General features: G+C 36.8%; 3 protein-coding genes and 1 long non-coding RNA gene across 4 annotated transcripts; all 4 read left to right on the forward strand.

Annotated features, from left to right (window-relative positions):
* Nucleotides 1–11,652: 11,652 nt before the first annotated feature.
* On the forward strand, nucleotides 11,653–18,480 carry LOC121406316 (ankyrin-3-like). Its single transcript, XM_041597329.1, has 2 exons — nucleotides 11,653–11,756; nucleotides 14,457–18,480. Exon 2 carries the CDS (start codon nucleotides 14,611–14,613, stop codon nucleotides 18,478–18,480), a length of 3,870 nt encoding a protein of 1,289 aa, XP_041453263.1. The 5' UTR covers nucleotides 11,653–11,756; nucleotides 14,457–14,610.
* Nucleotides 18,481–18,921: 441 nt separating this feature from the next.
* LOC121405948 lies at nucleotides 18,922–48,092 on the forward strand. Its single transcript, XM_041596939.1, has 21 exons — nucleotides 18,922–19,121; nucleotides 19,985–20,142; nucleotides 22,251–22,285; nucleotides 23,698–24,036; nucleotides 25,207–25,454; nucleotides 26,547–26,675; nucleotides 27,886–28,048; nucleotides 28,852–28,894; nucleotides 30,629–30,912; nucleotides 32,172–32,181; nucleotides 33,535–33,794; nucleotides 35,147–35,260; nucleotides 37,964–38,257; nucleotides 39,175–39,429; nucleotides 40,028–40,363; nucleotides 40,681–40,907; nucleotides 41,946–42,080; nucleotides 42,572–42,725; nucleotides 44,811–44,844; nucleotides 46,125–46,417; nucleotides 47,197–48,092. Exons 1-21 carry the CDS (start codon nucleotides 19,119–19,121, stop codon nucleotides 47,250–47,252), a joined length of 3,570 nt encoding a protein of 1,189 aa, XP_041452873.1. The 5' UTR covers nucleotides 18,922–19,118; the 3' UTR covers nucleotides 47,253–48,092.
* Nucleotides 48,093–54,617: 6,525 nt separating this feature from the next.
* Nucleotides 54,618–105,857, forward strand: LOC121405857 (two pore calcium channel protein 2-like). Its single transcript, XM_041596831.1, has 24 exons — nucleotides 54,618–54,934; nucleotides 58,928–59,054; nucleotides 71,889–72,072; nucleotides 74,551–74,774; nucleotides 76,859–76,940; nucleotides 78,696–78,764; nucleotides 79,857–79,959; nucleotides 80,965–81,030; nucleotides 81,504–81,568; nucleotides 82,610–82,710; nucleotides 83,495–83,576; nucleotides 85,084–85,173; nucleotides 85,885–86,004; nucleotides 87,069–87,167; nucleotides 88,939–89,025; nucleotides 89,799–89,845; nucleotides 91,711–91,804; nucleotides 94,064–94,135; nucleotides 95,770–95,852; nucleotides 101,452–101,518; nucleotides 103,037–103,119; nucleotides 104,025–104,106; nucleotides 104,691–104,794; nucleotides 105,464–105,857. Exons 1-24 carry the CDS (start codon nucleotides 54,751–54,753, stop codon nucleotides 105,543–105,545), a joined length of 2,397 nt encoding a protein of 798 aa, XP_041452765.1. The 5' UTR covers nucleotides 54,618–54,750; the 3' UTR covers nucleotides 105,546–105,857.
* A 7-nt stretch (nucleotides 105,858–105,864) lies between these two features.
* On the forward strand, nucleotides 105,865–119,778 carry LOC121405858. The gene is made up of 3 exons (XR_005968712.1): nucleotides 105,865–107,223; nucleotides 118,786–118,974; nucleotides 119,664–119,778. It is a non-coding gene; the product is annotated as an uncharacterized LOC121405858 (long non-coding RNA).
* The last annotated feature ends 24,401 nt before the right edge of the window (nucleotides 119,779–144,179 follow it).

The raw sequence follows: 144,179 nt of genomic DNA on the forward strand, positions 1-144,179 counted from the left end.
TCGGCTGGCCAAAAAAAACGGGGGAAAAAGAGAAAAAGATGGAGAAAGTGAGAGAAACGTAGTGGGAAGGAAAAATTATTGTTAATTATGTTATATTATATTAAAATTATGTTATATTACATAAAAATAAAAAAGATATCATAACTTTATAAAACATAATTTGCTCAGGGCCTATGTCTTCATTGTTCCTGATGCTCGCATTGTCTGTTTAACGAGATATATAATCCTGTTGTACTAAAACCTCCCGTTTTCAAGTCAATATACACCAAATATATTTCCTCACACTTCGAATTATTATTGTTTTATGCAGTGACATATCATTTTAAGGTCTTAATATCAAACATTTCACGTCCGCGCTTACGTTCGCATTAGTGGATTAGTGAGATATGTCCGCTCTTCATGAATTCCTAAAATCAGTCTCTAAAATATCCCTTTTTCTGATCTGAATATAAAAAATTTCAGCTTGCGCTCGCATCATTTGGTTAGTGAAATACGCATGGTCTACGTGAATTCCTACAAACAAGCCTTAGAATGTCCCTCTTCAGGTGTGAATTTCCTAATTTTTAACTCGCGCTTCGCGCTCGCAATATTTGATTAGTGAGAAGTGCATTTTAATCATGATTACAATGACTATAATACAGGTGCTTTATGTGTTTGGATGCATATAATTCTAAAAAATCAGCAAGCGCTTGGTACTCGCATTAGATTACTATGGTGAGATATGCATACTCTCAGATTCCTATAATATAGTCCTTAAAATGTCCGTTTGGGGTCAATATATACAAAAATTTCAGCTCGCGCATACATATTCGTTTAATAACACTGTCCTTAAAATGTCTCTATAGGTCAGTATACATAGCAACTGAGCGCGCTTACTAGGTGAATCAAAATTTTTGCCGGTGCCCCCCCCCCCATGCCGTGACTCACGGTACGCCACTGGGTGTAACACTGTGTAGCCTTCTTTGTTGATCTTTTTTTTGTCGATTGTCCCGTATTTCATTTTGTGAAATCTGGTCACCCTGAATCAAGTAGTAATATCTTCATCACCCTACCTCTTCATTCTATCTCTTTATCCCACCTTCACTTCATACTAGTAGGAAAACATATAACAACCTGCATCATGGTACATTCTTGCACCTTACACTCTACCTCTTCACTCTATCTCTTCATCCCACCTTCACTTCATAGGAACACACAACCTGCACCATGGTACGTTCTTGCACCTTACCCTCATTCATGAAACAACCATTTCAGTCATTCCAGTCCAGTCAACTCTTCAAACATTAATACTCAGCACACTGTCTACCTCCAATGTAATAAACAAGTGAGCAAATATCAAATACACTAACTCACACATCAACAAACATCGAAAAAGTCACATCCTAAACTCAGCATTTATCCAAAACAGAAATCAACGGTTAACTCTAATTACAGTGTCAAAATACACATTAAAAAAGGAAAAAAAATGAAAGTACATTGTATATAATCAAACACAATTCAGCCAGGTTGACGAAAAAACATACACAACATCGGGGTAAACAGTAGTTTAATGTAGTACAACCTGAAAAATGTACATGCAAAAAGTCAACACAGACAACATATAAGATCCAGACCTAATGAGCACAAATCATATGATGTGGGGTAGATGGGGGGTCCAAAGGGATGACTAGCAATGGGGCAGGGGAATGAAAGTCCAGGGCTTGACGTACGAGAGGGGAAAATTTTGGAGGGTGGTCATGGGCTGTGGTGAAGAGGCAAGGCTGGATCAGGTAGTCATCATCCGCTGCTGGGATATCGGAGGTGATACCAGACTGAAAGATATGGAATGCCGTATGGTGACTGGAACCTGTGGCTTGGGAAAGATTGGGACGTATGGGTGGGCTACTGTCTCTGTGAGAAAGGGGCAGAGGCACCTTACTAGAACATTCAGGGATGTCAGGAGGGATGGGTGTGGGACTACTCAGCAGAGGAATGGCAAATGGAGTAGGGGCCGGTAACATATGTATGCCGTCATCAGCGTGGGGCCCTGGAGGGTCAGGGAAACCGCAGGCTGTCAGTTGAGGATGGTCGGTAGGGCTGGCTGTCATCTGAAGGTCAGCGTCAAAGCAAGCATGGGCTCTCGAGGAAGGCGAACCGTGGTCATGGGCACCACGGGCTATTGTCTCTGAGGAACCGTGATCATGGGCACCACGGGCTATTGTCTCTTAGGAACCGTAACCATGGGCACCACAGGCTACTGTCTCTGAGGAACCGTAATCATAGGCACCACGGGCTACTGTCACTGAAGAGCTGTGATTGTGGGCACCATGGGCGACTGTCTCTGACGAACCGTGATCATTGGCAACATAGTGTGATGGAGGGTCGTGGCCATCGGCACAACAGGCTATCTTCATTGGAGTGGAATCAAAGGTGACATGATTCGACATCTCTGAACGATGGACTGTATTATCGGTTACTGTCACGGCTTCTGCAGAATCTGGTGGGTAGCGACGAGGGTGGTCGTCAGTCATCTCGATGGTATGAAGAATGGCCGGTGTAAGGTCACTTAGGCTATCAGTGTGTGAAAAGTCATGTGACTGTAAGCACTGTGTACAATCAGGATCATCGTAAGGGGGTTGTGAAGTTTCATGTATGTAAGGTGTAGTGTGTGAATGACCAGGTGGGTGTGGAGATGTCGGGATGTTAATAGAGTCCAACTCAACCACGAAATCATCACTGAGCGAAACGAACGAAAACCGGTTGTTGAGTGGATCCGAATCGGTTAAGTCTGACTGATCAGCTACCGGATCATGCGAGCATGGCGAAACGATCGAATCAGGCAAGCATGACTTATAATCGAACGAATCGGGCGAGCGCAGCGAAATGTGAGAATCGGACATGAGCAGCGAAACGATAGAATCGGGCTTGTGCAACGAGCAGACCGAAACGGGTGAGTGCAAATCATCGAGCTCAGGCAACTGCACTTCTTCGTTGGTCAAACCAGAACCTGACAGATGAGACTGAGCCTTCGAGACAGGCATACGAAACTTGTCGGATGTTTCAGGCACAATATCAGATGTAGGCCTATGCTCATCAACATCATGCACTAGGGGAGTATTGTGAACAACTTCACTATTCCTGTTCAAGGGCGCCGGAAGCGGGGGGGCAGGGGGGGCACTTGCCCCCCCAAAGAAAATTTTGGGGGGGCAAAACGAGATTTTGCCCCCCCCCCATGTGCCCCCCTAAAAGTAGAAAAATGATATTATTTAAGGACAAAAGTAAACGATAAAGGCACTTTTCTGCTTAAGAATTGTCATTTCTTTTGTCAAAAATGAAAAAATTTCGCCCCTGACGGGGCAATTACACATCTTAGTAAGCCTTGTGTCTTTTGACGAACATGTCCCTCTGTGAAACATACATTTGATAAGCCCCTTTTCCATCTAATTACAGTGTGATCACGTTTAACCTTTAATACCCCCATTCCACAGAGAACAAGACCGCTGGAATACTTTTGAAAGACCATGAATTTTGGTTGATCTTTCAGAGGTCTCTCAATGAACCTACAATGGTCTTTGAGGTCTTACACGAGTTTTGACCAATCTTTCAGTGATCTTCGTGGTCTTCATGGGCTCCAAAACTTTTTGAAACGGTTCAAAACAGTCTTACAACGGTCTTACAGGAATATTGTCTTTCAGTGGTCTTTCAGCAGTCTTTCAGCGGTCTTTCGATGAACTTTCAAAGGTCTTCATAGTCTTTCATTGATCTTTCGGCAGTCTCTCAATAATTCTGAAAGATCACTTATTGCTTAAAAGATCTCTGAAAGACCAATTAAAGATCTCGAGAGGACTAGTCTAAGACCAGTACGACAAGAAATATCCATCAGTCTTTCAGAGTTCTTTGAGGGGTCTTTCTGAGCCATTCCACAGAGATGAACAATTTCATTGATCTTCAAAACCGCTGTAAGACCTCACCAATTTTAAGTCTTTCAGTGGTCTTTCAATGGTCTCCGTTCTGTGGAATGGGGGCCTATTATAATGAATACATTTCAGACTAAAAAATTTGCATGCTGGCTGTGTCGGCTAACAAACGCGAGGTCGCCCAGAAACGCTCAGACCGGGGTGGTGTTTCATCAATATTTTCGTCCGACAAGTTGTAAGATCTGACAACTTTTCTGTATTCTGATTGGTTGAGAAGCATTGTTACCATAGTAACTGTCGGATAAAACAGGACTTGTCGGATAAAACGTCCTACAAGTCCTTTCATGAAACGCTCCCCGGACCAGATATCACCAACGCGCGTGAACGCTAGTTACTCGAGCAATATATGGAATCTGAAAATAGCTGTAAAACCGAAAAGTTTAAAGAGTTATAGAGGATTGAGTAATTGCTTATTGGATAAATGAGAAGATGCTATCTTGATCGAGTCGGCGAAAGGAGTGCAGAGCAGGAGTACTCATCTATCAACTAATCAAGCCTCTTCTTCAACCTTTTCTGGTTTACTGTCTTTATCAAGACTACGCCCGTTTGAACAAAAAATTACTCGACTATCAACTGTTTACTTCCTCCTATCAATTTTACTTCTTCCTCTATCCACTTTTTTTTCGAAAACTCCACATGGTGTACCGTCAACCACATCCGCTGTTGGAATGTAATTGTTTTCTTCTAAATAATGTTACATAATGTACATTATAAACTGCCGTAGTTTGTTAGTTCATGATTATTTACAAATGAATATTTCCTGGAATTTGATATTCATCATTTCCTAGTTATGGTCACATTTTCCCCAGAAAATATGTAAAGAAAAAAGAAGATTTTGAAGGGGCCATCCAAAAGTGCTTGCAGCCAAAGGAAACACATAAATCGAGTAATGTTTTAAATTTTCAGAAAAGTTTTAAATTGTTGGACAATAATTAAGCAGGTCATATTTCTTTTTCCTCCAGTTACAAAATATGAAACGTTTTGCCTATGCATGGATAATCAGGGACTCTCTCCAATGCTGAGGTCAGAAATTATTTAAATAGAATGGGGATTTAAGCGCTTATCGTCGTCTGCCACGTCAGAACAGTTTGACATTTTGAATTCAAAAAGACATTGATTAGAATGTATTTTGGTTCTGTTGTTACGCTTCTTCTGCTTAATACACTCCTTGAAACTTATAATAATTGTGCTCTCTCGCGTCGTCCGTGTATGCAAATGTACATAAATAAATATTTCTGAAAGGATATTGCATGAAAAATGTAATTTCTGGTATTTTGAGTCAATATAAGCGTATTACGTAATTTAATTGATCAGACACGAAAACCACATTCCGAATTATAAGATCGTTTTGCGCGTAGGTTCTCATAAACTCTGAATATAGTCTTTCGTAGTGAATTCTATGTTTAATTCTCAAGAAATTTATTTTTGAATTCTCTTTAATAGAAACGTAACTTTTAAACTCCATTTTTACACAAAGTCCTTACCGTGGGGGGGGGGGGTCCCACGCCCTCTCCCGCTCGATCGCTTCGGTATCTCACGCTGTCAAAAATATTGTGCCCCCTTCGGGATTTTGCCCCCCCAAAACTGAAAGTGTTCCGGCGCGCCTGTTCCTGTTCGGTCGGATTTGACTAACCCCACTTGACTCTACACAATTGGCGGAACATTCAGACTCCAAGGAGTGGACATCCTTAGACACAACACTCAGATTCGGTTGACTCTCATCTGAGTAGACACCAAGATCTTGCTCACTATTCCCTGGGACTATAACAATGGGGTCTGGCCTAGACACCACATGCATAGGATCAACATCGCCACCAATCTCATCATGAGTAAACTGATCTAGATCTACACGAGTATTCTTGCACACCAAAGATTTGTCACTCATGACACCACTTGGTTTACTATGATAGATGAAAACAGAATCATCACTGAATGTGATCAGATGCCTAGCTGGTCTAACCGATATGTCATTTGCCTCCATAAATGGGGCACCAGCAACAATTCCAGCATTTGTCATGGCATCATCCTCAACAACCAAACCATCAAATTGTAATTCTAGGCCATCACGAAAGAGTGGAAAATAAGTGAGGCCAATAATATAATTTCTGCTGACATGTTTAGATATTTCATTGTACTCATCTTCAATCACCATCTCATCAATCAATATCTCCAATCCCAATATCTCTGCCATTGATTCACTAATTAAATTCACCTCACATGCACTCCTAATCTCTATTTTCACTTCTTTCTGTTCATAATTCTCATCAAAACCACACAATGCATGGAAATAAGGGGATGTAACTGTGTTACAAGGATTGGAGCATCGCTCCATTCTACTATTAACCGCCACGCCCTCTCGCGAGGCGGTGCCCTTGGCCGCGGACACGCCCACATGTATCTTCGAGCAACTATTCATACTGCACATGAATTTAAGGTGAAGGGACTACACACTCAAAATGCAAAAGAACTCAAACCTATCACCGTTAGTCTAACGGAGCGCCTGGCCCCTTGTATAGAGTAAGAATTATCGGACTGTTGGTAGGATCACCTTAGGGCCTTAGGTTCAGACCACAAGCTGCCACCACGACAGTCTAAATAAAAATAAAGATAATTTACCAGACAGAGTCTATTCCCACTAGACTGGAACATACTCTCGACCTGTTCCTGACAAATAGACCAGCCTTCATCAACAATTGTCAGTCGATGCCTGGAATTGGTGACCATGACATCGTGTGTATCAACACCGACATCATACCACGCAGACGCAAACCTGCCAAACGCAAGATCTATCTGTGGGACAAGGCCAACATGGAGGATGTCCGTAAAGGAGGTGAAAGGATGGCTGAAGAATTCTTTAGCAAATACGACGCGTCCTCATCGGTAAATGAGATGTGGTCATCCATTAAAACAGAATTACAGGAAATACTTGACAAACATGTTCCATCAAAATTCACCACTCAAAGATACAATCAACCCTGGGTCAACAGGAAAGTTAAGAGGTTAAGTAGACAGAAACAAAGAGCCTACAACAAGGCCCGCTCATACTGTGGTCCGAGGAAGGCACGGATGTGGGAGAAATTCATCTCACTGAAGAGGAAAACGCAGAAAGCTTGTAAGGAGGCCTACGAGACATACATAAACAACATCATTTGTCCTGATCTTCGATCTAACCCCAAAAGATTCTGGAGCTACATCTCAAGCAAGCGCTGTGATAGTAATGGCATCTCCCCCCTTCGTGGACCAACTGGCGCAACTTTCACCAGCAGTAAGGACAAGGCAAACCTCCTCAACGACCAATTTTCATCAGTCTTCAACAACGTTGACGAGGACAGGGAGCCCATCCCCAACCTTGGTCCTAGTCCGTACCCCCGCCTATCGCACATTGACGTCACTTCAAATGGAATAATCAAACTCCTTAAGAAACTAAACCCACACAAAGCATCTGGACCCGACAACATTCCTCCCCGACTTCTGAAAGAACTCGCAGATATTCTTGGTCCCGTTCTTGCCACTCTTTACCAAGCATCAATTGACACTGGCATTCTACCAGAGGCATGGAAATCTGCTAATGTAACACCCATCTATAAGAAAGGGGACAAGAGTTTACCATCCAACTACCGCCCGATCTCTTTGACCATCATATGCTGTAAGATCCTAGAGCATATCATCCACAGCACCATAATGGGCCATCTTGATGTTCATAAGATTCTCACTGATGTGCAACATGGCTTCAGGAAGGCAAGATCTTGTGAGTCCCAGCTGATCCTAACCGTGGACGACCTTGCTCGCAACATCGACGCATGTGTCCAGACTGATGTGATTCTGCTTGACTTTGCCAAGGCTTTTGACAAGGTGCCCCATCCTCATCTTTTACGTAAGCTAGAGTACTACGGTCTCTCCGGCAGCCTCTTGACGTGGATCAGAAATTTCCTTCATGGCCGTACTCAGCGTGTAGTAATTGACGGGGAAAGTTCCGACATTGCACCAGTAACCTCAGGTGTACCCCAGGGCAGTGTACTTGGGCCGCTCCTTTTCCTGGTCTACATCAACGACCTTCCCAACTGTGTCTCCGATGGCACCAATGTCAAGCTCTTTGCCGACGATACCATGGTGTATAGGGCCATCAACAGCCATGATGATGCAGTTCAGCTGCAACAAGATCTAAATGCACTACAAGAATGGGAAAGGAAATGGCTAATGGAATTTCATCCCGGGAAATGCCAGGTTCTTCATGTCTCCAAACGGAAGAAAAAAGACCGACATAGCCATACATATACAGTCCATGGAACTGAACTAAAGCCTGTTGAATCTGCCAAGTACTTGGGCGTTGAGATTTCGAGTGATCTCTCCTTTGACAGACACATTGACAACATTACCAAAAAGGGAATGAAGACACTTGGCTTCTTAAGGAGAAACTTGCCCGGTAAGTCATGCTCCAAGGAAACCAAAGCTGCCTGTTACAACACACTTGTTCGGCCTATCGTGGAGTACGCAAGTTGTGTGTGGGATCCCCACACCAGCAAAGCCATTTCCAAGGCAGAATCTGTGCAACGGAGTGCAGCTCGCTATGTGATGAACAATTACTCAAGACGATGTAGCGTCACAACCATGATTGATGCGCTTCAGTGGAAGACCCTGCAACATCGTAGAGCAGTGTCAAAGCTTACTATGATGTACCGAATCACCAACCATCTGATTGACATCCCCGACGACCAGTTGGTACCGCTCAACACTCCAACCAGAGGCCACAGCAAGAGATTTCTAATCCCACGATCACGCACATCACTACTGAAGGATACGTTCTTCCCAAACACCATCCGTTTGTGGAACGGTCTACCTGAAAATGTGGTCATCTCACCATCGATCGACATCTTCAAGACACGAGTCAGAGATGTCGTCTTAAACTAACTCAAAATATGAGAACAATTTGTATATAGTGTATATGCGTTCGTTTTTGGACTTATTTTCATCGAGCTTTGCTACGATCAACACGTTTAATTAGCCGATAGACAACCAACTGTTGTGCGACGATACTCCGTGGAGGTTTATGCACACTACTGGAAGAAGAAGAAGAAGAAGAGTGGGAGTGTGTGGTTTATTAACAACACGGCCAAGAGGCCGGATAATCGGATATCCGCGCGCTGTACAATGTAGCGACAATGCATTCATAATCAACACATTGGAGTTTGGTCCTCAGAAATTTGACAAGCAAAAAAAAAACTATCACTAAAAAAATATATACGTCATTTCACTAACATTTCTCCATTTTTAAACAGCTACCACAACTCCCCGCCAGGGGTAATTGCTGCCTACGGAGAATAATTCACGCAGCTTTCCAGGGCAATGTGGCAAAGTTAATGTTGCTATGACCTTCGGGTATAGGTTGTCATTACATCATCAACAAAACTTGCATCCAATCACAGCAAATGGGAAAATCACGTGGTGGGCGGACGGAGCTCGCCTCGGCTCCCTTACCAACCCCTTCTCCTGTTGGGGATCCAGCATGCAGTTATTTTTTTTTAATTAATAGGTGATCAGCATATAGGCCTACATCAGTTCGTACGGTTGTTGATCCATTACCCCTTCATTCATGTATCGTTTAGGGTTCTAATTCGCGCAATTACGTTTATAAACTCATCCATCCATTTCATAATCATAATCACGATCGTGATCTGCCCAATTATTGTTTCCCCAGTCCATTCATTTTCATCAGTTAATTTTCAATCAATTATGAATTAATGTCAAAAACCATTCAATCAATCTTTGAACATTCACTCGCTCAAAATTATTTTCTTAAAGGACAAGTCCACCCCAACAAAAACTTGATTTGAATAAAAAGAGAAAAATTCAACAAGCATAACACTGAAAATTTCATCAAAATCGGATGTAAAATAAGAAAGTTATATATGGCATTTTAAAGTTTCGCTTATTTTCAACAAAATAGTTATATGAACGAGCCAGTTACATCCAAATGAGAGAGTTGATGACATCACTCACTCACTATTTCTTTTGTATTTTATTATATGAAATATGAAATATTTTTATTTTCTCGTCATTGTCATGTGAAATAAATTTTAATTCCTCCCTGAACACGTGGAATTCCATGATTTTAACATTTTGTGCTTCAGGCAATGAGGTCTTAATCGTCAAATTCGTAAAAACTGAAATATTGTATAATTCAAACAATAAAAAACAAAAGAAATAGTGAGTGAGTGACATCATCGACTCTCTCTTTTGGATGTAACTGGCTCGTTCATATAACTATTTTGTTGAACATAAGCGAAACTTTGAAATGTCATAACTTTCTTATTTTACATCCGATTTTGATGAAATTTTCAGCATTGTGCTTGTCTGATTTTTCTCTATTGATTCACATCAACATATTTCTGAGGTGGACTTGACCTTTAGGGCCTTTAAGTCATATCCATGACCCTAATTCATAATAAAGTGAAAAAATAAAAATAAAATAAAGCTCTGCAGCTACAGACTTCAGTCCAGTGGTGTATTTAGGATTTTTTAAGGGGGGGGAGGGGTTGGGGGCGAATTCGTCCGCCCAAAAATTTAACAACAAAAGAAACAAAAAAAGGTCTTTATACAAGTAAAACAAGTAAATGACATTTTGCACCAAAAAAAAAGATTGACAAGGAAAAAAAAGGTCTTCAAGCAAAGGTAGGAAGTCACTTGTGGCTCGTCAGGGATCAGTTTTGACTCGATCGTCAGGGGGGGGGGGGGGCAGGGTTACGTCCCTTGTATTTGTTGTGACTCGTCACCCTTAGGCGGGTACGCTAATACTTCAGTCTTTAGGACTCTACCCCTCCAACAGAATTTAGCTCTGACCGAGCAGCCGATTGGGTAATTGTAGATGGAGCCCCCCCCCCCGGCCATGCAGGCTGGATCCGTTCATGATCACACAGATCTATATATGCCTACAAAATCTCCTTTCTATTAGACATGTCTAGAAATGCAAAGAAAAACATAGCCCATATCAGAAAAAGAAAACCCACGAATATGGATCTTGTTTTACTTTCGCTGATTATAGCTTCAGAGACTACAGGCCTTTTCAGTTTTCACATGTGAATCTTAATGAAAGATGATTGCTATAATCGTAACTGTGATAAGCATTCATCAGGCACGGATCCAAGGGGGGGGGGGGGGCACAGGGGGCACGTGCCCCCTCTGAGAAGCAAAATTAAAATTTGTAATGCAAAAATGCCATTCAAAACGAGGTGTGCCCCCTCTTTTGAAATTGAATGCCTTTTTTTTGCTTGTCATTTTTTTTTCTGGTATGCAAATTCCTAAATTTGTGGTTGAAAAACTGTTTTTGTTTTGCTTGTCAATTTATTTCTGGTACGAAATATCCTTAATTTGTGGTTGAAAACCTGTTTTTTTTTTTTTTGGGGGGGGGGGTGGGGCTTGTCCAAATTTTCCTCCGAAAAATTTGTCCCCCCCTCGATCCCCTTTTGGAAAATCCTGGATCCGCCCCTGGCGTTCGTGGTTCTAATCGTGTTCTAGTTTGGTTTCACATATGCTTAATATTCGTCATTTGCCTTATTTTTCACTGGAATCATTCAAATTACGATTGTTTTACCATGTGAAAGGGGTGGAATGACAGTTAACTTTAAAAATACAACGTGACTTTTTAGCTTTTGAATCGAAAGTTTATGCGCCTGCGCGCATTTGGATTTCAAAGGGGGAATTCCCTGTAATGCAACGCGGAAATGACAGGAACATGAAGAAGGAAATTGCGGATGCGATGGATAATTTTAAATCTACTTTCTAATTCGACGTGGAAGATAAGCGGTAAGAGAAGTGTTAATTTTACACACTGATTATTGGCGACCTATCCCTGATCCTAAACCCGAGTCCTAAATTATGGCATAGGTATATAAGTACTAATGGTATGAACATGATGATAACATTATAACTCCTCGGCTTAGCTAGGCAGCCATACACCCATCGTGCCTTTCGCCGTCTTGTCGGCTACCGTGACCTCTCCATGACTCGTGGACTGTCGGCCTGCTCACAGCAGTGAGCGCCCATGCACCAGTGGGCCATTTCAGAGTTGCTATGGTAGCAACTCTTGCTGGAATGTCAACGGATCGGAATATGACTCTCCTTTTTTAACTCATCTGGCCCAAGGGCTGGGCCAGATCATGGGTGCATTACTTAATTGCCGTCGGCGTCGTGTACAGGATAATTGAAGGCTCGGCACATGCAATACTGCAACAAACTCCCACGAATTTCAGAAGAGGTTTTATTAATCAAGTCCTACGAAATTTCCGAACAATGTGTGTGGTCAGTTCCCCCTAATATGATGAATATCCCTCAAATACTAGCGTCATTTAAGCGTTGATATTTGTTCTCGTTGACAAAATACGGAGCTTGCTTCCTTTTCCCATTTATTTTTCGCCTAATTAGCTAAAGAAGGCTCGCGATTTATTCCACTACATAAAAGAAATTACTGGAACTACATGCCTATTTGGTGTATATCGACTTGAAAACGGGATGTTTTAGTACAACAGGAATTAAACAGACAATGCGAGCACCAGGAATGATGAACACAATCCCTAAACAAATAATTTTTTATATATGCCTAGTTATGAAAAATATTTATTTTGTAATAAAATATAATGTAATAATTTAACATAATAAAATAATACAATAATTTCTACATCCCCACCAGGTTTTTCATTCTCCCTCTTTTTCTCCTTTTCCCTGTTTTTTTTCCTTCCATCTGGTAGAGCTTCATGGGGTTCACCAAACTTCTACACAGAATTTTGAAATTTTGACAAGAAAAAATTTTATGCTAATTTATTCATATTTTTCAAAATTTACATAAAATGCCTCTTCTTAATTTGTGGACCAATTTTGATTTTTTTTTCTTCCATCTGGTAGAGCTTCATGAGGTTGACCAAATTTATATATAGAATTTTGAGTAGAAAGTTGCTAATTTATGCAAAATTTATTCATAAACCACAGAAAATGCTTTAATGTTCTTCATTTGTTGACCAATTTTGATTGTTTCCTTCCATCTGGTAGAGCTGTATGAGGTTCATCTAACTTTTACACAGAATTTGGAAATTTTGAGTAGAATTTTTTTTAAGCTAATGTATGCAAAATTAATTTTGCATATTTTTCAAAATGAGTTCACATAAAATGCTTGTTCTTTATGTGTTGACCGATTTTGATTTTTTTTTCTTCCATCTGATAGAGCTTCATGAGGTTCACCAAACTTATAGACAGAATTTTGAAATTTTTTTTAGAAAATTAATTATGCTAATTTATGTGAAATTTTTCATAAATCAAAGAAAATGCCTCTTCTTTATTTGTTGACTGATTTTGATTTTTTCTCATTCATCTGGTAGAGCTACATGAGGGTCACCAAACTTCCACACAGGATTTTAAATTTCGATAAGAAAATTTTGCTAATTTATGCAAATTTATTCATAAAACACCAAAAATGCTTTTTCCTCCTTCATTTATTGATCAATTTCAATTTTGTTTGCTGTATATGATAGCTCTAGGTGGGGATACAATGTAAACAATTTCAATGATAAATTTTAAATGAAATTCGAATTTTGCCACCAAAAATATTATAAAAATGCATTTTTCTTATATTTTTATATATAGCTCATATTATGTTCATTCAATTTTTTAGGGTATTTTTAAAAAATGTTCAAATTCACTAGAATGTTCATGATGAAAATACAGAAAAGGTATTCCCTGTATTTGTAATTTCAGGAAAAGACCCCCAAAATACTACTTTTTAGAGTATTTTTCAGAAAAATACCCAGAAAGTATCAGAAAAATATGATTTTTAAAAAAAATGTTGGCAAAAACGACTAAGGCTCTCTGATGCATGCAACCCATCACAACACTTTGTGCTTTCTGTCTGTCTGTCCGTTAACTTTTCCTTGTAAACGCAATAACTTCAGTTTAACTTAACCCAGGCTCATATAATTTGGTGCATATGTTACTAGCATGGATCCTAGGAAGCCTATTGATTTTGAGGTCAAAAGGTCAAAGGTCAAGATCACAGTGACATGTTTTCATCTTACCCCTTTGAAGTTCTTGTTAACGTGATAACTTTAGTTTAACTTCACCTAGACTCGTGTAATTTGTTGTAATGATACTAGCATAGACCCCAGGAATCCTATCGATTTTAAGGTCAGAAAGTCAAAGGTGAAGTTGCCACCTTCCAATTTTCTTACTTGACCTATAACTCAATTTTTATCATTACAGGCGGGCGTATTATGAGCTCACCTTAGCCTAGCGACACTCTTGTTACCTTTAATTACCATAATCATCAAGTACACTATAGCTTACTAGTCAAAGTTTGGTACAATAATAAAATTGCTCATTCTGCTTTGTCTTAAACCTCAATATATTTTAAACATGACCCAGAGCTGCAGCAGCAGTAGTAGTGATATTAATATAAGCATTAGTAGAAATGTATAGTTGTAATGTGAATTATATAGTAATTTCCATGATTTCTCCTAGGTCAAAGACTGGAGCTGTAGTCAACAGCAAATATGGCACAGGATACAGCAAGTTCAAAGAAGAAAATTCAAGTCATCTATGGTTGAGGAAGGAATTTGGACAGTACTACAAGAACCAAGAGCCATACCTCCAGTTTGATAAGAGGAAAGGAAACATGGGGGAGCATAAACCTGGTAGCAATCTTGATGATTTGCAGAGTACACTGAATGTTGCCGCACGAGGTGGCCGACTGGACCTTGTCCAAGAACTAATCGGTCAAGGAGCAGAAGTGAATAAATGCAACAAGGGATTAACCCCGTTGATTGGAGCTTCAACGAATGGCTTTCTCGATGTTGTTGAATATCTGATCAGTCAGGGTGCGGGAGTAGATAAAGGAAATGCAGACAGTTGGACCCCATTACATTGTGCCTCCCGCAATGGACATCTCACCGTCTGCAATTTTCTTATCAGCCAAGGAGCAGATCTGAATGTAGGTACCAGCGGTGGTCATACACCATTGCATCTAGCTGCTTGGAGTGGGCATTTTGATGTTACCAAAGAACTTATCAAACAAGGAGCAGAGGTGAATAAAGATGATAACGAAGGTGAGACTCCTTTGCATCTAGCGGCAAAGAATGAACAACTTGACATCATCCAAGAACTTGTTACAGGAGGAGCCGAAGTGAATAACCAAGGAAATGATGCAAGGACCCCGATTCATTTGTCTTCGTTCTACGGGAATCTTGAAGTTACCAAATATCTGATCAGTCAAGGAGCTGAAGTGAACAGGAGAAAGGGAGATAGACGGTCTCCACTGTATTGTGCAGCACAGAATGGTCATCTGGATGTGACCAAGTTCCTACTAGATCAAGGAGCTGAGGTAAATGATGGTTTGTATGATGGCACAACGCCATCACAGGCAGCTGTAAAGAGTGGCCATATTGATGTTGCCATAGAATTGATCGGTCATGGTGCAGTAGATGGTCTTGTCGATGTTTATAAATTGCTGTTGGGTCAAGGAGCTCTAGAGGATAATCATGGTCATACCCTGTTACAACTAGCTGCTCAGAGCGGTCATCTTGATATGACCAAGGAACTTATCCGTCAAGGAGCAGACGTGAATAAAGATAATGATACGGGATCAACCCCATTGCTTCTAGCTATAACAAATGGCTTTCTAGATATTGCTAAATATCTTATCTGTCATGGTGCTGAAGTTGATAAAGGAAATGCAGACGGTTGGACCCCATTACAAGTTGCCTCACGTGATGGACATCTTGATGTCATCAAGTTTCTCATCATGAAAGGAGCGGATCTGAATAGATGTTCAGATGGTGGTTATACATCATTACATATATCTGTGTGGAGTGGGCAGCTCGATGTTACCAAAGAACTTATCAAACAGAGAGCAGACGTGAATAAAGCTGATAATACTGGTGAGACTCCTTTGCACCTCGCTGCGCAGAATGAACAACTTGACATGGTTCAAGAGCTTGTCACAGGAGGAGCTGAGGTAAATAACCACAGAAATGATGGTCGGACACCGATTCATTTTTCTTCGCTCAGTGGGAATCTTGAAGTTACCAAATACCTGATCAGTCAAGGGGCAGATGTTAATGAAGCAGATAACGACGGTCAGACCCCATCGCATCTAGCCTCAGAAAACGGTCATCTTGAAATCATTCGACTTCTCATCAGAGAAGGTGCTGATTTGGATAAGAACAGAGATGATGGTGTCGCTCCCTTACATCTGGCTGTGATGGATAGTAACTTTGAAATTGTCCGTTTTCTAATAAATCATGGAGCCAATGTGAACAAGGTAATCAAGAGTGGGCGGACTCCTTTGCATGTTGCATCTGAAAATGGTCATCTAGAAATTACCCAGTTGTTAATCGGTGAAGGAGCTGATGTACATTACATCAACAAATCTAATGGAGAGACGGCATTGTTTTCAGCTGTTCGTAAAGGTCATCTGGATGTCACCAGATACCTGATCAAACAAGGAGCTAAATTGGATGTTACTGAAAATGATGTAAACTATACACCATTACATATAGCTGTCCGTGCAGGCCACTGTGATGTTGCCAAACTCTTGATCAGCGAAGGTGCTGATATAGATATTGCGGCAGGTTATGGTTTGACTGCATTACATTCGGCTGCTATGAACGGGAATTTTGATATGACCATGTTTCTGATCAGTCAAGGAGCTGATCTTGATAAGGCTTATTCCGGTGGATGGTTAGCCCTAGACCTTGCCGCAGCTGCGGGTCATGTGAGGGTTTCTAGAGCATTGCTTCATCGAAAAGCCGAGCTGACGGGGGAAAACTCTGAAGCAAACCTGAACCTTTGGACAGAATTACATTCTGTTGCAGAGAGGGGTGATTTGGATGCTATGGAAGGTCTTGTTAGTCAAGGAGCTAAGGTTGATTCGCCGGGTTCTTTTGGTTGGACTGCCTTGCACATTGCTGCTAGTAATGGGCACCTTGATATGTTGACATATCTGCTTGGTCAAGGAGCTGATATGAATTCTGGAAATGCCTTCGGGAGGTGTGCATTGCTGAATGCTACTTCTAATGGAGACCTGAATGTCATTGAGTATCTGATCAGTGAGGGAGCAGATGTGAATAAAGCAAATTGCTTTGGAATGAATGCTTTACATTTTGCATCTAATGCGGGCAATTTAGATATTGTCAAAACCTTGATTGGGCAAGGAGTAGGAGTAGACGAATGTGATGCATTTGGAGCCACTTCTCTCCATGTTGCTTTGTATGCTGGTCATATAGACACTGCAAAATACCTGCTTAGCCAAGGTGCTCAACCTAATAAGAGGAGTATGTGTGACTCAGTGGTTGTACAATTTGATGGGCAATATAGTCACTATGATGTTTGCCGATTTGGCAAGAGCCATGTAGGTCATAAGGGCAGTGGAATGCCCGAGGCCCTCACAGTCTTCAAAGGGGCTCCAGAAAAAGATCTGTGTGGAAGTAACTACCATGATCATCAAGAGGATGAGAGAACTGAAGGTGGGATGCATATAGAGCATTTAGAAATATGTTATAGTGACCTTGATATTTCATCACTCGTTCTAAATGAAGTAGGTGATCGGACATCACTTCAATATGCAGTAGAAGGGGGTCATCTTGAGGCTGTCCAGTTTCTGGTCTGTCATGCAGTTGATGTGAATGAATGCAACAAGTTAGGCTGGACTGCTCTCCATACTGCTGCACAAACTGGGCATCTTGACATTGCAGATTATCTCCTTGAACAAGGAGCTGAAGTAACCGCAACAGATGTTGATGGTATCTCTCCTTTACATGTTGCTGCATTCATTGGCCATCGTGACGTCACCGAAAAGTTTCTTCTGCAAGGAGCAGACGTCAATGCTCCCACCAAGGTGAAAGGTTCAAGAGCTCTGCATGTTGGGGTACAGAATGGCCACCTCGCAATCGTAAAAGACCTGCTCAGTCATGGAGCTGACATCGATGCAAGAGACAGTGGCGGTTGGACCGCATTGCACATTGCTGCCCAGAATGGTCACATGGATGTCCTGAAGTTTCTGCTTCAGCACCTTGCAGATGTCCACAAAGTGACCTCGAAGGGATCATCTGCATTGCATTTGTCCGCTGCCAATGGACACGATGAAGTCTCTAGGTATCTACTGGAGCATGGAGCTGAAGTAAATAAGATTAAACCTGATGGGCCGATTGCTTTACTTGCTTCAGAGTCTGACCAACTATCTGGGACAGGTCCAGATGCTGGGTGTGCTGATGAGCAGAAGAACTGGCCTCCCTTGAAAGGACATGCAGATACCGAGGGTATGACAGGACAGGGGAAGCAGGTAATTCATTTTCAACTTTCCAGCAACGTTCAAAGTAGACTGCAAACCATTTTCTCGCTACATGGTCAACTGCAATCAGCTGACTGGCTTCTGTCGACCAGTCTCAACACTGAAATAGTTATACTTGTAGTTCCTGTTGTTAATTTTCACATTCTGAGCCTAAACTGTGCAGTCTCAACACATCCAAATTTGAGTAATTGGTATTGAATCTTGCTTTTCATTTGAATTTCAAAGTAAAGTGCTCTGGCTGCATTTTTTTCTTAACATAATTTAGATTTAGGTTTCTTAACTCACTTGACAAAGAGGTTCGCAACAATCTGGCGTGGATGAAAATCACATGCAGACAATCATACATGTTATACTGCACAGTTCATCTATGAAACATTGCCTAAATTTGAAAAATGATATGAAGACTTCATTCTTAAGTCAATTCAATTTTAAGATAGGTTAGGTTTTGAACTGTCATGTCTATGTAAATGAAGTCTGGACACACAAAGTATTTCACTTGTCATTCTGTCCATCTTTCCAATTTTTTCATTGTTCCATTTCTAGATTCTGAAATAATTTTATGTTTATTTAGGTTTTTCATCATTATTTACCGGTAGTTCTAAAATGATTTATACTGTTTGGTTACTGTTACATAGGTTATTCAGCATCAAGCAGAGAAAGGCTGCACAGCTGTTCATTTAGCCACAAAGTATGGCTACACGACCATCGTCGAGACCTTGGTTGCCCACGGAGCAGATCTGAATTTCCAATCCATTGATGGACAGACTTGTCTGCATGAAGCCGTCAGACTTGCAGGTCAGAAGAACAGCAAAGTTGAAGAAACGGCAGCACTTAAAATGGTAAGCTGATCCTCTCCCCTCTTGCTCTCCCTCTCGATCCCTCCTCCCTTCCCCCTCCCCTCCCCCTCTTCCTGTTCCTCTCGATCCCTCCTCTCCCCCTGTCCCCCTCGATCCCTCCTCCCTTCCCCCTCCCCTCCCCCTTCGATCCCTCCTCCCCTCCCCCTGTCCCTCTCGATACCTCCTCCCTTCCCCCTCCGCTCTCCCTTTCCCTCTTGAACCTTCCTCCTTTCCCCCTCCCCTTACCCTCTCTGTCCCTCTCGATCCCTCCTCCCTTCCTCCTCTCCTCCCCTCTCCCTCTCGATCCCTCCTCCCTTTCCTCCACCCCATACATTTCCAGAACTCGAATTAGGAATTCAAAAGGACAAGGCCATTTCTCCTTCAAAGGGCACAATAAAGGAAGTGGAAAGTGGTGCTCACTTTAGGGGGCATCGAAGGTCATTAAAAAGGGCATTAATTATAAAATGTACTTTTTAAATGGTACACATATACTGGATTAGCAAAAAGCCTCAGACAAAAATGGCATCTTATCTTGGCCTTGAGTTTACAAGTATTCAGAAGGGCAACAATCACATTCCTTTAGCATATCAGAGACCAGGGGGGGAGGGGGCAGTCAAATGTATTGCTGTACACACGCGTGGCCAAATTATTTCCAAACACCCTCTAAACAAGTTTTCTCTTTGTGCAAAATAACCCCCTAAACAATTTTTTTGCGGGCTTTATTTACACATTTAGGCCTGTTCACAAGTCGTCGCCAGAATATGACCCTTTGGGAAAAAAACAATAAAATATTCTCTTAGTTTGGAGAATTCAATGGCAGCTGCATGCACGGGCATTCTAAAGAATTTTGCCAATTTATGTCACAGATCTCAGATGAGTTTTATCAAAGCGGACTGTCGCCCAAGCAAGCTCTTGTGTTCTATCTATTGGACCATGGGGCAGAGCCCAGTGTAAAAGATATCCAAGGAAATCTTCCGTTCCACTATGCCAAGGATGAAGTTGTTCGTCAAATGATATTCTCAAGGTAGGATGCAACGGTAATAATGATAAGATGAAAATGAAGATGATCACAGGAACAGTAAAGATAATGCTGCCTTGACTCCTCAGCTCGTCTGCTCTATGTAACCACTTTTCATACGGTTAACCATTCTTTCAAGGCTAATTGCTAATTTGTCTGCTGCCAACTTGTCCAATCACCACATGGTCTACCTTCATTTTAGTCTAATGCCATTCTGTCCATCAATATTTTGTCTACCAACCACTTGGTCCAATCATCACTTTGTCTAATCACCAGTTCGTCTATGACCTCTTCGTCTCATAACTATTTGGTCTAATATTCATTCTATTTTCATTCATTTTGCCCCATCAACACTCAGTCTTATTTGACCAAATGGTATATGAACTCAATGGCTATTAGACCAACTGGTTATTAGATGAACTGGTGAGTGGTTGAAATGGCAATTAGACCATGTGGATATTGGACGACCTGATGGTAGACCAAATGATAGCAGACAAGTTGGCAATTGGAAAAATTGGCATTGGACCAAACACTTCACCTTATTTCACAAAATACTACTTTTCTCTGCTCTCTCATCTATCTCTTTCTTGTCTTTCAATCACAAGTTAGTCTCTTCTATTTTCATTTCTCTTTAAATCCTCTTCGTTCTACCCTCAAAATGGTCTTTTTCAAGTGAACCACCCTCTTATGTTATCTGAATCACCGTAAGATCATCAAATAATGATAATGCTTACGATAATGAGAATGATATGGATGTAATGAATAAAAAACAAACTTAAAGGTAAATGCCAGTTTTGGTAACGATATCAAAATGAGTTCATACAGAATCCAATGAAATGACCACCAAAGTGTCTGTTTGTATAAATAAAGAATATGTGCCAAAGGATTCTGGAAGAAATTGTGTAATTGCTGAGAAATTAGCAAATTAGCACAGGATTCGGGTCAAGCGTCAGGCACGACATTCAAAGCAATAATAATACACTGTCCCACGTGCGCTTATCTGTGTTGGTGATCTTCAGTGTGAATATTTTTCAGCGTAGATTTCAAGATTTCACAAAGTTCAGTTTATGTGATTGTACCAGATCTAGATCCTCGATGATATACTGACAATTAAGCCTGGTTTTACAGACTTTCTCATGAAATCAGTGTTTACTGCAACTACTGGCATTTCTCTTTTAAAAAAAGTATTGCCTAAAAAAAGGAACAATTGTTAAAAATGTGACCCCCAAAATACACTTGGAGACTGGCAAGCATGATATAACTTAGGTGAAATAATATTGGGGTTGAATGTGCCCCTGCACCCATAGTTCCTACAAGTTTAAAAGAAAAACTCTATTATGGATATCACCTACTTTAAGTTTTTTAGCCTTGCAACATTAAAGATAAAGTGAGTTGTACAAATTTATAAGGCCCCCATTCCACAGGGGGGACCTTTGAAAGACCAAAAATTGGCAAGGTCTTACAGCAGTCCTAAAGATCACTGAAATTTGTCATCTCTGTGGAATGGCTCAGAAAGACCCCTCAAAGAACTATGAAAGATTTATGGAAAGAATAGTCCTATAGAGATCTTTCAATGGTCTTTCAGAGATCTTTTATGCAGCAAGTGATCTTTCATAATTCTTTCCATGGACTTTGCCTGGTCTTTCAATGATCTTTCAATGATCCTTCAATGATCTCTCATAAGTCTCACGGTGATCTCCGCAAAAATCTCGAGAGACTGTCGAAAGATCATGGAAATACTACCATGAACTTTGAAAGTTCATCGAAAGACCACTGCAAGACTGCTGAAAGACCATCAAGAGACCATTTTCCTGTAAGACCGCCGAAAGACTGCTTTGAACCCTTTCAAAAAGTTTTGGAGATCATGGAGACCACGAAGACCACTGAAAGATCCATCAGGAATCGTGAAAGAGCTCGGAGATCTTTGAAAGGTTTTTGAAAGACCCTTGAAAGATCAAGCAAGTTTCATGGTCTTACAGCAGTCTTTTATTCAGAGGTCTTGCTTTCTGTGGAATGGGGGTTTAAGTCTTTGGTATACCATACATGGTACAATTACTTACATGTATCATCCATTGTAGCTCTCAATGATATCTCTTTATATGTAACTCTTCCAGATCTCCAGAAATCGATGTCATCACAGCCTATCGAGGTAATACTCTTTGCTGAATATACAGTGCTTTCCACAAAATAGGAAACCTGTTTCCAGAGATAGATTTCTCAGTTATTAAAATGTTTTTACTATAAATTTGGTACCCATGGCAAGAGTGGGTATCAAATGTCATCTCTAATTGAAAACTAACAGCTTAGCAAATCGTTCACACATGGCAGATTTAAAATAATAAATATTGAGGCTTATCAGAAATGATTTGTGCAGAAACTCACTTGTGAACCTGAATCAACTCTCATTTCAGGTATGAGTTAGAGAATCTTAAAGAATACAAAAGAAATGCTAATGAGCCAATCATCGAATAAGCACGGTTGTCTTTTCACGAACCAATTATGTCCAATTTTTCGTCTTGCTCATTTATGCGTGAAGTGTTCGTCTCATATTTAGGTATCAAACTAAAGAGGGATAATTGAATTATATGATTATGTCAATGAAATATTTTCATTTTCCTTTGAAGAGAAAAGACATGGAAATCCCGGTTTCCTTTTTTTCCGGGACACACTGTATATTAATTAATCCCAGTAAAACTGATTTAATGTCATTTTAAGATTGAGATATAGGCCCGTATTCTGAAGTGGGGTTTAACTTAGACTGTGGTCTTACTCTGTGCTAAAATTATGGGAAGCCAAACATTTCATAATTTTGTTTACAGTGAATGCTTCTCATGTTTACTGTGCTCTTTTCTAATTCTTTAATGGGAAGACAACTGTCATACTTATCCTTCCCAGGTAGTTGATAATGTTTTTGGAGTTAAATGGACTGATACATTGAACCTCCACTGTTAGAGATTTATGTAACAACTGGCTTTCCATGGTTAAACCACAGCTTAAAACTAGAGTTTAGATTGAACCCGACTTCGGAATACAGGCCATTAAGTTTAAATTTTTGCTGTGTGCCCTACTTTTCTGGACAATCAAAATTGGACAAAAATATTGTTCTCATTGACAAAATAGCACCTGCATCGATTCCCTTTCAGTTATATGACCCTTAAATGTGACTCTGTTTTGATTACCGGTAATCGCAATTTAACCTATAGGTGTCGATCTGGGGAGCAATCCATGAAACAAATAACGAGCTTAAAATGACTATTGTTATACGCTACTAAAATCCTTGTATCTAATTGGCTCAGGGCAACTTGTCAGGGAAAATCACTAAATCGTCACCACTTTTCATTGCCAGTAGCTTTCTCTAGTTAAACTCTCTATTAATATTTTGGATGATGTATGATGATAAATTTTCAGTTTGTCCTTTAGAGTTTCATGGGAACGCAATTTTATTTTCACAATCGTGAATTTTTACCTGTTTTCATTATTAGTTTATATTCCCCCCTTTTTTTGAGAATTTCATCCATCCCCTCCCCTCTCACTCTCTCCCTCATAAATCTCAATCTACAGCTGAAGAGTCGGTAGCTCAAGTGGCCCACGAAGTCTCGGCTGATGTCGGATGCAACGGTAAAGTTCTTGAGTTGGAACACCATGGCATTATGATGGTTGTTCCGTCAGGAGCTATTGAACCGAACACATCGTGCAGGATCACCTTGTGTCTCGTGAGGGACCTCCCGAGCGTCGACATCCAAGATGACACCTCAATGGTGGCCTACGGGATCAGGTGTGATCCCCCGAGCGTTGTCTTTCGTCAACCTGTCAAGATCAAGATTCCACACTTCACCTTCATCACCAATCCTGATCAGGTCACGCCCGACATCGTTTCCCATGTTTGGGACGCCAAAAAAGGTCTATTCAAGCTTTTCACCCACCAGTATCAGTTTTTGGAAATTATTATTGATAATTGATGTATAATTTTGGTAGTACTATAGTGAAACCACCACGTATCGACCACCTCTTTTGAAACCGACCACCTTGCGCGCATTAAAATTATTGCGTATTACAAACGAGATGCGCGGTAGAGTAGGCGCAGTGTCCATAGGAATGGTAAGAAAAGATTTTACGAGAGATAAAGAAGGGGAAAAAAGTAAAAATTTAGTAGAATTTATCAAAATTGTTTTGGCTAGACCTGAACCACACCGAAAAACAGTTCATACCAAGAAATCCGATAGGAAAAGCTTTAGAACAAATATCCATCGTCAATCGTTTGAATCATGTGCCGGAGCTCGCAGTGGAAGTAGTGAGACGATCATTTAGCATGGTGATATCATGGAACTGATTTGGAAGAGTCGTAATATTTTGCCACCGCGACAAGAATCGGCTGTAAACTTAGTGTATCGCGGGTAGTCAGTTTCAAAAGAAGGATGCAAATGTAAAATCGTCGTATTTGTTGTTTTCTGATATACCGTATACGCGAATTCAATCGGAGTCGCTGATTGAAACATGAGAATCTAATCTGCTCAATTTTCTGCACAAATGAGACGAAAACTAGGTAAAACTGATAAATATTTTTGCAAATAAGATGCTTAGAAAATTAGGTGGTTGATAAGGGGTAGTTCCAACTATATTCAGTTCTTGTATTGTGCATATTACTTTACCACAAACATCTCTATGCACTTTTAATGGGAGTTTGAGTGCTATTGACCCGGCTTTATCCCGACAAACCTTTTACAGTACAAAAGCATTACAAGGATATTCCTTTTCTAGAAACTTCATAATTTTTCATACAAGCTTTGAAATTGGGTCTTATTATGACAAGCTACTAATAATTAATTTCTGACCAGGTGGGTGTTTCATAAAGCTGTTCGTAAGATACGAATGACTTTACGGACGACTGGTGATCCTTTCTTGTGCTATGTTATATCCCTATGTAAGAGATTAATGACCTAAGAACATGTTCCAGTCGTGCGTAAAGTTGTGTGTAACTTTACGAACAGCTTTATGAAACACCCACCTGGTACTATCTGTAAGCATGAGAAAATGATGGGCAATGTTTCCATATATTTATTCAATTTTCAGGGTTGCCAAGATTATCAAGGACCAAGTCCTCTCCTACACCTGACAAACTGCCACACTGCATGGTTCTTGAGAGGCATCTGGAGTTGTACATCAATCACTGCGCCGAGTGGTGGGTACTTATCCCTCTTGAACAACAGGTTGTCCAGCTTCAACTTGTGTGTACCCCATACGTTCCGGATAAGATCGAACGAGGCAAAGGTTTTGATGTTCATCTTTACCTGAATGCAGATATCCCAGGAGTAGATATGGTCAGTTTTAGATGTCTGTTTATTAATGTGTTCTGGGGCCTGTTTCGTAAAGCTGTTCGTAAGTTAAGAGCGACTTTAAGAATGACTGGTGATCCTTTCTTACGCGCTTAACCATCGCCAATGAATATATGATTCACCACAAGAAAGGATCACCAGTCGTTCTTAAAATCGCTCTTAACTTACAAACAGCTTTATGAAACACCCACCTGGGGCCTGTTTCGTAAAGCTGTTCGTAAGTTACAAATCACTTTACGCACGACTAGTTATCCTTTATTGTGGTAAATGATGTATCCATATGTCATTGATTTAGGACCTAAGAACAGGTTCCAGTCATGCATAAAGTTGTGCGTAAATTTACAAACAGCTTTATGAAACACCCACCCTGGTGGGAGTTTCTTAAAGCTCTTCGAAACTTGAGAGTGACTTTAAGAACGACTGGTGAACCGTTCTTGCACACTAATCATCAATGAACAATTGATGATGACTATCAATTTACCACAAGAAATTGTCAACAGTCATTCTTACAGTCACACCCAGCCTACGAACAGCTCTATGTAACGGCCCCCGGGTGTATTGATTTGATGAGTATGATGATGGTGACGGTGATGATGATGACGACAATGGTGATGATGAAGGTAATGATGATGGTGATGAACAATGATAATAATGAATGACAAATATGGTCATGATGATGATGATGGTCATTATGATGATGGTAGTGGATATGATGGTGATGAAGATAATGATGATGATGATGATGATGATGATGATGATGATGATGATGATGAAGATGATGATGATGAAGATGATGATGAAGATGATGAAGATGATGTTTATGAAGATGATGATGATGATGAATAATGATGGTGATGAAGATGATGCAGATGATGATGATGATGATGAAGATGATGAAGAGGATGATGATTATGAAGATGATGATGATGATGATGAATAATGATGATGATGATGAAGATGGTTATTATGATGATGGTGATGATGATGATTGTGATGATCTTGAGGAAAGTGGTGATGATGATGATTTTTTTTTATGACGAGAATGAAAATGATATTTTAATTTGTTTTGTTCAACAGGAGGTTGAGAAGGAGGAAAAGCAGCGTGGATACCACAGGGCCCACCGCCCTTTCCCAGTCTCTGTTGATGCTAAATCTGGTGACCTTTCTGTGACCTTTGACTGTGAACCTGAGATTAGTCAAACTAAGGTACGATGCCTCCTTTAGACAATTAGGGCCGTCTGCACCAGCCCAAGTTTTTGAATAAAATAAAAAAAAGCTGGGGTAATATTAGCGTTATCATGTTATAAGGGCCTACTGGGAGAAGAGTTTTTGCAATCGAATTGGCTACCGTGGATGAAATATGACATTATTACTATTGTTATTTCTTAATTTATTATTATCATATTAAGAAAAGGACAAATTGAAGCTAGTTGTTATGTTCTCAATATTGGCGAGGCAATGGAAGCAATTAAATCACTCGTGAATCTGAAAATGAGCAATTTTGTAATGAAATCCTGAAGCTACTTTTTTTCTCTTGTATCTGTTGACTTCTTGAGTATTATTACTATGCATTCCTCTAATGAGAATATTTATGCCATAATTTTGTGTTTATTCTTTCATTGTTCCTTATAAAAGAATTGATGTGGATGAAATTACGATTTGTTGTCTACCATGCAACTTATTTGTCAATATAGATGTTTTAGGATTGTAATGACTTTATTTCAAATTCAAATTCAAATTTATTTCCACAGTAGAAAATATCATTGACATTAAGAGATATATTACAAGTGAAGGGGTCAAAGAAAGCACAACTGCTTGTATAAATATAGTGGACCAATCAGGAAGGTTCTAGACATGCAGATACTATGTTGATTTTTATTCTTCACTCTAATTATTAAGGTATAATATTTTTCAAGATAAAAATATATACATGTATCTGAAAAATCTTGCTGAATCGGGTATGAGTAGTGAAAAGGAAGTTGATATTAAAGATAAATTCCAGTTTTGGTAACGATCTCAAAATGACTTTTAACAGAATCTAATATAATGACCACCCAAGTGTCTGTTTGTATGAATAAAAAATATGTGCCAAAGGATTCTGGGAGAAATTGTGTAATTACTGAGAAATAAGCAAAATAAGCGCTTATTCGGTCACTTCCGTCGGGTCTTTATTCCAGCAATAAAAATACACTGTCCCACATGTGCCTATCTGTGTTGGTGATCTTCAGTGTAAACGTTTTTCAGCGTAGATTTCAAGATTTCACAAAGTTCAGTTTATGTAACTGTACCAGATCTAGATCCTCGATGATATTCTGACAATTAAGCCTGGTTTTACAGACTTTCTCATGAAATCAGTGTTTACTGCAACTACTGGCATTTATCTTTAAAAAAGTATTTTCATTTTGTGATTATACAGCTGCTCCTGCTCAAAGAAATTCACAGTGGAATCAGGCATTGCTTATCACTTCCAATATCTTCCGATGAAGAAGGCGCGGACTTCTCCGTTATTAACGTTACAATTTCACAAGGGGGAAGACTTGGGATGTCACGATCGTTAGCATTCCTCGTCAGGTGCACAGGTTGGTATAATTTTAATATCCTGAGATTCGTAATATATATAAAGGATGATGATGATATTACACTTTTTTCATTGAAACATAACAAGAAATGTGGTATTTGGGGTCAAGGGCTATTGCTGGTCGGCGTTGATGCCTTCTGGGTTGAGTGTGTAATTTTCCGATCCAAAAAGGTTCTTTGTGGATGATGGTTTCGCGGGTTTGGTTGTGCATTTGTTCGATGGTTATTATGGCCCGGATTCACAAAGGTGGTTTTGAAAACCCACGGTTGAGTCCATGGTTTATGCAGATTTCCTGTATAAATTACGCTTAATTTACCGCCTATCGGGCACGTATATAAAACATGTTCAATGCTGATGCGCGCTTTTGTCACAGTGCGCCACAGTGCGTTGGTTAAATTCTGAAAATTGTCTTAACTTTTCTTGTAACATTTCTTGTTAATCAGCAAGATAACAGCTCGCTAACATTCTCTTAAATTAGTATTCTGAAAATTGTCTTATCTCTGTAAGGACATCCCCTATTTTATCTCTGACATGTCTAATATTTTATCATCAACCAATCATTAAACTTTTTATATGTTTCGGTCAACTAATAGAAGCGTCCCTTCTAAAAGAATTCTTGTATTAAAGCTTGATGTTTTTATTATCCATAGACTGAATTTCTTTTCAGTGGTCTTGAGTTTACACATGATGAAGTGAATGAATTACATGTCTGAGTAATAATTTAATGTAGTTTATGAAATGAAGATGAACTGTTAATCCTTGTTAATCTTTCACTATTTTGTTTGTGAATTAATTTGATCACAGATAACTTGGGAGTGGAGTCTACCGAGCCGGTTTCATTTATTCGGTAAATGTACATGTATTACCGGTACTAGTACTTAAAGGTCAAGTCCACCCCAGAGAAATGTTGATTTGAATAAATGAGAAAAATCTAACAAGCATAACGCTGAAAACTTCATCAAAATCGGATGTAAAATAAGGACGTTAGGATATTTTAAAGTTTCACTTTTTTTCTCAATTCAGTTATCTGCACAACAGAGTGATATGCAAATGCGAGAGTCTATGATGTCCATCACTCACTATTTCTTCGATTTTTTTTTTATTGTTTGAATTATACCAATTTCAATTTATACAGAATTGACAATAATGTAAAACTTGACTGAACGACATAATGTTAAACATTGTTAATTCCACATGTTCAGGGAGGAATAAAACTTGATGTCAAATGACATGGGTGAGTAAATCAGAATATTTCATATAGTAAAATACAAAAGAAATAATGAGTGTGATGTCATCAGTCTGCATACTGACCAGGATGTGCATAACTGTTTAGTGAAATTAAAGTGAAACTTTAAAATGTCATAACTTTCTTATTTTACATCTGACTCTGATGAAATTTTCATTGTTATGCTTGTTGGATTTTTCTCTTTTTATTTAAATCAACATTTTGTTGGGGTGGACTTGTCCTTTAAAGTACATTAAACACTAGCTGTGATAACAATCTCAAAATGAGTACAATTTTTCATGAGAATTGCTATGAAATTGGAAAAGATTACTAGTATTACATGTATGTTATCCATGCTGGTTGATGTGTCTTTGTGATATACAGTCCGACATGTGCTTACCAGTGTTAGTGATTTCAGTGTGATTGTTTTTCAGCTGAGATTTAATTATTTTTTGTGAAATAAAGTTTGAATAAAATCACCAAACCTAGATCTACAGTTATGCAATCACATCCTTGATTTTAAATACCATTTGAGTTTGATTAACTCTTAACATGTGGATGTTGCCATCACCAATCCCACTGAACTGTGAATACAATTTGTCCAGGGGCCCGTTGCAGAAAGAGTTGCAATCAATCGCAACTCACAAAAATCAAATTGCGCATGATTTTTAGAGTTGCGATTGATTGCAACTCTTTCTGCAACGGGCCCCAGTAAAGTCAAGTGTTTATTTGCCTACATGCATACGAGGACATTTCTATATGTATTAGAGTTAAGTTTTGATATGTATGTTAACTTGTTTATCAAGAAAAACTATGGACACAACTACATGTATGAATAAAAATGTAGCTGAATTGGATCCCTTCCCGATCAACAAAATAAAGAGCAACCTGTAAAAAAAAAGGTTCTGTAAGTTAGAAAATTATTGGTTCTAATGTATGAGGTAATTTGGGACAAGCTGGAGCATAAAGTCCTGATCCCCATAATGATGATGTTAATGATAATGATGATGATGATGATAATAATAGTAATGATAATAATAATGATAATAGTAATGATAATTTTAGTATTAATGATGATAGTAATATAATAATAATAATAATGAAATTAAGAAAAAATAAATACATAAATAATCAAGTGAATGAATGAATCAATCAATACATATATAAATAGATAAATAAATAAATAAACAAATGAATAGATAGATAAATAAATAAATAGATGAATGAATAAGTAAATAAATGAATGAATAAATAAATAAATAAAAAGATGAATGAATAAATGAATGAATGAATGAATAAATAAATGAGTAAATAAAAAGACATACATTTCTACATTTAATCATGATTTTTCTCCAGAGCGGTGGAAGAGGTCTCAGACAGCGCTCTCCCCGATATTGACATCGTCACGATAGCCCAGTTAATGACTGTGAATCAATTCTATGACCTGGGCGTGGCTCTTGGCTTCACCATACAGCAGTTGGACGTTATCGAATACAGACGATTCCGAGACAGACAGCAAGCCATCTATGATATGCTAGTGGCGTGGAGGAAGAGACAGACCTCCGGGCCAGTGGCCAAGGAAACGTTTCTTTCGCTTATGAAGTCTCTGGAAACGCCTCTGAAGCCATCAGACATATCAGGTAGGTTGGTAGCTCTTCATATGTCCTAAAATATTTGGGGTGGGGGATTCCGGATATCTTTGCATTTGGATGAAATAAAATATTATAATCAAATAGCAACAGACATCACTTAAATTCATATGTTATGTGTTTTTTTGTCCGGATCAATATGCAGGCCCAAATTCACATAATTTGCAAAAAACACACATTTATTATTGGACCCTCCTCAGTGTACATAATGAATTATACATAAGTTCTGCATAGTCTATCATTTTGTACACCTGGTTTGATTTCATGTTTCGATATTTCTACATTTCATAAAGGAAAAGGTAAACTGTATTTCCAAATCATTTCAGAGTATTCCATAAAAGCATGTAATCACAAATCAATAGAAATGTACACTAATAGGATAAAAAAACAGCAGAAAACATAAGAAAAGAACAATTTAACACACAAAGAAATGCAGCGTATTTGATTGGAAAATGGTGTATGAGAAAGCCAAGGTATGGCATTCAATATATGGCTTTCAATGATCAAAGTATACAATTATAATCATTTTTCAACATGATATTATAATATTAAGTAAACATTTTCCATCATCATGACATACAGCATTATGCTAATTCAGATATAAATCATAACTTAGAAAATGTTATCTTTTTTTATTGTTGAAACATCATCAATCGAAATGTGAGAGACACCATCTTAAGCTAGGAGCTTGAAATTGATGGAGGCCTCAAAAGGATAGAAGAGAGAAAACCAAAGGGTGTTTCACAAAGATTTAAGTTTGACTTAGAGTCGCACTTAAAATGTGTAGTTGCGGGTGGTATAAAAGACATTACAGTATTGGTCAGATAATGCCAAGAGGACGCGCAACTACTGCGTATTGATCAATAAGATTGCGCATTGCATATCAGGTACGCGTCGGCATTTAAGTGCGACTTACATTTAAGTCATACTTAAATTTTTGTGAAACACCCCCCAGACTGCCATGCAACAAGTAGGGACTTTTTTAATGGCTGGAATATAACAACAAAAAAGTGGGGATAGGGAAAGGTAAAGATATCGTATGAGAAAGGTGTGAGGTTTAAACCTGTCATGAATGACAGCCAAAACATCTGGTGATAGTGGTTTGTTGTAACATAGACAGTTATTTATAGTATATATAAAAAAATGTTTGAAGAATATTTTTCCTGTTAAGTGTATTACAATGGCTTGATGTTCTCTTAATCTCTCTCCCCATCAATGCATGCTTATTGATAAACATGGATCTTGTACAGCAGGAACTGGGTAAGTTTACAATTATTTATTATGTAGAAACTAGACACATTTGGCCTAAATTTGCAGAGGTGTTTTGAAAACCATTGGTTAAACCCATGGTTTATGCAGATTTTCTGTATGATTTATACTTAATTTACTATGTAGCATTCTAGTATATTGAAAAATGTCATATGCTGATGTGCGCTTTTGTCAAAGTGCGCCACATTACGTCAAACCCCCGTTTGGAGAAAGACCGCAGTTCAGAATGCAAACTGCAATATTGGACCCCATTTTGTGTTTTGAATCATTTCCAAGCCCTGGGGGCCGTTTCATAAAGCTGTTTGTAAGTTAAGAGAGACTTTAAGAACGACTGGTGATCGTCGCCAATGGTGTGTACCATTTACCGCAAGACAGGATCACCAGTCGCTCTTAACTTACGAACAGCTTTATGAAACACCCGCCTAATCAACCCCGCTTGGCCAGGTAATCCCCGCCGTCTCACCACAGGCCAGATTATGAGCATTGAGCCAGGGAGGAAATGATAAACAACAGCTGTGCTATTACGTAAGACTTCTCTGCCTGTAGTAGGACCTTCGGAATGAAATTATTCTTTTCGATATTTAATCACGTTTTCAAAGGCATATTGTATTCAGAAATTCAATGTTAGTCCATTTTCAATTTCGAACGAAGAAAATCAAGCTCGAAATAAGGAAAGTAAGTGAATAAAAAATGGTGGCATGCTGTGCCGGGACCGTGCTCGGGCTATTGTTTTATCTTCAGACCGAGGTCAAGAAACAGGTGTTTCGATACTTAGGGTTCGTCGTACTTGGAGAAGAGAATTGATCGGGAAAACCTGGGGTATAGTGTTCTCAAATGGAGGTTTTCGTCATGAAATTGATGCATGTTGCCGTGGTTGAGTGTGCTATTTTGTTCATGAGTCCACTGTTTTAATGAATTAATGAGTCCACTCGTCAAAACAGTGGACTCATGAGTAAAATAGCTTTCTCGGTCATGGCAACATGTGTCAATTTAGCATAATGTGACCAAAGCGCATCAGCATTAGACATTTCTTAATGTATGCGATATCCACATTACCATAGGTTCTACCAATTATTTTCGAAATCAACTTTGTGAACTTGGACCATTGTTTCCTTTATTGTAAAGCGCATTAAGAAACTTTCATTTTATTTTGCGCTATATAAGACAAGGATTATTATTATTTATTTATTCATGTTTTGATTAATATTCATAATACTTTTCATTATAATAAAGTATTAATATTAGCAGTGATATTGTGAGGTATAAATTTACACAGAAGAACGTGTGAATTGGTATAATGGGCAAGACATCGTCATTGGCTCGATCACTTTGTATTTATCACAGCGAGGTTCCAGACAAGATGCTTCTTGCGCTTGCCCGTCAGATCAAAGCAGATAAGTTCTTCGAGATCGGTAAAAAGTTGGGATTCAACCTAACAGAACTACAGCACATAGAGCATCGCACGTGTGCCAACAGGAAGGACGCCAACATCCAGATGCTCTCCAGCTGGAAGGCATCCCAACCGTCCGGACCCGAAGCGATAGAGGCTTTGAAACTGATCTGGAAGTCCACCCAAGCGGCATCAAAATCTGAGAAATCAAATGGTATGGTGTCCTAAAAAACATCTAAGAAATCTTGGGAGCATTACCTGAAAGGACTTGCAGGGCGTTTTATCTGACAAGTCCTGTTATAATTATTTGACCGTTGCCATAGTAATATATATATCTATTATGAAGGTAGTCCACATGTTGGATCAATAATAATGTTACAAACAAGGTTGACACGTGATGCTTTATTCCAACATTTAAGTTTGTTCGATGATGTCCTGTTGTGTTTCTCAAGTGACTGACAAGAGAGATGTGCGATTCTGTAGACTAGCCTAGGTTACTAGGCGCATCGCCATGGAGACCCATTTGGATCAAAACAGGAATAATAATCAGACGTCCCAATGCATTATGTTTGAAATAGGCGGTGGTGGCGTCGTAAACACTAAATCTTAACCGAAGGTTAAGTTTTTGAAATGACAGCAAAACTTGGAAAGTGAAACTTGGATACAAGGTTAATTAAGTATTACTGAACATCCTGCTTGAGTTTCAGGTCACATGACCAAGGTCAAAGATCAATTAGGGTTAATGAACCTAGACCATGTTGGGGGAATCAACATCAAAAATCGTAATCTAAGATTAAGTTTTTGAAATATCATCATAACTTATAAAATATACGGACCTAGTTTCAAGTCACATGACCAAGGTCAAAGGTCATTTAGGGTCAGTGAACTTTGGCCAAGTTGGGAGTATCTGTTGAATTACCATCATAACTTTGAATGTTTATGGAACTAATTCATGAAACTATGACATAAGAGTAATCAAGTATCACTGAATATCCTGCCTGAGTTACAGGTCACACAAACAGGGTCAAAGGTCAGTTAAGGTCAATGAACTTTGGCCATTTTGGGGGTATTTGTTGAATTATCATCATAACTCTGAAATTGTCTTGGTCTAGTTCATAAAACTTGGACAAAAGAGTAATCAAGTATCACTGAACATCCTGTGCGCATTTCAGGTTCCATGACCAAGGTCAGAGGCAAAGGTCTATGAACTTTTGCCATGTTGGAGGTAATTATTCAATTGCTGTCATAACTTTCAAAGTTTATGGATATAGTTTATGAATTGTGGACATAGGGGTAATCAAGTATCACTGACAAGTCTTAGGTCACATGATCACATGAACATAGTATTGTATCATTGTATGAATGGTGTTTTTTGTGAATAATTGTTTTACAGTAGATTTCGCCAGAGGCGCTCCACTTGTTCAAATGATGTTGGCAACCAATTTCATCTCACATGCAGTAATAATTGTGAAATGACTTACTATAATTAGATAATATTGCTATCTACTCTCAGATTAGTTACCACATTTATTTTCGTAACTTTTGTATATCTATCTTTATGTGTAGATGAGGAAACTTTGCGTGAAAAGGTGCCGACTGTAACGAAACATGTTGGTAAATATCCACCCACCGATAAAACAGAGGCAGGGTTTGTGGAGATCATCAGAATCACAGATTTAGGCAAGTACATATAGCTTTTTTATCTTGATAAATCACTCAGTAGTTGGATTATCAATAGGCAACTGCCAGTTATCTTAATCATATACACTTTTGGAAGATTTACCAAAAATAAAGATAGGCGTTAAAGGGGGAGTTCACCCTGACAAAAAGTTTATTGTAAAAATAGCAGAAAAAATAATAAAAAATATTGCCGAATGTTTGAGAAAAATTCATCAAATAATTAAAAAGTTATTAGAAATTCAATTATTTGATTTGTGACGTCATATGCGAGCAGCATTCCTACATAGCGAATGGTAAAAAATCAATGAAATGTCATTTTCTCAGAAAATTGAAAATGGTTTTCACTGTAACTTTTGTATATCAATAGACAAATCATTTCACACCCGATCATGAAAAGAAAACAAAATTAAGTCATCAGGAACCATACAAAATTTGAAATTCATACATTTTATATTACATAACACATGGAGTAGCTGCTCGTTTATGACGTCACAAATCCAAAATTTTGAACTCTAATAACTTTCTTACCCTTTAACGGATTTTCCTCAAACCTTCACCAATATTTTTTACTATTTTTTCTGCTATTTTTACAACAAAGTTTTCTTCAGGGTGAACTTCCCCTTTAAAGAGAAATGCCAGTAGTTGCAGTAAACACTGATTTCATGAGAAAGTCTGTAAAACCAGGCTTAATTGTCAGTATATCATCGAGGATCTAGATCTGGTACAGTTACATAAACTGAACTTTGTGAAATCTTGAAATCTACGCTGAAAAATGTTCACACTGAAGATCACCAACACAAATTGGTACACGTGGGACAGTGTATTATTATTGCTGGAATAAAGACCCGACGGAAGTGACCGAATCCGCGCTTATTTTGCTTATTTCTCAGCAATTACACAATTTCTTCCAGAATCCTTTGGCACATATTTTTTATTCATACAAACAGACACTTGGGTGGTAATTATATTAGATTCTGTAAAAAGTCATTTTTAGATCGTTACCAAACTGGAATTTATCTTTAACCCTAAAAGACGGGAGGGGGGCTGATTCAGCCCCCTCGACATTTTTCGCGATAAATCCACCGCGCGAAATTTTTTGACTGCGTCGCTCACTGAATTTTTACATTTCAGTCTTGCGAACTTTTGAGACCAAATTTGCGACCCCCGGGTATGTGGTTCCGAAATTACGCAACATTTTGTAACTGCATGCAGACCCAAAATTGCACAAAAACGTGAATTTGTGTACTTATCCAATGCAAATAGAGTTTTTAGCCAAAATTCATAAATGTACCATTATTTTTCCTTTTACTGATTGAAATCAATTAATTCCATCTTATTGATGCTCCAAATAAAGTACCCGACAATTTCCATTGAAAAAACAATAAAAAACAGAAAGTCGAAAAAACAGAGAAATACATAAGATATTTAGAAAACAATAAAATACTTAAGAAAATAAATGTGATTTTGATTTTTTTTTTGTACATTTGATCAAGATTCATATAAAGTGTCTTTGTACCAAAAATTAGCATTTTAGGGGCATTATTTAGTTAATTAAAGCAAAATTTTGATTTTGTGCATAAATTAGCACAGTTAATTAGCAATGAGATTTTTTTGTAGAATTTGATCAAGTAGTTTTGTAGATTATGCCATGGGTAACGCACATGCCAAGTTTCGTCGCGATTGCGCGATCGACGGCCGAGATCATAAGGGGTGCTGAATCAGCCCCCCCCCAGTCTTCTTAGGCATCGAAATAGCCCAGTCTATTTAGGGTTAAGCTTAACGTCATCAGTCGTGCTTTAAAACATGCATGACAAACAAAGAGCTCCATGATATGGACCTCGGATGTCCTGGAAGCGTGTGGAGTGTTGTGGCCGAGTGGATTAGTCTACGGGCTCTGAAACAGAGGGTCGTGGGTTCGAATCCCAGCCATGGCGTAATTTCCTTCGACAAGAAATCTAACCACATTGTGCTGCACTCGACCCAGGTGAGGTGAATGGACACCCGTTGGGATTTATTCCTTCAACGCTTTAGCGCCTGTTAATATGGCGGCTTAGCTACAGCCGGGGATAATAATATGATACCAAGTTTCAAAGCGCAGTTGAGTATATGCACATAGTAACTGCGTTATATAAATGGACATATTATTATTATTATTAATTTTGTTATTATTATTATATTATTATTGTTATCATTATTGTTATTATCATTATTATTGTTGTTATTAAGTCCATTGTCCACAACTTGATGTTCTGTTGGTATATTAAACAGCAACAGGACTTTTTCCACAAATCTAGGGTTATTGTTCTATATTCTGTCAAATGGGTCCTCTTCTCATTGTTCACTTCTCTTTCTAATTCAAGACCTTACGTAGGATATGAGCTGTTCCAAGCAAACTTGCCATCTGTATCATATCAAAGGACACCTTATTATTATTCCTGTAAACAGGATTGAGTCCGTATATTTTCTTGAATAACTTTGCTCTAACAAAAAGCACCAAATAATTTCAAGTTCAACTATGAACTTTACACTACTAATGTCTGAGAGTCTTTCTTATTTATTTATTATTATTATCATCATTATTGTTATCATTATTATTAGTATTGTTATCGTTATTACTATTGTTATTATTATTATTATTATATTTGTTATTATTATTATCACCATTATTATCATTATGAAAATATTTCTTCTTGTGGATTACAGATCACCTAAACTCTAAAGATGACATCAGTAAATCTGGGGGATCCCCATCGACACAGGAGCTTTGTAACGTCGCAATGGCAGTCAAGAGCTTGCCAGTGGCCTTGGAACTTGGAAGAGCTCTGTGTCTGGGGGACGATGTCATCGCCGGATTCCTTGAGCTCCCGGACCCGTCGGCTCTGAGTGATACTGCAAGACGACTGGTTGAGGAATGGTTGAATGGTTTAGATCAAATGGGTAGGGGCAACAGAAGGGCCGAGCTTCTGAAGGAATACAATCTTCATCAAGGACCAAAAGGTTGGTATACGTGAATGTGAGCTGGCATTCCCTGACCAAACAATAAATTGCCCCAAATGGATTTTTATTGAGCTTGAAATATCGCACCCTAAGGTTTAGAGTGATTTATAACAAGTCAAAATCACTTGAAAACATCCTATAAAAGTATATGATTAAGCTTCGAAGAAATTCAGTGAGAGCTTCAAAGACTAAGAAGAAAACAAGGTTTTAAGTTTGGAATACTGGGGTGTTGGCTCAGTTGGTAGACCGTCTGTCTCACAACTGGGAGGTCAGGGGTTCAAACCCCTGCCGCATCAGACCAAAAGACGTAAAAAGATGGGAGTTGCTGCTACCCTGTTTGGCGTTCAACGAATAAAGGGATTGAGCCTTGTCGATCTGGCACTGCACAGCGGCCGCCGGGTCCACGATCAATTGGGCAAAGCAAATTTTTGGAGTATTTAATTTCATGTCTATTTTCAACAATAAATTATGGATTTATCGGATTTAAGCATAAGCATAAAATGTGCTCAATGCGTGATCTCAATGAAACTTCCAAGCTGTTCACTTTTTGAAGACCAAATTACCGTTATCACATGAACTTGAGTGGAGTGCTGTGGCCCAGTGGATCAGCCGCTGGACTTTGAAACAGACGGTCATGGGTTCAAATCCTTGCCTTGGTGTAATTTCCTTTTGCAAGAAATTGATCTACATGACATTATTCTGCACTCAACCAATGTGAGGTAAATTTCTGTTTCTGTTTATGGTAACTCCTGTAGGAATAATTTTAGAAATATGCAGTTTAAAAAAATACCCTGAAAATATCAGAAAAATATGAAAAAATATTTCCATTGGCGAAAAATGACTAGGGTAAACAAGAACGAAAAATCATTATTTTTATTACTATAACTCTTCAATATTGTTTTTGGTTTATTCTCTAGATGAGGCTCTTGTAGACCTCTACAGAAAGATTACTTCTATGTCTGATCTCCTGCACCTTGCTTCATACCTCGGCTTGGGTTCTGCGGACATCATGCAAGTCATATGCAGGACGGTGACCTTGCCCACGCACGTCATACGTCCCATTGTTCATCAGATGCTCGTGGAATGGCTCCGTCGAGGTGGCACCCGTGGGAGACTGCTGGAGATCGTACTTGCCTTCCATTTCAACGATGCAGCGGAGAGCATTGCTGCAAGTGAGCATTGTTGTTTTTAATAAGAATTTATATATATTGCATTATATTTTTGTCAATGTATATTGAATATCTCTCTTTAATGGCTGCATTTCATGATAAAATTAGCATAACTGATGACACTTCATTGTAAAGAGGGATATATGCTTTTCTAATGATACCTATTCATATACCTGTTTTATGATGGAGAAATAAGATATTTATTACCCCTCAAAACTTGAGTTGGAGAACTGTTTGGAATGGATGTAGGGGAGATCGGGATTAGTTGGAATGCGGGTACCGGTAAGTTGAAACATTATAATTTTCTTTAAACGCCTGTAAAATAAATTTATGCAATACTGCTCTCAATTTCAACTTACCCCGCATTCCAACTAACCCCGATCTCCCCTAGTTTCTGGTCAACCTTTTATATGCAGTAGACTTTGACAACAAACCAAGTTTGAAAATAGAGCCATTTGACAATAAAAAGGATATGTCCAATTTGCTGGGAATATATAAATATGCTGTTGCTTATTTTATTAGCTTTTGTTAAAATGAATTTGTGATCCTGCCAAATTCAAATGTATGTTGAAAATCTGTTTATCCTGACTTACCTTCACAGCTATTAAAGTAGATCCAATCTTTGTGGAGGTGATCTCAAGCAGTATCTTAGATCATAGGGGAGGTGTCGTCGAGCTGGATGAACTGGGTGTCCGGGTGTCCATCCCTTCGGGGGCGCTTCACCGGGGAATGAGATCGGTGGTTACCGTCAGGGTACCAAGCGAGGGCGCCGCAAGGGTTCCCCTTCGGGAGGGCGAGGTACTGATCACGCCGGTTGTGGAGTGTTCCTTGACCCAGGAGCTTCTCAAGCCTGCCACGGTGGTGCTTCCGCACTGCATCGGTCCAAAACAGAGAAGAGAAGGGTCTGAGGTGATCCTCTACACGAAAACAGGAATAGGTATTGGCTGGCCTTTCTTATTGATGATGTTGATGAGCACGAGGATGATTTTAGTGATGGTGATTATGATAATGAGATAATGACAGCAATGAGGAGGAGGATGATGATGATGATGATGGTGATGATGATGATCGCAATGATCTTATTGATAATGTTTATGAGCACAAGAATGATTTTGGTGATGGTGATTATGATAATGAGATAATGACAGCTATGAGGAGGATGATGATGATGTTGAAGATGATGATGATATGATAATGATAAATGATTATAATAAAGATTATATTTTCAATAAAAACTTAATTTCATTTATCAAGGATCCTTCAATCGAAGAAGGTTGCTCCCGCATTCATCGAAAGGCTTCCAGTTCACCAAAGACAAGGTGGAATTCACTACGAACCATATTCAACTCTGGGCCTTGGCATCCACCAATCTCCTTGGAGTTCAGTTCAGGTGTGCAATCTTCCAGCCGATCATCATGCCTAGTTCCCGGAGAGCAGTACTGCGTGTTTACGTCATTCACCCGTACAAGAGATGTGTCAAGGTAATGTTCTTCTTGTATTTCATGTGTTACTGGCCAGAAGCTCTCAGTTTATAAGAAATATTATTCAGCAAATCCCTTTAGTACCATATATATTTTCACTTACTGGTCCCTTTCATGGACATTTCATTTTTGGATCACCAATAATGGGTCGTGTGGTCCAGTGGTTAGAGCATTGGACTCATAATAGCAAGGTTGTGAGTTCGAATCCCTACTCCGCCATTGTCTCCACTTTGATAAAAAGGACCAAGAGTGATATCTGACGTCTATAAGGTCAGCCACTGTGACTGAATAACCTAGACGTAAAATGTTTCCTCGGTAATTGGTTATATGCCAGCTTGGCGTTCACCAGCAAAATGCTGTCCTGCTGAGTTCCTACAGGAGTTACTATAAACAGAAATATGTATGCAGTCCTGTTATCTTCCTTGTATCCATGCGAGGCCCTCACTATGGAATTTCCTCCTACAAGAGATCCGGGATAGCAAGAGTGTCGAAACATTTAAGATTAAGCTAAAGACTTACCTCTGTAACTCATTATCAATGATTGGGTGCGTCATGGTCTAGTGGTTCTGACTCTCGCCTTGGAAACAGAGGGTCGTGGGTTCGAATCCTAGCCATGGCTTGTTTTCCTTCAGCAAGAAATTTATCCACACTGTGCTGCACTTGACCCAGGTGAGGTGAATGGGTACCCGGAAGGAGTAATTCTTTGCATGCACTGAGTGCCGATGATGGTAGCTCGAGCTAAAGCCGGGATGATAATTAATAGCAACACTTTATGTCTTCAGGCAAAAAGCGCTTTATAAATAAAGCTATTATTATTATTTTCTGTTACTTGTAATTCCCCCCCCCCTTTACTTGAGCGCCTTAAGCATCTCTTATGAGATAAATTGCATTTATTATTATGATAACTAAAGAACAATTTGAAGGCTCAACTTCAATCTCTGCTTGTGTATTTCTATAATATATAGGCCACTGTATTTTAAAGATTTGAATTAGTACTAGCTCAGTTTTATTGAAATAAACTTTTCTATCCATTCATAGGACATAGAAAGAGCGGAAGAACAGTTAGCAGAACCTTTCTGCCCTGTAGCGAATGCTACCAACTTCTTCTTGGAATCTACCACGACGGATATATCAATATGTTTCAATGATGGCTTCAAAGACCAACAAAAATCGGTAGGTATCAGGGGCCGCGGAACGGTTTTCAGAGTGGGGAGGGGGGCTGACCATGCAAAAAATCACAATATTATGGTAATTTTTACGTTTTTGTACATGGTTTTGGTAAAATTATTTTGAATCCTAAACTTTATTTGCAATTTCAATTGTCTCGCAACACCCCTGCAGCAAGCGAAGACATAGTTTCTTGCCCTTTCATTGACAATTCAGAGATGTTGTGGATATTAGTGGATAAGTATCCGGATTTGAACCACAAGGTCCGGGGTTCAAATCCCACAGCTGCACTCGCATCCTTTGGCAAGGCGTTTATCTGCATTTGCCACTCTCCACCCAGGTGTAGTAAATGGGTACCCAGTAGGAAGGAATACCTTGATTGCTCGAGCATCCGATCAGGATAACCATGCTAAAGCTTGGCTAAGGGTATGGGGCGCTTAGAAATATTTGTATGAAGCGCCATATAAAATTTGAATTTTATTATCATTATTATTTAGATTCCTGTTAAGAATCTACTGGAGGAGGAAAGCAATATCCTGAGTTTTGAGCTTGAGTTCTCTCCATTTGAGGATGGAAAGAAGAGCTTTAGTTTCTCGATCGAGCAGGGGTCATCCATGCTTGCAGAGCAGAACTTCATTACTTCAATAGAAGGTAGGGGTGTGTTAAGGCGACCGCACACCTTGCGATTGGTCTGCGACCCGATTTCAGAATAATATGTAGTAGAATTTGATGCCAACATTGAGGCATGCAATATCTTACTGTGTAATGTTCTAAATTATCGTACGAATACCTAGGTTGAAATCCGTGACTATGCTATCATCCTTCTTAGAATAAAAGTGAATTTAATATCTAGTCGTAATGACGTCATTGCAGTCGTATGATTGGCTACGATTTGAAACTAATTTGGCCTTTACTCCAAAATAAAGGCTTGCAATCTTTCAAAATGGTTATATTAGTATTCTCTCAATTAATTTAAACCTCTTAAAACTTAAAAGTTAAAACTTTAACTTTCTGAGGAAATATAACCATTGGTTGCATTTGGTCAAAGTGCATTTTGACTTTGCATCCCACGACAGTTTACTGTCGATTTCCGTTCCTAAGTATCTATAGCATTCAACATTGTCAATAATATCACCATTTATATGTACTGGTCTATCAGTGGGTTCAAAGGATTTCATTTGCCTGAAGTCGAAGACAATTCCTTTTGTCTTCTTGGAGTTAACGAGTAAACAGTTTGCTTTACACCAATTTTCGAACGTATAGATAGTATCCATATAATCCAATTCATTTTCAATTAATCCGACTATCACTGTATCATCTGCATATTTAAGTATGTGAGTAGATGGGTTATATGATTTACAGTCATTGGTGTATAGGGTGAAAAGGGTCGCAGAGAGAACACACCCTTGTGGAGTACCAATGGTTGTCGTAATTTCATCAGAGAGAATGCCGTTGACCCTAACCTTCTGTGTCCTTTCATGGAGGATATCATGAAGCCACAGTATAAGAGATGGCTGAACATACAGATTTTCTAATTTTCCAGGAGTATATGGGGTTCTATAGTATTAAATGCTGATGATAAATCTATAAAGGGTGCCCTAGCATAACATCTTGCCTTATCTAAGTGTTCATAGAGCAAATTTGTCAAGGTTAGAACTGCATCAGTAACGGAGCGTTTTGCCTTATAAGCAAACGGGTTTGCATCAAGAGGAGTTCTTATAACAATCTTTTAACGATTAGTATTTGGTCTCAACGTAAAACAAAGAAGAGATCCTTTTTTAAAACTAATGATTGCACCTTTTATCAGTTGTAGTTTGGATATGTTCCTATTTTTGTAGGAAAGGAGGAGTGGGTCATACATGTACATGTATGTTACAGTTTGGAAGAGAAAAATTTGAATTTCAGAGTAGTTGGCGCCAGCTGGCATGGTCCATTATAATCTTCATTTTGATTTTGTTAACAGTCCTTTGGTTGGTATGAAAGATTGTTGTAGTAATATATCTCATTTGCATATGTATCATTTGCATATTTGATGTGTGATGATGTAACTGACGTCACATTGGATACGCGTTGCTATGGTTTTTGGTTACAATGTGGCGGTCCTGTCCCAGCCTACCTTGTTGCCCGTGTTGCGATTAAACTGAACAATAAACATTATATTATGATGTTGAATCATATAAAGCTAGTACAGGATTCTTTATTGACTATAGCTTGACAATTGTTATCAGAACTTTTCTGCTCTAGATATCAAAAAAATAATGAAAATAAACCCCTCTCCAGAGCTGCCAACTTGTGGACCAAAAAACCTACGATTTTCTCTGAAAAATCCTATTTTCAACATGAAAATCATAGTTTTTGCCTCACCTGCGTCACGAGCAAAATTTCAGCACGGAATCTATCACACCTCCTCGAGCAAGGGTGGGCTGAAAATGTCAGGACATAATGTTTGTCAATAGCTTTCTAATGTCCCATTAGTGGATAATGTAAAGTAAGTGCTAAAATTGCCTTTTTAAATAGATGTAAAAACAGTACCGAGATATGGCGCTAGATTTTATTTAAATACTAACTGTTAGAAAAAAGGCAGTACTTGAATTCTAATTAATGGGTAAAATCTGCACTCAGTGACTATTTGTAATATTTCAATAGATCATATTTTTTTACCCTTTATTACCAAAGCTAAAGACTCTTGGATTATACTAATTGTTTTTTTATTTCCAATATTTTCATTTGTAACAGTTGAGCCGGATTATGGAGTTCATGTGATTGATGAGTAAGTGAAACCGAGTAATTGCACAAAAAAAAATCCATATTTCTATTCTTTTTTTTTACAAATCCCATGTTTCTCTGCACTCTAAACTGTGGATCCCATGTTCTTTGGTGACATCAGTTATACAAACAAACAGGCATTTTTTATTTTTTGTGCGGGGGTTATTTTTTGCAACTTGCTGCCAAAATCAGCAACATTTAATAATAATAATAATAATAAAGGGTATTTATATTGCGCACATATCCACCTTGTTAGGTGCTCAAGGCGCTCCTATATTACCCGGCTAAGCTAGGCGTTCATAGCGCACACAGCTTTTTAAGGAATTCCTACCGGTACCCATTTACCTCACCAGGGTTGAGTGCAGCACACTGTGGATCAGTTTCTTGCTGAAGGAAATTACGCCATGGCTGGGATTTGAACCCATGACCCTCTGTTTCAAAGTCCAAAGACTAATCCACTGGGCCACAACACAATGATTACATTTGGTAACCATTCACATGGCAATGAATGGGAATTTTCAGGACTCCTGTTTTTTTCCAGGGCTCTTTTGATCATTTTGTGGACTAAATTGCCCCCCCAGCCCTCGTTTATTTTTTCCCTCTGATATGATAGGGCAATTGCACGTAGTAAAAATATTAGAAAAGTATTGTCTTCCGGTACATACATGTATGCTGCACTGTAGTATGGAGATACAGCCTATGGCCTGTATTCTGAAGTCAGGTTTAACTTAGACCACGGTCTAACTCTGTGCTAAAATTATGGGAAGCCAAAAGTGTCAACATTTGTATTAAGTTGTATGTTTCTTATATTTTCTGTGCTGTTTCCTGATTCTTCAATAGCGAAGACAATCATATATTTATACTTCCTTGACAATTATGAATGATTTGAGAACCAAATGAGTTGAAATATATCTCTAGTGTTAGTGATTTATGTAACAATTGGCTATTCATACTTAAACCACAACTTTAAACCAGAGTTAAAGTTAAACCTGACTTCAGAATACAGGCCTTTAAATACATGCTAGCAGGCTTGAACAGCAGGTTTTGTCTTATTGGATCATGCTTCAATTTTCATGATTTTCATTTCAGTTTTGGTTATTCAATATATTTGGCCTGAAAGAAAAGTGTGTTTTCTGTGAATTTTCTCTTTTTCCCGAAGACATATTCAGTTCATAATCATTAATGTAGTGTGAATCGACAAAGGCCAAAGGCCTGTCAGGGTTATTCTCTGTCTTAACATATTTTCTCTCCCAACTTTCTTATTTACATTCTGTTGCTGTTCAGGCAAGGACATCAGCACTATGCTTCGGACACGCTGCTCAAAACCGTGACGAACATCCTCTCCCTTCCCAATGAGGTGCAGGGTCTGGGCTATCAGCTCGGCTTCCCGCATTTGGCCATCGAGCGGTACCTCAACCGACCGGATGCGACCTTCAACAGTGTCTCAAGGTCGGGTTTCGAGGAGATGCTCCGGGACTGGAGACGTCGGATCAGACCGGGAGATCAGGCGGATAAATTACGTAGCGCCATGACGGCTGCTGGGCTGGAATCTGCAGCGGACGTCTGTCTCCATGGCCGTGAGTATCAATATGAAGTTGTTTGGTGTTCGCAGCTCTGTCATTTATTATTGTGACTAGCCACCCCCAAACCACCAATAAGTCGCCAGAGAAGGTAGTGTGTAATAGTCAAAATAGTAAATTGGTTTTAAAACGCAAAAATTAAAAGATTAGCTTATCTGAAGTATTTATTCTTATTTTTGCTGTAAAAATTTCCAATTGTAAACTCAATTAGAAGACAAGATACAAGAGTTTGTTTGACACAAGTTTTGGTGGACTGCTTGGAAGTTTAATTGAAATTGCAGTTTGCACATCTCATGCTGGAGTGAACACAATCTACAAACGTTGTTTTCACCTTATTTGCGGAAGCTCATGCTTAATTGTTTCTTCTGCATTCAATAATGTATATTAAAGTGGGATATTGTTGATCAATTTACACAAAATATATATCATTTTAAAGCTATGGATCTGCTTTTTTCAAACAAGATTAAAATCTCAAAATTCTGTTTGGGCGACTTATTTTTGGTTTTGGGATCGGTAGTTGCAATTAATATCCACAAACGTGAGTGATGCAACTGTCGGGGGAGGGGAGCATTGACCATCCCTTCTTACATGTAGCATACTGTAGACAAATGCAATAAGAATAAAATGAAATTGAATATTGAAATTACATGATGCACATTTAAACTCAACAAGTTATGATTTGGTGAAGTAGAGACTCATACACATTAAAAGTAGATATGTCAGGGGTCTATAGTTCTATTGGTTTAATTGCCATTTTATTTTTTATTGTTATAAAGGTGAGTCATCGGTGAAGTTTGCGCAACTGAGAAGAGCTATCCAGGACAAAATCTAACAAAAAAACTTCAAGGCACCTACCTACTTTACTGTGAGATACTGTCAAAACTGCTCATTGACCACCAGGGGCTCGTTTCTCAACACCGTCATAAGTCTAACTTCTTGAATAAATCGCAGATAGTGAGCTACTTGTCTGCTATCCGTTTCACGAAGTCCTCTTTGCCAAGATGGGCGACAACAACCTGACTAAATATTGATGACACCTCTGAACCTGACATAACTTCTTAATGATGTAGTGGCATCATGTGGGTAGACTATGACATGCAAAAGTGCTTCGAAATTTGAAAATTATTATCTTACGTGATCAATCGTAGAAGTTGAAATTACATCGCAAACCAGATGTGATAGATCATTCAATAATAATTGTAATGCACAGAAACTGTTTCTGTTTAAGGTAAATCCTGCAGGAACTCGGCAGGACAGCATTTTGCTGGTAAATGCCAAGCTGGTATATACCCAATTACTGAGGAAAAATTTTACGTCTAGGTTAATCAGTCATAGTGACTGACGTTATAGAAGACGGATATCACTCTCGGGCCTTGTTATCAAAGTGGCGACAATGGCAGAATTGAGATTCGAACTAACAACCTTGCGATTATGAGTCCAAAGCTCTAACCACTGGACCACACGAAACTTGGTAAAATGCAACAAACCTGCATTATTGACAACCTGGGGCCAGTAACACTAAGTTCAGGGATTAATCGTACGCTTGATTTTCACGATTGATTGTACATTGTAGTCAATGGAAATCAATCATAAAAAAGATGTTCTACAATGGTTGCTGAAGTTGGTGTTACCATGACTACCTGACTATAAAGATCACAAGAGGGAAAGAAATTGCAATTGAAAAAAACGGAACAGAGACAGAAAAATTCTGGTCTGTCGGTAGTCCGATGCCAGCTTTTTTTGATGCCGGAGAAAAGAGGATTCGCTGTGTGTGAACAAATTCTGATAACTGAACTTACTTTTTCTTTGATGGATTTCCTCAGACATTGACCCTTATTTTTTTTACTATATTTTCTTGTATTTTTTACCACAAAAAAATTTTCTTCAGGGTGAACTTCCCCTTGAAATCTCTTCATGACAGCTGATGACATTTTTCAAAGTATGATATTCATTAAATTTCATTGTGAATGTATCTATTTTCAAACTATGGTGTAATTTTGAATACTTTTCTTCAGAATTTAAATATTTTTTAAAAGAAATACATTTTTCAATATATTTCCTTTCATTTCAATGTTAGTATATTTTATTATAAGATATATTTAGCCTGCTATGTTCTTTAATTATCTGTAAAAAAATAGTTATTGATCCTTTTTAAAAAAAATTCTTTCTCAGAAAACAGTGAATACTAATATGTACCTCAAATTGGCAACTTTTGCACTTGTCTTTCACTAAAATATAACATTTGTCTTTCACTAAGATATTACTATGTAACTGCCAATTAGAATTATTTTGATCAGATTTCTTATTACATATTTTTATACATAGATATTACATATTTTTATACATGTTAACATGTACCCCAAATTGGCAACTTTTACATTTGTCTCACAAAAAAAAAAAAAAAAAAATTGTCTTTCACTAAAATATCACATTTGTCTTTCACAAAATGTAACATTTGTCTTTCACTAAAATATTACTATGTAACTGCCAATAAGAATTATTTTTATCAGATTTTATATTACATATTTTTGTACATAGATCTTTCTGGTAAATATGAATTTTAAATATGTTTAGTTATTTGATGAATTGAATTTGTTCACCTGTAATAACTATCGACTGTGAAATGGGCTGAAAAAGTACAAAAAATTGTTTTTCTCATGAATACAGTACTCGGAATGTAGTACTATCTTTTTTGAAAGATTAAATATAGGTTATCAGTACATATAAAACATGAGCATGCCCGGTGATGTTAAAAGAAAATATGTACATGTACGCATTTTTTTTCTTCTGGGAGGAGGGGATCTGAAGTGAAATTTAATGATTTTGTGCACACTTTTTGTGAATATCTCCAGTAAAAAGGGAAGGTTTTTAACTCTAAATGCTTGCTGCAGCTCTGATCCGTCTATAACATAGTAGAATTTTTTTGAAAAATACAGCCTTACAAGCTTGTACGTCAAGTTTACTGCCTAGGGCTGGTTGCAGAAAGAGTTGCAATCAATCACAATTCTAAAAATCATGCGCAACTTGATTTTCAACCATAACAGCGCGCATTTTGGACTTGCGATTGATTTTTTGATTTGCGTTTAAATGCAACTCTTTCTGCAACGGACCTCTGATTGAAAAAGAGTTGCAATCAATCGCAACTCTAAAAATCATGCGCAACTTGATTTTCAACCATAACAGCGTGCATTTGGGACTTGCGATTGATTTTTTGATTTGCCTTTAAACACAACTCTTTCTGCAACGGACCCCTGATTGAGCCACATGTAAGCAGTGAGTGATGTCACATCAGTGAATATATACCCCCTTTGTTTACAAGACAACACTGTTATATTCATTGAGGTGACGTCAAAACCTAGAATATAACAAATGAGATCCTTGCAACTATGGTCATATAATGCCGTGTTGACCTATCACTGATTTGAATCTACATACATGTAACATATGTGATAAATTATTTTTTCATTCATGTGCTTTTTTCTCAATGTGTTTTTTTATTTGAACAAGTAGATTTTGCTCCCCTGTTCATGTGATGTATATTTAAGGAGATTTCAAACATTTTTTTTTCCTTTTAATTTCAAGTAATAGATTTTGTTTTGCTGTTGTGCATGTGATGCATATTTTATTATTTTTACAGGTTTATATTTCTTTGATATTGTATTCATTTGTGTATTTGGAATAGTTGTTTCTCTCCCATTACCAAGCACAATCACATGGTAATTTTTAAGTTTTTGTAAACGATTAATGAAAAAAGAGGGGACGCTGAATGACGTGCTTCCCCCCATTCCACGGCCCCTTTATATATGAGTACAAGTTTTTACAACTTTAAAAGATTTATCATTATTTTTTGTCTGATTTTCTTCATATTCGGTTCTCTGATTTTGGTCTTTTCTTTTGTACTAGCTTTACATATATGTGTATCATTGTGCGTATTATTTCCAACAAATTTCGTAATAGGATAAGAAATAAATATGTTCGTTTATATAGCACTCTTGCAAAAAAAAATATTGCTTCACAGCGTTTTGCACAATGATTTAGAATGAAACATAACACATAAAGATTATTGATTAAAAAGCAAGAGTTTTGAGACGTTTCTTATGTACTTTTAATTAAAGATGGAGATTGAAAGCTTGTTCCAGCAATATATCAGTATAATTTGTATCATGCACGTTTTGTACTTGTACTTCCAAAGAAATAAATAATTGTCTTTCAACATACCAGTATTATCATATTTCTTTAAATATAGTTGTTTTACTTACGATTATGATGATGTAAATTGTAAACTGCTATCACTTACACTACAACTGCCAATTGATAATCTGATCAGATTTTTTTCCCATATTTTAATGTATTCAATCTTTCTGGCAAAAATAGATTTTAAATGAGTTAACATGCTTAGTTTTCTGATATTTTGATTTGGTCCATCTTTCATTCCAACTGACTATGAAAAACGCTGAAAAGTACAAGATTAACATCCTGACGTTTAATGAAAACAGTACCGGTACTTGGAATTGGAACGGGGGGGGGGGGCAGTTCCATTGACGAGTTTATACTATACGCAACAAAAAAACACGTAAAAAGGATGTCTTTTTCAAGATAGGGCACATTACGTACGTAACATATTAAGGGTGATGGTATAAAACAAGACTAAAATATTTTATAAAGGATGTACTTTTTGCCCCGTTAACACTATGTGTTTAGAGTCTGATTTGCATGAGATGTGTGAGGTGAGGCCGTTTTAGGTAAAGGTAAAAACCAACGTCCATGACATAACTAAAATATTGCTCTACTTGTTTAGGGGTTCAATTCAGTGAATACTTGCCAAGGGTATCGCTTCGCTTCCAATACTTGTTAAGGGATGCAATTTTAGAACATGAAAAATATGTGTTTAGGGTGCTTTTCGAGACCCCATGGTCACGCGTGGTATCCACTCGTTGATGGAAGTGCCCCCCCCCCGGGACTTGGAATGTATTACAATATTATTTTTAAAGATTATTGTGACATGTGAGATGGTGTTGATAAACTTGATTCAAACTGAAAATACAAGATATATATGGATGTTAATTGGTGCAAAGTATGATGGTGGTCCCCAAGTCTGTGCACCTCATAACGATTTGAGTTAAGATTTAACATGATTCTCTTTTTTATTTCACAAAATTTTTCAGTTGATAATGTTCCTTACATCATTATGAGTTAAGTGTGCCAAATATCTCATGAAAATTTGAAAGAAATGTATGATTTTCTTGGAAAAAACTTGGACAGTGAAAACTATGGTGCCCCTTGTCTGCGCACCCATTCACTTTGCACGCAATTCAGGGATTTTTGTGAGAAAGTCTGCATTTTGAGGCCGTCACAAGAAATGCCCAAAGTTCATTATTTTTCCACCATTTTGAATCAGATTTTTTGATGAATATCTATCTATGTATTGCATGTGTAAAGTGTGGTCGTCGCGTATCTTCTTTCAGTAGCATCACGCAAGTACGGGTGTGTGCAGACAAGGGGGACTGCGCAGACTTTGGGGAACTTGCCATATACATATTTTGTAATCAGTTCTCAACACTCAGGAGCAAAATAAAGGTTGTTTTACAAACGGGTAGCCAAATTGTCTCATTCGACTCTAAAAAGTTGTGTTATTTCTTCATTTGTGTGTGTGTATGATGTAAAGAAGCAAAATGATTGTTTAAATGGGGAGGGATAAAGTCACCAGCTTATTTTCTTCTTTTTTTCGGGTCCTTTAATTACACAATCTGTAAATTGCTTGATATTTCGGAGAGGACATTTTGGACAGAAATAGATTTGACAACATCGAAAAGTGATCTGTCTGAAAAATATATTGATGTGGGTGAAGAAAACATTCTAAGAGTGTCTTAAAGGACAAGTCCACCCCAACAAAAAGTTGATTTGAATAAAAAGAGAAAAATCCAACAAGTATAACACTGAAAAATTTATCAAAATCTGATGTAAAATGAGAAAGTTATGACATTTTAAAGTTTTGCTTTATTTCACATATGCACATCATGTTGGGTATACAAATGAGGAGACTGATGACATCATTCACTCACTATTTCTATGGTATTTTATTATATAAAATAGGGGATATACTATTTTTCTCCTCATTGTCAAGTGAAACGGCGATTAATTTCTCCCTGAACATGTGGAATGAGCATTGTTTAATACTATATGATTCAGTCCCTATGGTCAAATCTGTAAAAAGTAAAATATTGTGTAATTCAAACAATAAAAAACAAAAGAAATAGTGAGTGATGGACATCATCGACTGACTCATTTGCATGTCACTGAGTTGTGGATATCACTGCTTTGTGAAAATAAGCGAGACTTTAAATTGCCATAACTTACTTATTTTACATCCGATTTTGATGAAATTTTCAGTGTTAGACTAGTTTGATTTTTCTCTATTCATTCATATCGATATTTTTCTGTGGTGGACTTGACCTTTAAAAAGGGAGGCAAATCAGGCAATTGGGTAAATTTTTAAAGGGGCCGGGGTATATAGATGCACTTACAGATGGGAACAGAATGCTAAGTAAGGAAAACGAGGGCTGACTAAAAATTAAGATTTCAAGAAGGGCATTTTAATTTCATACGGGAATAGGTGCTTACTAGTATAAGAAGTCGGATGGGACTCGATTGTTAAACATAAGACGGGCCTTTACATGTAAGTATAGCTTCTAAGATGACAGAGGGCTCATATCACATATACATTCTAAGGGGCATTTTTCCTTGGATAAAAAGGGGCACTTTTGAATGCGCTTCAAAAATTTGTGGGACTATATACCGGTATGCCCCCTCCCCCTGACGCCCCTAGTTGAACATAGGCCTACTATTTGAGCATGCCTGGAGATAGTGTACATAGACCAGTCCATATGGTTTAAAACATTCTTATTATTTTATAATTGAAACTTAAAAATGATGGAAAATAATTATACTTCACAAGTTCATATTGGTCATATGTATGTCCACAACCATCCAATTTATTTATTAGTGTATAGATGCCCCCTGCAGTCAGAAGAAATTAAAATTACAATAAATACAAAATAAACAATTTTTGGATCATGAGATAAGTGTCTAAATTGTGTATAGGGCACTTTATATAGTAAAAATAAAAGGAACCTCATTTGATTTTCGGCTCCCAATACACGTAGCCCTCCCCTTCAATAGAAAATAATAACTAAAGTAGAAAAATTGGGGTACAAGGAAAGAGGGGGGGGGGGCTATAATGTGACTCAACTTGCGAAGCGAGCGAGCAAAAATTTTCGATGTTTATTACAAAAATATAATTTTGTGAAGGATTTTGACTTAATCAGAAATTATATCGTATTTCACCCCGGGGGGGCCACTTACATTGACGAGTGGATACCATGCGCGACCAAAAACACGTAAAAAGGATGTCCTTTTCACGATAGGGCACGTTACGTACGTAACGTGAAAAGGGTGTCAAAAATACAAAAATAATGAAAAAAGGGTATCTATTTCGCTAGGAAAATTACGTGTTTAGGGTTGAATTTGCGGGGATGATAAAACAAAATCAAAATGTTTTATAAAGGATGTCCTTTTTGCCCCAACACTACGTGTTTAGAGTCCTATTTGCGCGAGGTGTAGAAGGTGGGGTCGTACTAAACCAAATAACATGAATAAGGTAAAGCCGACAACCAAAGGACCCGTTACAATAAAACATTCCTGTACTTGTTTAGGGGTTCATTTCAGGGAATAATTGCCAAGAGTATCGTTTTGTTTCCAATACTTGTTAAGGGTAGGGTTTCACACGCCAATACTTGTTAAGGGGTGCATTTTCAGAATATGGAAATTACGTGTTTAGGGTGCTTTTCGAGACCCCATGGTCGCGCATGGTATCCACTCGTGAATGGAAGTGGCCCCCCCGGTATTTCACCCTATATTCTCTCTTAATCTTTCCTTTACCTTTTTTCTTGGTCCTGAATAACGGGGGGGTGTGGAGTTCCAAATAAAAGAGCCCCCGCTGGGCCCCCATGTGCGCACCACGGGATCAACCTCCCTAAAACCCCTCCACCATAGATCCGCGCCCCCACTGGAAACCAGTTAATCCCCCCCCCTAGCCCTCCCACTATATTACGTGAGTCGAGTGTTACCAATTCAGCTCAGATTAAAAATATTCAAAACACACGTGACGCCTTCATCCAATTGTTTACTCTGCCTGGCCGGCCGTGCCCATGATGAGAACGTGCGAAATTACTTGTGGAATTGAAGTTTAAAGGATTAGAATTGATAAAACAACAATTATTTGTCGAAGGAGTAATCCCCCGGTTAGGTCAAGAAATCGATAAACATAAAAAATGGGAGATTATTACGAGTATGACAGCGATGAAAATGATGATCAGAAGCAACCAATTCATCGCAAAATCTACCCAATCTACGGCCGAGACCGCCGGCGCAGTGAAGGGTCGACGTATCTGGTTGGATCGTCGGGCGACAGCGGTGGCAGTGCCCTAATGAATTTTGACAGTGATTCTCATTGTGGTAAGTTTAAGTATGAAGGGGAGGGGGGGGGGGGATATTAGTGCAAATGCAGTTTTGCACCGGCCAACTTCAAGCAAATTTCCCCACCAGAAATTGTTCACAATCATCATGACAATCGTTACAGCAATTCCCTCGCTCCTGGGGCCCGATTCTCAACACCGTCATAAGTCTAACTTCTTGACTAAATCGGAGATAGTGAGCTACTTGTCCGCTAACCGTTTCACGAAGCCCTCTTTACCAAGATCGGGTACAACAACCTCACTAAATATTTATGACACCTCCGAACCTGTCCTAACTTCTTTCTTAATGACGTAGTGGCATCACGTGGGTAGACTATGAACAGTAGAGGCGCACGGCCAATATTGGAGACTGTCTCCAATGTGGGAAATTATCTCCAATATCAGAGACTTTTGTAAAGAATTTGGGTATCCAATTTCAGAGACAGTCTCCAGTTTTGGAGACTAATTTCCTTTGTTTACATTTGCGGCAAAAGGATTACCTTGGCGGCAAATAAAAATGTGATAAGCAGATTCCTCATGACAAATTACCCCTTTTCACCGTCTACTTTAAAAATTCACCGTCTACTTTTGTTTTGATAAGGATTTTTGTTGTCAATCACACACAAAACAAATGGGCTTCTGACCTCAGTGAGACAAAATTTTAGGTGGAAAAAATCATGCTTTTGTTGGTGTTGTTTCTTTTGTCCTTTTGCAAAGCAAGTCTCCAATGTGGGAGATTGTCTCCCCTATTGGAGAGAGTCTCCCATATTGGCCGTGCGCCTCTACTGATGACATGCAAAAGTGCTTAGAAATTTTAAAATTATAATCTTACGTAATCAATCATAGAGGTTGAAATGACATCACAAAACAAATGGGATAATGCATTCAATGATAATTGTAATACAAATAAACTATAAAAACTGTTGTTAAACGCCACAAAACCATTCATTTTGAAATAGTAAAATGATTTAATCGAGAAAGGTTCTACCACGTCAGGCCATCCATAACTGAACTCGTATTTGTTGTTTTCAGACCCCTATTAACAGTTGGATAAATTCTATCTCTAATTTATGCATATAATTTGTCAAATATCGTATTTTTCGGTATCAATAATTAAAAATGTTTCGTTAAACTATATTTTGATGACGTTTAGAATCATGAAAGACCGTATAATTATAATCATTTTACAAAGAAAACCATTATGGTTTACTTTCGTAAACTATTAGAATTGGATATCCCGGGGGTACCCATCTCAACGTCCACAAGTGATTTTTTAGTCATGAAATGAATTATTCATAATTTAATTTTCTCTGCAATTGAATGCTCCAGTCTTCATGGTCTAAGTATGTATGATGCATAATTCGCGTGTGCTAATATTTTGAAAAGATTTATTTCCCAATTTATCACAATATTTGCAATTTTGTCATAATTTTTAATTTTGTTAATTAGGATATTTTGTGACTAAGGCTACGTCTCGTCTGCTCTTTTTACCGATAGTATCGATATCAAGGTATTTTAGTTAGGAAGCCTTTCGAGAAACAGGTTTAGTAACATTGGAACTAACTCCGTGGTTGGTGGATAAAGATATGACCAACTTGTCCATGTGTTGAGAAACGGGCCCCAGGTGTCCTACATGTAACAAACGACAATGTAAATTTAGGACTGGAGCTCCTCAGGCTCAGTCAGTCACATTTCGAGTTTTACCCAGGAGTCCGACACTACTCTCCCATTCCCAAGGCAAAGAGATCTGTAATTTAGTTAGAGCAAAGTTCCCAAATATCAAATACCGTAAGGGCACTAGTATTCAACCCGTTTGGAGAGTTTCCTCAAATATCTAGAAATATAGAATTTACCTGAATTTCAGACCCGTCTTATTTCCAAGAGCAAATGCTGGTTATTCTTTTTCTGTTAGTTTTTTCTTCAACCAGTCGACTGTGTGCGCGGGCGATCGAATTATACGGCGATGGTTTTTGGCACTAGTATTCAACCCGTCGGCACTAGTATTCAACCTAGCGATGAAAGATGGTCCTGTCTCTCAATCTGCCCTTGTCCCATCCGACTATGGACTAGACCATTTGAGATGAGACCAAACAGGGAATTAATCAAAGCCAGAGACTTACATAAATCTAGCTCTAGTTTAGCAATCTAAACCCTTTTGAGATTTGCTATCTATCCTCACTAGGTTGAATACTAGTGCCATTCAGTGCAAAAGGCCATCGCCGCATAATTCGATCCTCCGCGCATACAGTCGACAGATTGATAAAGAAAATATCGACAACAGATTACCCTGGAAATAATAAAGGTATGAAATTAAGATAAATTCCCAATTTCTAAATATTTTGGGGAATATGTCAAAATCTTTGAATTATGCCGGGTTGAATACTAGTGCCCATACGGTACTTAAGCATAATTGGACAATAACAAAAATACAATCATTGAATCAAATAAAAATCATGTTTATTTCCATAGTAAAAATGTTGAATAAACTGATAAAAATGTCATAAAAATGAAATTGAGAAATTATGATAAACAAAAATTATTTACTTAAGGCTTGTTTTTTGCCAAAAACCAGACGTATTTTCCAAATATCGGACAAATAGAGTTGCAATCAATTTTGGTGATTTAAATAATTGCTTGATTGTTGATATAATAATTCATTTTAGCTGTGCAAATGCCGATTTTAATTATTATCAATAATTTTGATATCGGCCTACATGTAGAAATTAGTAAATAATGACAATTTACTTACCAAACGAACCACTTTTGGCTCTGAACATCGGACGTCTTCGCTCAGCTGCGCGCGACTTTGTTCTGAAAAGTAGTGTCAACATCATGCATTTCCACTTCAAACGGCAGATATGTCCGATGTTTGGGAGAGTGCCATATTTGGAAGGTTGTCGAATTTCATGCCATGGGGAACCACCGCGACAGCCATTGTATATTTTTTGTGATAGATCGAACATGTGCGATCTCTGCGGTGATATTTTTGGTGGAAGTCACTTTCCCCTTAAAAGTTTTTTTTGGTCATCGATCTTTCGGAGTCCATAATTAGTGAGTGTCATATGAATCTGTGGAAGTCAAAATCATGGATTCAATACCTGGAATATTTTTTTTTGAACAGCAACTTGGATCTATCGTGTGTGCAGTTCAATAGCAGGTATGTTCATGTATCTTATGCATGCAAGTCCCCTGCCAGTGGAGGGAGTTGAAGTCATTTTCGTCTGATATTTGTAATCGTCTGATGTTTGGGGACTTTACTCTAGCCCTAAATCATGTAAAATGGGATACAACTTCATTTCCAACATTTCTACAATATTGATTTCATTTTTAAACAAGAATTCATTTAAAAAACAAGAAAAATATGAAAAGACAGAAAACTTGCCGCGATGTTTATGTCGCCATCTTGTTCTCTTTTGTTTTTCGCCAAGCTGCAAGACGCATATCGAGGATTTCCTCAAGAATGCGCATTGAGTGAGCTGATGATGATCTTGTCTTGTCTTTCCGTTAATGCCCACAATCATTATATTGATTATTATGGCATATGAACATCAAGATTGACTTGACCTGAATTTTGCCGGGACTGGCAGGTGCAATACACCGGGTGAACACCCTACTCTTTGACGAAAAGTGTATTGGTTTTAATGTGCATAGGTTGTGACTCTCCTATACAGGGAACCAACATTTGCGTCCTTTGCGATGGACGGAGTGTTTTCCAACTGCATTCACACCTGCACTGAATACAGTGGTGAGGCACGCTAACACACAACGCTATAGCATCAGATTTTTTGTCAGACGTGTTTCGGCATGAGCGGGACTTATCCGAAACATGCGCTCTAACCGACTGAGCTACGCTGCCTCCAAAACATCTTCACATGTATTCTGTTGAAGTTTTGAATTTGTCTATTGTGTGTAATTTTCACTTTTCAGCATGGAGCCCCTTTAACATTTACTCCAAAAAGATAAGGAAGAATTTTTGTTCCCGATCTCTGTTTAGATCCGAAGGCCCTGCTTCAAGCGGTGGTGTTTGTCGAAGATGCAGTCAAGTTCAGGAGCATCAAACACAAGATAGACCCTTTCTCTCTCTGGTACTATAGGGTCTACTATTCAAGGCCAATTCAGTGGTGAGATATCTCTTTCATGCTCTTGTAGATTAAAGGGGAAGTTCACCCTGAAGAAAACTTTGTTGTAAAAATAGCAGAAAAAATAGTAAAAAATATTGGTGAAGGTTTGAGGAAAATCTGTTAAAGAGTAAAAAAGTTATTAGAGTTCAAAGTTTTGGATTTGTGACGTCATAAACGAGCAGCTGCCCCATGTGTTATGTAATATAAAATGCATGAATTTCAAATTTTTTATGGTTCCTGATAACTTGATTTTGTTTTCTATTCATGATCGGGTGTGAAATGATTTGTCTATTGATATACAAAAGGTACAGTGAAAACCATTCTCAATTTTCTGAAAAAATGACATCTCATCGATTTTTTTACCATTCGCTATGTAGGAATGCTGCTCGCATATGACGTCACAAATCAAATAATTGAAATTCTAATAACTTTTTAATTATTTGATGAATTTATCTCAAACCTTCGGCAATATTTTTCCTGCTATTTTTACAATAAACTTTTTCTCAGGGTGAACTTCCCCTTTAAAGGTCAAGTCCACCCCAGAGAAAAATCAAACTAGCATATTGTAAACACTGACAATTTCATCGAAATCGGATGTGAAATAAGAAAGTTATGACATTTTGAAGTTTTGCTCATTTTTTCACAAAACAGTGATATGGGCAATTCCACAGGTTGGGACAAATCTGTAACGTGAGTAACCGACACATTCCAAAGATTTGCCAGGAGCATAATAGAATTTCCCAAGTTTTGTTTTTATACAAAGGATAGTCAGACTGTGTACTTTGTTGTGATACGGAGATGTTTAGTTCCTATCAATAATAATGGAGTTACAGCTCCAAGTATGAGTCAAGGTGTCTCCAAATGTAACGTGAGTAACCGTGGAATAGCCCATATGCACACTTCAGTGACATGCAAATGAGAGAGTTGATGATGTCCTTCGCTCACTATTTCTTTTGTTTTTTATTGTTTGAAGTATACAATGTTTCATTTTTTTACAGATTTGACAATAAGGACCAACTTGACTGAAACATTTAGTATTAAACAATGCTAATTCCACATGTTCTTGGAGGAATTAATCATTGTTTCACTTTGCAGTGAGGAGAAAATAAGAATATATAATATTATGATAAAATACAAAAAAAAATAGTGAGTGGATGACGTCATCAGTCTCCTCAATTCCATACCGACCAGGATTGACTTGACTGAACCATTTAGTATTAAACAATGCTAATTCCACATGTTCTTGGAGGAATAATAATACCAACATTCTTATATAGTGTATATCACTGCCAAATGCATCCCTATGCGCTTCATTGGATATTATTACCCTGGCTTTAGCCCCGCAGCCTTTTACAGCGCGGTGGCATTTCAAGGAATATATTCCTGCCAGGTACCCACTTACCTCACCTGGGTCGAGTGCAGCACAACATGGAAGAATTTCTTGCTGAAGGAAATTACGCCATGGCTGGGATTCGAACCCACGACCCTCTGTTTCAGTCCGAAGACTAATCCACTGGGCCACAACGCTCCACCATTAATCATTGTTTCACTTTGCAGTGAGGAGAAAATTAGAATATATAATATGATAAAATACAAAAAAAAATAGTGATTAGATGACATCATCAGTCTCCTCAATTCCATACCGACCAGGATTATAACTTTTTTTGTGAAATTAAGCGAAACTTTAAAATGTCATAACTTTCTTATTTTACAACCAATTCTGATGAAATTTCCAATGAAATTATGCTTGTTGGATTTTTCTCTTTTTATTTAAATCAACTCTTTGTTGGGGTGGACTTGTCCTTTAATGATCTACTAGTCAATTGAACAGTTGGCTTTACTTTTTCATGATGCTTAAAGGGGAAGTTTGACAAAAAGTTTATTGTAAAAATAGCAGAAAAAATAATAAAAAATATTGCCGAAGGTTTGAGAAAAATTCATCAAATAATTAAAAAGTTATTAGAATTTCAATTATTTGATTTGTGACGTCATATGCGAGCAGCATTCCTACATAGCGAATGGTAAAAAATCAATGAAATGTCATTTTCTCAGAAAATTGAAAATGGTTTTCACTGTAACTTTTGTATATCAATAGACAAATCGTTTCACACCCGATCATGAAAAGAAAACAAAATTAAGACATCAGGAACCATACAAAATTTGAAATTCATACATTTTATATTACATAACACATGGGGCAGCTGCTCGTTTATGACGTCACAAATCCAAAATTTTGAACTCTAATAACTTTCTTACTCTTTAACAGATTTTCCTCAAACCTTCACCAATATTTTTTACTATTTTTTCTGCTATTTTTACAACAAAGTTTTCTTCAGGGTGAACTTCCTCTTTAAGTAAACCGATATCAAATGGCTGACATTGACTAATGATTGCACATGATCTAATATGAATGAATGAACTACATTGTAAGAGAAGGCCAAAGATATTTTTTGTTTGTTTGTTTAAATGTACTGTACTCAAATGCTTTTGCAGTCTTGATTTTTTTAGGAAGAATGCTGCATTGATTAATTTTCTTTGGTAGTGATTAAGGGAATTCCCCTCTGGTAAACATACCTCTGTCCCTGCATTGACAGTTATGCGTCATGACCTGGGCATATCTTAAATTCTATTATGTTTTGTATTGACTTTGTAAATTTTTTCTTTTATTGTGATTTCAATAAAGTGATACCCGGTATCAAATTCATGGGTGCAGTTAGTTGAGGGGAGGGGCGAGGTGAGGACATTCTTTTCTTAAATTTAAACAGGTGTAATACTGCATAGCCTTCTTAAAAAAAACTCTTATTTCTATATACATGTTCTCTCCTACTGTCCCTTCTTTTTCACTATGTGAAATATCAAAGTCAGGGGATGGGAGGAGGAGGGGGGGGGGGGGGTCCCCTTCTCCCCCTGTTCTGTCATGTTAAGTACTACTTGTACATTTACATTTTATTTTAATAGTCAAAACTATTAGGTGCAGAATTAAATTGCTCAGTGGAAAATATTTTTGCCACACTTACAGCAACTTCAATCTATTTTGAAGACTTATGTTGTAAGATTCCATAATAATCAATACGTGTAATCAGTGAAATGGGATCCATTATTTTGGGATTTTAGTTTTGAGTGTACTCTCAAATGCAGGCAATCACGTAGATGGAGAGTAAAAAAAAATTAATGGTTTTCCAAATTTTAAATCAAATATTCAAAGTGTACATTGGCTGAATTGGCTAAATGTCCATAAAGAAATGCTTTATTTTTGTGACATGACTGTGCATGTACTGTCAAGAGAAAAAGAACAAAAGTGGTTTTGAAGGAAGGATGTGGATTGTTACTTATTTCCTCGCTATATGCTCTAAGCCTTGTACATTTATCGGAAACAAGGCTTGTCAACCATGTGTCTGCGGTGAAATGACTGTAAACATATTTTTGTCTGTCCTCCCCCAAAGGTGACACAACATTTTCTCCGGTCTTAAACATCTCAGAAGGCAGATGGTTGGAATCAGGATTGTAGTACTAGTAATTTTGGCCTGTATTCTGAAGTCGGGTTTAACTTAGACCACGGTCTAACTCCGTGCTAAAATTATGGGGAGCCAACAATGCAAAAATTCTGTTTATATTTCTCATTTTTACTATTTTGTTTCCTTATGCTGTCATAATGAAGAAAAATTATCAGTTATCATTCCCAAACAATTATGAACAATTTGGGTGTCGTGTGAGTTAATAAATTGAATGCACTAGCGTCTGCCCCCCCTGACAAGTCACAACCCATGCAGGGTAGGCCCGTTTTGAAAGTCCATTTTTGATGCACGTGTACACGGCGTGTTTTTCGGTCGTGTACACGTGTACACGTTGTAAACACTGAGTGAGAGTTAACCCAGGGGGCTCCCGGCCGCGTAGCGGTCGGGAGTGAGTTACGGTATTTTTTCAGTGTTTCCTACATGTAGCCTAAGCAGGCCCCCGAAGCTACCGCCATTTTGTTTAATCCATTAGAAGCTAAAATAAGCCCCCATTAATATTAATTTCGTACGATGCTCCCTCGTCAACTGTGGTTTTGTACGTGTATTAGACAATACGCACACCAGCGCAATGACAAAGGTCAACTTGGCAAATTTATTAATGTATTCATTTTGTTACGCGCTCGTGACGCGAAGGATTCAGCGAATCAAGCAAGCGCAAATCTGAGACGATACGTTGCGCTTTATAAAGTATCGATATCACAAGCGATATCACTTAAAAACAAAACAATGTTTGTATTGCGTCTTATAGGCCTATGCTAATTCTAAAAGGGAAGATGAAAAGAGTAGATCAAGTCGCGATTAGGTAAAAGGTGGAGGTGGGGTGGGGGCAAATCATGGTTATTACAATGATGGTATTCATTTTCACTGGTTGAGTATGAATACTAAAAAAAATAACTTTCACCACTAAAAGAGTAATTTCTTGTTACAAATTTGGAGAAGTAAAAAAAAAAATCTTCATGGATCCCCGTGATTTAAACATCGCTATTATTGTGATAACCGTGGGAACCTTGATTATGATTGGTATTCGTAGTTACCATACTTGTAACTCATGATGAAACGGGCCCCAGTTTATCATGCTCAATATGTTTCCTGTCCCCTTTATTCTCCAGCATCTCTTACTCTGTTTTTTTTTCCATTCAATCATTTTCCCACTCAATCCATGTTCTTTTGTGCCGCCTTTCTCCTACATATGAAGACCTCACTTTTAAAAGAGGTTATAGGTCCATTTTTAATCAAATTTGATTTTTATGTCTTAATTGATTTTTAGTAGCTCTAATAGAAAAGTGGAAATTCCCATAAAAAAGTGAACTAAAAAAAGAAAATTCACTTTTTTCAAAAGGGGTTAGGTCCATTCATAATTTTTCTGGAAAATAATATCTAAAAAAAATATGAAGATAAGTAGATTTCTTTTATACCCAATTTTGAATTTCTAATGGTAGGGTATCATGAAAATTCATTTTCGCATAAGAATATTGCAATATGGGAGAATTAAAAAAAAATGATTTTCTTGGAGTGGCCCTAGCCCCTTTTGCAACTTAACTTTTCATATATTTCCTTATTTTCCCACTTGTTATCTGTCTCCTGGTTTCCAAAAATCTCGTCTTATTTCTCTTCCACCCCTTTTGTTCCTACTTCCAACACCAGCTCTCTCACCACCCCCTCTAAATTATCTCTTCATAATTATGTGCCCCTCCATTTCTTTCTCAACTCTTTTCAACCCACTTCTCATCACTCTTTCCCTCTCTCGATCTCCGTCTCACTTTGAATTTTGCCAATTCCAAATCCCTTTCATTTTAGCTCGGTACAAATACTATATGAACACAAATGAAAGACATGAAGGAATTTTCTGGTTAGTGGTGAATTTTATTAATTATCCAGAAAAAAAATCACATTATCAGAGGATTAAGCTTTACCTTTTTCTTAAGCGTATGTTAATAGTTTGAACCAAAATAAATGTTTTTGTATGCTGGGGGGGGGGGGGGCACAATTCCCCCTACTTTTTGAAGCACTGAAAAGTGCCTTTTTATGCAAGAAAATGCCCCCTCACGAACGTGTACTGTGTCCCTTTCACCTGATGAGAACCTGTTTTAGGTAATACCAATTAGTGCTCTTCCTTATATGCAATTTTCACCCAAAAATGCCCCCCACGTGTTCTGTGCCCTTCCATCTGAGAGCCCGTTTCATGTAATACAAAGTGCCCCCTCGCCTTCTTGAAAGTGCCCTTTCTTGAATCACTGCCCCCTTTTACCCAAGAAGAGCGCTTCTAAAGAATTTGTTCTGTGCCCCTTTCACTTGAGAAGGATCTGTTTTATGGTCACAATGACGAGTGCCCTTTGAAACAAGAAAACAATATTTTCATTTCTATAATATACTTCTGAAGGAAATCCTGTGTGCATTAAGTTTAATAATGGGGTATATAAGCAGGTTCGTACAGATGGAGGGGGGGGGGCTTGAAGGACTCTTGCCCATAGGCGGTAAAAGCGGTGGGATGGGGGACCTGTCCCCCCTAAATTTGAGGTGGGGGACAGTCCCCCCTCCTAAATCTTTTGTTGAGAATCTTTTTTTTTTTTGCTCGTCAATTTTTTTTCCTGCGTCCCCCCTAAATTCAGGTAGACCCCCCTTAAAATTGTTGTGCCCCCCCCTAAAATTGTGGTTGACAACCTTTTTTTTGCTGGAAATTTTTGTGGTCCCTTCTAAGATTTAGGTGGATAAATTCAGGTGGACCCCCCTAAATTTTTTGCCTTCCGCCGCCAATGCTCTTGCCCCCCCCCCAAAAAAAAATCACGACCAAGGGGAAAAAAAGAAAAAGGAAAGCAAAGGGTGAAATATATCATTTTGAATATTTTGTCAAAATCTATCACAAAATTGGATATTTGTTTTTAAAATTCAAAATTTTGCTTGCTCGCAACTTTTTTAAAATTTCACATAAAACAGCATTTTCCCTGTGCCCCCCCCCCCCACTTTCAAGCAACTTCAATCCGCTGCTCCTATTTGTATGTTTATAGCTTCTCTTTCTGCAACCAATTTGAATGAAAATCAATAAGAAATTTCATACGTCATGAATTTGGGTTGTGATAATAATTTTTTTTTTAATTGGATTTGGAAAAAAAAAACCTTTTCCATCTTCATCACGTGGTTCCTAAGTCTTCAATGTTGAATAGTTGGATTTCTTGAATGAAAACATCTGTTACACCAGTCCTGCAGATTGAAAAAAATAGAGAAAGAAAATCAATTAAATTGTCATGATTTATAAAACAAATGTTTTAAGAAAAGTGAGACTATGCATAGGTATATGTTTCTTCAACACATACCATAGGAAATCTTACTTCTAATTATAAAGTTGTACTTCTATAAAGCATATCACTTAAACATGTTCTCTGCAGTTTACATACCACTCTCCATTCTAACTACATGTACTCTTCGAAAAAATGACAGAGATTTCTTGTAAATATGAATATATAAATTAACATATGTAAATTATATGAATAGTCAGAATTAAAGTTGATATGTTTTGTTGCACAGAATATTTTGATCTGTAATTAAAAACGACACTAACTATAATCTAGAAACAAAATTGAAATGGGTTTTTCAAAGGCAGGTCTATTTGTTGCCAAAAAAATGTGAACAACCTCCATTATCAAAAATAATCACTAACTCACTCACTCATATAACTGCTGTAGTTTGTATTTCTCTCTGTGGTCCAGGCACTGTTCTATTAGGCCTACTTCACCAATTATTTATCATCATCAATCACCTCCATGGATATTGTCAAATTGCATCATCCTATTAGACAAAATGTAAAACCAAAAAAAATCGTAAATCTACAAATATGAAATATGAATATCACACTAAAGAATGAATAAAATGAATTTTATAAAATATAACTCATGAAAAATAAATATTGCTTTGTTTATAAACAAATAGGAAATAAAAAGGCAATTTAATTACTAGTAGATCAAGGACATGTCCTAATTTTATAAATTTGCCCAAAGTACATAACTTTTGACATTGGTTCTACTTTAGACTCGAGAGCCTGTATATTTAAGAAGTGTATGTTCCGTACAGATCCTACCTCTTTGTGGCTCAGGTTATTTTTATTTAATGTAAACATGGTTAACATTCAATGCATGTAATGTATCTGTAATTTTGAATGGGTTAGTTTAACTTTTATACCTGGATGAGAATCTGCAAAATGATGCATGCACTTATGATCATCATCTTGAACCATATAGGTAGACCTCTATACTGTTTTTCTTGTCCTTCAAACTCAACCTGTTTTTCTTTTTCTTCAAACTCAACCTGTTTTTCTTTTTCTTCAAACTCAACCTGTTTGTGAAAGAAAAGAGAGTACAATAATAAGAAGTGATATTTTTCATGGCCGTATGTATAGGGGAGGGATTTGGGTAAGAGATGAAATGTGAAAACCTTCATCAAAAAAAAGAATTGCATGACATCCTTCAATTTTATTTTAGAAAATGCACAAAACGGCCATAGGTAATATTGGTTACTTCTGGCCCTCGCTTTCTGAATTTTAGGTTTCTCTAAATTTTTTCAAATGTCTGCCCTCCCCGCCAAAAGAAACATCTGCATCTTTTTATTTCCGAATCTTATTTCATTTGACTTTAACATAATTTCATCTCATGCACTAGGTCTAGATCTATTTGTAAGAAAGTATAGATCTAGTCCAAGACTCAGAGCTGTGCAACAGCATTCGCGTATCTAAATTACTCGTAGGTCTAGATCTAGATAGTAACGATGGACTCTTGATCTATCTAGACCTAGAAAGTAAAGCTTTGGTTCTAAACTGAGATCTAGGCCTATATGGATTTGATGTCTTTTATTCCTGGCTAAAAGTTTAAACTTCATTGCCATTATTGACCAAGATTAGATCTAGTCCTTGGTCCACTGACACTGACAGGTCCACTGACACTACTCGTACATGTAAATGGAGTCGTTTAGGACCAGACCTAGATCTAGGCCTAAATTACAGACCTAGATCATAAGCCCTGGGCCAGGGGTAAGTGTCGCGGGTTGGGAAAGTATAATTTAGATGACTCGATTTGAATTAGGTTGGCCTAGAATTAGAAAGCATCGATGAATAAAAGTGAAGTACCGTAGGCCTAGATCTAAGTCTAAAATAATATTAATAAGAAGCAACAGTAACACTAGGCCTAGATCCTCTGTTAACCAAGTTAGAAATTAGATCTAACGTTAGGCCTATCTAGATCTAGGTCCTATAGATCTAGCCTATTGATAATAAGACAAACATGCAGAGCAGCATATTATTTCGTATACAGGAATAACCATCATGTCTGGGGATTTATTCAACAATTTCTGACATTTTTTTACTATTCGTGAGTGAGCCAACACAGTTCAGCAGAACAACCAAAATAGAGAGACTGAAGCTTTTGGTCTAGGAGTCTAACTATAGACACTATTTATAAATAACAATAAGTTAAAATGGGTGGGGGCTAAATGAAGAAGCCTGAAGTTATGCAAAATAAATTTGATATCTGAAACTGAAAGTGAGGATTGACACAATGACAGGCAATATATCTTCATCCACACTCCACTTCACAGTTTATTCCTGACTGGGTTTCGATCTACTGAAGATAGATGCAGATCTCCCTCTAGATCTAACGTTACACTACAGTGTACAAAAAGAAGCTTCATTCGTCTTGCTTTAATCAATCGTGGGTTGGTCCTTGTTAATTGGAGGTGAACCAAACCGGCCCGAAATTCTCTCGATGCCCAATCGGCTAGGAGCCCGTACAAAATACATGTGGTTAACACAGCGGCATAACCGCAACACTGCAAGCAACATACAGGCTGCACTGGGCGACGATGACAATCTAACTTCAATTTCAAAGACCAAATTCTGCTTTCCTTTAACAGAAGAATGATAGTAAACTCTCTAATTTGGTAGAGAAATAACCTAAGATCACAAAATACAGTGTGAAATTTGTAAATAGTCCACTGAATTCATGTTGTTATATCAATTTATACGTACTCACCGGAGTGTTCGTAGGTCCATTTTTGTGTGGAAAGAAAAGTTTCAGAATGAATAAATTAGATGACGTAATGAGGTCAAATGAATAATTACTTCTGTAACACGATACCACTAGTATCGATGACAAAGAATCGGGGAAATCGCGTATTAATGACGCTCTTAGCCAATGACAAGGCCGGAATATGAATATATTTACGCTCATGAATGTCAATGGGGGCTTATTTTTGTCTTCAAATGATCGCGGTAGGCGGAGTCTGATCTCATTTGTTTTGTGCTGAACGCGCGCGCAGCTTTCGGTCTAGTAATATATTATAAGGTCTTTGAGCCTAAGTCACGGTTTTAAAGCTTACCTGAGAAGTTAGAAGTATCAATCCACAAAATTTGGTGCAATTAAAAAGTTTAGCAGCGCATTAAATTAATAATGAATGCAAAAGTAAATCAGTGCAGGGCTCTAGTTAGCGCCGACGTTCGTTGGATGCGCATTTTGCATACTGTACCGTACATGCATGCACAGATCGCTGCAGAATTAAGTGTAACTGAAGTTATCGATTGATTTTCATTATTTTATTGCCAATTTGAGGAGCGTGTGTTTGTAGGCTTGTAGCACATGTTTATGAGCGTATAACACGTAACTGGAGCAATGATCGCTGTCGCAATTGGTGATTCTCAAATTGGCTCTAAAAGTGATTGAAGAACTCTTTCGAGAGTCTCCAGTTACGTGTTATACGCTCATACACATGTGCTACAAGCCTACAAACACACGCTCCTCAAATTGGCAATAAAATAATGAAAATCAATTGATAACTTCAGTTACACTCAATCCTGCAGCGATCTGTGCATGCATGTACGGTACAGTATGCAAAATGCGCATCCAACGAACGTCGGCGCTAACTAGGGCCCTGCACTGACCGGAGCATACCCATTTCGTGTGGTACAAAAACTTGAGTCTCCAGAATAAATGTGGATTAAATCGGCGATTTTGGAAGTAAACTCACTCTAGGTTAATTGAAATATATTGACATATTAGTGATTAATACATGTGCAGTGTCTGAGAACTAAGAATTAATGTGAGGCTGTGAGCTTGTTCACTGACTTTACAGTCCCACGCAAGCTTTATGCAGATGCTACCGTGTACACGGTGATGGAATTTAGTACACGTGCACTGACTTGACCGTGCGTGTACACGTGTACCCGTGTACCCGAAACGGGCCTAATGCAGGGGACGTATCCCTGCCCCCCTGAAGAGCTTGAAGACCTTTTTTGGGGGGCTTGTCAAATTTGTGGGCATTGGGCGGATGAATTTGCCCCCCTGTGAAAAATCCTAGGTACGCCACTGATTGAATGTGTACTCTTAGGGATTTGTGCCCCAATTGGCTCTCCATAGTTAAACCACAACTTTAAACCAGGGTTTAATTTAAACCTGACTTCAGAATATGGGCCTTTGGGTTTAGAATAATGTAAAGATAAGAATTAGGGTTTATAATAGATGATGTTTGAAGGTTTGCATGGTGGTATGAGAAATTGCGGAAGAGGTTTATGGAACACCATGTGTAGCCTTAAGTCCTGGAGGGACTTAGATAAGAAAAGTGGTTAGAATTGTAGAGCGTTGTGGCCCAGTGGATTAGTCTTCTGACTTTGAAACAGAAGGTTGTGGGTTCGAATCCCAGCCATGGCATAATTTCCTTCGGCAATAAATTTATCCACATTGTGCTGCACTCGACCCAGGTGAGGTGAATGGGTAACCAGTAGGATTTATTCCTTGAATGCTTTAGCGCCTCTATGGCCGCTCAGTCACAGCCGTGGTAATAATAATATACCAAGTATATTTCAGCGCCTTGAGCACATAATTAATGTGGATTTGGCGCTTTAGAAATATATTATTATTGTTTCTTTAAGGTTGATGCTCGATTATTCCAGGAAGGATTGCAGCATTTCGCCAGTATAGGGGAATCATTTTTGAGCCTCTTGGTGCTCCTCACTATGTCAAACAATATCATTTCCAATCAATTTGAAACATCAAGAGAAAGGCATACAGTTGTAACTAATTTAAAGAAAATATGTGATTCATGTGGAGCGTTGTGGCCCAGTGGATTAGTCTTCGGACTTTGAAACAGAGTGTCATGGGTTCGAATCCCAGCCATGGCATAATTTCCTTCAGCAAGAAATTTATCCACATAGTGCTGCACTCAACCCAGGTGAAGTGAATGGGTACCCAGTAGGAAGAGATTCCTTGAATGCTTTGAGCGCCTCGGCAGCCCAGCTAAAGCCGGGTTGATAATGATAGCAGGGCCCACTGGGAGAACAGTTTTCAGAACTGGAGTGGCTTCCCTGGGTAAATATACCTATATTAGTTTTATTGATTGGAGGTGATTTTGAAAAGCGAGAAACTACTGTCAAACCCCCACTTTCTCGCCTTTCCAATTCACCTCCAATTCTATCCACTTCTTATCTTAGTCCTTCTAAGACTTTACACATACTTGTATGGTGTACCGTAAACCTCTTCTGCAATATTAAAGGTTTATTTAATTGTGGAGGATAGGTTTTAAGTTATGCTTAATGTGGGCAATGGCACAATTCTGTAAAATATACAACCTTTTTGTATATCCAACCCCTATTTTTCTCAAGTTTTACTTCATTTCATCAACTGACCAAGTCGTGGTCATTTGAGAGCATTGCCGACTGTGAAAAGAACCAGAAATCAGAGACAGAAAATTTCATGAAGGTCCCACATATATACGGGGTCGAATGTACATGTACATTATGGAATTGCCCATGTGTAGATTTTCCATTGGAGTAATTGCCACCGGATCAAATGTTATGGACCCCCCCCCCACCCACACTGAGTGTCTAATACCCTTTTCATAAACCTATCCTCCAATTAGCCGCCTAAGAGTAATGCGGATAATTCAATAAAAATTGCGTTCATAAACTCCGAAAATAAGCCGCATTATTTTTACGAGCGCCCGTCCTGAAAGAGGCGGATAATCGTCATGACAACTGGACACGCCCCCTCCGATGCGGTTGTGTTGGAAAAGGGTGACCTTGTGACCGCACCATGGCAATTATCCGCATTATTTGGAAATGCGTTCATAAACTCAAAATCTTGTCCCGATGCTGCTATTATGCGGATAATAGCAGCATCAAAATAATGCGGATAACTCTGGTCCTCCTCCAATTTTACGACCAAATTATGCTGCTATTAGCCGCATAATTGGGTTTATGAAAGGGGTATAAGGTGAAATGTATGTTAACATATTTTTGTCTCTCTTCCCCACCCCCCCCACACACACACACACACACACATACCAGGACACTCTACATAGCAATCTTCACTATCCTGATTCTAGCATTCTTCGAGCCCCCATCCTCCCTCACGACCGGTAACAGCTCCGACCCCCGTTACCGTGGCGACCGCATCCATGCACCCTGCGGCGTGACAGAGGGTATCGAGTTCGTCTGTCTCCTCATCTTCTTTTACGATGTCTGCACGAAGGTGAGATGAAATGGATTTCATTTTTTTCCAATAACGTTGAAACTCAATTTACACATGGTGCAGTTTCGACTTCTTAAATCTTTTAACATTGGATAAGCTTTAACATTGCATGGGGATTGCACATTGTATGTGAATGGTGATGTTTCTGGGCTTTTTTTATTTTTCAGGGCTGTTATGAACATATCGGGTGTGATATTGCCACCACCACCCCCGTGTGTTTTTCCCCCTGCATCAAACTGATTCAAAATGGTCTAATATTTACTAAATATCATTAAAATATCCCAGAAAATTTCCTTGTGGAACATTAGTTGATATTACACTCATGTTACATGATGACAGTCTGTGCCATGCTGTGGTCATTCCTTTGGCGGCTCCCAACATACATGTACATGTAGAATGTGCACATGGATCGTACACAGAATGATTGGCCTTTACACTTGAGAATCTTGAATTATCATTGTAATGATGATTGCAATTCGTCTTTAGAATCATTATACCATTCACACGATCACTCGAAAACTGATTTGAATTCCTGAGCGAAGACTGTATTGTGTCCTTGGTGACTTGTCAATCAAACCCAATCAAAGCACTGCATCGCAAAAAAAAAGAAACTAGATGAGTGCATGACAACTGTATTATCTACAGAAGTGCTTGAAAGGCCACATAAGCTCCACCCCTCAAAATATGTTTTGGAGGTCAACCCTTCCAGACGTAAAACTTGTACCGTAACTTAATTGGAATTCACTTCCGGAGTAGAATTTTAATTCGTGATTGTGATTAGCGTTCATGATTCTAGTTTGGTTTCACACGTGCAAAAAATTCGTCAGAATTATTTTTCACTGGAATCATCATTCAAATTACGATTTTGGTACCGTGTGAAAGGGCGGCAAATCTCATTAAATACACCGGAATGACTCTCATGATATCCACATAGATCTCAATGTCTATATCTTGCATATCTTGGCCAATTCTTGAACTGATTTTGCTTAAATACTGTATATGTCCATCTTTATAAAAAAAATTGGTTTCTTCCTTTAGCTGAAAAAGTAGCTGAATATCTTCAGTGGCTACTCAACGACTACTGAACATTATGAACGTGGTACAAAGGATTTTTTGTTGGATAATACTGTAAAAAGACTCAACTACAACAGTACTTTAAACTTTCACTTTCAGACCCTCAAAAGGTGTTATGTATAAAAAGATTGAAAACAAAACATTGCTGTTCCTTCGATAATAATGATGCAAGCCAAGATTGATATAGTTCACAAGTCCTTTCATGGGTCTCTTGTAGCCTTGTATACCATATGCCAGTGTAAATACTTATATTCAAGAGTTGACTTCCTTTTGTGCCTCCCCTGAACTGAAAAAAAATAATTGAAAAATTTTCTTAGAAATCATCTATTTTAAGATAAATTCCATGTGTTTTTGTTCCAATTTATATGATGGTCATCGTGGAAACAGTATTTTTTTGCCTGATTAATTCCAGACCTACATGTATATACATGAATGATGTTAGCCCTTGAATAATAAGCCACAAATTTATTAATAAAAGTTAAGTTTTGTCACTTAACAAATTTCTTTTCTGGGCGGCCAAGGGTTGACAATTACTTTTTATTAAAAAATCAAATATATTGTATAAAAGTAATAATAATGATAATAATAATAGCGGAATATTTACCCAATGTTGCCACTTCAGGTCCGAAAACTGTTCTCCCAGTGGGCCCTGCTTTCATTGACCCGGTTTTAGCTTGGCTGCCTAGGTGCTCAATCATTCAAGGAATCAATCCTGCCGGGTACCAATTCACCTCACCTGGTATTTGATATATCAGATTTAAAAGAATCATATTTTTTAGAGATTTTTCTTTTTTGTAAAGAAAGTGCCAACACCAAAAAAATAATCCTTATACTGACATCTATTCGAAAATCATACATTATTTTACTACTAAAATTATTCTTAACTTTTTTTTTCAAAATTAAATCCAGTCAAAATAGAATTTGTATAAAATATGTAAAGATGTTTCCTGCTTTGTTCGTATCCTGTGGTGCCATTTTGCTCCTGCAGACTAGATCAGTCCAAGTTGAGGAACCATCTTGGTACAGCTAATGCTGCAAAGCTGGCGTTTATATTCAAAGTTGTTAACATGAAATGAGGTTCAATTCATTTTGGAAAAATTTCATGTATCAAAGACTCACATTCATCTCAAAAGAGAAACATTTTGGATTTTCAAGCTTAGGGCTGTCTGGGCCTACCAGGGGCCCATAACACAAAAATTGGCAATGATCGTAGAATATTTTTCTATGATTGATTCTATTGACTACAATGTACAATCTATCGTGAAAATAAAGGGTACGATCAATCGCTAACCTTTGTTACAGGACCTGGGTATACTTGAAAGGTCTAAAAGAAAGAAAATCAGTAAGCACAAATGATACATTCATAATCATTTCTCTCTTTTTCTATCATGATTTTGAAAAAAGATTTATTTAATAGGTCTGTCGGAGTTGAAGAAGAGCAAATGGCTTGTTGCCTACGTCGTCGTCATAGCTATCTCTCTCATCGATTGGCTGGTCACCATCAACTTCGCCTGCAATGAGCTGTTGAGGGTTCGCCGCTTCCTACGGCCCTTCTTCCTTATCCAGAACTCACAGTTGATGAAGAAAACTGTGAGGAGCATCAAAAACACTATGCCAAAAGTAGCAAGGTATACTATATTCAACTCTCTACAGGCCCCGTCTTACAAAGAGTTACGACTGATCCAGTCATCCGTAACTTTATGGGAAACCAACAGTGTCATAATTTTTTCTACAGGAGATGTGCAAAATATCCGTTGTGAACAAAGGAGAACACACCAAATTGTCAAGAAACCAATGAATTTATGACATATCTAGAAAAAGTTTTGAACGAAAGAATGTGTTATGTTGCTGGCTGTACATTTTTGTGATTGATCCAATCAATCGTAATTCCAGGAAATCCATCAGTGTCATAATTTTTTCTACAGGATATGTGCAAAATATCCGTTGTGAACAAAGGAGAACACACCAATTTGGCAAGAAATCAATGAATTTATGGATATACATTCATATCTAGAATTTTTTTTACTAAACATGCATTTTATATGTTGACGTTGCTCGCTGTCCATAGTTGTGATTGATCCAGTCAGTCGTGACTCTATGGAAATCCGTCAGTGTCATACATTTTTCAGAGCTGCCAAGTAGTACTGATTTTCCGTATTTAGTACTGAAAATAGAGAAGAATACTGATGGTTTCATGAAAAATACTGATTTCTAAAGTTTGAGTTTATGTGTTGTCCTATGGTATTCCTGTGAAAATACTGATTTCCCCACCAAAATACTGATTTTCAGCCTTGAAAATACTGAAATGTTCTTGTTCAGGTTGGCAGCTCTGATTTTTACTGTAGAAAATTTGCAAAATGTCCTTTGTAAACAAAGGCAAACACACCAAATTGTCAAGAAACCAATGAATTAATGACATATCTAGAAAAAGTTTTGAACGAAAGAATTTGTTATGTTGCTGGCTGTACATTTTTGTGATTGATCCAATCAATCGTAATTCCAGGAAATCCATCAGTGTCATAATTTTTTCTACAGGATAACCGTTGTGAACAAAGGAGAACAGACCAACTTGGCAAGAAATCAATGAATTTATGGATATACATTCATATCTAGAATTTTTTCTGAACAAACATGCATTTTATATGTTGACTTTGCTTGCTGTCCATAGTTATGGTTGATCCAGTCAGTCGTAACTCTATGGAAATCCATCAGTGTCATACTTTTTTTCAATAGGAAATTTGCAAAATGTAGGTTGGTAAACAAAGGCAAACACACCAAATTGTCAAGAATTTATGACATGTCTAGAATATGTTTTGAACTAATATAGAATTTTGATGTTGATGTTTTTGACCGTACATTGTTGTGATTGATAAGATCAATCGCAACTCTTTGTAAGACAGGGCCCAGGTGTATTTTAGGTATATGTATGAAATATGAATAATCCTTTTAATGACTTGCACTCCTAGAAGCTGAATGGGAAGCCAGAAAAGAAAGGTTGTATTTACATAATCAAGATGATTAGGTAAATCACCGAGTGAAGCTTTCGCCTAATATGTTACAAGGTTTTGTGAGCATGAGGTTACTATGGAACTGTTACACCCATGAGGCGCAGCTGAGTGGGTTTAGACTAGTTTCCATAGTTACTGCATGCTCACTAGTCCTTCCGATGTATGAATAAACCTGTGTATCATTTGTTTTATAGAATGGAATTTTTTAGCTTAAATATTTTATTTTTGCAACCATGTAATTACCAACGCATGGCTAGCCATTCATAAATAATAATAATGATCATAATAATAGCGGTATATTTACCCAGGGTAGCCACTTCAGTTCCGAAAACTGTTCTTCCAGCGGGCCCTGCTATTATTACCCCGGCTTTAGCTGGGCTGCCTAGGTGCTCAAGCATTCAAGAAATGAATCCTGCCGGGTACCCATTCACCTCACCTGGGTCGAGTGCAGCACAGAGTGGATAAATTTCTTGCTGCAGGAAAACACGCCATGGCTGGGATTTGAACCCACGACCCTCTGTTTGAAAGGCAAGAGTCAGAAACACTAGACCACGACGCACCCACATAAGTAATTATAGGACACGTTGCAAATTTTCCAGATGCATGGCTGGTCATGCGTCGGTAATTAATAATATGCATGATAGTGTATCCATTCTATAATGATTTTTATTTCATGGCAATATTTCCCTTTTCTTATTTGACAGTGTGATCCTACTTCTCCTGATCCACATTTACTTCTTCACCATGTTTGGAATGCTGCTGTTTCCCAGACCTGAAGGCGATGTTGTAAGTGAAACCACTCCCAAACTTCACCTTCAGTAGTAATCGTCATGATGATATTGTTCCATAGGGTTAGGCTTGGAATCGAACCCAAGTTTATCAGATTGTTTCAGAAAGAAGGGAAACAAATGATTAAATTGTGGCAGAAATAATGATTTCACAACTGAAATTCTACCCGGAACAGTCTGATCGCTGCGCACTCTTACAAATCATGTATTCCGTAGGTGTAACCATTGATGCCAAAGTTACCATCAATTTTAGATCCATCCAACAGGAATCAGATGTTTGGCATTGGAGTCTATTTAGATGATTATAGCAAATCAATTTTATTTTTGGGGGGCCAATTTCATGCTTTCATTCTATTTGTACTCATGAAATTGTGTTGGAAACCTGTCAGGGCAGGCATGATTTTTTTCCCCCAGGGTCCCGTCTTACAAAGAGTTGCGATTGATCCAATCAACCACAACCATGGAAAGCCAGCAAAGTCAGCATATGAAATGCATGATTGTTCAAAAATTGTTCAAGTCATTGTTTTCTTGACAACTTGGTGTGTTTTTGCAAATTTCCTGCAGAAAAAATATAAGACACTGATGTATTTCCATAGAGTTATGATTGATTGGATCAATCGTAATTCTTTGTAAGACGGGACCCAGATCAAAATGTTGCAATTGATCCAATCAACCATAACTATAGAATGCCAGCATCTTCATTAAAAAAAAATCATTTCTAGATCATGATGTATATTCAAGCATTCATAATTTTCTTAACAATTCAGTATGTTTCTCTTTGTTTACAAGAGGACCTTGTGCAATTTTCTGTTAGAAATATTATGACATTGATGGATTTCTATATAATAATAATAATGGGCATTTATATAGCGTCATCTATCTGGAAATGTTCTATTCCGAGGCGCGAAGTTAATATTATTACCTCAACTTTATCTGGAGCTACATTTCAGCACTCATGCATTCAAGGAATTAATCCTACCGGGTACACAATCACCTCACCTGGGTTGAGTGCAGCACAATGTGGATAAATTTCTTGCTAAAGGAAAGTTCGGCCATGGCTGTGATTTGAACCCACAAGGTCGATCAGATCAATCACAAGTCTTTACAAGACGACCCAGACCTGCAGATTTCTGTGAATATCAAAATCCTGAACAAAAAGAACTTTAAACCATGAATTTTCAATACCTAAAGTTGCAAAAGTATCTGTAGGAGGGGAAATCCCTCTTTTGTCCCCACTCCCAGAAAGTCTGATCACTGTGCACTCTTACAAGCAGAAATTTGGCTGTTTTTTTATATTTCTCTTGCCTACAGGGGTATACACTTGTGTGTGCCCTATGGATTTTTCTCTGTGTCCATTTATCCATGAGTAGCTGTAAATGCATGAAAAAAAAGGCATGAAGCTTTATTAACCAAAGAAATCCACATTTTTGAGCAGACCTTTGAAATTGACCGTTTGTCCAATTAATACCTCAGTCAAATTGGCTCTATGGTGGCCGTACGGCGAGTAAAAAACAGCAATTCATTTTTATTAAAACCACGAACGTGTACATGAACCTATTAAAAAAAATGTTGAAACTGCGTTTTTGATTTGACGTACGGCTGTCGTATAGCAAATGTGACTGAGGTATAAATCAGGAGCTGACATGGTATGTTTTATCAGAAATCAAGTATGGTTAAACTTTTTCCAAAGTTATTCATTGTTTTCATTATTATCTATTGTGTTTTTCTTTATATTGTAACTCTTTCTTTCCAGAAACCCTCGGATCTTAATAACAGGACAGTGGTGAATCAGACAACATTGACAGTCAATGCTTCAAAAATAGTAAGTCCCATTCATACAGTTCTATGTAAGATAAAAAATAGTAAGTCCCATTCATACAGTTCTGTGTAAGATAAAAAATAGTAGTCCCATTCATGCAGTTCTGTGTAAGATCAAAAATACTAAGTCCCATTCATACAGTTCTGTGTAAAATCAAAAATACTAAGTCCCATTCATACAGTTCTGTGTAAGATCAAAAATAGTAAGTCCCATTCATACAGTTCTGTGTAAGATCAAAAATAGTAAGTCCCATTCATACAGTTCTGTGTAAGATCAAAATAGTAAGTGCCATTCATACAGTTCTGTGTAAGATAAAAAAAATAGCAAGTCATATTCATACATTTCTGTGTAAGATCAAAAGATTAAAAACTGAAAAAAAAACCAACAAAAAACATGTGATTAAAGGGGAAGTTCACCCTGAAGAAAACTTTGTCATAAAAATAGCAGAAAAAATAGTAAAAAATATTGGTGAAGGTTTGAGGAAAATCTGTTAAAGAGTAAGAAAGTTATTAGAGTTCAAAATTTTGGATTTGTGACGTCATAAACGAGCAGCTGCCCCATGTGTTATGTAATATAAAATGTATGAATTTCAAATTTTGTATGGTTCCTGATGACTTAATTTTGCTTTCTTTTCATGATCGGGTGTGAAATGACTTGTCTATTGATATAGAAAATTTACAGTGAAAACTATTTTCAATTTTCTGAGAAAATGACATTTCATTGATTTTTTACCATTCGCTATGAAGATATGCTGCTCGCATATGACGTCACAAATCAAATAATTGAAATTCTAATAACTTTTTAATTATTTGATGAATTTTTCTCAAACCTTCGGCAATATTTTTTATTATTTTTTCTGCTATTTTTACAGTAAACTTTTTGTCAGGGTGAACTTCCCCTTTAATGATGCAAGTTAGATAATATGAAATATGTTGATGTTAAAAGTTACATGTCAATGAGCGTTCAATGAGTATGAGTATTGAGATTTTTTTTAGAAATATCATTTCCAATAAATTTGAAACATATAGAGAAAGGCATATAGTTCTAACTAATTTAATGAAGAAAATGTAATTCATTTCTTTCTTTTTCTTTAAGGTGGATGCTAGATTATTCCAGGAAGGATTGCAGCATTTTGCCAGTATAGGGGAATCATTTTTGAGCCTCTTAGTGCTCCTCACTACTGCAAACAACCCCGATGGTAAGTGGAACAGGCCAGATTCCCCATAGAGCACTGTAGTTGACAGTCATGTTTTGGAATATTCTATTCAATTTTTAGGTAGATTATATTCTACCATGTTCACACTCATTCAGTGAACAAGGTTATGATATAACCTTGTTCTCTGTTACTCCTCCCTGTGTGGTGAAATAAGGTTGGCAATGTTTGGCCTATTTTCTCTTTTTCTTTGGGACAAATGCTTGATTTTTTGCACTGTCAGGTTCCATTACAGCTATTCATCATATAACTTGGCTCTTAAGTGAATTTGATTCTTTAAATTATTATTTTTTTTTATTAAAAATAGAGATTGAAAGAGTACAATTGTCTTGCTATAGTACTTTCCACCAATAGAGGGCGTACACGAAAATATGCCCAAAATTCAATTTTTCGAGCGCTCTGGTGAATACAAAAATTACCCCCAAGTTACTAATGAAAAATAAATTGAAACTATGGAAATTAGTATTTTTGGTCACAAAAGTGATATTTTAATGATTTTTTAAATTGTGTGCTGTGTACAGCATTGGCATACTATAGTCCTACCTATAGATTCCCCACAGGCAGGATGGTAATGAACCCTTGAGTGCCATGTTCATTGCATATTTACCATGGAATATTGTAGTTGATGATCATGGGTTGGAGTTTTCCATTCAAGTTTTAGGTAGATTATTAATGAGCATGTGTAGATTTCTCTGCTAACTTGTTAGGTCTTATTATTAACTTCAATTTTTCAAGATTTTCTTAAGCATGCATTTTGTTATTTTTGAAATTTCATTTTCATCCCTGTATTGAAGGGAATATATATAAATTCATTTTTTAAGAAGAGTGAAAGTAATTTCAATTTATAGTCAAATTGTATTAGAATCATACATTGAAAAAAGTGCAATACGAATCACATAGTATTTTTTACTGTTATTATTTTCATTGTTATTATTACTATTACTTTTATTATTATTATCATTATTGTGACTATTTTAATTGTTCCTACAGTTACCATGCCCGCGTACCAAAACAACCGATTCTATGCTCTTTATTTCATCATCTTTCTTGGGATTGGTAAGTACAGCTGATTTTGATAACAACCAATCTTGTATTTCTTTTAAACCTATTTTTTTCTTTTTTATGAAACATAAATGCAAGTTGTAATGACGTGGAATTAAGTTCTAACAGAATCTATTGAAATGATACCCAAAGTTGTAAATATTTGAAAAAAATGTGCCAAATCATTGGGTTAAAAAGGTTTTATTGCTGAGAATTGAAAATACAATCTTAGCATTCCAGCCACATGCCTCGTCTTTTTGCAAGCAATGATAATAATAGACTGTCCCACATGTTCTTTTTTGTGTTGGTGACCTTCAGTGTGGTCATTTTTCACCTTGGATTCCATGATATCAAAGAGTTAGATTTATGTGGAAAAAACAGATATGGTGAAAATTGACATTGATTTTAAAGACTTTCTCATGCAAATCATAGTTGACTGCAGCTCCTTTCATTTAGCTTTGATTCAAGTTTTTTATTTTTCATTTCAGGTCTTTATCTTTTCTTCAATATGCTTACTGCTGTGATTTACAATGAATTCAGAGGATATTTAATTGTGAGTATTAAAGGACAAGTCCACCTCAACAAAAAGTTTATTTGAATAAAAAGAGAAAAATCCAACAAGCATGACAATGAAAATTTCATCAAAATCGGATGTAAAATAAGAAAGTTATGACATTATACATTTTTGCTTAATTTCACAAAACAGTTATATGCACACCCAAGGTCGGTATGCAGATGTGGAGACTGATGATGTCATCCACTCACTATTTCTTTTGCATTTTATTATATGAAATATGAAACATTTTAATTTTCTGTTCATTTTCAAGTGAAACAACAACTAATTCCTCCCTGAACATGTGGAAATAGCATTGTTTAATATTATATGCTTCAGGGACTTAAGGTTGCATATTCAAACTTCTTTCCTTGAGTGAATGGTGATCAGGTGGGTATTTCATAAAGCTGTTCGTAAAGTTACGCACAACTTTACGCACGACTGGAACATGTTCTTAGGTCATAAATCAGTTATATAGGGATATCACATAGCACAAGAAAGGATCACCAGTCGTGCGTAAAGTCATTCGTATCTTACGAACAGCTTTATGAAACACCCACCTGGGATGCAGATTTTGTGGTCAAGGTGAAAATTTGCAAGGTGGTATGCGATTGCATGTTGCATATCTTTGGAATCGCAAATATGATCTCAAAAGTTGTGCAAGAAAAAAATCCTGAAACGTTGTGGCACAAGCGTTTCATGTTACAAATTTATGGGGGGGGGGAATAATTGCAATTAAATTTTTTTGTGGCAGAGTAGTCACCTAATTGGTCAAGGGGGGAGGGGTCAGGGGTCAATATAACCTCCCCCTGAATAAAACTAAGGGTGAAGAGAGTTGCCAATTTGAATACTGGTATGATTGTGTTTTGTCCTACTAGACGTTGATGCAATCGACAAGCAAATAAAAAAATTGCCCGGTGTGGTAGTGACATTGGTCGAGGGGAGGGGGTCAATTAATCCCTTCCACCCAAATTAATTAATGTGTTAGAGTTGCCAATTTGACTTCTGTTAATTGTAGTGATTATTTTTCTCCCTCTATAGACGTCAATGCAGTCCAGTCACTTCCGTAGGAGATTGGGGTTCCAGGCAGCGTTTGAAATGTTAAGAGCTCAAATCAGGACGGTCAACGGAAGCATTGAGAGGTAGGACCAATGTCCTAGGGGAGCATTCTTGTTATAAGCTACTGAAAGGCTTGTATCTGATTGGTTGAGAGTACAGTTCATTGACTCGCCTCATCATCATTGGCTCTATCGCCAGCTATGTTGTGTTCTTTGTATTAGACTTTATGGTAATCTATGTATAACATGATATAATTTAATGTGGAGCATTGTGGCCCACTGGCTTAGTCTCCGGACTTTGAAACAGAGGGTCGTTGGTTCGAATCCCAGCCATTGCATAATTCAACAAGAAATTGATACACAATGTGCTGCACTCAACCCAGGCGAGGTAATTAGGTACCGGCAGGAAGTAATTCCTCAAAAAGCTGTGAGCACCAGAATCAGTAGACTAGCTTAGCCGGGATAATGTAGGAGCGCCTTGAGCACCAAATAAGGTGGATACGTGCGCTATACAAATCCCATATAATTTATTTATTCATTTCATTGTAGAAGATGATTTCATGTAATGTAAAGGGTTGTGGCCCACTGACTTAGTCTCTGGACTTTGAAACAGAGGGTCGTTGGTTCGAATCCCAGCCATTGCGTAATTTTCTTCAACAAGAAATTGATCCGCTATGTGCTGCACTTACCAGCTACTCGTCTAAAGCCTGGGTAATTATGCTGCTTGATTGTAGAGCGCTTTAGAGGATGCTGATAAAGGAAGAGTTCAGCGCTATATAAGCGATTATAATTATTAATTTGTGCATTTCCTTTTAGATGAATTTCTTTTTCCAATCCCTTATCTCTCTATTCTCCTACAATATGGTAGATCAACTGTCAGTGTCAGTGTGGTAAAGTCTGTTGTTCTCCAAGCGAGTATACCGCAGTCGGCTAAAAAGACAATTTTAACAGTGAGTATTGATTTCCAAGAAAAGCATTCAACATTCCACAATATGGAATATCAGGGGGCCGTTTCATAAAGCTTTTCGTAAGTTAGGAGTGTCTTTAGAAGGACTGGTGAACCTTTCTTGTGGTAAATGATATTCACCATTAAATGTTCCATGGCGATCATTTAGCACATTAGAAAGGTTCACTAGTTGCTCTTATAATAACTGCTTTATGAAACACCCACCTGGTTTTGTCATCAGTTCATTTATTAGCTAATTCATCATTTATGATTGAGTGATTTTTTTTTATCACTAATGATTAACTATTACAATGGATTATTTAATCTTTTCTAAAGGTGATTTTGATATCACAGTATTATTTCAATTTATGAAGAATTTCTTTTCTTTTGTATCTGTATTGATTCATCATTAAGCATGTGATTATTCATTTAAAGGTCAAGTCCACCCTAGAAAATATTGATCTAAATAAATAGAGAAAAATCCAACTAGCATTACGCCGAAAATTTCATCAATATCGGATGTAAAAAAAGGAAGTTATGAAATTTTTATTTATCACAAAACAGTGATAAGCACAACTCAGTGACATGCAAATTAGACAGTCAATGATGTCCCACTCACCATTTCTTTTGTTTTTTAGTGTTTTAATTATACTATATTCCTTATATACAGATTTGACAGTAAGGACCAACTTGACTGAAACATGTCGTATTAAACATTGCTAATTCTACCTGTTCAGGGAGAAATTAATTGTTGTTTCACTTGACAATGAGGATAAAATTTAGAATATATCATATAATAAAATGCAAAAGAATTAGTAGGTGACGTCATCAGCCCCCTCAATTGCATACCATCTGTTTTGTGAAACAAGCGAAACTTTAAATGTCATAACTTTCTTATTTTTCATCCGATTTTGATGAAATTTTCAGAGTTATGCTTGTAGGATTTTTCTCTTTTTATCCAAATCAACTTTTTATTGGGGTGGACTTGTCCTTTAATTTTTGTAATCTGGAATAATTTATTATGTAATAAAAAGTGATTAAATAATCTTGTTTAATCATTTATAAGTAATTGTTTCATCATTTATGATTAGTTTTTGATCATTTATAATTAAGTATTTACAATCATTTATGAATGATTGATTATTCAATCATTTGTGATTATTCAATATTACCCAAAGGTGATTATTAAGGGCTTAATAGTCTATCAACTTATAAATAATTATTTTCATTATCATCTTCTGTTATCAATGCTAAATGATAAATTGATCATCAATGATTAATCATTCCTAATTGATTATTTAGTAATGAATGATTAATTATTCAAGCAGCTGTGATTGAATGATTGGATATTAATCCAGATATGATTGAATATATTGTAATTCAAGATTGAGTATTTAATCTTTACTGTCCGTGAATCTGATAGGAGAAACTGAATTCTCAAGACCTTGGTTTTCTGTCAGTTTATGGAGAAATCCTTTTACAATTGCATCTTATTTTGTTTTAATCCTCAGGAGTTAGATGCTAATATTGGTGGAGTAATTACATCATCTGAGTTCCAAAGATTGTTCGATTGTCTAGATCATCAAGCAGACGGAGATGAGGTGAAGTAAAAAGACAAATTGAAAAACAAAATTTGTGAAGCCTGGGTATCAATACCCCAGAGGTTAAAGGGTGACTTGTGATTTTGTTGTGAGATCCTTTACAGGGGAAGTGAACTGTGTGGTCTCTCATTGAGTGTGTTACAAATACAGAGTCTTAAAATATACGTTTTCAGATATCTACTAATACTACAGAGAATAAATTGACCTGAAATTGTATTTGTATAGAGAAACTAAAATGTTTTGAGTGGAAAAGTAATTGTTTTGCTACTTGGTAACATAAATATTGCAGTATAAATGTATAGAGTCGATAAGTAACATGACATCATCCAAGTGGATCTATATTACTAGACTACACTAGCATTATGGGACAGGAAACTGGCCAGGTATGAGTAGTTGAGGACTTGAGATGGCGCTATTGGTTCGTATCTGCTTTAATTTATTTATTTGTTTGTTTTTTTTTGTCAGAACTTGTCTAACACGTTGTTATTCCCCTCTTTTTTTGCTTCCAAGGATATTTTCAGATATTTTTATGCCATTTATTCTTATGAATTCCTGAATCTGCTCAAATCGGCAGGGCCAACTGAAAATCAGAAGGCTGGTAGGTTGTTGGCCTGCAAAAAGTTATTATTATTTAGAGTCTTTTTAAAAAAAAATTATAGAAAGAAAGAAAAGTAGCAAAATTTTCCACTATTTAATTTTTTTTAAATTCAGACTCCAAGTCCTAGACAAATAACTAGACCAAGACTACGGAAACTCCAAGCCTTCGTCGTTCATCGTTTCTTTGGTTACTGCGGAACGGCTGTGGCTGTTGTAAACATCATATTTATTAGTGTGAGTATTAGAAAAGTGGTGTGATACATACTAAATCAGTGATTCTGATTCTGAGATCTTGGCCGCCGATCACGCGAGCGCCGCAAAAATTTGCACGCTGGTAGTGTGCGATGTAATCTACAAGGCTGTATGGTAAAATTTTCCAAAATAATGATATTTTATTTTATATGAATTAATGATGCTAATTTATGCATAAATCATACTTTTTGCTCTAATTCACTAAATAAAGCTCCTAGAATGCTATTTTTTGGTAAAAATATTCTTTGTATCATTCGTAACAATCACAATTAAAAAAAACTTCGGTTTGGAAATCAATTTCTAATTTCTTATGTATTTCATTGTTTTTCAAACTTTTTTTTCTTTTTTTTTCACCAGATTTATTGCACAACCTCTTTGAAGTATAATTATGCCAAAATCAATTGATTTCAGCTGTTAAAAGTAAAAATAATCATATCTTTATGAATAAGATGAGAAAACTCAATTTGCATTGACTTACGTTTTGGAACAATTTTGGGTCTGACATGCACTTACAAAATGTTGAGTAATGTCGTAACCGCATACCCGGGCGTCACAAATTTGGTCTCAAATTTTGCGCGAGACTTGAAAGTGAAAAGTCAGTGAGCGGCGAGGTCAAAAAATTTCACGCGGCGGAATGATCGCAGGAAATGTTGAGGGGGGGGGTTGATTAAGCCCCCTTGGCCTGTTTAGGGTTGAGGAAAAAGTGACAGTAAGTAGGATTTTTCCTATAAATAGGGTTTTGAAACTTGTGAGAATGATGATTTTGGTATGTTCTAAAAAAATTTTAAAAGAAAAATAGGACTTTAGGCTTGAAAATAGGATAAAAAGAAATAAAGAAAAGAATTGTAAAAGTTGACAGCTCTACTGATGTGATTAATGACTAGAAATTTGAATAAGATTTATACAATTTTCAAAGCTTTGGATTCTGCAAGTTAATTTTCTTTCAAACTAACCAAATCCTCAAAATTCATTTTTGCTGATTTGCCATTTTTGTTTGCCATTAGAGAACGATGCAATAATCATTTTTAATGTCTTCTGTTTTGCAGATCGAGATCTCTACGCAATACAACAGAAGCCTTTATCACAGTGATTCGGAATTGACAAAGTTCAACATAGTTTTCATCATTTATTATTGTATAGAACAGGTAAGTATTTGAGAGGAAGAAATCAATGAATTTATGAACGTATCTCACATCTATATTTTTTTTTCTAATAAACATGCATTTTATATGTTGACTTTGCTGGCTTTCCATAGTTGCGTCAGATCAACCGCAACCCTTTGTAAGACGGGGGCCCAGACCAACACTTTGTGTTTTCTGTCATTGTCCGTGTGTTATGAATAACTAGTCTGAAATATAAATTTTGAGATAACCATCAACAATGCAGAGAATGAATTATCCTATGATTTTATTCATACAGTGAAATTAAAATGTTGTTGAGAGGAAAGTGCTTGTTTTGCCACTTGGTGATATGATAAGTGTGGTATAAATATATTGAGTGATGAATTGGTTTCTGCTTTCTGACTCTTTGGACAATTATTGAATTTATAAATGGAAATAAAATTAAATTGTATTTGAATGGAATATCTTATTTGTGGATGTAAATTACCTGTTATCTATCCACCAGAAGCCTAGTGTTGTGGAGCGTTGTGGCCCAGTGGATAAGTCTTCTGACTTTGAAACAGAGGGTCGTGGGTTCGAATCCCAGCCATGGCGTAATTTCCTTCAGCAAGAAATTTATCCACATTGTGCTGCACTCGACCCAGGTGAGGTGAATGGGTACCCGGCAGGATTAATTCCTTGAATGTATGAGCGCTGAGAGGCAGCTCGAGCTAAAGCCGGGGTAATAATAATAATAACAACGCGCCTCGGAATAGAATATTTCTAGATAGATGGCGCTATATAAATGCCTATTATCATTATTATTATTATTAGTGGCACATAGGGCCTCCACCGGACGTCTCTACCTTTGCCTATCAAAGGCCACTGCTCTGGCTTCTGTCCATGTCTTCCATCCAGCCAGGGTCCTTTCTTTTTCCACAGTTCGCCGCCAAGTTGTTTTCGGCCTGCCCCTTTTCCCTTCTGGTGCCCAGGTCAATGCTGTGTTACAGATGCTTGAAGGTTCCCCCTTAATGTGTGCCCAATAAATTTCCATCTGCTCATTATTGTCGCACTCAGTTTCTCCATTTTGGTCTTGTCTTCTAGCTATTCATTAAACCCCCATTCAACAGAGAACAAGACCGCTGAAAGACCTTTGATAGACCATGAATTCTGGTTGATCTTTCAGAGGTCTCTCAATGAACCTACAATGGTCTTTGAGGTCTTACATGAGTCCTGACCAATCTTTCAGTGGTCTTCATGGTCTTCATGGGCTCCAAAACTTTTTGAAAAGGTTCAATACAGTCATACAACAGTCTTTCAGTGGTCTTTCAGCAATCTTTCAGTGGTCGATGAACTTTCAAAGGTCGTAAGAGTCTTTCTATGATCTTTCGGCAGTCTCTCAAGATTTTTGTGGAGATCACTGTAAGACTCACGAGAGATCATTGAAAGATCACTGACAGACCAGGCAAAGTCCATGGAAAGAATTCTGAAAGATCACTTGTTGCATAAAAGATCTCTGAAAGACCATTGAAAGATCTCTATAGGACTAGTCTAAGACCAGTAAGACAAGAAATATCCATCAGTCTTTCAGAGTTCTTTGAGGGGTGTTTCTGAGCCATTCCACAGAGATGACAAATTTCTGTGATCTCGAAGACCGCTGTAAGACCTCACAAATTTTAAGTCTTTCAGTGGTCTTTCAATGGTCTCTGTACTGTGCATTGGGGGCCTTGCTAATGTGTTCTTGCCATTTAATCTTCATTATTTTGGGGGTATCAATGACAGAGTTTAATACCATTTCCATTATTGCCTCTCTTAGATGCTGAAATTTTGGGCCCTCGGTTGGAGGTGTTTCAAGTCTTCTGTGACCAACATCCTTGATGCCCTCTTCACAGCTGTCTTACTAGTAAGTCTTTACACTGCAAAATGTAGTGGTGTTAATACTACACCAGGGTGCATACAGACTTGTTATAATAACAAATGCACAATAGCTTAAGATCAATTAGCCAGGATAATATAGGAGCGCCTTGAAAAATGAAAAAATGAATATCCATAATTTATTGTTCGAAAGAGACATGAAATGAAATACTCCGAAAATTTGCTTTGCCCAATTGATCGTGGGCTCGGCAGCCACTGTGCAGCGCCAGATCGACGAGGCTCTATCCCTTTAATGGTTGAACGCCAAACAGGGTAGCAGCAACTCCCATCTTTTAACGTCTTTTGGTCTGACGCGGCCGGGGTTTGAACCCCCAACCTCCCGGTTGTGAGACGGACGCTCTACCAACTGAGCCAACACACCGGTTGAGCACCTAGCAAGGTGGATACGTGCGCTATACAAATTCTATATTATTACATTATTATAACCTTAAGTTTATGGATCCAGTGCATAAAATGTGGAATTGTGGGTAATCAGGTACCACTGACTGTCTTGTACGAGTCTAAGGTCACATGATCAAGGTCAAAAGTCATTTAGGATCAATGAGCAGCATAGTATCGTTTATTATCATGTGAATTGTGTTTTTTGTGAATAATTATTACTCAGTCGTTGTTTTCAAAGTCGGCACTGCCGCTATATTGAAGCACATAATGCAGGCAAGACTGTCAGAGGCATTCCACTTGTTTGAAAGTAATATGAATAGCTAATGCATTTATTTTCTTTTCATCCACCACCAATCCCAGGTAGCAGAGATATTGTATCTTTCGATGGAAGGATCTCAAACTTTTCCGTAAGTACATGTATTGCTGTTTTTCAAGTAAATTTAAAGGTATTGTTTAACTTTGTGAGCAGCCGATTTAAAAAATTCTCAAACCAAGATGAAACATGTGTACAAGTGCATGTATTAGAACTAATAAACCCTGAAAACAACCATTATTGAGAATGAAAAGCTAAAACTACAAGGCAAACCTCGATTTTGTAAATAGGCGTCTTATAGACGCCTAAATAGTACACATAACTGTATGGGATGAATTAAGATGGTGTTTCCGGTCACTTTATATTTCAATATTGAAGCACTAAATAATTATTTTCGAACGCAATTTTTTCTGGGCTTCATTTTTGTAACATATCACAGACACAGGTGACAAGTGTGACCTAGCTCAGATTTTTTAAAAGTCAAACCAATGTTAAACAATCACTTTAAGGTTCCCAGCCCATCAGGGAAAATTATTTTACATTTTTTCCAGTCAGGGAAAAAATCAGGGGGGTCGGTCAGACTCTGTTATATTTTGTTGGAAATCAAAACAACATCCATACATAGGCCTATCATTAGATAAGCCAGTTCGTAGTTACTTCATGGACAATTTTTGTCAAATGACCTTTCATTTCTGTCATTATGATAGGCAGATTTCAAAGCAAGATATTACGTAAGCTTGCCTTACATAACAGGCGGGATAGCAGGATGAAGAAATTGAATAGACCAGGTGACTAGAATAGTACACCAATGAACACTTTATGAAGGTATTTGTTGCATTCCTACTTTGAATGCAGATCATAGCATGTTGCACAATGTACTTGGCAAACTGTGAAATACCAGTCGTTCGTGGACGCATTGCTGTTTTTTGTGGATGTAAATGAAAACTACAATTCAAAATATATTGATATTAATAATCAAGACATCAAAGGTGATGCTTATCTCATTAGATTTTAAACCACCATGTCACTTTAGTACAAATGACCTTCCTCTGATCATGCGTAGAATATTTTGATCATGTGCAGAAAGGAACTACGAACTGGCTTATTTAATGATAGGCCTATGTACTAGAATTGCCTTGAATCAACCTCTTTCTGTATAAGGAGAGGAAAGGATGGCTGTATGTGGAGAAGGGAGGCCATTACATGCCTGTGTAATAGTACTAATTAGTTTTACATTATTGTTTTATACTGAAAATACATGTAATTCACTGGACCAGCAACTTAGAAATTATGCGAAACTGAGAATGGGTTTAAAGCCTGTGTATAGCTTTGGTAAAGGGTCAATAATGTGATTGATAATCGAATATCATCTAATATGACAGTCTTACTGAAGCGTAGAGACCGTTAGATATTTTTCCAACTGCACTTCTCTAAGAAAATTTCAAATATTCAAATTTTGGATATATAGCGCCCTCTCTCGGCGATGCTTGTTTTAAATTTAAAAAATGGGCATTCTAGCACTTATCTTATAAACTTAGTGATTAGATATCCAAAAGTTACAGACAAAAAACATATCTTGAAAGTTTCAGCCCATTCTATGATTTGGAATAGGATTTAATTTTCATTTCATATCCTCCACATCATAACTGTTATAGGGCATATCCATTCATATTAGCTAGCAATGAATTGGAATAGTGATAGGTGCATTTTGGTGGATTTACCAAAACTATACACAAGCTTTAAGTAATTATCTGGGAATTTTTAAACGTCATCAGGGATTTTTGTTTTCTTGGTAAGCTAGGAACCCTGTAAATTGTAAGTCAGGATTCATTACATATGTGAAATGATTAATTTGATTTCCACCTCTATTTTGACAGAAATAACTATATGTTATACTATTGTCTGGATTCATTTCATATTTGTTATGATAAATCTGATTTTTCCCCTCCAACATGACAGAGATAACACCATTGGCTATGCGATGTACGATCTTGTCAGGATAATAAACATTCTCATCACCTTCCGGCTTTTCAGGATAGTTACTCATTTTAAAGTAAGTGGAACCAATTCGGTCGATTCACAATACAGTGCGCCCTCTATCGGTTGCAGCGGAAAGGCCGAAAGTCCCAATGCCTCATGGGGAAAAAGTCCACATCTGTTGCAGCTGTTATATGCTAGTGAAGTGCATGCATGCCATCACGCTGTGCTGGCCGACGCGACTTGACCAGCTTCCATATGCTGTTTACTAGGAGGGTCCAGGAGGGGGGAGAGAAATTCACTGCATATTTCTTTGAGAAATTTTGACCGTTTTCTGTGAATTCTTCCCCCGCTTTTGCCAAATCGTTTTCACTTTTGAAGCATTAAAGTGCATTTGCACTGTGCGCTGCCGTCCGTCGTCGACCCAGGAGTAAGAAATTTAGCCTGTTCGCTGCAACCTATAAATGGCGCACCATATTGTAAATCCATCGAAAATCGACAACTCTTTCTTGTGCGTTTACCAAGCTTACATTTTTGTCCTGCAAATATGCTTATTCTTTATTCATGCATATTTCTGATAGTTTTGTTCTACATTATCCTTAAAGGGAAATGAAACCTTTGGAACAAATAGGCTTGTGTCGAAACAGAAAAATCAAAGAATAAGAACAAAGAAAGTTTGAGAAAAATCAGACAAATAATGAGAAAGTTATGATCATTTGAATATTGCAATCACTAATGTTATGGAGATCTTCCCATTGGCAATGCGACAAGGATGTGTGATGTCACATGTGAACAACTTTCCCATTGATGGACTATAAAATACCCTCGAAAGGTCACTTTTTGCTTTTTCTTATGGTGATACAAACTCTTTATCCATAACATATTCTTTAAAAATCTGTATTACATGCCCTCCTTTAGAAAGAAAACATGATCTACTGATTGATGTGATAATAGAGGCAATTTAAGTGAAATATATACTAAAGTAATGGGGAGAGTTGTTCACAAGTGACATCACACATCTTTGTCGCATTGCCAATTTGAGGATCTCCAAAGCATTAGTGATTGCAATATTCAAATGATCATAACTTTACATAATAATTTACAATTTACTAAAAGGAGAATGAAATTGTAAATTATTATGTAAAATATGGGGTGTAATTATTGTTGCAAATCATTTGATAAATAATAATTTTTGCAATATAATTATGAGATATGCAACAATCTCAAATGTAAATGTGTAGTGAATTTTAGACAATCTACATGTATCCTGGATTGTTAAGAAAATATCAACAATGATGATAAAATTTGATTTTCTTTGCTTACGTTGCTGAAGGCCTTCCAAAGTTACCCTAACTTAGCATTTCAGTTTTTGTTAGGTCCCAATTGAAGACAATCTTGATAAGAATGAGAGAAGTTAAAGTTGTTTAAATTTCATAGAGCAATACACCTTGAAGTCATATCTCTGATTTTGTGCTTGTGTTGATATATTTGGATAGTATATCTTCAAATTGGCAATCTTCAAAGAGTACAATTTTGTTTTCAATGAAAATTGGCAACTATCTTTGTTGCGAAGCTTCATTCCTATTAAAGGTGTTTCATTTTTTTCCCAAAATATTCTACATTTTTCAGTACCGGTAACTTATTGTCTATCTATAATTTGATACTTCATTGTATTGTATATAAGAGACTTATTTTACATGGCTATTTGGCCTTATTTTAGTTTCCCTTTTTTCATTTTCAACTACTAAATGTTGTATGTTTTACACTTTCTTTTTGAATGAAAGGCTTTGTAATGACAATAATTTCTTTAAATGTATTTTTTTTATTTATATCAATTTGTATATAATTGCATTCATTATATTATCGTGTAATGACCTGTTTTTGTGTGTGAATTTGAAATAAACAAACAATTATATTAGACCTGCCAATTTGAATGAAATGCAGCATATTTGTATTCAGATTTTTGAAGATTTTATTTTTCATAACAAAATTTACAAAGTTATACATGTATAAGCACTAATAATATAGCTTCATCAAAATATGAACATAATCATAGAGATTTATATATATAATTTGTATGCAAATATGAACAAAGCAACTATTAAAAGATTAAGGAAGAACATGAGAAATTTATATTTATATTTCTAGGCATTAAAGCGTACTAAAACATATTTATATGCATTAAAGAGTAACATATTTATGTCTGATGGGCATAGAGATTAGAGCATGGAAAATTGACCTTTTATCATTATTAATACAAAGTTATGGAGGGTGTCAAATTGGCAACAGAAATTGCCAATTTGCTGTAATCCCTTGCATAATTTTTTTTTTACAGACCATGGCCATTGTGATTAGTACGATGCTGGATCTGGTTAGAAATCTACGAGCCTTTCTTGGCATCCTTGTGGTAAGTTGACAATCGATTCTTATATATACTAATTTATATAGCGCAGAAACTATGTGCATATATTCTACTGCGCTGCAATTTAGAGCTGGTGAAATGCTTGAAAAACAAAATTAGAAAAAGGGGGTAAAGAAATGTATGGGAGTTATTTGAACAGATAGGTTTTCAATTTAAGTTTGAACGTTTCTATTGATGGACAGGATCTCACAACATACGGCAAACCATTCCATAACTTTGGGGCTGCACAGGCAAAAGCGCGATCTCCCAAAGTTATCTTTGTATTACGAGCGGGGATGTGAAGGAGCAAATTATCATTAGAACTACGCAGGTTGTGAGAGTGTCTGTGAACTTTTCTTTGTAATTGCTCAGAAATATAACTGGGGGCTTGGCCACTTAGTGCCTTGTACACAATTAGCAAAATCTTGAAAGATATTTGTTGGCGAACTGGAAGCCAGTGCAGATCTTTTAAGACAGTGGTGATCCTTGAAAATCTAGATTGACTACAAAACAGCTGTGCACATGCATTCTGTACTCGCTGAAGACGCCCAATTTGAGATGAGGGGAGTCCATACAACAAACTATTACAATAATCTACCTTACTAAGAATGCATGCATGGACAATTGTTTTCATGCTTTCATTGTCAAATTATTTTCGTATACGTCTGAGGTTGTATATCATATGAAATGAAGATTTGCACACATTGGTAATTTGTGCTTCCATATTCATTTGCAAATCCAAAAAAGTCCAAGATTTCTTACATTAGAATTTGGTTCTATGACTGAACTGCCAACGGATATCCCGTCAAAATCTAGCTTATTCAGTTGTTTAGATGTGCCGATAACTAGCAATTCTGTTTTACTGTCATTTAGCATAAGTTTGTTATGCAGCATCCATTCACGTATGTAACCAACACAATCTTCTAATAACACTGAAATGGATGGTCCGGGCTGAAAGTATTTATAGCTTAACAAATAGAGTAGAATTCACAGAGCAAAAAGCCGAAATTTTCATCAAAATCGGATAACAAAGTTATGGAATTTTAAAGTTGAGCAATATTTTGTGAAAACAGTTGTCATGAATATTCAGTAGGTGGGCTGATGATGTCACATCCCCACTTGTTCTTTTGTATTTCATTATATGAAATTAAGTTTATTCAATTTTTTTCCTCCAAGAACTAGAAAAAATGGATTGACAACTGATTGAGTGCATTAGATATTTATCGCTGCAACTAATTACATTATAAGGGAGACATCTTATTCACTCAAGTTTGAAAAAATGAAAAAAATATGATTTTATGTAATAACATAAGAAAACGGAAAGTGGGGATGTGACATCAGCACACCTAATGAATATTCATGACGACTGTTTTCACAAAATATTGCTAAATTCTAAACTTCAATAACTTCAAAATTTGTTATCCTATTTTAATGAAATTTTCGGCATTTTGCTCAGTGAATTCTACTCTTTGTATTAAAATTTTTCATCCTTTAAATGTTTCTTCATACACCCTCTCAATCAATCTACAGAAAAAGATTGTATCCTGAAATTTTTATCCCAGTCCGTGCTGGGATTCGTATTGATCAGGCAAGATATCATGTGTATTATTTACACCAATTTTCCTCTGTTTCTCCTGCAGGTAATCTACTATGTGTTTGCAATTCTTGGGATGGAAATCTTTCGAGATCAGAGCCCACAACCCCCCAATATCACTGACATCACGTAAGTCCAAATTCCGGCATCATTTTGTTTATATGAATGGTTGTAGTGGTTGGGTGACCGGGAGGGGAGGGGAGGGGCAAGTGGCATAGTCCAAGCTTTCATTTACTCAGGCCTGCCAACCAGTACATTTTAGGTGTAATTTTGTACGTTTTTGCAACCAAAATACGGCAATACGTTTTTCCTTTAAAAAATATATTTTACAAAATCGTAATTTATTGAGAAAAATCATATGTACATGTGTCTATTTCATAAAACGTACACAAATATGGTTATTAGATCAGTGTAATTTCAGGTAACTTTTTTTTTTCATTTATTTTGTTATAACCAGGATGAAGATATGCACTTTTTAGGTGGTCTGTCATTTATGACAGATCACCTCTTAATTTCGTCAGAATTTTCTTATTTTTATTATGATTTATTTATTTATTTTTACGGATTTTCTTGTCGCCAGGTTATCTCAAAATAGACTTAATCAATATCATTGAATTTCATGTCATCTATAGGATCTATCATGGACACGTCAAAATAAGCTTTTCAAGGTCATCGGGTCATGATGACGTCATCTAGGCGCCATTTTGTAAAATCACATTATCAATCATATCTCCATTATCAATTATCAAAAATCAATTAAATTAACATCACATCAACTTCAGGTCAAAGGTCATCAGGTCATGTCATCAAAGGTCACCTGGAGGTCACGACGCGCACGTACGCGCGCGTCAAAATTTCAAAATGCTCAAAATCACTTTTTGACCGAACGAGAGTACGTTTCAGGTCATTTTAAGCATTTCAAAAATTTGCGCGCGCGCATACGTGCGCGCGCGTTTCCGCGCGTTACACCTTAACGAAACTCAGAAACACCGTTTTTTTTTACATCATTGCATTGATAATATAATTCTGAGCAATTTGATACCGAATTTAGCTCTCTACGACCATTAATGACGAAATTAACACCCGTTAAAGTCTGCAGCACGTGTGCGTGCGAGCTCTCACTATAGGCCATATATGGGCAAAAACATGCCTATTGAAAATTCACTGTAGCTCTTTAAATAGTCCATTGACCCCCAATTTTTTTTTCATATATCGATAGAGTATGAGTTGTAGATTTGATTTCATGTCATCAATGTCCCTAAATTATATCGTGACGTCATCAAAATGGCGCCTAAACTAAAAATTTCATTTTTTCAAAAATGACGTCATCAAATTTATGCAAATTTGGTTGTAACTTCTCGAATATAGATCGTTTTTCGCCCAGATTTCGATATGTTGTAGTTTAAAATGTACTCTTTCTCCTTAGTTAACATGAATATTCGTTTTGAGAAACGCATCATTGCGTAAAACAGCGATGAAAAGAGGCATGTCATTTTTGCTCATTTTGCGTGTAATCTCTATGGGACATGACTTTTTCTCAAAACCAGATTCGACATTTCTCTATTTCGTGAGCCATATCTCCATTTTTTCTCGTCAGTTTTCTTTAAGCTTTTAGTATGTTGTAGCTGAGATTCTCAGCTTTCGCAAATGTGCCCTCCATTTTTTGATCAGATGCCGAGATCATGCCCGTATTTCACTTGCAAAATTGGACTTGTAATTCTCAAAATTGCTTACGTGTATTCTCTATGGTGAATATCGTGGCTTTGACTGCTTCTTAAAGGGCGCGGGTTCGAGTCCTGGGGTGAACAAGATGAATTTTTTTTTCACTTTTTTTTTCTTTTTGCCACTTCTTACATGATCCTTTATGATAATTTAAAGGTATAAAAGTTTAAATTTAGCAAGATAAAACAGATTATAATTACTTTTTTTCATATCACATGTATTTTGCGTGTAATCTCTATGGGACATGACCTTTTCTCAAAACTAGATTCGACATTCCTCTATTTCGTGAGCTATATCTCCAATGTTTCTTGTCAGTTTTCCCTGAGCTTTTAGTATGTTGTAGCCGAGATTCTAAGCTTTCGGAAATGTGCCCTCCATTTTTTGATCAGATGCCGGGATCATGCCCGTATTTCGCTTGCAAAATTTGAATTGTAATTCTCAAACTTGCTTACGTGTAATCTCTATGGGGAATATGCTAGCTCAATGGATAACGCATTTGACGTGTAGGTCCGTGTTGCTGACGTGGTGGTCCGTGTAGCTGACGTGTAGGTCCGTGTTGCTGACGTATTGGTCCGTGTTGACGACGTGCTCTGCCGGCATGATCCGTGTAGATCCGTGTGAAGCTGCCGTGTTGATGCCGTGTTCACAGTCATCTGGGGCAAAACTATCCCGGACCTCCCCGGATCATGCCGGCATTGCCGTGTTGATCCGTGAGGTATAATCATCTATCTTGTATGTATCTGTTTGAAGATGTATGTCTGACGATTGTCATCACCACATCAATAATCACATTTAGTAATGGTCAAAACTTATTCTTAGGATGTCTACGATCAAGATTATCAATGATATCTAAATGATTTATTTCATACATCAGCCGACACTGAATGACAAATCATGACAGACCACCTAATTCGTCCGCATGACGAATTAAATTCTAGTTTCAATGTATTTTTGTTCATCTGCAAGAGGAGTGCGCATTTTAGCTTGCATGCAGCTTGAGCGCTGCGATGAGCACCAAGCATTTTATTATGAATACACTTTTTTGGGGAAAATACATTTTTTTTTATCACAGTATACAGTTTTCATTCCCAGAAGTCGGCAGGTCTGTTTACTAATTGGTTAGCAAATCACATAATGTTATCATATAATGATTAAAGATAAATGAAAGTAGTTGCAGTAAACACTGATTTCACGAGAAAGTCAGTAAAACCTGTGTGGAAAGTATAACTGTGTGTTGTTGAAATAAAGCTAACTCCAAAATAAGTTACTTTCCAACTCACCGGAAAACTGTGAAGTTCGAAGAGGTGTAGATCGAAGGCAAATGACCACCAACTGGACCGAGACGCGATATGAGTGTCCGCGAAAAGTTCGGGGCAATGATAGCTAGCTGAGCGATGAACGGCGTGAAGCACTCAGGTCAAATGGTTTTTATCACCGCGAAAGTGAAGTCCAAGTATATTGCACAAATCCCGGTAGATGAAATTAAATAAACATGTCGCGTTTCTTGATCGCGAAAATGAGCTCATAAAATAATACGTAACTAAAGGTCCGACATGAAAATGCAATGTATCCGAAATGATATTCCGTGAGTAAATTAATATCCAAAATAAGGCAGTAGAAAAGGACCGCGTGGGTAGTACAGAGGTTGACTAACTCCTCAAAACGTGCGAGATGCATGAAGTGTACATGACGAGTTCGCAAGGAGAAGTGAAGAAATTACTTCCATGAAAATTAACCATGAGATCGTTCCAAATGATGATTGGTAGATCCAAAGTTTCTTGACCTGGACAAATCATGATGATTGGTCACTCGAATATAAACATTGCCGGATTGGCTATCTAAACAGCGAGGCACGCCCCAAGACTTGGAATGCGGCGCGCAAACTTGACAATAAGAAAATATGCGACTCTTGCGTGAAGTTAACGAGGTACACATGTTCGCGGTTAGCCAAAAGGAATTTGGCCATTGTATTTACAGATTAAGACGAAAGAAAATGTAGACGGAAATTTACATTTGGGTCAAAACAAATGCAAGTCGCTACACCTGGCTTAATTGTCACTATATCATCATGATCTAGATCTGGTGCAGTTACATAAACTGAACTTTGTGAAATCTTGAAATCTACGCTGAAAAAATGTTCACACTGAAGATCACCAACACAGTTAAGCGCACGTGGGACATTGTATTATTATTGCTTTTAATGTCGGCCCGACGCTTGACCCGAATCCTTGCTTGATTGCTAGTTTCTCAGCAATTACACAATTTCTTCCAGAATCCTTTGGCACATATGTATTATTTATACAAACAGTCACTTTGGTGGTCATTTCATTGGATTCTGTATGAACTCATTTTGAAATTGTCACCACAACTGTAATTTATGTTAAATACTTTTTATAGGTTGACTATAGTAGTACTATATTAGTAAAATAGCTCAAATTTAGTTTCTAATTTGCTTCGCTCCCTCGCTCATGGATTCTGTGAAAATTGAATGCTCCCTTTGGCATGAGCTTATCTTAAATCAAGGAGTGGCTCGTAAAAAACAAAGGGTTTCACAAGGTCTAGTATAATTTCTCTGAATTTCAGTTATTACATTTAATAGGACTATGTAGGTCTTGTGAAACATGCAACATTTTGAAGGCATTTGCTATCGATGGTTCACACATACTGTGTACAATCATCAGTTATTACCTGAACTCTTATGGCAACCTAAAAATTAGTATAGGTTGCTCGGCTGGCAACCAAAGAAAAAGGTTAAGTGAGAGCCCTGTACATATATATTCAAATGGTTCACATCTTGGCTAAAGTAAATAGTCATGATATTGGTCATACAAAGTACAGTTGAGCAGATTAACATTCAATGTTGGAAAGGATGTTTAGAATGTAGAGGCCCACAAGTTCGCAGACTTCAGCTCCTTCAAAGCTGCCCGCTGTGACATTGAACAGGCTCCTATTATCCTTTTTCTTCCATTGAGTGTCTTGGTCTAACAGGACAGACTTCCTCACGTGCATGATAATCTTTATGTCATTGGCTATGATGTTTATTTACTCCTTTGCAAAATTGGTGGTCTTTTTCTGTATTTTTTCAAATATGGACAGGTAAAAGCTGATCACGTCGAAGCTGATGAAATTATGTTTCTCTTTCTCTATTATGTTCCTGAACCACTCAATAACGGTACTGGGGGCCGTTTCATAAAGCTGTTCGTAAGTTAAGAGCGACTTTAAGAATGACTGGTGATCCTTTCTTACACGTTATACCATCGCCAATGGTGTATATCGTTTACCAAATGAAAGGATCACCAATCGTTCTTAAAGTCGTTCTTAACTTATGAGCAGCTTTATGAAACACCCACCCGGTTTTCCGCCATAGGTTTACACATGTCGCCCTTCTGACGGAATTGTTGATATTGTCTGGTATTGATTTACTGATTCTCCCGGGTTTCGCTTTTTGCACGGTTGATAAGTCTGCATGGAAGTGTGTTTTCAAAAATGTCCTTGTGGTCCTTTAGGGTGATGAAGGCTTGCTTCTGTGCCATAGTCTCCATTCATTCGTCAGTCGTCAGGTCAGCGGCGATAGCCCATGCTGGAAGATTGGTAACACTTGGTTATGTTGTCCAGCAGAAGTTTGTTGCATAAAGGTTGGTCCATCTCATAGAGGTTTCATGTCTTGTCAGGAGGGATTAGCAATTTCTGTGACCTTTTGATGTTACAGATGTCTTCTTTTAAGTCTGTCTTGGAACTGGCTTGGTGATTTTCTGAAGCCCAGGGTCTCGATCATGTGTAGCATGTCATTTTTCGAATGGTATTACATGTAGATCTTTAATTTCAAAGATTAAACAAGAAGAAAAGAAAATTCTCCAATTATGATTTATATTTGAATTAGAATGTTTTGTATGTTAATCATTACGATGGAAAATGTTTGCTTAATCATCGTCATTATTATTTTTAATATTGTTTTTATGAGAATGAGCATTAGTCTTACAAATGTTTTTCACTTCCTATCTTGCAGTCAAATACCAAAGTGTGGGACCTATGAGCAGTTGAATTACTATGCAAACAATTTTGATGATTTTGCTGTAAGTATGGTTTCTTTACTGTGCCAAATTAACTCTTGTTTTTCTTATTTTTTTATAGAAATTGTGTCATTAGAAACAAAAGTATTGAGCGTCAAAATATGAATTGCTCCTTTCATTGTTATCATATTAGAATTCTCAGACCACTTTAATATCATGTTGGAATTTGTTTGTAATAAAGAGACATTGAGGTCTGTATAACGTATTGTTAATAATAATAATAATGATAATAATAATAGTAATAATAAAAATAATATTATTTGTAGGGTGCTTAATACAGACGTTTCTAAGCGCTCAGTTTTCTGCCTATCAATTAAACTACCTGGGAAAATAAAAGTAGTCTTAATGAATTCAAAACAAAATTTAAAGAAACAAACAAAACGTAACTAAGATATGCACCTCCATGTAGACCAACCCACAACTGATATCTAGACATTGGAAAGGTGGGTCTGTTTTAACCGAGTCCTTCATCATGATTTTATTTTTCACTATAATGAATTTAAAGAACTCCATAAATATTCAGTCCTTGACCTACATGTGCAAAGTGAAAGAAAAAGCAGTAAAATTGGGTTAATGTATAGAGTGACATTGTACAGGCAGCTATAAAATCAGCACCTCATAAATACTAAATGTCATTATTAGTACTCGTTAAATTACACTCTCTTGATCCTGTCTTGTAAAAAAAATCTTGAAATATTTACGTGAAGAAAATAATAGTGTATATAGAAACGGGATGTTCATTGTTATTCCCTCACTTAACCTACTTGTTTATTAGAAAAGATAAAGCATATAAAATTTCATTCAATGAAATAATTGTGGAAAGTGAATGACATGATAAATAAATTGGTGGAACTTTGTCTTTTGAATTTCTTTTCTTATGGAAAATCTGAACTATGCACTTGGAAAAAAAAGATATATGCAGAAATGTGATAAATAATGTTTTTACCCTTACCTCACCTACATGTATATCACATTTAATTACCATATTAATTTTCATAACAAAACATGCATGTGGACAGTGAATTAAAAAACAACACATTTTAACTTTTTGTTTTGCATTTCTTGTCTTGTCAGGATATTTTGAAAAATTGTATTATCTTTATCAAAATGTTGTAATTCATTTATTTTTTTTAAGTCAGTCAAATTTATAACATTGAATTGACCTAGTTCATATAGATGTTCATGTTACATTAATTAATCATTCTTATTTTTAGTACTTGATTAAAAAAGAAATGTTTCTGTAAATCAAACTGAAATTTGTACTTAATTCTAAAATGTAAGGCAATTTGTTGGTATGTCCTTATTTTTGTTTGATTGTACAAAGTACATAGCGATATGAGCATCATGACTGATGGATGTGTGCACTTTAAAAGATTGCACCATTATTATTATCAATATTATTATGTTATTATTAATGTTATTATTAATATTATTATTATTATTGATATTATTGTTATTATTATTATTAAAAAAATTAATTAGAAATGTGATATGTAATGCTCTCTCATGTTTGTTTTTCAGTCGGCCATTGTTGTACTGTGGGATATCATGGTTGTTAATAACTGGCACGTCTTCCTGGCAGCCTACTCTCAAACAGTAAATAGGTAAGCTTTTAAGATTATGGGTTTGTCACATCGTTCCGTGCAAGCCTTGCTGGCAATTGCTTGGAACTCAAACGCATCAAAGTCTTGGGGCAAATTCAAAACTTTTCTGCTTGCAAATCGGACTTGCGGTGCGCTCCTGCGGGCAACTACATGCGAGATATGTGTGAGATACTGTCAATGCGGGTGATCTGCGGGTAATGATTTGATGTGAATGTACTTGAAATCGAAGTAAATTGTCACCATGTCACGGTAGATCTAGATCGGGGGGGGGGGGGAGGTTTCACGAAGATTTAAGTGTGACTTAGAGCCGCAGTTTAAGGGATCACTGCATTTGTCAAATCTCTCTGAAAGGCTGTGAGTGTGGGAATTTAAGCATGACTCTTGAGTGAAACTCCCCCAGATTTATTTACATAAACCCATTTTTGTGAAGTCACCATGTCTGAGCTGAAAAAGAGACCACTCTGATGGTCACCATCACAGATAAGCACATGTGGGACAGTGTATTATTACTGCTTGGAAAAAAGACCGGACAAGAGGCTGCAATTCCATGCTTGTTCTGTCAGTTTCTCAACAATTACACATTTTCTATCAGAAGAATTTCGCACATATTTTTTACTCATACATCAAAACATTTTTTTGCAGTTCATTTTACTTTGTTCAAACTCAGTTTTATATTGTTACCGCAACTGACATTTGAGTTTAAAGTCCTACTTGAACTTGTCCTGTAAAGAAGTTCATTCTTTTATCAGACAGTAATACTTCTTAAGTGAAATTGTTATCTGATAATGGAAATGTTTCAGCTTGACAAATGCATTATTGATCAGAAAGCAACATTATCTTTTGTTCAGTGATTTACATGGCGCATCTAATTTAGTATTGAATTGTTCTGTTATCTTCTTGTCTAGATGGTCTCAGATGTATTTCATCGCTTGGTATTTTACATCTGTATTAGTTTGCCTCAATGTATTTACTGCAATCATTCTAGAGGTGAGATAATGATGAGGATAACGACGATGATGATGGTGATGGTGGTGATGATGGTGGTAGTGATAATGGTGATAGTGATGATGATGATGGTGATGGTGATGATGATGATGATGATGATGGTGATGATGATGGTGATGATGGTGATGGTGATGATGATGATGGTGATGATGGTGATGATGATGATGATGGTGATGATGATGATGATGGTGGTGATGATGATGATGATGGTGATGATGATATTGATGATGATATCGATGATGATGATGATATTGATGATGTTGATATTGATGATGTTGATAATGATAATGATGATGGTAATGATGATGATGATGGTAATGATGGTGATGATGGTAATGATGGCGATGGAGATGATGATGATGGTAATGATGATGATGATGGTGATGATGATGGTGGTAATGATGATGATGGTGATGATGATGGTGGTAATGATGATGATGGTGGTGGTTGAGGTGGTGATGATAATGATGATAATTATGGTGATGTTGATGGAGGAGTTGGTGGTGGTGATGATGATGAAGTAATATCTATAATATATTTGTGACTATGTTTTCTTCTTTTAAAAGAATTTTATCACATCCTGGGATCGTAGCCAGAAGAGGCAACAGCAGTCTATAGAAGAGGGCAATAGACCAACAGCTTATCTTATGTCTGTGCATACTATGTTTAGGTAAGTGAGGTTTGGAGAGGGGGGAGGACGGGAGAAGAGATAAAAGCAGGGAGGAAGAGAGGGGGAAGGGGGCAGACATGCAGAGATAATGGACAGCGAAAAAAAAACCTGATAGGTATTTTTTGCTTTTACTATGATGGAAACTCTCTACAACCCATCGATTCCTTTGGAAATGCAATTAAAATCACAATGGAGAGCTGAGAGGCTTTTGTCGAAATTTGGCGTACTGGGATAGCAGATCATCTAAAGATTCTAAACAATTGCAAATATGTCGTCCAGAGTCGAGATTCCGATGCTGTCCCACTCCTTGTCCATCAGCTTTTGACAAAAGCCTCTCTCCGCACTCCATTGTGATTTGACTTGCATTTTGAAAGAAATCGGTGCATTGTAGAGAGTTTCCTCCGAAATGAGAAAAGTCAGGAGTGAAAGACAGGAAGAGATAGAGAAAAATGTAAGTTTCAAATAAAAAATTGCCCCTTATTTTACTCGTCAAAAAATTTCCTTTTCAGTAAAAAAGATCATGTAATTTAAGTAATTTGAAAGATAAATTTAGTCATATATTAATGAAAAAAACATTTAATTAAAACACTCCACTTGAAACTTGGCCAATGTTGAGCTCCTGCAGAAAAACCTCAAGACCCTTTGCCATTTTTTCTTTTGTTCTTTCAGGGACGATCTTCAAGAGCCTACTGAGAGTGAACTGCTAGATGAGATCTTCAAGCATCCTCATATACAAAACCTGCGCTTCTGAGACAATCCCTTTAATTTTAGTCAGCGTTTTGTCAATTTCCTTGCCGACTCAACCCATAATAAATATGTTTTATATAAAGTAAGGGGGAAAATCAACCAAAGATGTAATAACTGCATGTGTTTATATGGCAGTGGTGACTTTTTACCTGATTGCAAAGAAAGCACAAGTGCTTGTGAAAAAGCAACCAGAGGATTGACAGCTTATGTCCTATCCAAGGGACCTGGTAATGAGGATCAATGCCTTTTACTAAAGGGTACTAGCGCACCAAGTGGGAAACAAACCTGGGACACTGGAATCCGAAACCCCTGCTCTACCGACATGTGGAATGGTTATGAGGTGCTAGGTTCTAAGAGCACAGAGTGAAATGGTTCATGAAACGGTATGACTTGAAGATGTACAAGTCAACGGTCAATCTGGTGGGACTGTTACAACCTAAAATATGGGCAGATTACAGATTGATCATGTCTGTTTTTTCTTGGAGATGCTGAGGTTATCTCATATATTCAAGAATTCTAACATAAGCGGATGACGCCCTTCCGCATTCTGGAGCACCTACCTACCCTGAGGCCGAATTGAAGTAGAAAGACAGTAACTAGGATGGAGAGATTGTAACAGTAACCTGTTCCTTCACCCAAGGATGTACTTTTCCAGGCAATTGCCACTCAACCTCACAGGGATTTGGCTCATGTGTACTTTGAATGACTGTATCACAGAATTGCAATAACCCCATCAGATATTTGTGTGCATAGGAGTTGCATTCACCAGCAATGGTAACGGCCGCCTGTGTGAGCAAATGCCAACCTTGCCAGAGACTTCCAAAGACTGCAGGACAAAGAATGCATTTGACAATTTATCAAGGATATCTGGTCTTCGTTAATTGATCCAGATGGATTTTTGTCTACTTGCCCTGGATATCCTACTTTTATATTGTGTGATTTTACAGTTGCCTTTTATGCTGCCTTTGGAAGACTGCATTTGATGCAGCAAAGTGACTGCACCAGACTTGTCTTGAGTTGAGTCAGCAGATGAAGCGCCTCTGATTTATGCTTCAGGCATCTATGATGTCTCTGAGTGTCTTACAAGGATATCATCAGCACTGACATTTGCTTCAGGCTTGTCTGTGGACTACATTTAAATACTCTTCTGGATTTTCTGGATTTATACCATGGTCTATACATCTATGATGCCTCTGGTTGTCTGACAGCAATATCATCAACCCCATCAGCAGTTGCAAGTGTGTCCAGAGGGAATGGACACTAATGCTCTAAGATTTATTCTGTGCTTCATAGCTTCATGATGTCTCTGAGCATCTTACAAGAATATCATCCACCCTGCCATTGGCAGCAGGCTTTTCCTATTGGAATACTGCATTTTCTTGCTCCTTTTGGAGCTCTCTATCCAATTGCCATGAACTGATGCAGGTGCCGTAGATCCTTCAAATTCAACGAAAAGGTGGTCAACAGGAATCAAGACAATGCTGCATTTCTGGGTCTGCTTTTTATAAAGGATCTAGGATTTCAAACATACTATGGACTTTCACAGCAATGCAGATGATGATGAATACCATAAGCAAGGTCGAAGTTCAAATAAGTTTCAAGTTCGGTCATAAGTTCAAGCAAGTTCAGATGAGGATTGCAGTTCAGATTCCTTGTGCAAGGCTGATTTGAAGAAATTTCAGGTGGGATTCAATTGCATGCCAAAGCTAAATTCTTCAAATTTTCTCAAAGTTCTATTTCAGAAGTTCTAATAAGTTGGATGTTCCCGTGTTGAGTTCATTCGATATTTTTTATGAAAGTGTTGTTTTTTAAATAGTTTGAGTTGAATGTTCATGTTTATATAGTCAACTCTGCATACTCATATTTGATGATTAAAAAAAGAAAGATCCCTTGATTAACTGTTCTGAAGTGAAGCAAAACATAAATAAATCAAAGAAAGAAAACACAAAAAGAAATATTAATGTGATGATGAAGTATGTTACATGAATTTAATAAAAAGAACAGGTTGATACAACTTTAAACTAAATTCAATATCATAAAAGTTATTATATTTGAAAATTGGGGATGGCCTTTTTCATCCCCATCTCCAATGAATTTGTAGTCCATCATTATTGCATTGTTATTTTTTTTTAAAATTCATTGTTGTTTTGATTAGAGCAGAGTTGACAATTGTTGAATTGTTTTGCATTTTTTTTCTGTTATAAGAAAAAAAGTATTTGTCTTTTTTTGTCTAGACATCCTCAGCGCAAGTTAGCATTCTTTAACTTGCTCTAATACTCTAAAACACAGGGATTATTTTTTCAGTTCATTTTATATCTTCTGTAGGTATAATTCTGTACATAAATGGTTATCTGATAATTTTTTCATGCTGTTACCACTTAGTTTCATTTTTTAAAATAACTTTAATTTAAATAATATCAAGCTCATTCCACCAAACATGCCTAAATATTTTCTTTTGGGTTTTAGAGTGTCAGAGTATAGTCAAAGAACGCAAATTCACTTTATTTTTTCAATTTCATCTTTTCTTAACTTCATTGTTAATTAATGCATTTACTAACTGACGAGTCAAATTTATTGGAAATTTTTATACTTACAAAGTATTCTATTCCGTGTACTTTGTGGCTGGTAATCTGATCCCCATGGTTATTTTAGACCGTGATTTTATGGCCATTTGTCAATTTAAAGAGAAATGCCAGTAGTTGCAGTAAACACTGATTTCATGAGAAAGTCTGTAAAACCAGGCTTAATTGTCATATCATCGAGGATCTAGATCTGGTACAGTTACATAAACTGAACTTTGTGAAATCTTGAAATCTACGCTGAAAAATGTTCACACTGAAGATCACCAACACAGATAAATGTAGACACATGAGGGACAGTGTATTATTATTGCTGGAATAAAGACCCGACGGAAGTGACCGAATCCGCGCTTATTTTGCTTATTTCTCAGCAATTACACAATTCCTTCCAGAATCCTTTGGCATATATTTTTTATTCATACAGACACTTGGGTGGTCATTACATTAGATTCTGTAAAAAGTCATTTTGAGATCGTTACCAAAACTGGAATTTATCTTTAATCACTGATCAAATATTTTTTTTTGCTTATCCTGCTTCAAAAAGTTGTCAAAATTTAACATAATTTTGAAATGGGAAGAATAGGAAAATGCAAAAACTTTATGAATTTATTAACAATTGATTAATTGGAACAGTGTAATTTTTACGAATGTGGAAGAAATGTAATGAAGCGTAGCGTTCTATAGAAGTGAGGATTGAAATTCTAGTTTAGACTAGGGTTAAACCTAGGTTTGATTTATAGAATACCACCCCATGTGTTTTGATTAGCTTGAGGGCAATTACAGAAAGTAGCCAACCATTTTGTACATTATATCAACTCCAATTCTTTCTACATATACATTCTTGCTTCATTTACTCAGCCCATGATTGAAGATCATTTCAACTTTCATATAAAGTAGAAAATTTGGATGAATCGTTTCAGGCAAGTCCCAGTTACTGTATAGCGAGTTGGACAAACATAGTATAAAACAATCATGAAAGTTCATCTGTGTTGGTTGAAAATAACAAAATAACTTTTCTCAACACAAGCAAACATCTGGAGGTAACTCCAAAATGTTTTTTTGTGTGTTGAGATCCAATGTTTAATATTTTGTTAATTTTGAAAGTGTTTTTTTTTTGTATGAGCCAAAAGGTCGGAAGCAGAATCGAATTAAAGTGATTGGTTAACATTGGTTTGACTTAAAAAAATCTGAGCTAGAAGGTCACACTTGTCATCTGTGTCAGTGATATGTTACAAAAATGAAGCCCAGAAAAAATTGCGTTCGAAAATAATTATTTAGTGCTTCAAAAATTGAAATATAAAGTGACCGGAAACACCATCTTAATTTCATCCCATACACTTATGTGTACTATTTAGGTGTCTATAAGACGCCTATTTACAAAATCGGGGTTTGCCTTGTAGTTTTAGCTTTTCATTCTCAATAATGGTTGTTTTCAGGGTTTATCTGTTCTAATACATGCACTTGTACACATGTTTCATCTTGGTTTGAGAATTTTTTAAATCAGCTGCTCACAAAGTTAAACAATACCTTTAAGTTTTTGCCACAGTGGAACACAAATTTTTTCCTCGAGATATTTCATTCTGGGGAAGTTCAATACTGTACCTCATTATTGACTGCCTTTCATTTCATACTCCTATCAAGTTTGTTAAAAAGCTATTCACCGGAAACTTTTTACTCTAAATCTGTACAAATAGTAGAAATTTTCATGTAGAACTATGCACTGCCAAGTCATGACAATCAAGTTCAGGGGGCTGTTTCACAAAACTTCTTATAATAACAAATTTACAATAACAGTTAAAAGCTATTGAAATCCTTCAATCTGATTGGCTGATTGTAAGCTTGTTATAGAAATCCTGCATTTGTTTTCATAACAAGTCTTAATGAAAAGAAACCCAGATCATTTTATTAACTTCAAATTGAAGCAAATAAAAAATAAACCATAAAAATGAATTGCAAAATACATTTATGGCAGGGGGAGGGGTCTTGTACATGGGGGGTTATTATTGTTTTTTCACTTGGGGCAATATTATTCAACTTGGGCACTAATTTTAATATTTCATGGGCTACTTTACCCTCAACCCCCCCATGACTTTTTTTTGCTGGATAATGAAAGAAATGAATGAAAGAAAAAAAATCTATCCATCAATCTCTTTCTAAAAATCAATATATCTATTAATCATTTAAATCTATAAAGAAGGAAAAGACACATGTTTGAGGCAAGGTATTTAGCTGACAGTCTCTGCATTAAAACTGATTAATAGATGTTGTAATAAATACAATGAACTTACATTGAACTTATGTTAGCATTAGCAATGGTAGTTCTCAAATTGTTTATGGATATAACTTGCCAGGGCTCAGTAACAAAGGTTTTGCAATTAATCATACACTTGATTTAATATCTGGGCCCCGTCTTACAAATAGTTACGATTGATCCAAGCAATCGTAACTCATGGAAATCCATCAGTGTCATAATTTTTTTCTACAGGAAATTGACATAGTGTCCTTTGTAAACAAAGGAGATCACACCAAATTGTCTAGAAATCATTGAATTTATGGATATATACATTCATATCTAGAATTTTTTAAAATAAATATGCATTTTATATGTTGACTTTGCTGGCTTTCCATAGTTGCGATTGATTGGATCATCGCAAATCGCAACTCTTTGTAAGTTGGGCCCCAGAACTAGTTGATTTCGGGAGTGTTTCATGCATCATCTTGTCATTGATTTTCACTGACAAAGTTTCTCTTAGCCAATCAGAGACAAGGATTTCAGTGGCTTATAACAAATACTGTAGTCAGTGAAAACCATTGACTAGAGATTTCATGAAATGCTCCTATGGGAAACTTATTTGAATTGAAAGAATTATTTTATTAGTATTTTTTATGATACATGTGTATATGAGTAATACATGTACATGTAGTAATAATATCTTATTCATGTACCGTATATTTAATTGTAATATTATATACATGTACTGCCAATCAAAAATTCTATTTATTGCCAAATACTCTTTTATTCAATTCTAAATGACATCCATGATGAGTAGAAAACGACTGGTTTTTATTCTCTGATTATGGATATTTCTTTATGAGTACTTAAAATGAGAAATTCTTTACAATTTGTTATTTATAGGAGAATGTGCAAAAGAGGGAAAAACTCGGTGCACTTTTTAGTTTTGAAAAAAATGGATTCCAAATTCTTTCATTACACTAATTGTTCTTTAGGAGAAAAATGGGAAAGGGGAAATATACAGTATGTTCTATATGTGCAATGTCATTTACAATCAAATTTTGCTTTATGAAGTCATCAAACAAAATAATGGTCAAACCTATTCGGTCTACTTGTAATGCCACGTAGTTCTAGTTGTCATTTAATCTAATATCCAAATATGATTATTATTTATCAGGCTGTTACTTAGTAACCAAGTTTATCTTTACATATTTTATTTTTTGTACAAAACTAACAAATTATATATTTTTATGAATTTTACTTTTCAGTTATAGTGTTTAATTGTTTAACCTGTTTTAAAAAAATGTTTTTATATTCAAAATTTAATATTTTGATGATTCTTTTAATAAATTGAATGAGGTAACTTGTAATTTTCATGATTTATTTTTAATTTCACGAGGTAACAATAAGGATTTGTCTCAAAATAAAATAGATAATTCATTGTACTTTAATGTTTTGTGCTAACAATTTGATTAAAAGTTGTTTTTGAATTAATACTAATGTTCGCTTGTTTGTATTCATTTCAGATTAACATGTTTCTAGCATGTGAGTAAAAAAAATATTACCAATTTAAGAAAAAAAATATGTCATGAACGCATAATTACTATATATGACTGGAAAGAGTATCTTCTCCCAAATAATTTGAAACCATATTTATGGGGTATGTGTTAATGCTTGGATGATAAGCGGCCCCTCTGCTGAAAGAGTTGCAATCAAATGCAATTAAAAAAATCTTGCGCAACTTGATTTTCAGCCAATGAAGCACCCGTATTCGGGGCTTGCGCGTGTTATTTGTCTCGCGTGTAAATGCAACTCTTTTTGCAACAGGCCCCAGGAGGTATTACTTTTGCAGTGATGTAAATTTTGATTTGCTCCGAAGTAAGGCATGACTGCAATGAATGAATGGAGATGCCAATGATGTCATAATCCTACATGAGTTAGTAAACATACTTGCAAATTCTTTTTCAATGCAATTAACTTGACAATTGGTACTAAAACATGTTTATTGAACAATTAGAATGTAAATTACTGAGAAAGGGTTTTGAAATTGATTTTAATGCAACTCTTGTAGGATTATGTCACCATTGACATCTGAATTCATTGATTGCAGTCATGCCTTACTTTGGCGCAAATCAGAATTTACATCACAGCAAAGAATACCTCCTGATCATCAAGGCATTATTACATCCCACATAAATATGGTATCAAATTATTTGGGAGGAGATCTCTTTCCAGTCATATATATTTATGCATTCTAAAGGGACATATTTTTTTTTAATTGGGGATTTGTGCGGTGTCAAGTTTTATTTTACTCACACGGTAGTTGAGTTTTGTTTGTTCATTCTTGTTTCTTTTAAGATATTTTGCCCTTATTTGAGCCTAATCGTTTAAAGTGAAAAGGAAAAAAAAATAAACCCTGTCTTTTCATATGTTTGTTATGTAAATTTATGTTGCAAACATACATCCTGCGGCATGAAACTGAATTAATGTTAATCAATGTTTCCTTAGAATGATGTATCCATCGATCACAAATCTATGATCAATTATACGTTTAGTGCAATAGGCCCCAGCTGTTCTATTTTTCCCCAAGAATTGTTACTTAAGAAAAAAAAATTACAGATGGTAGAGGATTTTATCATTATGACTCAAGTTTAATTCTGGTTGCATATTGAGAACAATTATTTTTAATCACCATCATAATTGTCATGATCCTCATCATCATTATCACCACAATCATCATCACCATCATCATCACCACCACCACCACAACAAAACTATCCTTATTGTTATCTTCATCTTCATCATCATCATCATTACTACAGTGCCACCACCACAACACAACTATCCTTATTATCTTCATCATCATCATCATCATTTTACCACTACCATCATATCATCATCGTCATTATCATCATCATCATCATTACTACAGTGCCACCACCACAACACAACTATCCTTATTATCTTCATCATCATCATCATCATTTTTACCACTACCATCATATCATCATCGTCATTATTATCATCATCATCATTACTACAGTGCCACCACCACAACACAACTATCCTTATTATTATCTTCATCATCATCATCATCATTTTTACCACTACCATCATATCATCATTATCATCATCATCATCATTACTACAGTGCCACCACCACAACACAACTATCCTTATTGTTATCTTCATCATCATCATCATCATTTTTACCACTACCATCATATCATCATCATTATTATCAACACCACCATCATCACCACCATCGTCATCATCATCACCACCATCATCGTCGTTGTCATCATATCATCACTATTATTATCACCACCCCCATCATCATCATCACCATCATCCCCACCACCACTTCCACCATTCTCACCATCACCACCATGTTGCAGCAGTTTCAATCTCTTAATCCTCCTCCTCATAATTGTCCTTTAATACTGACCTTTTCCTTGGATAGGCTAGAAGAACACTGCAAGTGAAATGGACTCTGTCATTCAATTTGATATAAATCCTTGGCCCAAAATTATTTTCTTAATTTGTTAATGTTTCACCTGTAGGTCTGCCTTATCATATCTGACCATTACTGAAAAATTCCTGGAAATGGAAACAAGTAATTATGAAGTGAGTTATTTCGTCAACTTAGGCTTGTTCAAACTAGTACCATAACACATGCAGCAACAAAGCTGCCGGTATAGCTGTTGCAAGAAAAATTTTGCTGTGCAAGCCTTTTTCTCAAGGAAAGTGGTTTGCATATGCAGCCTGAACTTTAAACACTAGCACCTTGCAAGGATTGATGCACATTACATGTAGGTCCAGCAGGAAGTTCTATTTATGCTAGTCTTGTGTCAAAACTCACTTGTCGATCAAATATTCAATCAGGGTCTGTGCATGCAGACTATCCTCCATGCACATTGAACCTTGATAAGGAATTCCAAAAATGTAACAAATTACAAACTATGAGGTTGTAACATAAAAGAATGTGACTAAATTACTTTCTTTGTCAAGTATGACCTTGACTTCATTTAGGGGACATTGCCCTCTTTAAAAAAAGTGAGTCAGACCAGGAATTTTCTTTCCAAATGGGGGGGGGGGGGGGGTGAGCTTAAGAGGAAGCCTATTGAAGTACGGCTTATATTACATGCAAAAAACGGTGTCCATGTCATGGCTTTTATGATAATGAATGATAATATTCCAAATTCTCACTCTACACTAGTATGATATATGCAGGTAGTCTGTAGGCACAGACCTTGATTGAAACTTTTATCCACAAGTGGGTCTTCACACAAGACTAGCACCTTATTATTTCTTGCTCTTCTGAATGAGAGGGTTTCACAGGCCTAATTCATTCCCCATAGACTCATGTGTTAAATTGGCACATTAAAAAAAATTCATGAAAAATAAGGATGAAATTCGGGGGTCGAATGTTTACTACCAGTGGATAGGATATATATCTGGCAATCCATATCTGACCAGAAAAGGGTCCCTCGACCGGCTCATTTTGAAAATAAATTGGCGTGTTTGAAGACACCTTCGGGGGGGAGCAGATTCATCACCTCAAATAGCAAAATAGTCCTAGTCCTTCCGCCTGTCAAAATATAGTCCAAAATTGGTGATATTTCTTCCCAATTTGGGAAAAGGAAGTTCAGTAATTACCAAAAATAGAATCAGTGTTAGATGGACAATCATATGCATACACTTTGTCAATCAGCCATATCAAAATAAAAAAAATAGCAATGGGTTGGCTCGAATGAATATCTATGGCCTGCCACTAGTGATTAGGCCCGTCTAACCTGTATACAGGTTTCACAGGCCTAATTCATTCCCCATAGACTCATGTGTTAAATTGGCACTTTAAAAAATTCATGAAAAATAAGGATGAGAGGCCTTCTGCACACAAGTCATAAAGGGTGTTTAGGCTTCATATTCAGACCAGTTTCCTCTAGTGAAGGGTTCTCACCGCAAACTAATCTGCAGGTGCTTTGCCTATAATAGTTCTGTTATTAAAGGGGAAGTTCACCATTAAACATTTGATGTAGATAACCAGACACAAAAATAATAAAAAATATTGGTTAAAGTTTGAGGAAAATCCATCAAATATTTAGAAAGTTATTAGAATTTTAAGTTTCTGATATGTGACATCAAATAATGAGCAGCTGCCCCACATTTTATTGAATATAAGAAGCAGTAATTCATATTTTTGAATGGTTCTTGAAGACCCCCCCCAAAAAAAATTATTTCAGCAGCAGGGGTGAAATAATTTGTTGATATACTGAAAGTAAAAAAATATTAAAATAACATTCAATTTTCTATAATTATTCGATGTAGATGTATAGGCTTACATTAAAAAGCGAATAAAATTTGCTTAAATCAGGGAAAGGGTAACTTTACATCCCTGGATAATGAAAAGAGTATATATATTGCACGCTATCTTGAGATATAAAGAGAATGGATGACATGAAAAATACTTTTTTAGGAGGGTGTTTAGGTGTTCTGACATTGGGAGATGATTGTTTCGGGGCCCATTTTAAAAGTCCAGCCTGCACAAACATGATGCCCATCAACTAAGACACCATTCTCATTACGTTCCTAAAACTAGCTTACTGGAAACTAGTTCAGTGGAAACTAGTTTAACGCTGAGTGAGAACGGTCGGAGCGGTCTTGGAAGCAATCTTCCAAACCGGTTCATAAAACCACCTCGCGATTTAGTTTTCAAGATCGCTTCGCCTCGGTAAACTTGTTTCAGTGCAAGCAAGGACACAACCGTTCTTCGTGAAAGGATCTTTGCATATTTTTAGTGCACTACTCCACATGAGAGGTGTAGAATGCCTTCGTTATGATTGATCAGATCAACCACAACTATGGAAAGCCAGCAATGTCCACATCTAAGAGGCTGTTCTCACTACGTTCCTAAAACTAGTTTACTGGAACTAGTTTAGTGGAAACTAGTTTAACGCGTAAGTGAGGACACAACCGTTCTTCGGGAAGCGATCTTCGCACATTTTGAGCGCGCTACTCCACACGACAGGTGTAGAATGCCTAAGCTGCGGTTTTGAATTTCGCGCGAAACGTGTCACCCCACTGAGAGCGTTTCCATAGCAACAAGAGCGCCTTACGTGAAGTGATTTTGAAAACCACTTTCGTGTTATCAAGTGGGAACGCTAGCAAAGCGATCTTCCAAACTGGTTTCCTGAATCGGTTTCCAGTAAACTAGTTTTAGAAAGCGTAATGGGAACGGCCTCTAAAATGCATGTTCAAAATATTTTCTAGATATCATGTATATTCACAAATTCATTGTTTTCTTGACAATTGGTGCGTTCGCCTTTGTATACCAAGGACATATTGCAAGCTTCTTGTAGAAAATACTATGACGGCAATGGATTTCTATAGAGTTATGATTGATTGGATCAATGGTAACTGTTTGTAGGACGGGGGCCCTGATTAATAGCTGAATTATTACTTGCCCAATCTATGCCCTGTTTCACAAAACACAAATTGTTCAATTGATTGTAATAGTCAAGGCTACCTTGAACAAAAAATCCAATCGATTGTAAATGTTGATCGCAACTTTTATGTAACAGGTCCCTGGTTGCAAAAAATGTTCATTTATTTTTCAAATGATCGGTTTTATAATTAATTGTGAAATCAGATTTTGACTGAGAATGATTGATTAAACTTAAATTCACCTCTTGATAATAGTTCGATCTTAGCGTGCAGCGACGAACACCGTTTGACTGTAAATTGAGACACCAGAAGTAGGGTTAAGAACACTCTGTTGATCGATGTCATGTGATCGTGATCAAATTCACGACCTTTTCGATATTATGTTACAATCTCAAAAATGCTCAGCCTTTAGACTACCAGTGAATGCGTATAATCTCATGAGTTCTAGCCATGGATTTTGGATGCATTTGCTAATTAGATGTCTGGTATAAAGGGGAAGGTTGATACTCGGTTGTTTTGACCTGGAATATGCGTTTTAAAACGTGTTAAGTTCAAAATACAGAGTCTGGTGCAGAGAAACTCTGCTGTATTTACCCAGAATATGCACTTTGAATGGTGTGTTAAGTTCAAAATACATTTTCTGGTGTGAGAAGGGTGTGTTAATATTTAGCTGTCTTGACTTAGAATTTGTGTTTTATGAAGGCTTCAGTTCAAAATACCTGGTCTGCTGTAAGATGGTGTGTTTATACACAGCTGTTTTGACCCAGAATATGCGATTTGAAACGTGTTTAGCTCAAAACGCCTTGTCAAGTATGAGTTGGTGTGTTCATACTCTGCAGTTTGATTCATAATATTCATCTTCAAAATATGTGCAGTTTTAAATACATTGTCTGGTATGAGAGAGTGTGTTTATACTTGGCTGGTTTTATCAAGAGTATGCATTTTGGGACCTGTTTAGTTAAAAACACAATTCTGGTATGAGAGGGTGTGTTAATACTCGGCTGTTTTGACCCATCATAGCATTCTACACTGCTTTCACATCAAGGTACGATCGCAGAGACCGTAGCCAGCCACCCATGAAATGATAGTGTGGAAGCAATTCATCGTATCCAGCGACCGATCTTTTCAGTAAGAAACAATCGATCGCTGAGTACGGCCTGAGAGATACTTCAGCGACCGATGCAAGCTTGCTGTGAAAGCACATTGTACTCGGCAATCGATCAAAATGCCCTTTTCATCCTTTGTGACTTCAATGCGCATAGCGTAAAATATGTGCAGATCATGATGCGCACAATGCCACAAACTTACAGCGACCGATCGCTCTGGGCCTGACCGAATTTTGACGACAGTGTGAAAGCATGTCCTATCAATCACTGGGTACAATCGCTGCAACCGTTGCTTGGTGTGAAAGTGGTGTTAAATAATCATAAAAATAATATTGATAATAATAATGACAATGTTCATAGTAATGATAATAATAATAGTAAGAATGTAGGTATATTTACCAAGGGAAGCCACCTCAGTTCTGAAAACTGTTCTCCCAGCGGGCCCTGCTATTATTATAATGATAATATTAATAATGATGATGATAATGATGATAATAATAGTAATGATAATAGTAATATTGATATCAATGATAATAATTATGTTTTTAAAAAACTAGTGAGAAAATATTTGCAGATTATATCTGTGAAATCAATGAAGAACCAATTTTATAATAACGTAAATATGATTAGTGCAAAATCTGAGCCCCCCCCACACATGATTCTGCCCATTCTTTTATGCTCAGCTCATATCTTGTGTAGATGTGAAACCAGCCAGTTTGATCTGGTTTAGAGTGGATTGTAATGGATCAGTCTCAAATTCATTCAGAATATTTGCCAGCATCTTACAGTGGATTCAGTGATTTTAATTGTTATCAGACGAGATAAAAGTGTGAAATGCAAATTTTGAATATTTCTTATGATATATACATATATACATAGAGTGAGCAAGATACTTGGTGCAACTGAGGTTTTGCGACCTTCTGGAGGTTGTTTCGTAGTCAGACATGCATGCAAAGATCCAGATGGAAATGGAACCAAAATGCTCGAGGAGAGTAACTCTATCAGTACGTTACAGAATGACATGGAAGCCCTGACTTGGATTTGAACCCCTGTCCCCGTGATTGAGAGGTGAGAATAAGGACCACTGGGCCATGATGCTTTTTTACTGTTTGTATAAAATAATTAACTAAAGAAATAGTTCATACTGGATTGATTTTAATGTTTGTATTTCAATAATAATGAATCACAACCTTAATATTAATCACGAGTCTGTTTGTTTTAAAGTTTGTGATAAAATAAATGATATGAGCTTAAATTTTTTCATTGTTTTGTAAAACTTTTGTTTTTTGCTTATTCTGTATGTCCCAGATTACTAAAAAAAAATTGTGTATACTTGACATTGCTGTACATGAAAAAAAACCCTCCAAAATCATGAAAAGAATGACTTGTGAACTTGTTAGCTGAGTGAAAAGTGTGAAAAATAATGTAGCTGAACCCCAAAATCAATAGGAATTCAACTCAGATCAATTCATTTCAATCACATTTGGTACATTTTAATCAAATCACATTCAAATTTGAATTCAATTTCTAATGAATTTCAATTTAAAAAGCAATGTAGCTTATAATTCCAAATTCAAAGTCCATTTCAAATTCAATTTCAAGTTCACTTCCAAATCTAAATACCAATAAAAAAAATGTACTCCAAATTGTATTAGAATTTTATTCCAATTCAGTTGAACTACAATTCAAATTCAATCCAAGTTAAAATTTGAATTTCAAATTCAAATCGGTTTTAATTCTATTTTATTCACTTGCAGCAATTGAAACCCAATGAAGCTGATTGATCGAGACAACAATGCTGGCTTTGATGGTCAAATATATTGTGCTTAATTTAAGGTAAGAGAGAGAAGGAGAGTTATTGGAAGGTGAATAATACAGTTGAAGCTTAATGAAAGTGTTATGAGGCAATAAGCTGAGAAAGAGGATTAGAGGGAGAGAGTGGGAAAGAGACAGATAAGGTGGATAGATAGATGGATAGATGGATGGATGGATGGATGGAAGGAAAGAAAGAAAGAAAGAAAGAGAGAAAGAAAGACAGACAGACAGACAGATAGATAGATAGATATATAAATAGATCTTTAGATAGATAGATAGATAGATAGATCTTTAGATAGATAGATAGACAGATAGATATATAAATAGATCTTTAGATAGATAGATAGATGGATAGATAGACAGATAAATAGATAGATAGATAGGTAGATAGATAGACAGATAAATAGATAAATAGGTCTTTAGATAGATAGATAGATAGATATATATTTAGACAGATAGAGAGATGAATAAATCTTTAGATAGATAGATAGATAGATGGACAAATTGAAAAATCTACAGATAGCAAGAAAGATTGTACAATGCCTATTAAGCTTGTACGCGAGCAAATGGGAGGCTGAATGTCAAACATTCGTACCGTTGCACAAAAGACGTACCATCCAAAATGTACCGTTGCAATGCTTTACGAGGTGACGTCACAATACGATTTAATTCATTGCGCTCAGTAAAAATGAAGGTGCAATACGTGTATCTGCTGGCTAAATGCGCAATGCTGCCCTAGATCATGTGTTCTTGGGGGATTTTGCTTTTCGCTTTCAGTATTTTTGCTCCCATTTTATAAATTACTACAGAGATAAACTCTTGTTTTTTCATATTTCCACTAAATTCAGAGGCGTTGAACAACACAAATAGTGAATGTTGTGCAATGGTGCGAGATTTCACATTCGGTGAAAGAAAGAGAAGCATTTTTCTTCCACCTCATGCCAAATCTCGCACCATCGCACTCATGCCTTTTCACTATTTGTATATTGATAGATAGACAGACAGACAGACAGACAGACAGATAGATAGATAGATAGATAAGATAAGATAAGATAAGATAGATGGATAGATAGGTAGATACACAGATGGACAAACTGATAGATCTATAGATAGATAGAAAGAAAGATAGATAGATATCTCGAGAACTCCGCTTTGATTGTATCATGTCTCTTCAACCATATTTGTGCAATGTCGCCCTCTATAGTTTATAGTTGGGAAGTTTATTTGTCATCTGACTTTCATGATATAAAATTGCAGTATATATGTGTGTTTCAAGAGCCTGTATTTAGTGCAATAATATTACCATTAGATGTAACTCTGGGAAAACACTTCATGAAACAGTCAGTGATATTCACTGATTGGTGTTACAAGCTACTGAGATCCTTGCATCTGATTGGCTTAGAGCACATTTGTCAGCGAAAATCCGAAAACACTCTGGCTGAAAAAAAGGGTCAAATTATTTTCTCAAATATTTTCTTTATATAACCATCCTATAAGGATGCTGCAATGGTAATATTGTTTTGAAAATTCAGTGTGAGAATGCTGATCAATTGCTATTTTATGTGTAAAGGGCCTTTTAGCAGTGCATTAAAACTTTTTGTTTTGGTCCAATTTGCCTGTGTAATATCAGAGCATATTGAATTTTATGCCAAAACTCAGCAAATTCCCAATAGACTTGTGTACTTAACTTTCGATCTAGGGAATATTTATATAATATTGACTGGCCTTGAGGGGAACATCAAATATATTGCCAGCAAAAGAGTCATATTGGCCCGAGTCTTTAGACGAGGGCAATATGGGCCTTTTAAGGGCAATATATTTGATGTTCCCCGAAAGAAGAGCCAGTCAATATTTTTATTATCATCCAAATCAGATATCTAGAGCAAAAATCATGATAATGATATTTCTTTTAAAAATAGAGTTCTATTGTGTCATGTTAATATCGGTCTAGGCTCTGCACTTTACCATTATGACGTACTTCCAAGCGCTCGGATCCAGCGTTGTCTTTATTATGACGTATATTGTTGTTGCGCGGATCTTTATGAAGCGTATCTCTTTATACGCATCCACAAATGCCCGGATGTGAGACCAGGGAAAATACAAAGGTATATTTTGCTTCGTCTCTGCATGCAAAGTAAATACGCGCATTGAGACCGAGGAAAATACAAACAATATACCTACCCTTCCCGATATTCAGAAAATGTAGGGCAATACGGTTTTGTAAATGACCAGCTCAGATGTCTGATACGGGTGATAATGAACCATATTTGTGGAAGCGTCGTGGTGTAGTGGTTCTGACTCTCGCCTTGCAATCAGAGGGTCGGCAGGTTGGCAGATTATAATAATATACAGTCAATTCATTAAGAAAGAAAAAAATGGAAAAAAGTTATGAGAAAATGTGAGTTTTAAGTGACAATTCGAAAATTTCAATGGAGGGAGCATTTTGGATATGAGTTGGGAGTTTATTCCAGAGGGTGGGAGCAATTACAGAAAATGCACGATCACCATATCGGGTCTATATAGTGCGAGGGCCATGAATTGAATTATTAGAATATGATGAACGTAGGGATCTGACAGAAGAGGAAGAACGAAGGGAAATAAGGTCTTGAAGATATTTGGGTGACATATTATGGGTAATTTTAGTAATAACATTAGTAATTAAGTTGGATGGCTTTTCTTTTGGGGATTATAAAAATATTCCACTTGTTAGATCATGTGATATACATATTGACTGGAACTACACACAGGTTTTATATCAGGATAGCGTTACCATGTCAATAACCACCAGCAAAGGCTTCATTAACACGCTTCCCCGCTTTCCAAGAAAGTATTTCTAATCAAACTAGATCATGATCAAAGTCTGCCTTGTTTCAATACCACTTAGACACCAAGAGGTATGTCTGATTTTGAGCCTATTATCTTGGTTATTAGTTGGCTTAATACCCTTTAATCTTTGATTGTTTCCTGTGTTAAATTCTTGAAGGGGTGGTGGATTCAATTACGGAGGCCATCAAACTTTTTGAGTCTCAAGTTCAGAGTGCATGAGACCATGTACATATTAATTGGCTAATGTGGGGTGTTGCACAAAACTTGCAATCAATTGCAAATCAATTTGGCCCGAATTCACAAAGGTGGTTTTGAAAACCCACGGTTGAGTCCATGGTTTAAGCAGATTTCCTGTATAAATTAAGCCTAATTTAGTGCGTATCGGGCGCGTGTATAAAAATGTCCAATGCTGATGCGCGCTTTTGTCACAGTGCGCAAAATTGACGCCTATTACCATGGTTATCTACGCTATTTTATTCACGAGTCCACTGTTTTTATTCATGAGTCCACTCTTCAAAAAGTGAACTCCTGAATAAAATAGTGTGGATAACCATGGCAACAGGCGTCAATTAGGCACACTGTGACAAAAGCGCATATTCGCTTTGGACATTTTTCATACACGCGCCCGATACGCGCTAAATTAGGCGTAATTTATATAAGAAATCTGCATAAACCATGGACTCAACATGGGTTTTCAAAACCACCTTTGTGAATTTTCACCTTTGTGAATTTTGGCCTTTGGGTCCCCAAATCAATCATATGTCTTAATTGCAAGGTTCTAAGCCCATTAGGAAAATCAGGGAAAATTATTTTACTCTTTTCCAGTCAGGGAAAAATCAGGGAATTTGATTAAAAAAATACCTCAAATCAGGGAAATATGCCTCAAATGAGGGAAAATCAGGGAATTTTGATCAGCCCATAAATCGAAAGCACGGTGGTCGGTCAGACTCTTGTTATATTCTGTTTCAAATCAAAACAACATCCATTGAATGACTGGTACTAATTAGTTTTACATTATTGTTTTTATACTGAAAATACATGTAGTTCACTGCAACAACTTAACAAAACATGTGTAACTGGGAATGGGTTTAAATAATTATCAGGAAATTTTTAAACTTCATCAGGGAAATATCAGGGAATTTTGTTTCTTGTAAAGCTGGGAACCCTAAATCGATATTGATTGTAAATATGTGATAAATCACAAATTGTAATTGATATTTGATCTGCTTCTGGCAACAAAGATTGTAAATAAGATTTTCTACGCCTTGAAGTGATTGGTTAACATTGGTTTGACTTTTAAAAAAATCTGAACTAGAAGGTCACACTTGTCACCTGTGTCTGTGATATGTTACAAAATTGAAGCCCTGAAAAAATTGCGTTCGAAAATCATAATTTAGTGCCTCAAAAATTGAAATATAAAGCGACCGGAAACACCATCTTAATTTCATCCCATACATTTATGTGTACTATTTAGGCGTCTATAAGATGCTTATTTACAAAATCGGGGTTTGCCTTGTTGTTTTAGCTTTTCATTCTCAAAAATGGTTGTTTTCAGGGTTTATTAGTTCTAATACATGCACTTGTACACATGTTTCATCTTGGTTTGAGTATTTTTTAAATCGGCTGCTCACAAAGTTAAACAATACCTTTAATTTATTTATCACTTATAAAATTGCAATAGAAACTTGTGATTGATTGCCAATATTTTCTTGCAACACCAAATATACTTTCTTGTGTATTGTGGGAAAGGGTTGATCAGGTATTTTAGTGTTGGTTTAAAAAAAAAACAATAAGATATTGTGGAGAGTTCATTAATCTAGCAAAGACAATTCCATTTAGTGAATATTTTACTCAATGTTGGGTAATTGTTTGGCTATATTGAGCTATATGAACATGCATGGTGTTCTGAGAACTGATTTGTCAAACTGAGAAACCCAGTTTATTAGGTCCTTTGGAGAGGAACTGGAGCCACATGTTCCCTGGTTGCTTACGAACGAGCTTTCATACTTTCTCTTATATATTTTGTATTCCTCAAGAAATAAAAAATACAGAAATTGAAATGTGACAGTTCATTCCATAATCTTAAATGTATTGTATTTTGACATCTTAATTCAATAAGCATTTATTTAATTTATTTATTCATTCATCCATTCGTTCGTTCGTTCATTCATTCATTCACTCATTCATTTATTTATTTCATTCATTCATCCATTCATTCATTTCATTACCGGTAATAAATGAATGCATTTATTTTATTTTTATTTATTTTCATTTTTTATATTTATTATTATTTTTTTTTGGGGGGGAGGGGTAACTTATTATTTCATATTTCCTATTCATGCTTTATTACTAATCTACCACTCCACCACTGAAAAGCTGTCATAAACCCATCTTCCAAATTTATCTTTAAAATGAAATGCATCTTTCAGACCAAGATAACATGAGAAAATTATTTTGTTTATTTTGCCTCTTCAAACAAGGATGTCCCTCTTCCGAAATCATGCAGATTAGAACTTTTATTTTTAGCCATTTTTTTTGTTGCTATCATTTCTCAATCATATTCATGTTGTTTGTGTAGCAACCGGTGAAAGTTCCGATCTGCGAGGATGAGAGGAAGGATGTCTTTATCCTAGAACGATAAAATCTTGGCTTTATTTTCCTTAACCTGTCTTGGACCATATATATATAATCCCGTGAGAACAAGAACAGATTGGAAAATGAATCTGAAGATGAACAGTCCATTTTAGTAGCTGTTTAATATTCATATTATATTATATGGGCTCAAAATGGGATTTGAAACATATTCCACGAGCTAGGGAAGATTGCACGAATTGAAGATGAGTGCAATATTAGCCATAATGTGTGGAAGATTTCTGGTATCCCTGGAAGAAAAGTCATATAATGTACTTACTAAAGCTGGGGTAATAGTATGCAGCGCTTTGAAACATTTGTATTTAAGCGCTATATAAATATTGCATATTATCATAAATATTACTATTATCTTGAATAATCATTACTTGTAAGACTGTATTGCACAGTAAGTTTAAATATATGCCGTTGGGAAATTTGTCGGATTTAGGCACATAATGCATATGCAAATAATGTTGCATTTTTCATGCACCACTAAAAAAAAAAAATGATCATTAGGAATGTTGAGATTAAAGGTTTATAGATATGCCTCAATGCTCAGACTCCAGTTGTATGCATTAGACATCGTTCTCACTACTTTCCTAAAACCAGTTTTGTTGGAAACCAGTTCAACATGTAATGTGAACGGTCGAAGCAATCTTGAAAGCGATCTTCCAAACTGGTTCATAAAACCACCTTGCGATGTAGTTTTCAAGATCGCTTTGCCTCGTTAAACTGGTTTTAGCGTCAGGACACAACCATTCTCCAGGAAAGCGATCTTCGCACATTTTGAGTGCGCTACTCCACACGACAGTTGTAGAATGCCTGTGCTGCGGTTTCAAATTTCGTGTGAAATGTGTCACCCCACTGAGAGCATTTCCATAGCAACAAGATCGCTTTACGTGAAGTGATTTAAAAAGAAACACATTCGTGTGATCCAATGTGAACCCTAGCAGAGCGATCTTCCAAACTGGTTTCCTGAACTGGTTTCCAGTAAACTGGTTTTGGAAAGCGTTATGAGAACGGTATCTTAGTTGTTGCTATGTGTGGCATGTATCTGGCAAGTGAAAAGATGGTCATGCAAGAATGTGTAGGCCTCCTGGATTGTCAAATTCTGATATAGACCTAGGCCATGTCATACATCTGCATTATTGTTTTCCTATTTACTAACTTGATACATGGGTAATTAGAATTAGCCTAACTTTTGGATTAGCAGACCTTATCTTGATCTCACTATTATGTCTGAGCATGGACCTTTTAAGTAATAGGTCCATGGTTTGAGTAAATTAGTGTCTTGGTGGTAGACTAGTAGCTGAATACTTTTGATTTAGTTCTGGTCTGATCACTCTAGACTATCAAACCAGGAAATCAGGGCTGTAAAAGTTTACTTGATTTGGTAACAAAACTTCCTAATACCCCTTTCATATTGCCCTTTTCATTTTTCACCGGCGAAGTTCGCCGGTGAACTTCTCCGCCTCGCATTCCTCACTTCACCGGCGAAGAAAAAAATGTACCCTTTCGCACTGACATTTCTTCCCCGGCGAAAGTCAACGGGCGATTGCAGAGCAAAACGAAAGAAAATTGTAAACATTACTTCTTACCTTTTACAAAAAGGTATCAAAAAATTAATTACAACATATTTTGGAAGTATTACGAGAAAAACAAACAATATCACCTTGTTTTTATATTTTAGCGCATTTTATACATGTAAAAAGTGCTTTTAAATAAATATTGTTGGTAAAAAAAAAATTATTTTCGAGGGTATATACTTGGCCATAGCATTCAGCTGAGCTTGCAATTTATCGCGCGCGGAATCTCGGTGCAGGGGTCTTTGGGAGAGAAAAAAAATTGACCTCTGACGTCATTAAAGAGGAGAAGTTCTCCGGTTTGCTTTCATACTGGCTGTTTCACCGGTGAAGTTCTCCACCTCTAGAGGTGGAGAAGTTCGCCGGCGAACTTCACCGGCGAAGTTCTCCTGTGTACCTTTCATACTGGACACTTTCCCCTTCCCTGGCGAACTTGGCCGGTGAAGTTCGCTGGTAAAAAGCGCAATATGAAAGGGGTATAAATCTATGAATGAAATACCTCTGATAATGCCTGAGAACCCAACATATCAGGGTCTTGATGGTCGACTAGGAGCTGAATGATTTAATTCAGGTCTGACCTTCGTAGACTATCAAACCAGGAAATAGGGGCCATAAAAGTTTGCTTGATTTGGAAACAAAACTTCCTAAATCTATGAATGAAAAACTTCCTGAGAGGATAATGCGGTTTTCTGATAACACTTGAATGTGCCAGACTTGATAATGATAAATCTTTATCTAAACTTATGATTTTGGGGATCTCCAATCAGTAGTTAGGAGGATCTTGAAACCACCCGATGAAAGGGTTGTTCAGACCAGAAGATTTCACCAAAACTTTCGTTGAAAAAATATATATTAAAAAAATCACTAAACTAAGGGAAAAACAATGACCAGAAAAAACTCCAAAACAATGTACCATTAACAATCTTTTTCATAACTATTAAAAAATAATAAATTGATTAAACACTAGACCAGAAGTGTAAATTCCCTCCAAAACCTGTTAGGTAAAAAAGTCTCAAGATGATAACCATTAAAAAAACCCTGATAAAATCATGAAAAACAAAAAGTCATAACATGATGATCATTGAAAATTGTAATTAAAATTGCAAATAAATGATAATAAATAAGAACATTATTTAGAAACATATATATCTTTTTTTATTACTGCTACATGTATTACTTCATTACTGTACGAGAGACATTTAGATAAGATTAAGAAAAGAACAAAATTGTGTTTGACGAATCTAGTGATTCTACACCTCTCTGAAAACATTTGTACAGTAAAAAGTACCAATGAGAATGGGACCTTCTGTCCAGTCTTTATGATGCTAAAAAAACCATAAACCCCCTTCACAATATTTCATGTGCTGTAAAAAATTATTTTATAAGTCTGAAAGTGGGGTGGAATGTGAATTTCTTGGTAGGTGGACCCTAATTAGATTACACAAAATACAGTTAGATTTATGTATTTATAAGCCTGTAAAGTGTTTTAAGGTCATGAATTTGTAGAGTGTGATAAATGTGACTATTTCTTTTGGTAAAGAGATGACTTAATTCGTTCAGCCTTTGTCTGAGTACATCCAAGGGGCCCCATCTTACAAAGAGTTACGATAGACTCAAATCGAACTCAAATTGTGTTATATCTATTATTTGTGTAGTTAAGGTATAGAAATTTTAGATCAATCTCAACTCGAGTTTCATTTGAATCTATCGTAACTATGTGTAAGAAGGGACCTAGGAATATTAAACTGTCTGAGTGGCTAAACTTCGAGGGTGACCCAATAATCTGATCTTTGTCACCACAGCCCGCACCATCAGCTACACTATAACTACAACTGCCTTAGCTACAACCATTACAACCACTACCATCACCACCACCACCATTTACTACTATCACCATTTCTGTCACCACCACCATTATTACCACCACCACTGCCACAATTAACACCAGCCACCGTCATTTTCCTCATCACCACCACAGTTGCCACATCACCACCACCACTACCAGCAGTTACTACCAGTACCACTCCCATCACCACCACCATCACCTTCTGTCACAAACCACCAGCTACATGTACCATGGCTACCACCACCACCAGCATTACCGTCAGTCTGTCACCACCATCAAACCCTCCAAATCGCCACCATCACCACCACAATCAACAAACACAATAGCTACCTGCCATTACCACCATTGCCATCTTTATTACCATAGTTATCACCACCACCACCACCATTACCTCCAGTTACTACCACTACCATCACTAATATACCACCATCATTCCTCATTAAGCACCAGCTACAACCACCATTATACTGTCACCCCTATATATCACCACCATAATAACCACTTGCCACCACCAATGCCACCATCATCACCACCAGCCATTACCACCACCAGTACCATCATCACCAGCACAATTGCCACCAGTTATCACCACCACCACCACCACTACCAGCAGTTACTACCACTCCCATTACCACCACCATCACCTTCTGTCAGAAACCTTCATCTACTACTACCACCATTACTGTCACCACCATCAAATCCTCCAAATCACCACTATCACCACCACAATCAACAACCACAATAACCACCTGCCACCATGCACCACCACTGCCATCATCATCACCGCCGTTATCACTGTGACCACCATTACCTCCTGTTACTACCACTACCATCACTAATATACCATCCCTCACTAACCACCAGCACCAGCACCATTATACTGTCACCACGAGATCACCACCATAATGACCACTTGCCACCACCAATGTCACCATCATCACCACCACCAGTACCTTCATCACCAGCACAGTTGCCACCATGTACCACTTCCACCACTACCGACACCATAAGCACCACCACCAGACGCTTCAGTAGACATAAAATAAAAATTTTCACCTATGTTCTTGTAATATTTTTAAAGGGTGAAGTTCACCATGTCAAAAAGTTTTGGTTGTAAAAATACAAGAAAGAATAATTAACCATTTTGGTGAAGGTTTGATGAAAATCTGTTCGAAATTAAGACAGTTATTAAGAATTTTAAGTTTTTAATTCTGTGACATCATACATGTAGGCCTACATGAGCAGCTGCTCCATATATAATGCAATATAAAATGCAAAAATTTCATAAATTTCAATTTTTAATGGTCCATGTTGACTAATTTTGTTCTTCCTTCAAGAGTGTATGTGTGAAATAATTTGTCTGTTGATACAATGAAACACATTTTAAATTTTCTGAGAAAATGACATTTTATTGATTTTTAAAAATTCATGATACTTAGGAAGCTGCTCCCATGTAATGTCACAAATGAAAATCTTAAAAATCTAATAACTTTTAATCTTTGATGGATTTCCCTCAAACCTTCATCATTATATTTTATTATTTATTTCTGCTATTTTTACAATGAACTTTTATGTCAGGGTGAAAAATCCCCTTTAAAAGGTTTAGTATAAAGAATGAAGAAATATTTGGGGCAAGAATTTGTCATTTCACGTTTATCGTTGACCATGAACCATTCATTGCTAATGGTCCATTGAAAGTAGGAGACCTTCTCTAAGAATGGGAGCGTTAAAGGTGGAATCCAACGAAATGGTGGTTAAATTGAATCATTTAGTATTAATGGTCATATTTAACAAGTAAATGGGGGGGGGGGACATTTTATCAACATTTTCATCCAACTTCCTTGATTTTGATTGGCTAAGAAGCATTGTTACTGTAAGAACAAAAAACAGTGCTAATCAATCAATAGACCTGCGGCCTGTTTCATAAAGCTGTTCGTAAGTTACGAATGACTTTACGCACAACTGGTGATCCTTTCTTGTGCTAAATGATATATCCCTATGTAGCTAACTTATGTATAAGAACATATTCCAGTCATTTGTAAAGTTGTGCGTAACTTTACGAAAAGCTTTATGAAACACCACCCAGTTCGTAGCTAGTTCATGGACAATTTTGGTCAAATGACCGTTCATTTATTTCATTATGATAGGCAGATTTCAAAGCAAGATATTATGTAAGCATGCCTTACATAGCAGGATGAAGAAATTGAATAGACCAGGTGACTAGAAAAACACACCAATGAACACTTTATGAAGGTATTTGTTGCATTCCAACTTTGAATGCAACTACAAACTGGCTTATTTTGGGGGATAGTTTTTCAGTGTTCTTGGGGCACTTTGGGGGGCAAATTAGCCACAATCCCCCGTGTAATGTTTTCTCCTGATTTTTCACTGAGCTCACACATGTAAGTACGGAAACTTTATCTGATTGAGGCAGGTGTGAATGTATGAAATGAATTATTTTGTTTATATGAGGAGGTGTGAAAGCATCTACCGGATGAACTTGATGTTGAAGAAATATGCAGTTCTCGTGGAGTTAAACAAAGATTCCATGAGTCAACTCAGCGGTCGGTCAAGTCAAAAGGGATTTCACAAACTCCACGGTCAAGTCGACTGGTAGTGACACTATGATGGAGTGGTCAGATAAAAAGTTTTTGTTGGGGTCAGGGGTGGATGTCCTATTTACACTAATCCCAAACCATATGTAATGGTCACTGGATATGACCAATAAACCCAAAGGCATCAGCTGGAGGACACTCTAAAGTAATGTTTTGTTTCCCGTTGCAAAGATGGAGCAATGCAACCAGGGATATGTGCGAAATACCTGAGCTGAAATTCTTTTTTAAGGGGAAAAAGATTTCAGAAGATATTCTTTTAAATATCAAGGCTAATTGTCATCATATTTTTAACTGAATTTTGTGAAATCAAAGCTGAAAACTGGTCACACTGAAGAAAGCCAACACAGATAACCTCATGTGGGACTGTGTATTGTTTTCATCGCTTTGACATAAACTGGACAGTGAGCTGAAATTTCAAGCTTGTTTTGTTAGTTTTTCAGTAATTATGCAATTTCTTCTAGAATCCTTTGGCATATATTTCTATTATTCGAACATACAGATGCTTGGTTGGTTATTTTTTTTTGGATTCTGTATGAACACATTTTAAAATTGTATCCACAACTTGTATTTATTTTCAAATCCTCTCTGGCGGACCTGGTATTGATAGTAAATGCCCAACCAAGCTCCTGAGCTACGCGTACATGAATTAATGAATTAATCTTAAGCCGAAAAGGTGATTGGGTACGTTATACCAAGCAAAATTAAGAATATTCTTGGAACCTTGTCGACAAAAAAGGGGCCACACCCCCCCCACCCATCAACCACAAGACACCTGTTACGTAGTACTTTGTGGCAGGAAACTAAATCTTAAATTCCAGTGTCTTTCTTCAAGATGTTAGCCCCCCTTTATTAGTCTCCCATGGGAACTGTGTGATATTGTAGTTTGGGGTTAGAGTACACTTCCATTTTTCATCACCATTGGACCAAAGTTTGGCTGCGTTCATACCCGGTCTTCAGAAGAGGATTGCATGATGAAAACAAAAAGGTTTTCTGGAATAAAGGTATAATTAGCGTATGCGAAGAGGAGGAGGTCGATGAAAGTTGAATGAATAGGCCTACTTTGAAAAAGTTTTAAAATATTTAAAATGACAGAAATATATATTTTTTTTCTGTCACTCAACGATTTGAAACATGATCCAAAAGCAAATGTGTCTTTCTGTTTGTTCAGTGTGAAAAATCTTCCTTTTACTATTTTACTGTTTTAATTTCTTTTTTTTTTCTAGATTTTATTTCATATGTTTATTATTCATTTTTATATGTTTTATTTCTATTTTTTTTGTGTGTTTTTGGGGGGGAGGGGGAAATGGGGGACATTTATGTATTCTCATGATAAGCATTCTTTTGCACCTATGAAAACTTATACATGTAAAATCATCCTGTGGCTGCGCTTTGAAAAAGAAATGCCCTTTCAAATTTAGATGTCCTTAAATTCCACGTTCTGTGGCAAGTATGAATGCAGTCTTGCCTCTGCATTCCTGCCGATTATCGGACTTCTCATCTGCTGCACCGCTGGACCAGACCAGCGCAGGACTTGGTTGAAGAACGACCCTGAAAGGGATCCCATCTTCCCCCTGTACTTTCAAGGTGGTTGCGGTCAGTCCCCCGTGGCCACGCCCATTTTGGCCTGGATAGTCTCGGACATCAGGGCTACGTGCTAACAGGAGAAAAAAATGTGCCGGAAGGAGGGGGATCTACCTCAATTCTATTTATTGACTTATTATCTATTAATTTTTTTTTTTTGTGGGTCAGTTGGAGAGCAAAGAGCATGATAAGGAACATACAAGACCTTAGTCATGGGGGTACATTAAATCTGCAAGAGGGATATACATCAATTTTGGTGGGGTTTTTTTTTTTGGGGGGGGGGTAGGGGACAGTTGGGTCTTAAAAGCAAGGGATTAAGGAACATGGTCATAAGTGGTACATACAAATCTGAAAGGGGTGGGGCAGGGGTCAATGGGGTTCTAACTTCTAAGGAGCAAAGAAAATGGAAAACATCTTTGTCCTCTGGTATATTACAATCTGCAGGAGGGGGGGGGGGTATATTAAAGTCTGCAAGGGGGTCTATCTTTTTTGTTTTTTGGGGGGGGGAGTCAAGGGTGGGTTTAGGAGAAGGAGAGAAGTGAACACACAAGACCTTTGTCAGCAGTGGTACATTACACTCTGCAGGGGGGGGGAGTCTACCTCATTTTTATGTGGGGGGCCATAGGGTCATTATTAGCATAAGTAAAGGGAGCATACGAAGTGTTAATATTCATTATTGGTGCATTGAAATCAATGTAGAGGGGGAATCTACTGTACTTCAGAAACTTTTGAAGGGAGCAGGGGGTGGGGGAGGATGGTTCATTTGGGGCAAAGGAGCAATACCTTGTAATTTTTTTTTCTCATAGTTATTCCATATTTGAGTAAAATATCATATGCATAGGGGCCCTGATTACATGCTGTGCTTCTTTGGGGTCCCAAACCTGTCATTTTTTCAGTTCTTTATAATGTAACCATTTATTTTGTTTGTACTTTGTTCTCCTTTGGACTGGCTTGAATAAATTTATTTCAATTCAATTCAGTGGAGCAAAATATTGAAAAAACAGTGTCTGAGAAAAGACTAGTAATTGTCTTCAACCAATATTTAGTTTCTCATAGGCCACTATCCCATTCCTGACCCCCAATATTTTCATTCCTAAGCTGTTCCATGCCCCTGACCCAAAATAAGTGTCCTCAAATATTTTAAAGGCCAAATCGATTTTTGAGGAGAGACAGTTATAATGTTAGATTGAAAGAACATATATTGTTATTTGATCATTAATAACTTTAAACATGATGTTTTCATATTCTTTAAGTCTTGATTATTGGAACTTTTTTCCAACACTGATATGCATGGACTATATCAGGGCATATTTAATCAAATTTCCTTGACTAGAATCACAAACAAAAGTCACAAATTAAAATGCAATATAGAATGTTTTATTGGTTTGATAGGAAGTGTGTGAAGAAATCACAATAATTTACAATTAAGGTCTTTTAACAAATGTTGCATATGACATCACTGGCTAATAATTCCTTGGTACTTTAAACATGATGTTTTCATATCCTTGATTATTGGAACATTTTTTTCCGACACTGATATACATGTACTGTATCAGGGCACATTTAATCAAATTTCCTTGACTAGAATCAGAAATGAAAATGCAATAAAGAATATGGAATGTTTTATTGATTTGATAGGAAGTGTGTGAAGAAATCACAATAAATTTGCAATAAGGTCATTTAACAAATGTTTCATACAATGCCCGGGGGGCCACTTACATTGACGAGTGGATACCATGCGTGACCAAAAAAACACGTAAAAAGGATGTCCTTTTCACGATAGGGCACGTTACGTACGTAACGTGAAAAGGGTGTCAAAAATACAAAAATAATGAAAAAAGGGTATCTATTTCACTAGTAAAATTACGCGTTTAGGGTCGAATTTGCGGGGATGATAAAACAAAATTAAAATGTTTTATAAAGGATGTCCTTTTTGCCCCAACACTACGTGTTTAGAGTCCTATTTGCGCGAGGTGTAGAAGGTGGGGTCGTACTAAACCAAATAAGGCAAAGCCGACAACCAAAGGACCCGTAACAATAAAACATTCCTGTACTTGTTTAGGGGTTCATTTCAGGGAATATTTGCCAAGAGTATCGTTTTGTTTCCAATACTAGCTTGTTAAGGGTAGGGTTTCACACGCCAATACTTGTTAAGGGGTGCATTTTCAAAATATGGAAATGACCCCCGGGATACAATGTCACTGGCTAATAATTACTTGGTTTAACAGTCCACATCATAGATTCAACAATCCACATCTTCTGTTTAAAATTTAGAAACCCTGTAATTTCATTTTCAAATTTGACACACTTATCATTATTTTTTCCCATCTATTCATTCATTTTTCACAAAACAGTTAAATGCACAACTCAGTGACATGCAAATGAGAAGGTCGATGATGTCCCACACTCACTATTTGAATTGTACAATATTTTTTTTTTTTACCGATGTGACGATTAGGACCAACTTGAATGAAAAATAAAACATTAAAACAATGGTAATTCTACATATTCAGGGAGGAACAAAACTTTGTTTCACAGGACAATGAGGAAAAAAATCATAATTTTTCATATTTCATATAATAAAATACAAAAGAAATAGTGAGTGGGTGACGTCATCAGTCACCTCATTTGCATACCAACCAGGATAGGACTACATATAACTGTTTTGTGGAATTAAGCGAAACTTCAAAATATAACTTTCTTATTTTACATCAAATTTTGAAGAAATTTTCAGTGTTATACTTGTTTGATTTTTCTCTATTGATTGATATCAACATTTTTCTGGGTGTACTTGACCTTTAAAGGACACCAATTCTATCTTGGGACAGATTTTCTTTGACCAAGCAAACTGACCTTAATAGTTCTTTTATATTTACTTATTCTCTTAGGTAATGATGACAAAATTCCACTTCCTTTTCGAGATATGTTTTGTTTGATTAGATTGATACCATAGTAATAAAATAATAATTGGGCAGACAAGTTAAATGTTTGAAGAAGGCCGGTGGTTGAAGGTTAACAAAAGGTCAGGTTCTTGTAATATTGAAGATATATGTTTACCCATCTTCTATTCTCCTCTTCTTATATTTTTAGATCTAGGACTACACTTTAAGTAAAATATAACAGTATAGGGCGATTCCATGCTAGAAAAATCAACCATTTTCACAACATTTTTCAACATGCTGTCCAAATGAACAAAGAACTTCAATTTGCTTTGTGGTAATAATAAAGTACTACTGGGTAGACATGCAAAAAACCGATAACCAACAAAAACTTGTTGTTCATAGGTGAATTAGAGCTTCAAATGTTGCTTGGCGTATGGGACATTTCTGCATCCTGTACATGTATGACACAACATTTTCACCTATAATGTACGCATGATCATTTTTTTGTGTTATTAGTTTTTCACATGACTACTCACTATAGGTTTATCATTGACAAGAAAGAATATTTTATTGCTCAAGCATTCGGCTAGGAAACTAGATTTTGTTGTCAAAATGTCCCGTACGACATGTATAGAATCGCCTTATACCTCCCATTTTCTTTATATAAACAAATAATTGGTTGGTGCCCTATTTTGCTTTATAAATTAATCAGTTTGATGAGCTTGGATCTGGGGTTGTCAGTTTTTTCAAGCAATACACTGTAAAAATGCTATTAAATTTTAAGCATGATGTTAAGCACATCACTCTAATAACTATTGTTTAAATTTTTAAACAAGTTGTTTGAAAAGTTTAAACAATTTCAAAAGAGTTGAAACAACTTGTTAGAGGGACATGCAGGCTTAAACAATGTGATATTTTTGCTTTATAAATGTATTAATCAGTTTGATGAGCTTGGATCTGGGGTTGTCATTTTTTTTCAAGCAACACTGTAAAAATGCTGTAAAATTTTAAGCATGTTGTTTAAGTTCATCACTCTAACAATTATTTTTAAACTTTTTAAACAGGTTATTTAAAAAGTTTTAACATTTTCAATAAAGTTTAAAACAATAAAAAAAAAACTTTGAACTCTAATAACTTTCTTACTCTTTAACAAATTTTCCTCAAACCTTCACCAATATTTTTTACTATTTTTTCTGCTATTTTTACAACAAAGTTTTCTTCAGGGTGAACTTCCCCTTTAAACAATGTGATATTTTTGTTTTACTGCGAATGCTTATGATGACAATCCTCCTCTTGAAAATTGTGAATGTTACAATAATTTTGAAGTGGAATTTTTGTTTGGAATTATTCTTTTTAGTACACCTTTTCAATGATTCATACCAAAACATTAATAGGCATACTATGTTTGTTATTATGTTGTGAAAAAAAATGTAATATATGAATGATATAAAGGCAGAAGGAAATAGTACATCAATTCAAATCAAATTTTGCCTCTTTGAATATACTACCAGACAGAAGCTACGAACATCAAATGGTGTACTTTCATGATATCCAAGGCCTATTTTCATGAAACCGTTTTATTCTGCATAATTTCAACTACCATAATTCTATTTGCCACAGTTAACAGTTTGCTGATAACTAGGTTAAATATGTTTCCTTACATTTTATAAGTATATTTTGTACTTTTTTAAAAACGAGAAAGCCTTCTTTCTCTTAATTACAAGCTTATTTCTTGATTATGAGTTAGGTAGACAAATAAAAAATTTGAGTCTATTTTAGACATTAAGATAATATTACTGATAGTTTTCCAGGTAATTGATAATTTATCTCAAGTGCATTTTTCTCATAATGTAAACTTCTAGAATTCCTCTGTCAACCAGAAGACAACAGCTCCCCCTACTGCCCAAGATGGAAAACACTATTCGTGACCATCATGGCATTAGCCTGACCTTGATATTTGACCTTTCAGTGTGACCTCTGACCTTCAGTGATGAATTATGAAACATTAACCTTCTTTATTAGAATGCATGATACAAGATGATATTTCCTCTCTGAAAGCAATGCTTGTCAGTTCTTAAAGGGATGGTCTGGGCTGAAAGTATTTATCTTAATACATAGAGTAGAATTCACTGAGCAAAATGCCGAAAATTTCATCAAATCTGATAACAAATAATAAAGTTATTGAATTTTAAATAATATGTCTCCCTTATAATGAAATAACTTGCAGCAATAAATATCTAATGCACTAAATCAGTTGTCAATCCAATTTTTCTAGTTCTTAGAGGTAAAAATTTGAAGACACCTAATTTCATATAATAACATACAAAAGAACAAGTGGGGATGTGACATCAGCCCACCTAATGAATATTCATGACGGTTGTTTTTACAAAATATTGCTTAACTTCAAAATTCAATAACTTTATTATTTGTTTGTTATCCTATTTTGATGAAATTTTTGGCATTCTGCTCAGTGAATTCTACTTTATTTATTTTTAAGCTGTAAATACTTTCAGCCCGGACCATCCCTTTAAGGATTTTTTTTTTACTAAAAAAAAAATGGTTTTCTTATCTATCTGTCTGGGAATTTGGATTACATATGTGAAAAAAAAGGATGTGAAAGTGCTAAGCATTGGAAATTGAGGTTTTTTGTCAATGTAAGATGAAAAATGATTCTGAAGAATGTGAGGAATCATTGAGAAGAGGATGTAGAAAAGACATTGCTATTCAACTAATGTTTGCAGACTCCTATCGCCAGTCTATAGGTGGTTTCAAACCGCCTCAATCACAAGAATCCCTGTTAATTTACGAGAACTTTTTAAGGCTACAAAATACCCATTAATTTTTCCTGCATTCACACCGCCCCGAAACACATCCTTCGGGATAAGTTCCCGAAGTTACGAGCATGCGCAGTATAATCTGATAAGCAGGCAAGGCGCGAGATTCAAAATCACTAGCCCAGCAGCCACCCACGCCGCCGCGCCCAACGACACGCTGGGCTAAAAGTTCCCGTAATTTGCTTTCACATCGCCAAAATAACTGCGACCTTGGAAAAATCCCCACGAATGTTCTCGTAATTTCGCCAAGTACCTATTATTTAGCGGGTATTTTCTTTCGGGGAAATTACGCGTAGTTTGCTTTCACATTACCAAAATACCTGGTATTTTCTGATCGGGGTAAATTTCCCGATCAGAGAATACCTGGAATTGGTGAACTTCGAGGCGGTCTGAAACCACCTAATGTGTACATTCCTTCTCTATATCATTAGGGCAGTTCCACGGTTATGGAGTGACATTCAGAAACAATTTTCTTGCAAAGAAATGGTACCTGACAGTAGTTGATGAAACCCACTTTTCAAAATAATAACATTTGTTATTTTGATCCACTGCATTAATGAGATATGAATATTCATAAACATGGTTACGGAGTGACGCAAAAATGGACATGCATATTTGAGGAGAAAACATTGCTCAAACTCTGCAAATTTTGAATCGCTATCATAATTTTTATTTATTGATTGGATTTCATGTTGTTCTAGCTTTAATATGCTGCATTACATTAAAAGTTGGTGAGTTTAAACAGAATCCAATGAAAATGAGCACCCAAGTGTTTGTATGTATAAATGAAAAAAAAATATGTGCCAAATGACTTAGGAAAAAATGTGAAATTGCTGAGAAATGAGCAAAATAAGCACAGAATTCTATTAAATTTTGGGTATTTTTCTAAGCAATATACACTGTCCCACATATGCTTTTCTGTGTTAGTGATCATCAGAATTATCGATTTTGAGTGAATATTTCATGATTTTACAAAGATACATGTAAGTTTTCATTAATGTACCAGATCTAGATGCATGAAAATATTTTTACAATTAATCTTGATTTTAAAAAAGACTTTCTCACTAAATGATTGTTTGCTTTTACCTTTAATATTGATATTAACTTGATCTTTGTTCCCTTCTTGAAGACAAATTATTATCATTCATGGAATTGGGAAATTCCCATAAAATTCAAATTCCCAGGAATTCTTATCTATTGCACTACTTGACTTCATTCTGTGATAAGCAAAATATTCATTGGTTTTGTGACATGCAGTCAAAATCTGTGGAGGCTTATCAAGAAACCTGCAATTGATTGCAAGCCAATTTAATGTCCGAAAATCAACCGCAAGTCTGCACATTATATGCAAATTTGCAATTAATAGCTGATCCGTTTCTTGCATCAGCAATATAAAAATTTATTTGCCTTTACAATAGATCTATCACTTGTGAATTTGCAATCGATCATGAATATTTTCTTGTGACACTACACATAAGACTGAAAAGTAGATTTTGGCAAGGGTTATTTGTTTGGGTGGCGATGTGCGGCAACTGCCATTTTTTTCTTCAAAATTGTCTTACTTATTAAACATTGTCACAAACTTCCACCCCAAGCATGTGCTCCATTACGTCAAACTTCCCTTTGAAACAATACCGCAGTTCGGATTGCGAACTGTGGTGTTGTACCCCATTTTCCATTTGGATCTCAGTTCGGATTGCGAACTGCGGTGTTGTACCCCATTTTCCATTTGGATCTCCTAAAAACCATTTCCAAGCCCTTATCAACCGCGCTTGGCCAAGTAATCCAGGGGTAATCCCCGCTGTCTCAATTTCACCCCCACAGGCCAGTATATGAGCGTTGAGCAAAGGACGAAAAGATAAACAACAGCTGCGCTATTACGTAAGACTTCTCTGCCTGTAGTAGGGCCTTCGGAATGAAATTATTGTATTCCATATTTAAAGGGGAAGTTCACCCTGACAAAAAGTTTATTGTAAAAATAGCAGAAAAAATAATAAAAAATATTGCCGAAGGTTTGAGAAAAATTCATCAAGTAATTAAAAAGTTATTAGAATTTCAATTATTTGATTTGTGACGTCATATGCGAGCAGCATTCCTACATAGCGAATGGTAAAAAATCAATGAAATGTCATTTTCTCAGAAAATTGAAAATGGTTTTCACTGTAACTTTTGTATGTCAATAGACAAATCATTTCACACCCGATCATGAATAGAAAACAAAATTAAGTCATCAGGAACCATACGAAATTTGAAATTCATGCATTTTATATTACATAACACATGGGGCAGCTGCTCGTTTATGACGTCACAAATCCAAAACTTTGAACTCTTATAACTTTCTTACTCTTTAACGGATTTTCCTCAAACCTTCACCTATATTTTTTACTATTTTTTCTGCTATTTTTACAACAAAGTTTTCTTCAGGGTGAACTTCCCATTTAATCACGTTTTCAAAGGCATATTGTATTCAGTAACCCAATGTTAGTCCATTTTCAATTTCGAACGAAGAAAATCGACCTCGGAATAAGGAAAGTAAGCGAATAAAATTGACGGCATGCTTACAGGGACCGCACTCAGCGCTGCGCATGCATCCCATCGTGTGTGGCCCCCTGCTGTGACTGTATATGCCGGGCTGTTGTTTTATCTTCGGACCAACGTCAAGAAACAGGTGTTTTGATACTTAAATTGCTTTCTTGAGGCAGTTACGGCTGGAGAAGAGAATTGATGAGAAGGGGAACTGGGGTATAGTGTTCTCAAATGGAAGTTTTTCGTCATGCGATCCTTCATTTCAATTTCATTTTGGCTATGCAGCTTCAATGTTTTTGCCAGTGGAATTTCTCTTAAGTCATGTTTGCATGCACAATCATTGTATGATTAATCAGTCTTTATATAACACCTTGATAGATCCTTGTCATTGATTGGTTGTTTGATGTTGATCATTCAGCCCATTTTAAAATGATGGCATTGTCCGTGCAAGTTTTGATCCATACGATTGTGTCTATTGCATGCTCTCTGACACTAGTCTGCAGGCACAGACCCTGATTGAAACTTTGATCAACAAGTGTGTCTCCAAGCAAAGACTAGCACTGTGTACAAAACTTGCTGTTTCAATCCTGAGCAAGAGGGCCTTCAGTACACAGAGCATGAGTAGGCTGCACATTCAGACCCTTAACTCGAGTAAAGGGTTTTACTCAGCAGACCATGCAGAAACCACCAGCGCTACACACGTAAAAAAAAATTGTGCAGTGAGTGTGCTGTATGTATGCGACAATCAACAGACGGCATTCACACTGAATGCACTTTTGCATTCAAATTCATAAATTTCAAGTAGCAAGCATCTAGTTTTAGGTGTCATATAACACAAATAATAAATGTTCTATTTATTGATGCAATGGACAGAATACTTCATGAGGTGAAAGATGAAATGGATGAATGGATCATTTCATCTTTCACCTCATGAAGTATTCTGTCCCTTAATTGGACTAATAAACATTCATTATTTGTATAATGAGTTGTGGTTGTATCGCGGGGGGGCCACTTCCATTCACAAGTGGATACCATGCGCGACCATGGGGTCTCGAAAAGCACCCTAAACACGTAATTTCCATATTCTGAAAATGCACCCCTTAACAAGTATTGGCGTGTGAAACCCTGCCCTTAACAAGTATTGGAAACAAAACGATACTCTTGGCAAATATTCCCTGAAATGAACCCCTAAACAAGTACAGGAATGTTTTATTGTTACGGGTCCTTCGGTCGTCGGCTTTGCCTTATTTGGTCTAGTATGACCCCAGCTTCTACACCTCGCGCAAATCGGACTCTAAACACGTAGTGTTGGGGCAAAAAGGACATCCTTTATAAAACATTTTAATTTTGTTTTATCATCCCCCAAAATTCGACCCTAAACACATAATTTTCCTACCGAAATAGATACCCTTTTTTCATTATTTTTGTGTTTTTGGCACCCGTATCACGTTATGTACGTATCGTGCCCTATCGTGAAAAAGACATCCTTTTTACATGTTTTTTTGGCCGCGCATGGTATCCACTCGTCAATGTAAGTGGCCCCCCCGGGGGTTGTATCATATGTACATTACAAAACGTCTTATGAAATGTCCCCCTTCCACCCCCCTTCCCTTCAGGTTCAGTGGTTGCATCTTATCATATCATTCCAGGTATTTGGTTAATGTCAGTTTTTCATTGTTTGTATCCTTCCTGTTCAAATATATCAAATCTGCTTGTCCACCCCCTCGTAATGAGATATATACTGGCAGTATAAACTTTCATTTTCATTTTATGATGGAATTTGGAAAGAGATAAAAAGGCTTTCTGATCTGGGTTATCATATGTGTTATAGATCTTATCTTTATTTACATTTTTAACAAACACTTGACTGGATTTAAGTTATCTATCTTTACATCATATTGGTTTATGTTAAACAGTATTGGGGGGGGGGGGTATCTGCGGCACTGATTAAACATAAATATTTATGACCCAAATAAAGAAAAGTGCATTGACCCAATAAAGACACTATCTAAGTGGGTTGATACCAGGTAGGGAAAATAAAACAAACTTCAAGCATGCTCAGTATTCAACAAAGGGTGTTAATCTGTTTCCCATTTAATCTCCTGGATTGAGAGCGGCAAATCCAGAATTGCCTTGTACTTCCATGTGAATGTTGCAGTATGAGGAAATATTTAGGCCTCATTATATAACTATTATGATACACATTCAATCTCATGGGTGGAGAGTGGCAAATCCAGAATTACGTTGTACTTCCATGTGAATGTTGCATTATGAGGAAATATTTAGACCCCATTATATAACTTTACACATTCAATCTCATGGGTGAAGAGCGGCAAATCCATAATTTGTTCTTCCAGGTGAATGTTTTATGATCAGGAAAGATTTTAGAGATACTATCATGGTAACTTTGACATCCACTGGTAACTTCAACAAAATCCTTAATTTTGATTGGATATGAGCACTGTTACCATGCATGGTAGTTGATAACAAAGTTGCAATTTTCATTACAGCTTTGCATATAAAGATATGCAAAGCTGTCCATATCTCCCCCTAATAATGCAACAGTACATAGAAGTATTATGATTCTACATTTGCCGCTCTCCACCCGGGAGATGGAATGGATACAAGATGGATAGTCTTCAATGCTGTTTCTTGTGATTCCACTGCTCTGGGACCATTGCCCATGTCTCTCCCTCCTAATAATGCAACAGTACATCAAAGTCAGATATGATTATATATTTGCCGCTCTCTACTCGGGTGATTGAACGGATACAAGATGGATAGTCTCCAATCCTGTTTCTTGTGATTCTGCTGCTCTGAGACCATATTGCATCTTGGCGATTTCTCCTTTAACGCTCATCGAGGGGTCCTTCCACCAAGTACCATGGACATGTGACCTCTGGTTTCCCCTTGACTCTGTGTTCGCATATTTCAGACATGAGATCATGACAATTCCAATTTGTCCTGGACAAAAAAAAATCTCTCTTTTGAAGTCTTTCTTGCCCAGAAATTTTCCCACTGATTCCACTTGCAGGCTTTGGGGGGCCACAGAGGTCTGCGTCTAGACATCTTTAACCTTTGCTCCGAGGATGCCCTGCCCGGGATTCCTTGAGGAATGTGGGAGGGGAACAGGG

This window comes from Lytechinus variegatus, chromosome 19 (genome assembly GCF_018143015.1).
Source record: "Lytechinus variegatus isolate NC3 chromosome 19, Lvar_3.0, whole genome shotgun sequence".
NCBI classification, from domain to species: Eukaryota; Metazoa; Echinodermata; class Echinoidea; order Temnopleuroida; family Toxopneustidae; genus Lytechinus; species Lytechinus variegatus.

Coding starts and splice junctions, on each gene's coding strand:
- LOC121405948 (XM_041596939.1), top strand. Junction 25,455..26,546: donor ATATCCCAGGAGTAGATATG/GTCAGTTTTAGA, acceptor TTTGTTCAACAG/GAGGTTGAGAAGGAGGAAAA. Junction 42,726..44,810: donor CTTCATTACTTCAATAGAAG/GTAGGGGTGTGT, acceptor CATTTGTAACAG/TTGAGCCGGATTATGGAGTT.
- LOC121405857 (XM_041596831.1), top strand. CDS start 54,751: ATGGGAGATTATTACGAGTATGACAGCGATGAAAATGATGATCAGAAG. Junction 74,775..76,858: donor ACTATGCCAAAAGTAGCAAG/GTATACTATATT, acceptor CTTATTTGACAG/TGTGATCCTACTTCTCCTGA. Junction 81,031..81,503: donor CATCATCTTTCTTGGGATTG/GTAAGTACAGCT, acceptor TTTTCATTTCAG/GTCTTTATCTTTTCTTCAAT.
- LOC121406316 (XM_041597329.1), top strand. CDS start 14,611: ATGGGGGAGCATAAACCTGGTAGCAATCTTGATGATTTGCAGAGTACA.